The following is a 137,699-nucleotide window of genomic DNA, read 5'->3' as shown; positions in this document are numbered from 1 at the left end:
AAGGGACAGTTTTCCTTGATAACAGAATAGGCGAGAAACAGCAGAAAACAAATACAAGTTAAGCCCCTACTATAATTCAATGACCCCCCCCACAATGGGGACTAACTACAGACTGAAACAGCTACTATACATAAATCCCAGAATAGTGCTTAATACATGATTAAGTACCACATAAATGTTCAATTTGAGCAATTGCTGTTATTTTGTCACATTAAGCTAACCCTACACTATTTCTGTCACTCCCTACAGTTATTCTTATGGTTGGGGAAAGTGGCCCCCTTTTCTTTTTCTTTCTCCTTTTGTTGTGGGGGTGGAGCTGGGAATCCAACCCTGGGCCTCACACATGCAAGACATGTGCTCTACCCACTAAGCCACACCCCCAACCCCTCCATGTTCTCATTTTTTTTCCAATCAAGAAGACCCAGAATGGGTGACAACTTGCTCAAAGTCAGCAACAGCTGAGAAGAGGTGGAATTTCATTTGGGTTTCCACGAATTCATTTGGGTTCAACTTTAGCCTTCAAAGATCCTGAAGCTGAAAGTTTTCGAGTCGTCATTTTCCCCCTTTCCAAATACTGAAACTCGACACCTCCTTGGGGCCTGTCCCACGTGAGCAGCTGCCTCCTTACCCACACAGCCGATGGTCACCACTCCATCCTTGTAGCGCTCCCGCGTAGGACCGGTTGGCTCCAGTGCTGCGTCCGTCTGCTGCTCCACCAGCACGGCTGGCCCGTCCTCCTCCTCCTCCTCCTCCCCGGAGCCATTACCCCAGGTGGCTCCCGCGACATCCCTGGCAATCTTCTCCCGCCAGCTGCTCAAGTCCACTGCTCAGGGCAGACAAAGGTAAGGGCTGTGCCAGGGCTACAGACCCAGTCTGTGCGCTGCCAGCCTCTGGAGCTGGACGGTGCTGGCCAGCTCAGTGGCCACCTGCCTTTTGATCTGCCTCAACCCTGGAATCACCCGTTTCTCTAATTTCTGCAGGGAACGGGGAAGACTGCAGGTGGCAGAGCACCAGCGTCCCTGCCTACCTGCTGCTGTTCTTGCCCCCAAGTCAGTTTACTTCCTTTACTTCCTCTTCCGCCTCCCCCAGCCCCACCCTGCTCCTGCCTGCGTCACAGTCACAGAGCTGACTTTGGCAAAGGTGTACAGAATGACTCGGGTCTAGGGCTCCCCTAGCGTCTCCCACAACGGTTAAGGAACACACACCCTTCCCCGCGGTGATGACTTCACAGGCTCTCAGCAACTGCTCTGGCCCCAGGGCCCGGGTCCATCCTCTCCCCCGCCGGCGACTCTTCTTCAAAACTGAAACAAATCAGAAGGCGCAAGAGGCTTAGCGCGTCCCGCTGGGCTTCTGCAGCGCCTCTCTTACTGCCAAGACGAGGCACGCCGGCAGCCTGCCAACAAGTGTCTCTTGCTTTCCCTTTGTCCCCTGCTGCTCCCCCCTCCCCAGCTGCCCTCTCTCTTGCCACTCACCACTGCCAGGGTCCTGCGTAGAGCAAGGGTCCCGCGGGAAAGAGGTGAAAAGGACAATGTGGAGCTGAGGATAGTGCTGGTGGAAATAATGTTTCCAGGCAACCACGAGCGCTGGCGGAGCCAGGTCCACCTTGTTCAGGACCAGCACCAGGGCCAGGCCAAGTTCTCCAGTCACGTAGTCATAAAGTGCTGGTGGGAAATTCACAACCTGGAATGGGGAAGGCAAGGAGAGAGAGCCTGAGAGTCAACCTAGAGTCCCCGGCCTCCAGAACCCAGTCATCAGGCACAGCTGAAGATAACACACTGGTGGGAGCAGATTCTGTGGCAAGAGTAAGTCGGTCTAGGGGCTGGAGCCATAGCACAGCGGGGAGGAGGGCGTTTGCCTTGTACACAGTCAACCCGGGTTCGATTCCCAGCATCCTATATGGTTCCCTGAGCACCGCCAGGAGTAATTCCTGAGTGCAGAGCCAGGAGTAACCCTTGTGTATTGCTGGGTGTGACCCAAAAAGAAAAAAAAAAGTAAATTCGTCTAAATGGACTAGAAAGAAAAAGGAAAGCTAATACAAGTCCCGATTAGAAATGAAAATGAAGGGGGGCTGGAGCGATAGCACAGCGGGTAGGGCATTTGCCTTGCACGCGGCCGACCCGGGTTCGATTCCCAGCATCCCGTATGGTCCCCTGAGCATCACCAAGAGTAATTCCTGAGTGCAGAGCCAGGAGTAACCCCTGTGCATCGCCAGGTGTGACTTAAAAAGCAAAAAAAAAAAAAAGATGAAAATGAAGGGCTGGGGCGATAGTCCAGCAGGTAGGGCATTTGCCTTGCATGTGGCCAAGGCAGTTTCAATCCCCAGCACCCCATGTGGTCCCCTGAGCACTACCACAAATGATCCCTGAGCATAAAGCCAGGAGTAAGCCCTAAGTACAATCAGGTGTGACCCCAAAACAAAACCAGAATGGAAATGAGTCAAAAAGAAATCATGAGAATGGCAACACCTGGCCCTCTGAGGAACGGCTAGCCGCAGCACAGGGCTGCAACTACTAGAGCAATAAACGGTTGGGTTTTTTAAGTACACACACATGTAACTGCATACACACACTATCACCTGCGGCTCTTGCAGAACAAGTGTGTGCATGATTTTTAAGGACCTCTGACCTAAATGACCCCAGAGATCCCTTTCTCCAGCTGGAGGACAATAATGAAGTGGCAGAGCAGGTTCACATACAGGCTGTCCAGCAAAGATCCTGAACCCTAACCACCACCCTGACATTCTAGGTAGAATAGAGCACTACAGTGGCTAACATAGCACGGCAGGAGTAAGTCCTCACCTGCCTTCACAGAACCTACTAACAACACAGTAAACCTTTCCATGGTCTAGCGTAGAGAGCTAGGTAACAGGATACACAAATTTTTCATGAAGGGGAACGGAGACAGGTGGCCGGGGAATGTGACAGGCTAGGACATAAATGCAAAAAGAACCGAGCTCCTACCTGAAACATCAGCATATCGCTAGAGGAGATTGGACCGTCCTGCCTCCTAGCTCTTGCCTCTGCCCTTCATCCCACAAGAATCATCCTGCCCCCACCTTGTCCATGTTCATTCCCAATACTCACCGGGTGCCGGATATCGGTGATGAGCAGGACAATGTCAGACATCTCTAACACCCGCCACAGCTGCCTCCAGGTCTGAAAACACAAGACCAGCAGATTAGAATCTGAACCTAGAGTCCTCCTCCTGCCTGACCCCTTACCAATTTGTCTGTGGGTCACTCTGCCACGCTCTGTTCCAGCACTTCATTCTCACCTCTAGATTGTGCTCAAAGTAGCTGAGTTTCTCAGAGGAGTAAGCCCCATGGATCTTCCCCAGATACTCATGGAAGCTCCGTTCCTCCTGGTTCATGAGTTGCTCCTTGGACATCTCATAGTTCCAGGGAGGACGACGAGGAAAGTCCAATACTGAAAAACCAAGACAAGTCCAAGAAAATACAAAGACAGGGTCAAAAGTCAAGGGGGTAGGGGCTGGAGCACATGAGCACAGCGGGTAGGGCGTTTGCCTTGCATGCGGCCAACCCAGGTTCGATTCCCAGCACCCCATATGGTCCCCTGAGCACCGCCTGGGGTAATTCTTGAGTGCAGAGCCAGGAGTAAACCCTGTGCATCGCTGGGTGTGACCCAAAAAAGCAAAAAAAAAAAAAAAAAAAGTCAAGGGGGTCTTTGAGACCCTCCTCACAATTCGCTGTTCCTCTTTCCAACTCCTCCCACCTGGCCCCAAGCCCTCACTCACCTGAGCCGGGCTGGTAGACATCCCGAATGTCCAGCTCCAGCAGCTCCGAGCTAACCGGCTGGAGCACTTGTTCCCGGGCAGCTCTCTTTCTTCTCTCCACATCCTCCCGACTGTCTCGCTCAAAATGCAGCCGGTAGCTAATAGGGCAGGGACCACAGCATCGATCCGGTCCTGTGGTCACAAACTCCCCCCCTGGGCAGGCAACTTCGCAAAGTTTTCGGAGGAGTTTCTCAACATGGGCCTTCCTCGAGTGCCCCCGGGCCACTCGACACGCGCCCTTCCCCCCAGGTTTCCGTCTAACCGCCTCTCGGCCCCCCACTTTCAGTCTCAGCCGCGGGCGTTCCCCCAGCGCTGACTTCCGGGCCGGCGCCCCCCGGCCCTTTTCTCACCGATTTGGGTCATAGCCTCGCGGGCCCAGCCCCGGGGCCGGCTGCTGGTTGAGCCTGCGGATGTGATGGGTCACAGACTCCCCGTCCGAGGTGTCGGTCTGCTCCTCCCGCCGCTCCCGGCTCCCGCTGCGGCTGTTGGAACTGGATCGCAGCCCATCCTGAAGCCCTGAGGGCAGGCGGGAGCCGGTGAGGCCACCCGCCGCCCCTCCTCGCTCGGCCGCTCACGCCACCCCCCCCCCATTTCTTCCGAGGCCCCGGCCTCCCAGCCCGTCCCCAGCGCCCCGACCCTCGCGAGTGTGCGTGGGAGGAATCCCTGCCCCAGGAATCCGCGAGGACGGCGCCCCGTTGGGGTGGGAGGAATTCCCCTCCCCCAACTCCCCTTCCTTCCCCACCCCTTCCAGATGCGGGGAGGGGAGCGGCGGGGGGGGGGGGAGGAATCCCCGCCGCGGTCGCCTGCGCGCGTCCTCACGCGGCCCCCAGCCCGTCCCCCCGACCCCGAGGTGCGGCGGGCACACCCCTCCTTCCAGAAGTGTCGGGCCCGAGCCCCGCCCCCTCCCCGGCTCCCGCACGCACCTCGCTTCCGCTCGCGCTTGTCCTGCAACTGCTTCTTCTTCTGCTTCACGCTGAAGGGCTTCTTCCTCGGCATGGCCCGGCCCAGGGACCCGGCCGGCCGTCCGCCGAGCTCCAGCCGCCTCAACTGACTCCCCCCGGGGCAGCCCCGCCGCCAGGGCCCGGGACCCTGGAGGGGGCGGGGCGAGGCGGTGACGTCAGCGGGCGGGCCCGACCGCGGAGCCGCCGCAGCCCGGGGCAGGGCGAGCCGGGCCCGACGCGGCCGCGTCCCGGGGAGCCGGGCGAGGGGCTGCTGCGGGCGAGCTCGCCGCACGTGAGTGCCAGCGGCATGGAGAGGGCGCAGCGGCGCCGTGGCCAGGGGCGTGCGTGGGAGGCTCGGGCCGACTCCGTCACGGGCGCGACTAAGTCGCCCTCGGCACAGGGGGGACGCGTGTCATCACTGCCTCGCGCGCCCGAGAAGGAGCTACCACCCCTGGCAGGGGCGCGGGGGGCGGGCTAACTCCCCGGGCGGGGGAAGAGAGGGGCGCGGACACGCAGACGCTGCTTTACGAACCCGGGGACGGGACCTAAGTTGAAGAGCCGAGACTAAGCGTCCCAGGAAAGAAGCGAAGTGGCGGGGCTCCCCGGGGGGGCCGAGTCGGTGGGCTGCAGGGGCGGCTGGCCGGAGAGTTCTGGGCACCGCTCTGCTGGGACCCAGAGTCTCGGTGGCAACGTTGACGCGGAGCGGGTTGACAGATCCGGAGCGCCAGCGCGCGCGCGGAGGAAGACGTAGGCGGGATGAAGATTCCCGGAGGGCGGGCCGAAGCGGAGCCTGCAGCGGTTGCCATGGGAACCGGGAACCGGATGTGGCGCCCTTGGGCTGCGACAGCCCTCCGCTCCGGCCTGGATCCGAGCGCCTGTGCGCGCCCCGCGAGGAGGACGGCGGGGCGGTGTTTCGCTAGGGAGATGAGCGGCTGGGGGGTTCTTTTTTCAAGCATTGAGAGGAGAACGGTAGACGGAAGGCCTGCGATGGCCGGCAGGCTTGGCCCAAACCGAGGGAGGCGATTTAGGTGAGAATGCGAACACGCGGGAGGCTCCCCTCTGCCTCCCGGAAGTGGGGCGACGGGAGCCGGTCTCCCGGGCGGTCGCCCCCCGGAAACGGAAACAGAATCCCAGCCTGCCCCTTCCTCACTGCCCTCCAAATCCCACTGCAGCCATTGCCGCAACCACGATGCCGAAGCGAAAGAAGCAGAATCAGCAACAGCCCCCGCATCAGCAGCCCCCGATGCCAGAGCGGGAGGAGCCTGGAGACGAGGAAGATGGGAGTCTCATCGGTGAGGAACCCGCCGCGAGCAGCGTGCACATGCCTGTCAGCGGGTGCAGGAGAGGAATGAGGGGCTGGCGTGGTGCGGGGGAGGGGGCGCCGGGGGAAGGAGGAAGGACGCCGGCGTCTGGGCAGGTGAATGGCTGCCCGGCGGGGAGCCGTGAATGGAGTTCTCGGGAGTCCTCCGTGCAAATCCGAGCCTTAAACCTTCTTAGAGGGAGATGATAAAGACACTCTTGTGCGCAGCCGCAGAACGGTAGGGGAGCGGGATCCTGGGGAGGATGCAGATCGCGATTACTACCATGACAATTTGTGACCGGGTTTTCACAGGGAAGGTGCCGCCCCCCTCTAAACTACTCGGGTCCGAGCGGTGGCAGGAGAGCTATCGGACTGTCAGTTCAAGAGAAATCACCGGGCATGGTTGGGCGAGCAGTGTTGTAAAAAGAAAATTCTCATCCTTCTGGCATTACCCTCTTCCACGGAACCTCGGCTGTTGGCGAGCACTGAGTATGCTTGGTAGAGGAAAGGGCAGATAGCAGGGTGAGAACCGGTGACTCTACTGGTTGTGTTAAGAAATGAGTAATAGGAGGAAGGCTAGAGAGATAGTATAACGGGTAGGTCGCTTATCTTGCATTGCCAAGATACGCTGGCTCATACGTGGCCCCAAAACAGCACCTCTCCGCCCCGCCCAACAAAAACCCTTAAAAAAAAAAAAAGAAATGAGTAATAGAAACATAATAGGCTCATCAGTCATTTAATCTATTCTGATGACCGTATTTTCGTGTCTGCTCTTAGGACCACCCAGTCTTCTGGGCCCACCCCCCATGGCCAATGGAAAGCCTGGTGATCCCAAGTCAGGTGAGGAAGAAGGGCCCCTAGAAGGGAAAAGGGGGAGGGAGTAAAACCCAGTAAGGACCTAAAATGAAACGCTTGTACGAATGGAATGATGTGTAACAGGGGGAAACTTCACATTGTAAAAATGCCCGTTCTTCCACTATTCTCTGTAATGATTTTGTGGAACTCGACATTCTTACGTTGGAAAGATAAGGGATTGCAAAGTCTCTGGAGTGGGAAGGCATAGTTGGAATGTCAAAATTTACTGCAGGGCTATAGTAAATATGATTGTGGTGTTGGCACAATGCTAGACACATAAGTCAATAAAATAAGCATAAAGCATTCAGTAGCAGGTCTACGTTTATATGGGATTTTTGTTTAAGATGGTGATGAGATTGACACACTGGCCTTTTCAATAAAATATGCCTTGAATATTCATGTGAAAGGGAATGAAACTTTACCTGTTCGTATTATATACATACATCAATTTCGAATTGTAGATTCAACTGTGAAGTGGGCTGAGAGGGACTTGAGCGCACAGCAGGTGAGGTGCTTGCCCTGCACTTGGGTTTGATCTCACATAGGGTCACACGAGCCCTACCAGGAGTGATTAAAGTGTAGAGGAGGAGTAAGCCCTGAATACTGCAAGGTGTGACCAAAACAAAAATAGGACCAAGGAGATAGTACAGAGGTAATGTCACTTACCTAGACACACAGCCAAGCCTGGTTTGATCCCTGTCATCACAAAGGGTATCCCTTACATTTTTCTAAATAAAACCTTAAGCAAAAAAACTAAGATTTCAGTGGCCAAGAATGTGAACAAGAACTCAAAATCAGGGTTAATCTGATTGTCTTACACGCAACTAAACTCGATTCAGCCCCATTGTTGCATATGGTCCCCTGTGCATCACCAGGAGTGACCCCTAAGCATAGGTAGAAGCAGGAGTGAGTCTAGAGGACTGTTGGGGCGGAGTATCATTAGTATAAATCAAATAAAAGCTAGGTAAAAACATGCCACTTCGAAATTGAATTCCTTGTGCATTATTAGTGAGATTATAGTACAGTGCAACCATGATGGAAGACAGTGTGGATGTTCCTCAGAAAATTAAAAATCCAGACCAGAGAGATACTACTTGCCTTGCACCCTTCCAGCACTGGTTCGAATGCCTGGCACGAGCAACGGTCATCCCTGAGCACAGCCAGGACTAGCCTCTGAACACCACTGGGGACCAAATAGCCCCCTTCTGGATTTTTTTTTTTTTTTAATACCAACAGTCTCACTTCTTGAATATATATCCAGAAGAGTGGAAAGCAGTCTTTTTGTTTGGTTGATGGGGGGGGTTGGTTTTGGTTTTTGGGTCATACCAGGTGGCACTCAGGGACCACTCCTGGCATGCTCGGCGGGGTCCATAGTCTTATGATGGAATACCATACAGCCCCCACCCTCCCCAAAAGGAACATCCTGTAGCACTATGACAAGCTATGACATGGATGAACCTTAAGATCGTATTAAATAAGAGTTGCCACATCTCAGAGATAGTGCAGGGGCCAGAGCTATAGCACAGCAGGTATGGTGCTTGCCTTGCACACATCTGACCTAGGATTGATCCCTGGCAACCCGAACGTGCCAGAAGTGATCCCTGAGTGCACAGCCAGGAGTTATCTCTGAGAACTGCCTGCTGTGGCCCCAAAACCAAAAAAGAATACAGTGGGTGGGGCACTTGCTTTGCATGCATTGAACCCAGGTTTCATTCCTGGCACTTCAGTATTGTCCCCTAAACCCTCTAGGACTAGGGTTCTATCTCGAAAACGCATTTCGTCCCCTGAGCATCACCAGGTGTGGCCCAAAACTCAAACAAACAAAAATACCAAGTGGTGTTAGGATACGGAACATTTGCTAGTGAGAGTGTAAATTGGCACAGGCTCTTAGAAAAAATTGGACTAGAGCGATAGCACGGCAGGTAGGGCATTTGCCTTGCATACGGCCAAACTGGGTTTGATTCCTCCGTCCCTCTCGGAGAGCCCGGCAAGCTACCAAGAGTATCCCGCCCGCACAGCAGAGCCTGGCAAGCTACCCATGGTGTATTCAATATGCCAAAAATAGTAACAAGTCTCACAATATAGACGTTACTGGTGCCCACTCGAGCAAATCAATGAACAATGGGACGACAGTGTTACAGTGCCATCTATTAAACTTGAACATACAGATGGTCTAGGAGCCAGCAATACTTCTACTATATATACACGCAATAAAATTGCATACATATATATATCAAAAATGTAAAAAAAAATGTTCATAGCAGGGGCCTGAGAGATGTGGCCAAGCCAAGTCTGATCCCTGGCACTCCATATGGTCCCCTAAACCCTGCCAGAAGTAATGCAGAGCATGGATGCGGAGCCAGGAGTAAGCACTGAGCACTGCCAGGTGTGGCCCAAAAATAAACCAAAAAAATGTTCATAGCAGCCTTTTTCATTATAACCCCAAACAGGAAGCTATTCCATATCCCCAGTAGTAGAATGGATATAAAAGTAGTTCTGAGTGCATACAGAGGGATATTGCAGTGCACTAAAAATGAATGAACTTCCTGCTACAGGCAACCTGGATGAAACTCCCAAACATGATGTTGAGCAAAAGGAACCAGACACAAAAAGAAAGCAGACTATGATTCCATTTTTGCGAAGTTCAAAAACAGGCAAAATCATCCCTTTGGTGTCAGAAGTCAGGATAGTAAATACCTTTGGGGAGGTGGGTGGCAGAGCTGGGAGGTGGGATGCAAATTGAGGAATTCTGATGTGTTAATACATCCCTTGACCTGGGTCTCGGACATGTAGGGATGTTTACTTTGTGACAGTTGAGTTGTGAACTTAATATCGCTGCACTTTTGGGGTATGCATCTTGTACTTCAATTTTTTTTTTTAATGTTTTCATCAGAGTTCTTTGATCAGAATCAAGCTGGCCATTGATCACCTTTTTTGCGTGTGTATCTCTCTGCAGCTCTTCATAGAGGTCCCCCAGAATCGAGAGGACCAATAATTCCACCACTGCTGAGTCTCCCACCTCCCCCCCGGGGCAGGGGCCCAATTCGAGGGGCCCTAGGTCCCAGGTCTACCCCATATGGTCGTGGTTGGTGGGGAGTCAATGCTGAACCTCCTTTTCCTGGACCAGGCCATGGGGGTCCCTCCCGGGGTGGCTTTCACAAGGAGCAGAGAAACCCTCGAAGGCTCAAAAGTTGGTCTCTTATCAAGAATACCTGCCCGCCCAAGGATGGACCTCAAGTTATGGAAGGTGAGATTGAATGTTCCTGCCTGTACATATTTCCTCCCCATTACTACCAGGGTAATTAAACTCCTAGAACGTCCTCGACTCTTCTCTACAGTCTTTTGTCCATTTGAAGTAGGATTAGCCCTGGGAGGAAATAATCTAGAAATTTTTGGTAGGAAATAGGAGCTCTAACTGCCCTCCTGCTCTCTCTACTTGTGTCATATTTGTTTCTTACTCCGATTTCAAACTGCTTGATTTCCACTTGTTTACAGACAAATCTGGCCGTCCTGTCTGCCGACACTTTGCCACAAAGGGCCATTGTCGTTACGAGGACCTATGTGCCTTCTACCACCCCGGCGTCAATGGACCTCCTCTTTGAGACTGCGCCTTCCAGGCAGGCCGGAAGGAGCCCTCGGTGACCTGGCGGGCATATATTTCCCTGTGACCCTGTGATGGCTAGTGTGAGGCTGTTTCACCTGCCACCCTCAGTCAGTGACACCCACCCCAGTCCACCATTTGGGGTCCATTTGTTTTATCACTGGTACACTGCTCGTCTGATCCAGCCTGGAGAGACTCGCCATTGGGACCCCACCTTTGCTCCCTTCGACCACCTCCTGGATCCCATCGCCGAGTGACTGCTGAACAGGAAACCTCTTTGGTGCTGTTTCATGTACATCTGTCCACCCGGTTCCCAGGATCGTCCTCGATTCCTGAGAGCCCTGGAGCAGTTTCTTACCATTCCTCCTCCTAGCTGCTTGTCCGAAGGCCTTCTTATGTGACACTCCTCCTCCCCCCTGTCGTCAGCTGCTCTGTGAACTCACCAGGTTGTCTCGCCTAGGGCAAGTCTGGCTGACTGGGACAGAGTCACTCCCTGGAAGGTCAATTTTCCCCACTTTCGGATTTTGTAGTTTTGGCGTCAGTAGCATGATTCCCTACCACTGTGGTCTGTGATCACTGTGCTTTGTGAAACTGTACATCCCCTCGTAACCCTTCTTGGTGTCTGTGGCATTTTTGTGAGTTCCCTAAACTAGAGTAGTTGATCCGCCAAAAACGAGTGAGACTTTTGGTGCCCTCTGGACTTTCCCTCCTGCCCAACGTGGAGAATCTTCGTGAAACTTTCCAATGGACTGCCTCCCCGTCCCTCCCTTCTCCGGTGTCGGTGTATTGGGTTTGACACTGGCCCTCGAAATGTTCTCTGAAGTCTCCGAGGGACTGCCCCTCGCTCCCCTGCAGCCCACTTCAGTTCAACTGTGTCATGACGAGGCCACAAGCCCTCCTGTTTGAATTCTGTGAATCTCCACCAGGCCTGACTGGTGGAACTTGGACTGGACTGTCACCCTCTCCAACCTTCTACCCCTGCATCCTTGTCATTGATTGTTTTCTGTGAAAACAACAGTGAACAGGTTCAGTTTTGAACTGACCCAGAGGAAATGGGTCAGGCATTGTATGGGCAAGAGGGAGGGATGAGAGTTGTTGGAGAACTAAGGGTGAATTTTTTTTTCTTTTTAATGTTTTTTTATATTAGTAATAAATGCTGTGGAAACAAGCATTTTCTTTAATTCCTATGTTTCAGTGGTCTCTGGAGCTGGAGAGTCAGAGCAAAGTGAACATTTGGTTGCAGGGCTAGGAATCAAGCCCTGGTCCTCAGTTGCGAACTGCATCCTTAGTGTTTGTCAGGTTTTGTTAGGGATGGAATAAACGATACAGTTGAGCTGCCAGGTAAAGACATGCATGGGAGGGGTCAGAGCAACAGTACAGCAGTTAGGGTGTTTGCCTTGGACACAGCAGACCCAGGTTCAATACCCAGCATTCTTCAGGGGCCCTGAGCACTGCCAGGAGTCATCCTTGAGCATATTGCCAGATTTGACCCTAACAACAGCAACAAAAAAAAAACCACAAACACAAAAAGCATAGGATATGATTTAATAGGATCTCACATCCTCCACGACAGCCTGGCAAGCTACCCGTGGCATATTCGATATGCCAAAAACAGTAACAAGTCTCACATGGAGATGTTACTGGTGCCTGCTTGAGCAAATAGATGAGCAACAGGATGACAGTGACAGTGACAGGATCTCACATGCAGGCGCCTCTGTCCTTATGGAATTGGGGTTACCTCCCAATGTTGTATTCACTTACCTGGAAGCTCTCAGAAACCACCAACACTGTGACTTTGGAAGTTTCATTACATGAGCATAACTGATTATTACTCCATTTCTAATCCCTCTACCTCTCTGGGTATGGATTTAGGGCTAAAAAATTTAAGCTTGTAATCTTTTAAGCTTCTAGTGATTTTGATTTCCAGCCCTTCTCTTGCAGGCCACCCAGAATAGCTTCGGTGAAACAAACAGTATTCCTTGTTCTCTTATTAAGGAATTTGCAAAGGTTTCAGAGCCTCTGCTAGGAGTTGGACACACACATAATCTTACTCACTAGGAGATACAAAGTAGGTAATTGGACACACAAGTTTGGTGTATGGTTAAAACCAGTGTGACCAGGGATATAGCTCAAGCGAGATCCCACATTTGGTCCCTAGCACTGCCTTAACGTCCAGTAGACAGCCCTACATGGCTTAGAGGGTTTCCAAGGCATCGCAAGCAGTGTGGGGCCCCAGACATCACAACAATAAAACGGAAAGAAAAAGAAAAGACCTAGAAATCTAAATCTAAATTATCTGCATATAGATAGTGGGTGAATGTGAATTTATTCACTAACCCACTATGGCCCAGTTTATAGGTCATAGTTTGACAAAGCAAAATTAGCCCTTTCGTTTTTTTTTACATTTTTATTTATTTATTTACTTATTTATTGCATTTTGGGTCACACTCGGATACTCAGGGGTTACTCCTGGCTCTGCATTCAGAAGTTACTCCTGGCAGGGGACTATATGGATGCGGGGGATTGGACCTGGGTCAGCCACATGGAAGGCAAATGCCCTACTCAGTACTATTACTCTGGCCCTGTTTTCATTTTTGTTTTTTAAGCCACACCAAGTAGTGCTGAGGGCTGACCCTGGCTCTGTTCACGGATCATTCACTGGCAGGACTTGGGACTATATATACAGTGGCAGGGATAGAATCCAGGTTGGCCGCATAGAAGGCAAGTGCCCTACCCACTGGACTATCCAGTTCCCCCTCCACCAATTAGTCTTTTTTTTTTTTCTTTGCTTTTTGGGTCACACCCAGCGATGCACAGGGGTCCCTCCTGGCTCTGCACTCAGGAATTACCTTGGTGGTAACATATGGGATGCTGGGAATCGAACCTGGGTTAGCTGCATGCAAGGCAAACGCCCTACCCGCTATGCTATCGCTTCAGCCCCCTTCCACCAATTAGTCTTAAAGCAAAATAAAAGTTTGTTTATCACGAGCCAAGAGAAAATAGTCCATGATCCTATTTCAGAATACCTCTTTCCTTAGCTTTTAAATCCACAACGAATCGGGTCAGGTCCACCCACTCATAATCCAAAATGAAGCTGAAAATCATCCATGCTTCGAACATTAGGCTAGAGAAAGGACTGAGTACATCAACCATTTTGGAGGAAATGTCCCTGAGGCTAATATAATATTCAACTTACATGCCACTGGCCTTACTTAATACTACGGCTAATATCTAGCTACCGGTGAGGGTTGGAAAATTACATCTTCATTGAACTTGTACTTAGTAAGAATATTGTGGCAGGATGAACATCTTCTATCATCAGTCACCTGGGAATGCTGTAGAGAATAAAAGTAGGTGCCGGAGAGATAGTACAACGGGGAAGGCATTGATTCCCCCCACCACACACCCAGGATCCCATATGATCCCCAAGCCTGCCAGGAATGATTCTTGAGTGCAGAGCCAGGAGTAACCCCTGTGACCCAAAAGGCCCCCCTCCCCGCCAAAGAAAAAGAATAAAAGTAATTAGTATTGGGCCAATAGCAGGTAGGGCTTGCATGTAACCAATCCAGAATCAATCTCCATCACCTTATATGTTCCCAAACACAGCCAGGAGTGATGCCTCAGCACAGAGCAAGGAGTAAGCCTTGAGCATTGTCAGACAGGGCCCCCAAACGAAAAACAGTAATAGTAGCAATAACCTTCACTTGGAAAACCTTGTGTAATCAAAAAAGATTGGGTTTCTTTTGTTTTTTTGCTTTTTGGGTCACACCTGGCGGTGCACAGGGGTTACTCCTGGCTCTGCACTCAGGAATCACTCCCTGGCGGTGCTCAGGGGACCATATGGGATGCTGGGAATCGAACCCGGGTCGGCCGCGTGCAAGGCAAACGCCCTCCCCGCTGTCCTATCGCTCCAGCCCCAAGATTGGGTTTCTTGACCCTTTGCAGGAGTTACCTCATTCTGGGGGAAGGTTTAAGAAAGAGGGGAGGGGCTGGAGCAATAGCACATCGGGGAGGGCGTTTGCCTTGCACGCGGGCCGACCCGGGTCCGATTCCCAGCATCCCATATGGTCCCCTGAGCACCGCCAGGAGTAATTCCTGAGTGTAAAGCCAGGAGTAACCCCTGTGCATCGCCAGGTGTGACCCAAAAAGCAAAATAAATAAAAAAATAAGAAAGAGGGGAATCATTGTGCATTGACTTGGCTACTGTCAGACTGAAGCAATTCTGATCGTGTATCTCAATAAATCTTGCCTAGAGGCAAGGAGAAATTAAACATCCAAAGTTGGCATTGGTAAAGAAGTTGACTTCATACATTTTAACAGCGGGGGCTATTTAACATTTAACGTTTGCACAGTTAACCTTGTTTCCATTTGTGATTAGACAATTTATAGCTTTGTCCCAATGGTCACAGAACCACCTTGTCTGACATTGGTGTGCTGTGACACTGTTGATGTTCAGCAGAAAACCGTCATGACCTAGAAGCAAGCAACAGACCGGCTGTTAGTAACCAAGTCCTGGCTAGTATTGTGGTTCCTACTTGGAACCACAGGGACTATTTTTCTTCAATAAATGCAGGAGGTGAGGGAAGGCTAAGACCCACTTGATCCTTGATTGACCCTCAGCACCACGTATGGTTCCCGGAACAGTGCCAGGAATGAACCCTGAGCACAGAGCCAGGAATAAACCATGAGCACAGCTGGGTGTGCCAGCACCCCCCCACCCCCTCCAGCACCACCACCTCCAAAAAACTAAAACTAAAGCCTGAACAGTAAAAGAGTAGTCAGAGAGGTAGTACAAAGGTTAGGGCTCTTGCATTGCATTCTACAAACCTGAATGCAAATCCTAAACACAACATATGGTCCCCAGAGCACCGCCAGGGGTCACTCCTGAGCCAGGAGTAGTTCCTGGGTAATGCCAGGTAAAGCCCACGGGGCAGCTCCAAATTAATACTTAAAGGTTTAATGGTATGGAATAAACTATATAGAGAATAATAGTTCGGAAAGTTCAGAGAGACCTCTTGGGACAGCTGAAATCACCTGGGAGGAGCATAGCAAGTGAAAAGAAAGTGCTCAGGGACCAGTTGTCACTGGGGATGGAGCCCTGGGGTTCTCCCTGGATTCCTTCTCCCCAGCCCCAAAGAGGCATTTTTTCTTATCACACCCAGTGGTGGTTAGAGCTTACCCCTATCTCGACACTCAGGTACCACTCCTGGCACTGTTGGGTGACCATAAGGGATGCCGGAGATTGAACCCAGGTTGGCTACATGTAAGATTAAATATTTCATTGCTCTGGCCCATGTTCACATAGAAATGTAAGTAGAGGATTATTTATTCATTTTTCCATAATAGGCTGTTCTTTGAGCTTACTCCTGGCTCTGCACTCAAATATCATTTCTGGGGGGCTCAGGAGACCATATGGGGTGCTAGAGATCAAACCCAGGTCAGCACATGCAAGGTCAGCATCCTATCCATTGTACTCTCTCTCTGGCCCCATAAGCAGAGATTTTTTTTTTCTTTTTGGGTCATACCTGGCGATGCATAGTGGTTACTCCTGGCTCATGCACTCAGAAATTACTCCTGGCGGTGCTTGGGGGACCATATGGGATGCTGGGAATCAAACCCGGGTGGGCCGTGTGCAAGGCAAACACCCTACCCGTTGTGCTCCAGCCCCATAAGCAGAGATCTTATTCAGTGAAATCCTAATAGATTAGAAGAGTACCTGGCACTCTTGAATGTTTGGCTGATACATTGATTAGCTGACATAGATAATGATGGAGAATGAGGAGGATGAACTCTGTGTGATTTCTTCTGTCCCATTTGGGCGGGGGGGGGGGAGTGTAACATCGTGTGATGCTCAGAGATTATTCCTGGCTCTGCATTCAGGAATTACTCCTGGTGATGCTCGGGAATGAGAGGGATAGAACCCAGGTCGGCCACATGCAAGGCAAAAGCCCTCTCTTGCTGTACTATTATTCTGGTCCCTATCCCATTTTGTTTTGTTTTTTTTGTTTTGTTTTGTTTGCTCTCAGTGGTAATCAGGAGACTAAATACTGACAGGGTTGGAAGCTGGACCTCCCCATGCAAGCCATGGGCTCAAACTTTTGAGCTATATTTCTCTGGCTCTTGTTTTTTTTTTGGGGGGGGGTTATTTGTTTAAGTGAACTTGGGATAGGAAGATAGTTTAAAGGGCTGTGTGCATGCTTTGCATCATGTGAAAGACCCAGTTGGATTCCTGGTACTGCGAGGTCCTCACTGAGAGTAAACCCCAAGTAAGAGGGAGTGAGTAGCCCCTGAGCCCATGGCTGGTGTGCCTCCACTCACACACACACACACACACACACACACACTTGAAAAATAAAAAATGAGCCCAGGGTCAGAGATAGGCCTCGGTTTTGAGAGTCCATAACATGCCTTTTATACGGAGGACCTAGGTTCGTAACTGGCACATTAAAGAATTTAAAATAAAAATAGGGGGGGCTGGAGTGATAGCACAATGGGTAGGGTGTTTGCCTTGCATGCGGCCAACCCAGTTTGATTCCCAGCATCCCATATGGTCCCCTGAGCACCGTCAGGAATAATTCCTGAGTGCAAAGCCAGGAGTAACCCCTGAGCATCGCCAGGTGTGACCCCCTCCAAAATAAATAAAAATAAAAATAGGGACCATGTGGTGGAGAGATGGTACAGAAGGTAGGGTGCTTGCCTTGCTCACAGCTGATCAAGGTTCAATTCCAGGCATCCCATATGGTATCCCAATCATTACCAGGAGTAATTCCTGAGTGCAGAACCAAGAGTAACCCGAGTATTGCCAGGTGTGGCCCCAAAACAAACAAAAATAGGAACCAAGGGGCTGGAGCGATAGCACAGCCAGTAGGGCGTTTGTCTTGCATGCGGCCAACTCGGGTTCGAATCCCAGCATCCCATATGGTCCCCTAAGCACCACCAAGGGTAATTCCTGAGTGCAGAGCCAGGAGCAACCCCTGTGCATCGCCGGGTGTGACCCAGAAAAAAAAAAAAGAGGAATCAAAGAGCACAATGAGTAAGGCACCACCTGCCTTGCACAGCCTTACCAGTTTCAACATTCAGCACCTTATATGGTCCCCAAGCCTTGCCAGGAGTGATCCCTACGTGCAGAGCTAGGAGTAAGCCAAGAGCACTGGGTGTGGCCCCAAAACAAAATGAACAAAAAAGGATAATAAAACTAAAAAGCGGACAGAGAGTTCAAAGGTTGAGGTGTTTGCATGTGTCTGACCCTGGTTCTATCTCTGGCACTGCATGTCCCAGAGTATGGTATGGCGACTCCTGACCACAGAGTCAGGACAGGCCCCCCACATCACCTGACGTGGCCCACCCCCACCCCCCAAGAAAGATGAAAAGTGATCCCAAAAGTTGAGGGTGTCTCTCAGTGGCACAGGGTCTATTCACATGCAGAAGGGTACCGGTTGGTTCCCAGCACACTCACTCCCTACACACACCTAGAGCAAACTCAAGCTCCACTGGACTGTGTTTTCCCCTTGCTAAATTAAAATTCCTCGATTACAACGTCGCACTGCGGGATAAGGGGACGCAATCCAATTCTAGAAGACCCAGAACACTGGAGTGAATGAACAGCGCCTTTCTGCCCCTAAGCCGACGTAAGGGGTAGAAAGTCGCCTCGCATCCAATTTTCGAAAAATAGGGACTGCCTCCGTGTGTCTTCCTGCTCGCCAAGTAATTAGGTCCATTCCTTAGTCATGCGCGTCGCTGTCACCGGGTCAGCTTCCCCGAGGCTCATTAAAGGCGCTGCAGCAGCGAGCCGAGCGCTGGGATGCTACAGCCCGTCCCGCCAGTGTAGGCCACGCCCCCGGGCGCCGGCGCCGGCGCGGCGAGCACGTGCCCGCCGGGGGCGGGGCGAGGGGGCGGGACGGGGCGGGGCATGGCGAGCCCGGCCTCCCCCCGGCCTCATGCTGCCGGAAGCGGAAACAGCGCCGGCGCCGTCCGAGGAGCCCTAACTGCCAACGCGATGCCGAAGGCGCCCAAGCAGCAGCCGCCGGAGCCCGAGTGGATCGGGGACGGAGAGAGCACGAGCCCCGCAGGTGAGTCGAGTGGGCCGGGAGGGAAAGAGACAGGAAAGAGATGAAGAGGGGGATACGCGCGTGTCGAAGCGGAGGGTCACGCAGCGCGAGACCGGCCCGGCCCGGAGGGGACCACTGCGCATGCGTGCACGGGGCCGGGGCGCGTGCCTCCGCGGGAGTGAGTTTAGGGTGGGGAGAAGTTACCGGGCTGGACAGCGGGAGCCTAGGTGGTGCTGGACCGAGACCCAGGAGAGCATATGGTACCGAAGAAGAGGAGGAGAGAATCGGAAAAGGCCTTCTTTAACCTTGGATCACCCGCCCCACCCTCTTCTATTAGACTCCCTAGATCCCGGGAATCTGGGAGCTGCGCCTCGATCTGCCCCAGCCCACTCGTGTGCCATCGCACACGTATGCCCCGGGAGACTGTGTGCCTTGTGCACCGGGAGGATGAGGCGGTTCCATAAGCCACCTCTTAACTCAGCTGGACTCAGCGTGTTGGAGTGTTGGAGTGGGATTAAGGTTTCGTGTAGTGCAGCTGGAACCTGTTTTGGTTTTTGTCTGTTAGGGTTTGAGGTGCCGGGTGGGGGTGCCCACTCTCAGCTCCGTGCTCAAGGACTGCTGTGCAGGGCTCAAACCCGGACTCATGGGTGTCCATCCACTGAACTGCCTTCCCGCACCTAGACATGTACTTAATTAGCACTGTGTACTTTAGGAAGGTGAGGAAAAAACTCTGAATACATCCTCCCAAGCTTGAAGACACTGAAAGAGGACGATAGAGTGAACATTTATCAGACAGTGGGTTCACCGATTGTGGTTGGGAGGCCGGTAGGGCGTTTGCCTTGCATGCAGCTAACCCAGGTTTGGTCTTCAGCATCCCATATGGTCCCCTGTCCCCCAACCTCAGCCCAGCACCGCCAGACGTAACTCCCAAAAAAGAAAAAAAGAAAAAGATGGGAGAAAGGACAGGATTGGATTTACAAAGGCAGGTAGTGTCAGCGAAGCTTTACTGGAGCAAGTGAATAACTGCTTGGTTTCTGCCCCTTCCCTTTCCTGTGTTATTGAGATGACGTGGGGTCACATACACTTGACTGTGGTGCCTGCCAGGGATCATGCTTTAGTTACCAAACTTGTATCTGTTCACCAGGGGTCACACTTTTTAAGTTATGCCTGCCAGGGCCCACTGTGGTGTTCATGTGCACGCTCAGTGGTCATACTTCTGGCCACCGTGTTTACACACACACCTGGCTGTGGTGCCCCGGAGAGCGTGAGCACTGCTGCTGTGTCGCCAGGACCAGTCTGGGTCATGTGGGCAGTACTGGGGACCTGTCAGGCTCATGCCTGAGCTACTGAGCTGTCTCCTGTTCCCCGAGCTTATTCTTGATGGATCAATATAAATTAGCAAGGAGAGGGATCAGAGAGATAGTATAGGGGTTAAGGCTCTTGCCCTGCATGTAGGTTTGAGCCCTGGCACCAAGTCAGGATAAGCCTTGTGGCCCAGTGACCCAAAACCTTTTTTTAAAAAAGGAAAGAAAAGAAACCCTTTAGTAAGGAGAACAGTTCATGGCAAGGAAGAGGATTGTGCAAAAGTAGAGACCTAGGTGAGCCGGGAAGTGTTGAGTGACTGGTGTGACAAGATAAGCAAGAAACTGAAGAGTGACTTTATGGGGGCTGAAGCAATAGCACAGTGGGTAGGGCGTTTGCCTTGCACGAGGCCGACCCAGGTTCAATTCCCAGCATCCCATATGGTCCCCTGAGCACCGCTAGGGGTGATTCCTGAGTGCAGAGCCAGGAGTAACCCCTGTGCATCGCCGGGTGTGACCCCCCCCAAAAAAAAAGAAGAAGAAGAAGAAGAAAAAGATGAAGAGTGACTTTATTTACTGTCTAAGGAGTACAATCTTAAAGATTGTCGGAGGACCCGTTGAAGTGCATGAGTTCAGTGTAAGTTTCTTTGGTAAAGCGCCTACCTTCATTATACTAGGCAGTGCAAAGTCACTTGAGTCGAGGCCGAGAGATCATTTAGGAAGCTGTGGCAAGGCTTTTGGTGACAGGTGATAAGATAGTAAAGCAAAGGGGCACCATATGCAAGACCGCTTGCTTTGTACATGGCTGGCCCTGGTTTGACACCCTCTGCTTCGTATATGGTTCCCAAGCACTGTACGGGGTATGGCCCAGCCCTTTCCCTCCTCCCACCTCGAAAAGAAAAAAATGAGAAAGTGGGAGCAGATATTATTTGAGATTGAGATAGCTCAATGGGTGAAGTAGATGCCTGGCTGGAGTGAGGCATGTGTGGTCTCCTGCACTTGATGCTCCTTTCCACCTTCAACACTGCCAGGTGTGAGCCTGGCGACCTCAGAGCACTGTGGGGCACCCCTTTGTAAAACAAAAGAATGACCAAGGAAGTGTCTTTGGATAGAATTAAGAACTAAAGGGAGGGGGCTGGAGCAATAGCACAGCGGGTAGGGCATTTGCTTTGCACACAGCCGACCCGAGTTCAATTTCCAGCATCCCATATGGTCCCTGAGCACTGCCAGGAGTAATTCCTGAGTGCATGAGGCAGGAATAACCCCTGTGCACCGCCAGATGTGACCCAAAAAGAAAAAAAAAAAACTAAAGGGAGGTGATTTAAGGATGACAACTCAGTGCATAGTATGAAGTCTCTTTTGGGCTACGGAGTTGGAAGTGAAAAGGATAAGGTCTGCTTTTTGGTTTTGCTATTTTTGGGTTTTGGACCACACCGGTGCTTCACAGGGATTTCTCCTGACTATGCACTCAGGGATCACTCCTGGCACGGTTCAGGGGACTATAGAGTGCAGGGGATCAAACCTGGCAAGGCAGGCACCCCTTTAGTCTGTACTATTGCTCCAGCACCCAAGTCTGTCCTGCTTTTATTCACATCCAGCAGTTCCCAAGGGCTGTTCTTGGCTCTATGCTCAAGGACCATAGACAGTGCTGGGAATTTGAACCAGCATGGGTACGACACACACTGTACTCTCTGGCCCAAGGTATACTTTTGAATATTGAGGTTTTTTTTCTTTTTGGGTCACAACAGGCGATACACAGGGGTTACTCCTGGCCTTGCACTCAGGAATTATTCCTGGCAGTGCTCAGGGGACCATATGACATGCTGGGAATCAACCCAGGTTGGCCGTGAGCAAGGCAAATGCCCTACCCGCTGTGCTATCGTTCAGCCCCAGTACTGAGAGATTTACAGGAAACTTTTAAGAGGAGTTTGGCAGAAGGCAGTTTGTTTTGGTGGGATGGACAGAATTAGGCTCAAAGAAGGTAAAGACATATCTGTGTAGTTGAAGTTTTAGAGTGCACGTTGAGACAAAAAGACGGGGCAGAAGACAGGGATTCAAAAGAACCTTAATAAACTGAAAGGAAGCGAAGGAAATGGGTACTATGGTCTGGGGCCACCCAGAAGCACATTCAAACCTGGGTCAGCTGCTGCAAGGCAAAGCACCCAGCCCTCCGTACCAGGCGGTGCGGCCGTAGGGGTACTACTTACAGGCTGCCCACTCTTCCCACCCCAAGTACTACATATGGCCTCCTGTGAGCAAAAACAAGCCCCCCCCTCCAAAAAAAAGGTGATTCCTAGAGAAACTAGAGCAAATTAGGAGCCCCAGGATCCCTGCAGTTGATTTAACTCATTAAGTGAGAAGTGACAGGGTGAGGAAGTGGGTGGTATGAGTTGTTGCTGAAAAATTAAGTGAAATAAGAACTAGAAAATACTTTTAGGGGTTTGGGGACTGGGGGGATCATACAAGGGTTAAGGGTCTTGTCTTGCAAATAATTGCCCCCAGTTTGATCCCAGCATCACATATGATCCCCTGAGCACGGCCAGGAGCACAAGCACCAGAAATAAGCCCTGAGCATTGTGGGGGGGGGAATTGTGGCCCCAAGTACTTTCAGGGGCTTAAGAATTAAAAGACAGTGGCAGTTGCAGTAAAAGTAGTGTTCATGGAGCTGGTGAGATAGTACAGCAGGTCTCGTGTCCTGGATTCGATCCCCAACACCCCATATGGTCCCTTGAGCACTGCCAGGAGTAAGCCCTGAGCATTGTTTGGTATGTCCCAAAATACCATCACACACACACCCCCCAAAAAAAAACTAGCTTATAACCAAATCAGTTATAATGGGGCCGAAGTGATAGTGTTACGAGGTTGGAGTGATGGTACAGCGGGTAGGGTGTTTGTCTTGCACGCAGCTGACCCGAGTTCAATCCCCAGCATCCCATATGGTCCCCCCCAAGCACCAACAGAAGTAATTCCTGAGTGCAGAGCCAGGAATAACCCCTGCGCATTGCTGGATGTGACCCCCCCCTCTAAAAAAAGAAAAGCAATTCAGATTGCATTATATTCAAGAAGAAATAGGAGTACAAGGAAGATGGCCAGAGGGTGGTTTGATACCTGGCACTGCCTGGGTCCCTAAATACCTCTGCGTGATCTTCCCTCTGCACCCACCAGCCCCTCAAAGGAGTAGGGATTAGGGATGTGGCTCACAATATAGAGCACATGCCTTCCATATGTAAGGGGATAGGTTTGATCCCTGGCACCTCATGACCCATGGCATCACTGGATGTTATGTGACCCTGTATGCCCTCATTCTGCCTTCACTACAAAAAGGAGTGCCCAGGTATGTAGCTCAGAGCCAGGCGTGAGACCCAAGTGCAGTCCTTAGCACAGCACTGTATTGCTGGGTAAATGCCTGGATCGCCACAACTCAATCTATGGTCCCAAGTACCACAACACCGATGGTGTCAACGCCTGCTGACACCACCACTAGCATAGCAATGAAAAATATATACCTTTTATTAAAACGGGTGGGGGGCTGGAGTGATGGCACAGCTGGTAGGGTGTTTGCCTTGTACACGGCCGACCCAGGTTCAATTCCCAGCATCCCCCAGGAGTTATTCCTGAGTGCAGAGCCAGGAGTTAATCCCTGTGCATCACTGGTTGTGACCCAAAAATCGGGGAAAAAAAGGGGATTGGGGGGCATGAGTAGATTGTGCTCTAGGACTCAGAGAAGACAGAGATAGGAACCAGTAAGTTGGAGGAAGCTGTAAAGTTAAGAAAAGTGTTTCATTTGGCTTTGAAGTTCAGAACAACTTCAGTGGTATCCTAAAAATTCGGAGGTGCATGTTAGAGGAAGGAAGAAGAAAGCGTGGCTTTCCTGACACCTGGCCTCTTCTGTTCATTTTTATGTCTAGAGTTAAATCAGGGGCTGGAGAGACAGTACAGCAGTCAGGCCTGGGGAACTAAACGGGAGATTTAGAACAGTCCTCTCCTCTGCCTTTAGGGAAACAGGGACGGGGGGAATGTGGAATTTGTTCAGTCAGTGCATTGGCTTTTATTCTGTCCTTTGAGTACAAGCTGAACTGTTTGGGGGCCAGAGCGTCATGCAGCAGGTAGGGTTCTGCCTTACGCAGAGCCAGCCCGAATTCAGTCAGTGACACCCATATGGTCCCCAGAGCTTGCTAAGAGTGGTCCCTGAGCACAGAGCCAGGAGTAAGCCCTGCATACTGCTAGGTGTGGCCCCAAAATAAAACAGCAAATGTACAAGCAGTCATTCAAGTACTGTGGATTTGGGGGGTTTGGGGCGACACCGAGTGGTGCTCCTACTACGTGCTTTCTGTTCTGAGAGGTTGCTCTCCTGGCAGTACCTGGCAGACCATGTGGCACTGGTCAGCCAGGGTCAGCCACATGCAAGGCAAGTATCTTAACCCCCATATCATCTCCGCTCCCTAGAGAGTGACCTGAAGGGTTGGAGGGATAGTACGGGGTGTCAGACACTTCCCTTCTGTGTTTTATTTTGGCTTTTTGTGTCACACCCAGCAATGCTCAGGGGTTACTCCTGACTCTGCACTCAGGAATTACTCCTGGCAGTGCTCAGGGGGTGTCTTAGGGGATGCCGGGGATCAAGCCCAGGTTGGCAAGGCTTGAGCACTACCCACTGTACTATCACTCTGGAATGACACTTAGTCTTCTATACAGCCGACCCAGATTCATTCCTCGGTGCCACATGGTCCTTGAGCACTGCTGGGTGTTGCTCAGCAACAGAAAGATCAGTCTTTAGGATGAAAAACAGACACCGTTATTAACTACGTTATAGTGCACTGTGATTAGTGCTGGAATGTAATAAGTGCAGAATGGTGGCATATAGACCCAGAAGTTTGCTTATACCGACAGCTCTGTTTACTTGGCCAGCAGGTTCCATGAGTGGAATATATATTATCTTGTTTTTACCCCCAATTAGGATGGGAAGAGATATCCATTTCCAGTAGATCTTGAACTCATTACTGGTATCATTAGCTTAATTACTTTGCCAGCTAAAAACATGGGGATTTGGGCCGGAGTGATAGCACAGCAGGTAGGGCGTTTGCCTTGCATGCGGCCGACCCAGGTTTGATCCCCGGCATCCCATATGGTCCCCCAAGCACCGCCAGGAGTAATTCCTGAATGCAAAGCCAGGAGTAACCCCTGAGCATCGCTGGGTGTGACCCAAAAAGCAAAAAAAAAAAACAAAAACCATGGGGATTTGTCTCGACACTCTCTTACTTTCCTTACTAACTTTTCCTATGAATTCTACTTCTCTCTGCTCACTGCCACTGTAGACCAAACGACCATTGTCTATCTTGTGGAAAAACAAAGGTTTAGGGAATGATAATTAGGAAAACAGTAAAAAAGATGGTGGCAGCCACTAAGCTTTGCATGGGAGATCAGTGTTTGTTACTTCAAGATAAACATTCACAATGTCTGCTTAACCTCCTAGACAAAGTGGTGAAGAAAGGAAAGAAGGACAAGAAGACCAAAAAGACGGTGAGAAAATGAACATTTGGGATGTAAAATGACTGAATGTTTCCAAGAAAATAAGGCATTTGGAAAGGGGTAGACCTTCTGATCTAAGGGAAGAGTGAATGCTTATCAAGAGAAGAAGCGAATGAAGATAGTGCGGAGGGTCGGTGGGCCTGTCTGCGGCCCAGAGGGGTTGATTGGTCTCTCCATTTGACTTCTAGTTCTTTGAAGAACTGGCAGTAGAAGACAAACAGGCTGAGGCGGAGGAGAAGGTACTCAAAGAGAAGGAACAGCAACAGCAGCAGCAGCAGGTACAAGTATGAGGACCCACTAGTCCTCAGAGGTGCTTGGGGATCACTAACTTTATTGCTTCATGAAGAATGAATGAATGTGGGGCTGGAGTGGTAGTACAGCGGGTAGGGCATTTGCCTTGCATGCAGCCGATCCGGGTTCAATTCCAAGCATCCCATATGGTCCCCTGAGCACCACCAGGAGTAATTCCTGAGTGCAGAGCCAGGAGTAACCCCTGAGTATCGCTGGGTGTGACCCAAAAAGAAAAAAAAAATGAATAAATGAATGTGGGGCTGGAGTGATAGCACAGCGGGTAGGGTGTTTGCCTTGCATGCAGTCGACCCGGGTTCGATTCCCAGCATCCCATATGGTCCCCCAAGCACCGCCAGGAGTAATTCCTGAGTGCATATGCCAGGAGTAACCCCTGTGCAATGCTGGGTGTGACCCAAAAAGAAAAAAAAAATGAATGAATGAATGAATGAATGCTTCAATTATGGGTGATTGAGGGGTGTAGCAGGGGCCCTGGTGTCACTTCTTGTTCTGTGTTGCTTTCAGCAACAAAAAAAGAAGCGAGACACACGGAAAGGCAGGAGAAAGAAGGATGTGGATGATGATGGAGAGGAGAAAGAGCTCATGGAACGTCTTAAGAAGCTTTCGGTGCCAGCCAGCGATGAGGAGGATGAGGGTAAGTGGCATCTGGGGACAGGACCGCCTGGAATGACAGTTCGACAAGTATAAGGCGCCTTCCAGTGAGGAGCGCGGCCTTGTGAATCTCTTGCCTCGCTTACCCTTACCTCTTGTCATTTTAGTGCCTGCCCCAGTGCCCCGAGGAGGGAGGAAGAGCAAGGTAAGAGCTGTTCCTGTGGTAGATAGAGGTTCCAGGGCACAGCCTTGACTTTCCCACTGACCTCCTTGACCTTTCTATTCTCTAGGGTGGTAATGTTTTTGCAGCACTGATTCAAGATCAGAGTGAGGAGGAGGAGGAGGAGGCGGCAGTAGAAAAACCTCCTCCGAAGCCCGCCAAGCCCGAGAAGAACCGGATCAATAAGGTGAAAGTCGTAGCTCTGCCGCTCACAGCGTGATGAGAGCTCCCGGGATGCTAGTTGGGTCAGAATCGGCAGTTTACTTTCATCTCTTGGAAACTTACGGTGCTTCTGTTGCAATTAAGTTGAAAATCTAAAACCGAGAACTTCCAATCTTTACTCTTCTACCTGGATCTCTGTGGATTCTCGTAGGGTTCTCTGTGTAAACCTTTGAGGTCAACCCGAACACGTCTCAGCATCTTGCTGAACTCAGGCTGTGCCAAGCCTTTGTTCTTGGTGCTGTGTTTCCTAGGATCTTTGCTCTTTTCTCTTACCCCTTCCAAGATTTGCTCAGGACGTTTCCCAGTGTCTGTGCTACCCACCCATGTTAGCCACTCGCCTGACTCGCACTTCTTCAGGGTTGCTAACTTCTAGTTGATTTCTCACTGTCTCATCTCCAGTTGGAGATCAGGATCCCCTGCTTCTCATTCTTCCTTAGCAGTGCTCAGTAACCTCTCTAGGTCTGATAAGAAGCAAATTAACATTTGTGTCTTTTCCAGGCTGTGTCCGAGGAACAGCAGCCTGGGAGCAAAGGCAAGAAGGGTAAAGAAGAGAAGTCCAAGGGGAAGGCCAAGGTGAGGGAGTATAGGCGGGAGGGTGCTGGGTCCTGGGAATAGAGTTTGGGGCCATGCTTAGGAGGCTCCGAGGCGGCCCCAGTGACGCCCAGCCGGCCAGGCCAGAGGGTCAGGCGCCACTCAGGCTGTGATCTGAGGTCCTCTGTGCGCTGACCAGTACTTGTATCAAACTGTGGTCGGCTGCATGCAAAGCAAGTTAGCCCTTGTACTATCTCTCCAGCCCCCCAAATCAAATATTTTGCAAACTGGCTGTCTTTTCCCTGCTAGCCTCCAAATAAATTTGCTGCTCTGGACCGTGAAGAGGAGGAGGAGGAGGAGGATGAAGAAGAAATAACAAAAGAAAAGGACGCAGCCAAGCAAGGAAAGGAGAAGGCTAAGAAGGGAGAGCAGGTGGGTTCCAATGTTCCCAGAAAGCTGGGGGAGCTTTCGGCCTCATGAGCCACATACTGGGGCTTACTTATTTTTATTGGGGTGTGCGAACCTGGTGAATGCATGTTGTGTGGATCTTACATACTGACGGTATGTGAGAATTTTTTTGTACTTAGGGATCCAACCTAGAACCTTAGGGATGCAAAGCTTGTGCTCTTGCTACTGAACTATATCCTCAGTCATCCTCCCCCAAAATGTATTTTAGCAGTTCTCTTGAAATGTCGAACCCATTCTCAGGGCCAGAGAGAGAGCACAGCAAGTAGGACGTTTTCCTTACACGCAGCCAACGTGAGCTCGGTCCCCAGTACCACACATGATCGCCCAAGCCTTACCGGAAGTGATCTCTGTTCACTGCTGGGTGTTGCCCCCGCCAGCCCCCAAAAAGAAAAGAAATGCAAAAAGTCGTCTTTATTGTCTAGCTGTGCAGAAACAGGCATTGGAAGGTGGGACTGTGACTCACCCAGTATAGCTCATACCTGGGTTATGCTGCGGGCCTGGTGTAAGCTGGGGTGTATCCCCCAGACACGGCCAAGTGCAGCTGTATGAGCTCAGAGCCTGCAGTGATCAGTATGGGGAGTAGCAAGGAGGGGAGGAGAACAGCGTGAGGTCGGGAAGAAGGCGCCAGTGGGAGGCTCTGCTGCTCCCCCGCCCTCCCCACCCCAACCTTGAGGACCTCACGTTTTAGGGCTCAGCTGACTTCATCTCTGTATCGCATGCATACTCGACTAATGATTTCTCTGTCCCCCTCTACCTTTTAATGCTTTCAAATTGTACATTTCTGCCAGGGCCGCAGGTTAGGGTTTGCAGGCCCCCCTTTTTAGTGGTGCTAGTATTGGATAGAGTCACACACCTGCAAGGCAAGCACTTTACCACTGAATCTTAGGTGCCCTTAGACATTCTCTTTACGTATTAACAATGGAACCCACAGAAATGCATTTGATTCATGAGGAAAACAGTCCTCAGCTTAGGGGCTGGAGAGAGCTCAGTGCATTGGAGTACATGCTTCGCGTGCAGGAGGCCTGGGTTTGATCCCCCGCACCTCAGGTCTCCCCAAGCATCAGTCCAGGCCCTGGTGCCATTAGTTGACTAGCACAGCCTTAAAAAGCAAAATAAAAGAATCGTTTCATTTATTGCACCTTAGGTTTATTGTATTTTGGTTAGACATACATATTCATTGTTACACTTTATATCACATACTCATGCCACCTATTTTCTGCTGTTCTGGTGCCATAAAGTATCAAAGGACTGTCTAGGGACCAGGGCTCAGAATAGAGTTAGGGCGGGCCCGCCAACACACTCGGGACTCTGGCTAAGGAACTGCCTGTAAAGCTGGGGGTTGGGTAATAGGAAACCTGAGTTTTGGGGGATTTGGGCCACACCTTGCAGTGCTCGGGGGTCACTCTTGGCCATGTTCTGGGGATCAGGGATTGAACTTGCCCCATGCAAAGCAAGTGTCTTAACACCTCTACTGTCTCTCTGGTCCCTGAATATTTTGTTTAGGGACCACACCCAACAGTGCTCAGGGCTTACTCCTGGCTCTGTGCTCAGGGCTTACTCCTAGCAGGGCTGGAGGAATCTGAAGGGGTGCTAGGTATCAAACCTGGGTCTGCCACTGCCCTACCCCTGTACTCTCCCACCCTTTCCCTTAATTATCTTTTAAACTTGTCTCATTTTCTTTCAGGGTTCAGAGGAAGAAGAGGAGGAAGAGGGGGAGCCTAAGGCCAATGATCCTTATGCTCACCTCAGCAAAAAGGAGAAGAAAAAGCTGAAGAAACAGGTGAGACTGGGTGTTCTTTGTGGTTAGGGTCATTGTTTCCTTGGAATTGCTGGAACAGATCCAGGGTATCACACATGCACGGCAAGTACTCAGCTGCTGATTCACATCCTCGCCCTGAGAATTTGGTCTTTTTTATTGTTTATACTTCATCTCTGTGAATTCAGTGATATGGCGGAGTTTTGAGGGTACTGCAAATAAAACAATTGGGATGAGCAAAGAATTGGGTTCTGTAAACCTTGTCCAGGTGCTTAATGCCGTAAGGCTCTATCATGGCAATAGAAAACTGGCAGAAAGTGAATTTGAATTCGACTTCTCCCTCTTTTCTTCTCAGATGGATTATGAGCGCCAAGTAGCTTCATTGAAAGCAGCCAATGCTGCTGAAAATGACTTTTCTGTGTCACAAGCTGAGGTGTCCTCCCGCCAGGCCATGCTCGAAAATGCTTCTGACATCAAGGTAATGTCTGAGGGGTCCCTTCCAGCTAACTTGCCCATAAGTTTCGGTTTTCTTCTCTTCATCTGTGTAGCCAACTAAGGAAGCCAACTAAGGCAACTAAGGAAGTATGTTCTTAGTCTGGGGAAAGATGCTTGAAGGCATTTTCCACACATTGAATTTTCTCAGCTTGAGAAAGAAGATAACAAATTCAGGCTGGAGAAATAGTATAGCAAGTAGGGCTCTTGCCTTGCAAGTAGCCCACCCAGGGCCAGTTCCTGGCGTCCCATAAGGTAATTCCTCAGCATAGAGCCAGAAGTTACCACTGAGCATTACTGCTTGTGGCCTAAAAACAAGCACTGTAGCACTGCGCTGTCATCCCGATGTTCATCAATTTGCTCGAGTGGGCACCAGTAACATCTTCATTGTGAGACTTGTTGTTACTGTTTTTGGCATGTCAAATATGCCACGGGTAGCTTGCCAGGCTCTGCCATGCAGGTGGGATACTCTCAGTAGCTTGCTAGGCTCTCCAAGAGGGACGGAGAAATCGGGTTGGCTGTGTGCAAGGCAAATGCCCTACCCGCTGTGCTATCACTTCAGCCAGAAAAATAAAAAACAAAAAAAAAAATTTTTTTTTTTAAATTTCTCATTTTTAAATGTGAAAATGTTCACACTAAAAAGGAAGTGGTTCTGGAGAGACTAGATGGGCTTAACATTTGGGAGGTCGTGGAGTCCATGCCTGCTTTAGTCTGCTTAGTCAGTGACTGAATAAATAGCAGTACTCCTACATTAAAAAAAAAAAAGAAAAAGAAGATTTTGGAGGTCTCAGGACAGAGAGGGGAACTGGCCATGGGAAAGGAAGTGCCCCCATGGCCAGTCCCGTGCCAGACACTGCAGTTCCTGGTGGCGTCCCTGCGGGAAGAAAGCTGTAGCACGGGGCTGAGCAATAGCACAGCGGGTAGGGCATTTGCCTTGCATGCCGCCGACCCGGGTTCGATTCCCAGCATCCCGTATGGCCCCCCGAGCACCGCCAGGAGTAATTCCTGAGTGCATGAGCCAGGAGTAACCCCTGTGCATTGCCGGGTGTGACCCAAAAAAAGCAAAAAAAAAAAAAAGAAAGCTGTGGCACCTATACGAATGGCGCGTTCTCATGCCCTCCTGTGCTGCTCTTTCCCTGCCTGCAGCTGGAGAAGTTCAGCATCTCGGCCCACGGCAAAGAATTGTTCGTCAATGCAGACCTGTACATCGTAGCTGGTCGCCGCTATGGGCTCGTGGGGCCCAACGGGTGAGGAGAGGCGAGGCTGGAGGGACAGAAGGGGGGGTGGGGAGGATCACGGCGGCGGCGTGGTCTTGATAGCTCTCATTCCTCAGCAAGGGCAAGACCACTCTCCTCAAGCACATTGCCAACCGGGCCCTGAGCATCCCTCCCAACATTGATGTCTTGCTGTGTGAGCAGGGTGAGGCCAGCAGTGGGACTTGGTGGGGCGGTGCGACCGAGGGGCTTGAGAGGAGGGGCAGCTGGGGACAGAGCCAGCCAGGATCGAAGGAAATGTAGCTGTGGCATTTGGGGCCTGGCAAGTGGGTGCTGTCGGAGGGAGAGAGGGCCGGAGCCACCGTACGATGGGTAAGGCCCTTGCCTTGCACGTCGCTGACCCATATGACCCCTAAGCCTGCCAGGAGTGAGCCAGTAGTAAGCCCCGAGCACTGCTGGGTGTGGCTGGGGGGTGAGGGACTCAGTAACACGTGGTTTGCTTGTTTGCTTTTGTGGTGCTGGGGTCCCAGGTTTCCTGCAGGCGAGACATCCGCTCTACCACCAAGTTACGTTCTTGTCTGGAGAGCGTTTTGCTTGGTACGAGCACCAAGCCGAGGCGGGTCAGGCAAGTTCAAAGTGAGGCTGAGAAAGTAGGAGCTCTGGGCTTGGGGCGACCTGACTGTTTGCCTGGCCCCGCAGAGGTGGTGGCAGACGAGACCCCCGCAGTCCAGGCCGTCCTTCGAGCTGACACCAAGCGGTTGAAGCTGCTGGAAGAGGAGCGTCGACTCCAGGGACAGTTGGAGCAGGGGGATGACACGGCTGCCGAGAGGCTAGAGAAGGTACAGCGAATGGCATAGAGGACAAGGTTTCAAGATTTGGGGGTCCCTGGGGCCTCTGGACATGCGTCTTCCTCTCTTCCTTCCAGGTATACGAGGAATTGCGGGCTACTGGGGCCGCAGCTGCGGAGGCCAAGGCCCGGCGAATCCTGGCTGGTCTGGGCTTCGACCCTGAAATGCAGAATCGACCCACGCAAAAATTTTCAGGAGGCTGGCGCATGCGTGTCTCCCTTGCCAGGTGGGGCGCTCTCCACCTCTCCTTCCTCTCCAGGCTCAACCCACCCAGAGATTGCCCTTCTCCCCTCTACCAAGAGAAAGCCAACTTCCTGTCTCTGTCAGACTTAGGGTCTTCTCTGGCTGCCCCCACACCCGGCTGTGCGCAGGGAGCACTCCTGGCTCTGTGCTCAGGACTTACTCTGACAGGGCTCCAGGAACTATTTCGGTGCTGGGGATTAAACTCTGTTCGACTTCGTGCAGGGCAATGGTTCTGACCCCAGAATCTTCTCTGGCTTCTTTTTTTTTTGGGGGGGGGGGTCACACCCAGCGATGCACAGGGGTTATTTCTGGCTCTGCAGTCAGGAATTACTCCTGGCGGTACTCATGGGATGCTGGGAATCGAACCCGGGTTGGCCGCTTGCAAGGCAAACGCCCTACCCGCTGTGCTATCGCTCCAGCCCCCTCTTCTCTGGTTTCTTAGTGGTGCTCTTTTTTTTTTTTTTTTTTTTTGGCTTTTTGGGTCACACCCAGCGATGCACAGAGGTTACTCTGGCTTATGCACTCAGGAATTACTTGGAATTGCTCGGGGAACCATATGGGATGCTGGGAATTGAACCCACATCGGCTGCGTGCAACGCAAACGCCCTCCCCACTGTGCTATCGCTCCAGTCCCTAGTGGTGTATTCTTAGTGTGTCCTGCACAGGGACTTTTCTTGGGAGAGACTGGAGGCCGTGTTCTTGAAGGCTGTACCTAGGTGAGGTTTCTCAGATCCTGGGTCTCCTCCTGCTCACCCTATATTTTGCTGCCCCCGCTATAGAGCACTGTTTATGGAGCCCACGCTGCTGATGTTGGACGAGCCCACTAACCACCTGGACCTCAATGCTGTCATCTGGCTTAATAAGTGAGTTTCTCCCCCCACCTCCACCCCATTTCCCATTTCCCTTGGCTTAACCCTAACTTGACCGTTGTGATGTTTTTACACTGTATAATTCAGCTACCTCCAGGGCTGGCGGAAGACCTTACTCATCGTCTCCCATGACCAGGGCTTCCTGGATGATGTCTGCACAGATATTATTCACCTGGACGCGCAGAGGCTTCATTACTACCGGGGCAACTACAGTGAGTAGAACAGGTGGCGAGTGAGGGAAAGTGACAGGACTTGGAGAAGGCCTGGGTGGAAGGACCCGCAGGGACGTGGCCGTAGTGGGATCTTCCCCGAAGGGGCCTCAGTGATGCTCCCTCCCGAGCCACGGGTCAGGCTCTGCCGGGGCAGGGAGAGTGACGGCTGTCTTCGCCCTCTGCTGCCCAGTGACCTTCAAGAAGATGTACCAGCAGAAGCAGAAGGAGCTGCTCAAGCAGTACGAGAAGCAGGAGAAGAAGCTCAAGGAGCTCAAGGCGGGCGGCAAGTCCACCAAGCAGGCGGTGAGTGTGTGTGTTGCGCGGGCAGGGGGCCCTCCTGACTGGAGGGGGGTCTCTCTTCTCAGCGGGAAAGTTGGGCGCGTCCTGGGGACAGCAGCGTGCCTCTCACGGGCTGCTCTGAAAGGTGCGGTTTCGGGGCGGGAGCGATAGCACAGCGGGTAGGGTGTTTGCCTTGCACGCGGCCGACCCGGGTTCGAATCCCAGCATCCCATATGGTCCCCTGAGCACTGCCAGGGGTGATTCCTGAATGCATGAGCCAGGAGTGACCCCTGTGCATCGCCAGGTGTGACCCAAAAAGCGAAAAGAAAAAAAAAAAAGAAAGAAAGGTACGATTTCTCTCTTCCCCTCTCCTCCTCAGGAGAAGCAAACGAAGGAGGCTCTGACCAGGAAACAGCAGAAGTGCCGGCGAAAGAACCAGGATGAGGAGTCGCAGGAAGCCCCCGAGCTCCTGAAGCGCCCCAAGGAGTACACCGTGCGCTTCACGTTCCCCGACCCGCCGCCGCTCAGCCCTCCCGTGCTGGGCCTGCACGGTAAGTGCCACAGACTCACGCCATCGCCAGGATGTTCAGGGGCCTGCAAAGAATGTCAGCTCCTTTTCCCTGCTCTCAGGCGTGACCTTTGGCTACGAGGGCCAGAAAGCACTCTTCAAGAACCTGGATTTTGGCATCGACATGGACTCGCGGAGTGAGTAGCGTCAGGGGGCCCAGGGTGCGGAGTGGCAGCTTCGGGGTGACTTCCCGGGGGCCTCCTTGACCCCTGGCTCCCTCTCGCAGTCTGCATCGTGGGCCCCAACGGCGTGGGGAAGAGCACGCTGCTGCTGCTGCTGACGGGCAAGCTGACACCGGTGAGTCCCTGGGGGCCGGGGAGAGGGGGTGTGGGCCAGGAGGGCACGTGGAGTCCGGCAACGTGACTTGACTTGAGTTCCAGCAGGGATCCCCCTGCCGAAGGTGCTTACCGCTCCCATCAGAAAGGAGTCACGATCCCAAGAGGATACAATAAGCTTAGCTTTTCTTTTCTTTTCTTTTCTTTTCTTTTCTTTTCTTTTCTTTTCTTTTCTTTTCTTTTCTTTTCTTTTCTTTTCTTTTCTTTTTTCTTCTTTTTTTCCTGTTTGTTTTGTTCTGTTTTGCTCTGTTTCTGGGTCAGGGCATACTCCGGGCTGTCTCTGTACTCAGGGATTATTCCTGGAGGGGCTCAGGGGACCCTATGTGATGTTGGGGATCAAACCTTGAGTGCAAGGCACACGTTTTTTGTTGTTTGGTTTTTAGACCACACCAGCGATGTTAGGGGTTACTCCTGGCTCTGTGCTCAGAAATTATTCCTAGAGGTGCTTGGGAGACCATATGGGATGACAGGGACCAAACCTTGGTTGGCTGCAGGCAGGCAAGTGCCCTCCTGCTGTTTTACCCCTCTGGCCCAGGAGCCAGTTTTTTTTTTTTCCTTCTTTTTGGGTCACACCCAGCATTGCTCAGGGGTTACTCCTGGCTCTGCACTCAGGAATTACTCCTGGCAGTGCTCGGGGGACCATATGGGATGCCAGGGATTGAACCCAGGTCAGCCGCTGCAAGGCACACGCCCTACCTGCTGTGCTATCACTCCGGCCCCAAGCCAGGTTTTTTAAATTGTGGGCTATGACTCCACATGGGGTTGCCGAACTGAATGTGGGGGTGGTGAAAGATTTGACAAAGGTTTCTGAACATACAACAACCAAAAGTTAGTTCAAATTCAAATGCATAATGTATCTGGCAGCACTTGCCCATGTTTTATCTCCGGCAAATTGGGTCTCAAGTGGAAAGAATTTAAGAAGCCCTGGTGTGGAGAACAGTCTAGGCCCAGGATAGAAGGAGGGCCGCGATTATTGGAGTTGGTGTGAAGGCGCATACACACCCTCATCACCAAGTATTACTTGGCTACATGAAAACATATCAGAACGGAAGTGCAGCAGGTAGGGTCTTGCCTTCCTCGTAGCTGACCTGGCTTCAATGCCTGGCACCCCGTTGGGCCCCTCAAGCCCACCAAGAGTGATCCCTGAGTTCAGAGCTAGGTGTGATTCCCGGGGAACCGCCAGATGTGATCCTGGGTCCAAATAATAAAGGGATTATGCCCATCTGTACTTCCTCCAGGAAAGGATTGAAAGGGCCCTTTCCTCCTGCCTAAAAGGTAGAAAATAACTGCCTAGTGTTTTTCGATTCTCCCACACTCGGTCTCTTAACTCCCATATGAAGCAGAGCCCTGGGAATGTGCTGTCGTGGGTCCCACTGCACAGAAGGGGTGGTCTTCTGCAGCCGTCCCAGGTCCATCCCTGGCACAGCCTTCGAGCCAGGTGTAAGTCCTGAGCACTGCTGGGTGTAGTCCAGCAGGTGTGCCTTGCACATGATAGACCCAGGTTCGATTCCCCAGCACCTTCAGTGGTCTCCTGAGCACTGCCAGAAATAACTCCGCCATATCACCGGACATGGCCCCAACACCAAAAATAGTGGGGGTGTACTTGAATTATGCAGGAGTGATAGCACAGCAGTTGGGCTTTTGCCTTTCACGCGGCCGACCCGTGTTCAATTCCTCCGCCCCTCTCGGAGAGCCCGGCAAGCTACCGAGAGTATGGAGCCCGCTTGGCAGAGCCTGGCAAGCTACCCGTGTGTATTGGATATGCCAAAAACAGTAACAATAAGTCTCAATGAGAGACGTTACTGGTGCCCGATCGAGCAAATCGATGAGCAACGGGATGACAGTGACAGTTACAGTACTTGAATTGTGATCAGTTTCCGTCTTCTCTTTGTCTCTCCACCTCCATTCTTCTGAACAATGGATCCTGTTGCCCCAGTTTTCAAATCTCTTAGGTGTGGACTCATTACATTAGTGTCCTGGTCTTACATTAACGTGTTCCTAGCATGATTCTAATACTGTTCCTTCTTCAGACATATCGGGATTGGCTCACAGCACCTTTTCTTTCGCTTCTCTTCTTTGCAGACTCGTGGGGAAATGAGAAAGAACCACCGGCTGGTAAGTTGGCTGTGGGAATTAGGGAATGAGACCAGAGGACGAAGTACAGCTTCTGACCATGCTCTCTCCTCTTGGACAGAAAATTGGCTTCTTCAACCAGCAGTACGCAGAGCAGCTGCGCATGGAGGAGACGCCCACCGAGTACCTGCAGAGGGGCTTCAACCTGCCCTACCAGGACGCTCGGAAATGTCTGGGCCGCTTTGGCCTCGAGAGTCACGCCCATACCATCCAGATCTGCAAACTTTCTGGTACCGCTGTGGGAAATGGAGAGTGTGTTCTCCGCCGTACTCCACCGTCCACCTAAAGCTCTCTGTGGGCAGGAAAGAGAGAACGCAGGACTGTGGGTGACCTCAGTACATGCAGAGCCACGCACGATCAGCGTTTATCTGCAGAAACGTAGGGCATGAGCCAGAGAGATAGTACAGAGGGTCAGGCACTTGCCTTACACACAGCCGGCCTGGGCTTAGTCCCCAGCACCCCATAGTCCCCTGAGCACCACCAGGAATAGTTCCTGAGTGCAGAGCTGGAAGTGACCCCTGAGCACTTCTGGGGGTGGCCAATGAAAATGAACAAATATAGGGCGACTAAAGGCGTGAGGATGGACCTTTTCCTCTATTTCAGGTGGGCAGAAAGCACGAGTTGTGTTTGCAGAACTGGCCTGTCGGGAGCCTGACGTCCTCATCTTGGTGAGTGAGCTGGACCCTGCATGTATTATGTGTGTGTTGGGGCAGGGGTGGTAGAAAGAGGAATGACAGCGAGAGAGATTTCTGATGCTTTTGCTCTGTAGGATGAGCCCACCAATAACTTGGACATTGAGTCTATCGACGCTCTGGGAGAGGCCATCAACGAATACAAGGGGGGTAAGTCAACTCTCTGCCCACCCCCACTCCTTTCTGGGAGGAAGCTCTAGTCCCTGCGACTAGAGCCCCTTCCACGTTCTGACCCTCTCTTCCTTCTTCCTCTCTGCTCCTGTTCTCTCCATCTTCCTCCAAAGCCGTGATCGTTGTCAGCCACGATGCGCGGCTCATCACAGAGACCAACTGCCAGCTGTGGGTGGTGGAGGAGCAGAGTGTCAGTCAGATTGATGGGGACTTTGAGGACTACAAGCGAGAGGTGTTGGAGGCCTTGGGCGAAGTCATGGTCAACCGGCCCCGAGAGTGAACGTTCCTCCCTACAAGTTTCCAGAAAGACAAGCTGGTGTGGCCTGGAAGTTCCTTGTCTCCCTCTCTCCACTCGGAAGCTGCCTCAGTTCTGCAGCTGACCCAGCCACTGCTTGGGCACATGAAGGTGGAACAGGGTCTTGACGTGACCCAGACGCCAGTTTGATGTTGTGTTTGTGAAAGACATGATGTCCACTTCTTCAGAAGACTGAGCTAGCATCATCTTTGACATCTCCTCTATGTAAATAGAGGGACTCTGAATTATGGGGTGACACTGAGGCACTTATGTGACTAGTTGTCTTCACACAGCTCAATCAGAAACCTGCCTCTGGTCCACCTTTGAGCTGTAGGCTGATGACTCCCTGGGCTCTGAGAAGTGCTCCTTTTCTGGTGGATCGAACGCTGACCGACTGATACAGCTCGGAGATGGAGGAGAGTTACTTCACTACCTGCAGTCTCCTCCAGTGGGGGTCCTGGGGGGCAAGAATGGAATGCTGCTCAATTTGAATTTCCCTTTACAAGGGGAAGAAATAAAGGAGTTGCTGCCACCCTGTCTCTTCTGAGATTCACGTGGTTACAACTGTTCTTTTTGTTTTGTTTTTGGGCAGTGCCTAGTGCTCGGGGCTTACTCCTGGCTCTGACTCAGGGATCACCCCTGGCAGGGCTCGGGGAGCCATGTGGTGTGCTAGAGGTCGAACCCAGGTTGCAAGGCAAGCACCCTGGCCTGCTATATTATCTCTCCAGCGCCCCGGCCAGAACTTCTTGGCCTCGATTTGCTTTCTCTTACTCTAGCGTGTGTAGTCTCTCTTCCTCCAATACAGGTGAGGCTAACCTTCGGGCTCTGTAGTTGTGCTTGCCCTTTGAGTCTCTCTCCTTTTGCCAAGCCTTTAGACAAGAAGGGTGAGCGCGTACTTTGTACCTGTTTAGATCTGTGTTGGTGGTTTTTCACCGTTGGTGTCAGGGATCAAACTCAGGGCTTCAGATGCAAGTCAAGTGTGCCCCGCACTGAGCCATATCACAGCCTCAGATCTCTACTTAGCCATTGGTGATGGTACAGTGGACGGTGTCTCCAGAGCTACATTCAGTAATGCTTAGGAGCCCCTGTAGTGCCGGGCATGGAGCGTAACCACCAGCACTGTCTCCCTGGCCCTACAAAGAATGATAAATACTATTTGGCCACACCTAGCAGTGCTCAGGGATTGAGCCAGGGTTGGTTGCTCAGGGATTGAGCCAGGGTTGGCAGCACCTTACCCCCTTGACTATCTCTCCAGTCCCTAGAAATGTTTTTTGTTTTGTTTCTGCTTTTTGGGTCACACCTAGCGATGCTCAGGGCTTACTCCTGGCTCTGCACTCAGGAATTACTCCTGGCGGTGCATGGGGGACCATATGGGATGCCGGGGATTGAACCCGGGTCAGCTGCGTGCAAGGCAAACACCCTCCCTGCTGTACTATCACTACAGCCCTTAGAAATGTTTTTTCAAGAAATTTTTTTCAAGTAGTGAAGATTAGGGTCGGGTAGATGGCTCAGAGGGCTGGAGCACATGTTTGCATGTGGAAGTCCTGAATTTGTTGTAATCACTGACCGGAAGTAGTCTCTGTGTGGGTCAGTAACAAAGTACTGTTCCTTGAGTTATTGGGAGATCAGCAGTGCCTCAAAGGGACAGTGTGCTTGCGGGGCATACAGGTATTGATCCCCAGCGCTGCATGCTTGCCTGAGTGGCACAGGTGTGGCCACAAAACTGATGTCTTTTTTTCACACTTCCTAAAGAGGAAATGAAGAAATTGTCAAGGGGCTGGAGCGATAGCACAGCGGATAGGGCATTTGCCTTGCACGCGGCCGACCCGGGTTCGAATCCCAGCATCCCATATGGTCCCCTGAGCATCACCAGTAGTAATTCCTGAGTGAAGAGCCAGGAGTAACCCCTGTGCATTACCGGGAATGACCCAAAAAGCAAAAAAAAAAATATTGTCAAAAGACACTTTTGGAGCCAGAGCAATAGGACAGCGGGTAAGGTGTTTGCCTTGCATACGGCCAACCAGGTTCGATCCCTGGCATTCCACACGGTACCCGGGTGCCACCAGGAGTGAGCACTGCCGGGTGGGCCCCCTCCCCCTGCAAAAAGACACTTCCCATGATCACCCATCCTGTATCTCAGGTGTTCCTGAGACGGTAGCCTTTCATCTGACTACAGTGGGCCCTTGTCCTGGAATGTTGATTCCCACCACAGCAGCAGCATCAGTACAGAGGTCCGAGGAGCTAGAGGGCCATAGCGGCCGGGATTCTTACAGGGGAGATGGTGCTGCAGTGGGGAAAACCGTAGTCAAGTCAGAGCCCTGCGACCAGAAACAACGCTCACAGCAGGAACGAGGAGCCTGTTGGGGCCGTGCTGGCTGCCCTGGTGGTGGTTTTGACACTCCTGCACAGCGATGAAGCAGCACCTAGAGTCCATTAGCAGTGCTAACACCACTGGGAGCCGCACCTGAGCACTGCAGGGCGCTCCCTCCCCACAGTCTTCAGGTTGAGACGGGAAAATGGCGCGCAGTTGGAGAGGTCACTTTGTTAGAAGTTTTGGTGTCAGGGACTCAAGAGAAGTTTGCCAAAGAGCAGTAAAGGCTAAGTCCCATGCTAAAACTGGAAGCTGTGTGTGTGTTTTTTTGTTGTTTGGGTTTGAGGGTCACACCTAAGATATTTGTTCTTTCGTTCTACATTTTGTTTACTGCCTAGGGCAGGGATGAGAGAGGGTAGTAAGATAGTACTTGGCTTGCACACAGCAAACCTGGTTCAGTTCCTAGCACCGTATATGGTCCCTCAGCTCCTGTCACAAGTGGGCCCTGAGGGCTGGAGTGAGAATACAACAGGTAGGGTGTTTGCCTTGCACACGGCTGACCTGGGTTCAATTCCCAGTGTCCCATATGGGCCCCCAGCACTGCCAGGAGTAATTCCTGAGTGCATGAGCCAGGAGTAACCCCTGAGCATAGCCATATGGTGTGACCAAAAAAAAAAAAAAAGTGATCCCTGAGCACAGAGCCAGGAGTAAGTTCTAACCACTATATGGTGTGGCCCAAAAGGGAAAAAAGAAATGGGAGGGTCTGGAGCGATAGTACAGCAAGTCATGTGTTTGCCTTGCACACGGCTGACCCGAGTTCGATTCCCAGCATCCCATATGGTCCCCTGAGCACTGCCAGGAGTAATTCCTTAGTGCAGAGTCAGGAGTAACCCCTGAGTATTGCTGGGTGTGACCCAAAAAGCAAAAAAAAAAAAAAGAATGGTTAAAGTGCACGTGTGTGTGCGCGCGCAAGAGCAAGGGAGCAAGAGCGAGAGAGAAAGAGAGAGATTTGAGCCACAACTCCCAGCTCTGTGCTCAGGGATTCATGTAGTGCTGGGTATTGAATCTAAGCCGCCTACACAAAGTATGAGTAGTTCTAGTCCGTTTTGCTATCTTTCAGCCCTGACTGAACTTTTCTTCAAATAGAGGACAAGGGTGTCGCTCAGTGGCAGAGTACATGCAGGAGATCTGGGTTCCATCCCTCATCCCATTCCCATTGGCACCACAAATTTAAATTTTTTTTTAAAACTCTCATCTGTTTTGAAGGATTCTCGTCACAGGTTCTCTATCTCGGAAAAAGGGTGAGGGGGCTGGAGCGATAGCACAGCGGGTAGGGCGTTTGCCTTGCACGCGGCCGACCCGGGTTCTAATCCCAGCATCCCATATGGTCCCCTGAGCACGGCCAGGGGTAATTCCTGAGTCAAGAGCCAGGAGTAACCCCTGTGCATCGCCGGGTGTGACCCAAAAACCAAAAAAAAAAAAAAAGGGTGAGATGCAGATAGGAATCACGGAGTGTGGGGGAGGGGATTTGCGTGCTAGAGGTCGGTTTCTTTTTTTTTTTTTCTTTTAAGTTCTAGTTTTGTTTTTTGTTTGTTTATTTGCTTTTTGGGTCACACTCGGCAATACTCAGGGGTTACTCCTGGCTTTGCACTCAGGGGTCAGGGGAATGAGGAGCTTTTGGCACTGCTTTTGGCATATCGAGTACGCCACGGATAGCTTGCCAGGTGCTGGCAGGATACTCTCGGTAGCTTGCCGGGCTCTCCGAGAGGGACGGAGGCTTTTGGGACAGCCTCTAATTTTTTTCTTTTTTTTTTCTTTTTGCTTTTGAGTCACACCCGACAATGCACACCTGGTGATGCCCAGGGGTTACTCCTGGCTCATGTACTCGGGGCGGTGCTCGGGGACTATATGGGATGCTGGGAATCGAACCCAGGTTGGCTGCATGCAAGGCAAATGCCCTACCCACTTGTGCGATCGCTCCAGCTCCTGGGACAGTCTCTAATCTTGTGAAATAGACCTGGTATATTTAGGATGCAGAGTCTCTCGCCCCCGAGCCTGACTGTCTTCACCAGGACCCCTCGGAGGGGGTGGGCCTCAACTTCCCTCCCCGCCCTGAGCAGAGCCTCTGTGGCCGAGGATCTTCGGAACCCAGACACAGTCATGCTCAAAGCCCCTCTCCACACGTTTGGACGAGCCTCACGCATGAAGGAACCGGCAGAGGAACCCAGGTGTGTGGGACCGGGGGCCGAGATCTCCAAGCCTGCTCCAATCAGGACTGGGCCTCTTCCGCCCAGATCCCCCATTTTCCAATAGCAAGGTGGTCACACCCAGAAACTGCCCCCAGCACCGTGTAATCCCACCAACAGCAAACATCCAGACACTATAAAACCAAGCTCCTGGAAGCATTTTATAGCCTAATTCTCCCCTTTGGAGAACCTGGCAAGCTACCGAGAGTTTCCTGCCCGCATGGGAGAGCCTGGCAAGCTCCCCATGGCGTATTCATATGCCAAAACCCGTAACAATGATGGGTCTCATTCCCCGACCCTGAAAGCGCCTCGATGCAGCACTGCTGAGAAGGACAAGTGAAAAGAGGCTTCTAAAATCTCAGGGCTAGGACGAATGGAGACGGTACTGAGACTGCTTGAGGAAATCGATGATCAACGGGATGATGATGATGATGATGATGATGATGATGATATTTAGGAAATGTTGCCCTCATGTGGCCAGTTCTGGAAATAATAGCAAAGAAACTTGTCCAAGGGGCCAGAGTGAAAGTATAGCTGGCCTTTCAGTGATCAACCTGGGTTTGATCCCTGGTGCCCCACGTGGTCACCAGGCCCGCCAGGTGTGATACCTGAGCACAGAGCTAGGAGTAAGCCCTAAGCAGCAATGTCAGGTGTGGCCCTAAAACCAAAGAAAAGAAACATGCTCAAGGTCAGTGTCTTGATCAAACTCGACCTGACTTAATCAGAAAATTTGCTGGATCACACAGAATCATATAACAAGTTTGAAGGTCCCGATGAATGCTAAGAGGTTGAAAACCACTAATTTCATCATGTGAGGAAGGCCAACCTGGTGATGTTCAGGCCTTACTCCTAGATCTGTGCTCAGGGATCATTTTTGGCAGTGGTAGGGAAACTTTCGGGTGCCAAGGATCAAACTCAGGTTGGCCAAATACGAGGCAAATACCCTAACCCCTGAAAACCACTGGTTTTTGATAATTTATACCCCAGTATCTCTATTCTACCTCCCTCCCTCTCCTCCAAAAATGTAGTATACTCCAAGTTTCCTAGTTTGAAGATAAAGATCAGGGGTGTGCTTAGTGATGAGTGCCGACATAGCCTGTGCAAAGCCCTAGATTTGATCCCTTCCACCAAGCAGGAGTGGTACCAGGTATCACACGGTGATACCAGGTGACGGATATAACTCACGGTCAAGCATTTGCTTTGTGCATTGAAGCCCTGAGTCTGATGCTGGTACTGCCAAAAAATAATAAGAATTGGAACTGAAGAAATCGTACAGGAGACAAGGCAGTTGCCTTGCACAGGGCTGTCACCCGTTTCAGTACCACTTCTGATCCCTTGAGTCCTGCCAGATGTAAGCCCTGAGTACGGCTGGGTATGGCCCCAAACAGTTACCGAAACCAGTAGCAGAACTCACCAATGAACATAAAAGCAGTAAATAGCTCAGTGAGAGTGTACAGGGCCCAAGTTCAAACCCCAGCAACACATGGACGCTCAACTCGGTGCCTGAGCACTAGTGGATGTGAGCCAAAAACAATAACGAAGAAACAATAAAAAGTTAACAAGGCCACTGTAGTGGAGAGAAAATTGAATGGGAGGAGTAGGTAGGGCTGAGAGGTGGTAAAGTGTTCTGTAATGAAACCCTATCAGCAGTATTATTATATATTATTTATCAGAAGTAATAAGTCTGCAAGTCACAATGCAAAAACATGTAGTTTTAAAAAGTGCCCCCTAGAGAGGGAGCTGGTAGGTGGGAGGGAAGGTGGGGGGATCGGTGGAGTGAAGTGTGCACTGGCGAAGAGATTGGTGTTAAACAATGTATGCCTGAAAGCTAATCATGAATAACTTTGTAATTTCACAGTGATCTAAAAAAGGAAAAAAAAATAATTAAAAAAATTTTAAGTTATAAAAAAATTAAAAAAAAATTTTTTAAGTTAGCAAGGACTGGAGCATGTAGGGCATTTTCCTTGCACGCGGCTGACCTGAGTTTGATTCCTCCACCCGTCTCGGAGGCCCGGCAAGCTACCGAGAGTATCCCGCCTGCTCGGCACAGCCTGCCTAGCTACCTGTGGCATATTTGATATGCAAAAACAGTAACAAGTCTCACAATGGAGACGTTACTGGTGCCCGCTCGAGCAAACCGATGAACAATGGGATGATGGTGATATAGTTGATATAGTGCTTAAGTTACCAAGACCAGAGAGCTATCTCAGTGGAGTGGAGAGATGGGTGAAACTCAAAGTTAACAACTTCTTAAAAACATGAACCAGGGGCCTTTTTTCCTAGGCTCATATTCTCCCTTGAGCACATATTATTCTTTTCTCTGCTTTTTCTCCTTCACATCCTCAAATTTTTCGATAAAATCTATTTTGCTTTTTTAAAATAAATGAGTGGAAGTTGGATAGATGTTACAGCAGGTAACTTACACTTGGACAATGCAGATTTGATACCAGTGCCCCATAGGGTTCCCCAAGCCCCACCAGGAGGGATCCCTTGAGCACAGAGGCAGGAGTAAGTGCTGAGCACCACCAGATGTGCTCCCCCTGCCCCCCAAAAATTGACCAGGGAAATTAAAGACTAGTGTGCATGCTTTACCTGCAGGTGGTTTGGTTTGGTGTCAGCAATACATGGTCCCTCAAGCACCGGATGTTATACCACTGGGAGTAACACCCAAGCACTGAGGTGGGGCCACCCAAATCTGCCCACCTGCGGCGAAATAATAATCGACTCCTCCACGTTTTGGTCTCCCAGCCTTGTCTCTCCTATGTTTCATTTCATCCACTGGGCCCTCAATACCTAGCCTTCAGAACTACTGAAATAGGGCTAGAGAAATAGTATAGGAATTAAGGTGCAGCTGACTCAGCTTGCTTATGGCACCATAAGGGCCCTCAAACAATAATGGGAGTGACTGAGTACAGGAGTGGAACCCCCAGTAGCCCAAAGTCCCACCCCTCCTGCCCCCCCCACCTTTTTAGGTTTCTCTGGTTTGGACTGTTCCCAGTTATGCCTCGGGTTTCCTACTGGCTCTGCACTCAGAAATCACTCCTGGAGGGCTTGGAACCACACGGGAGGCGAGGGATCAGGCCTGGGTTTGCGGCATACAAGGCAAGCGCTTTACTCTCAGAACAATTTGGTCCAATTATTATTATTTTTTGCTTTTTGGGTCACACCCGGCGATGCACAGGGGTTACTCCTGGCTCTGCACTCAGGAATTACCCCTGGTGGTGCTCAGGGGACCGTATGGGATGCTGGGAACCGAACCCGGGTCAGCCACATGCAAGGCAAACGCCCTACCCGGTGTGCTGTCGCTCCAGCCCCCCAATTATGTTTTTATTGCTTTGGTTTAGGGCCCCACCTGTCAGTGCTCCTGGGTTAACTCCTAGCTCTGCACTCAGGGATCACGCCTAGCAGTGCTTGGAGACCATATGGGATGTCAGGGATTGAGCCAATTAGCCACGCTCAAGTCAAAGGCCCTACCTGTAGTACTATTGCCCAGGCCCATAGCTTTTTCTTTTTTTCCTTCCGAATTTTTTTTTTTTGTTTTGTTTTTGTTTTTGGGTCACACCTGGCGATGCACAGGGGTTACTCCTGGCTCTGCACTCAGGAATTACTCCTGGCGGTGCTCAGGGGACCATATGGAATGCTGGGATTTGAACCTGGGTCGGCCGCGTGCAAGGCAAACGCCCTACCCGCTATGCTATCACTCCAGCCCCTCCTTCCGAATTTTGATGTCAGGTTGTGGTGCCAGGAATGATCAAACTTGGACCTCTTGCGCCTCTTGTGGCCAAACTAGGAGCCTCAACCTATTAGGCTACGTCTCTGGTGCTTTTTATTTTATTTTATTTTATTTTTTGCTTTTTGGGTCACACCTGGCGATGCACAGGGGTTACTCCTGGCTCTGCACTCAGGAATTACCCCTGGACGTGCTCAGGGGACCATATGGGATGCTGGGATTTGAACCCGGGTCGGCTGCGTGCAAGGAAAACGCCCTACCCGCTGTGCTATCTCTCCAGCCCCTCTGGTGCTTTTTATAAGGGGTGTGGGGAGTGGGGCACGCCTGTCTCTGCACTCAGGAATTACTTCTGGCAGTGCTCTGGGGACCCTATGGGATGCTGGGCATTGAACCCGGTTTAGCCACAGCAAGGTAAACACCCTACCTATTGGCAACTGCTCTCCCCAAACACACAGATTGCAGGGAGTGGCGCTGACTTCAATCCACATCATTTAAGCACAATTGGGTGGGGTTAAAAGAAAAGGAGGACAAGTAAAGGGGTTAAGGCCTTTCATTCAGCTAACCCTGGTTTCATTGCTGTCTCCTGAGTACGCTGGGTTCTCTCAGCATAATTGGCTGTGGCCCACAAAACAGGAAAGAAAAAAACGCTAATTTTAAAAACTAAAACAACTTTTATAAAAAATATGTGGGAGAGGGGCTGGAGCAATAGCACAGCGGGTAGGCTGTTTGCCTTGCACGTGGCTGACCCAGGTTCGATTCCCAGCATCCCATATCGTCCCCTGAGCAACGCCAGGGGTAATTCCTGAGTGCAGAGCCAGGAGTAACCCCCTGTGCATCGCTGGGTGTGACCCAAAAAGAAAAAAAAAAATGGGAGCTAGGCTGTAGCTCAAGAGTGGAGAGCCTGTCTTGCGTGTGAGGCATGAAGAATGGTGCTCAGGGGCCAACTCCTAGAGCCCTCAGCACTGCGGGGGGCATGCAGCACGGGCAAGCAAGCATTGCCCATACCAGGCCAAGGCTCAGCCCCTGGAGTTACATCACCTGGCAGACCTGGAGAACACTTTCTTCAGCAAAATTGCTTTACTGGAAGAGCGCTTTCTCCACTGGAATTGTTCCGTCACACACAGGTGGAGTTTATTTCCGGGATCATTTCTGGTAAATTGGGGCTCTATAAGGGGCTGGCGGTCGGACCCGGGTTGGTGGCATACTATGGCCGCAACACCTGCAACTGCTTTTCCTAAGAGGAATCCCTGTCTTTGCCCAGAAACTGCTTCCTGAAACCACTCGTAAGCCCTTGATCCCATCACAACTGCCTCACTGCCCCTTCTGCAGCAACTCAAGCCAGGCCTCCGTCCACTCCCTAGGATCTATTTGCAGTGCTTTACGAAGAATTTTGGTAGAAATCTCACCTAACCCCACTAAGGCTTGGAGGTAGAACTCAAAGGATGGAGAGATTTCCCCAAGTATCCAAGTACTAGGAAGTGTGACTGGGCTCAACAAAGAGTCCTAACACAGGAGTTAAATAAGTTGCTTCTCTTTCCACTGTTTATTATTAATGTACAAAATATACAAAACCAAAAGAAAAAGAAAATACTCATCCTCAAATCCATTGTGGTTCTAACCCAAGACCCTGCGCGAACCCCAACCAATCCACTGTTTTCATAGAAAACAACTGATGCCGAGACATGGAACGGGAGGCCTGGGACGGGCGGGGCACTCACTGAATCCTCCCAGGGGGCCACCTGCCGGGGACTCAGAGATGCCGACAGGGCAAGGCGGCTGGAGCCTCGTCCTGGACAGGTTTCGGGTGGGGACAAGGAGCGCGCCAACTCCTCAAGGCAGTGCATGTAGTGTGACTGTCAGGCCCAGCGTGCCAGGCTCGAGTTGATGAAAGGCTCTCACAGATATGCTTTACAGTTTTCACAAGTGACCTGCGGGCCGGAGCGGACCTACACCACCGGCCTCACCATGCCAGCCCGGACTCCCTGGACACAGATGTGAATTGGCCATCACTGAACCCAGCAGACCCATGATACAAACGTGGGCCTTCTCACAAGGCTGCAGTCTTGAAATGGGACCCAGAACCACACGCCTGTGTCAGGGGGCGGGGACGATGTGTTCCGGAACTCAAATCCAGCCTGATTGAGTCCTCTCAGTGCAGTGGGACAGACACGGTCCCTCGACCATCTCCCCACCCCGCGGGGAGTAAGCATGGCTGGGAGGAGTTCAGAGGTGCAGCTGGTCCTGGCGGGGTGCTGTGTGCGTGTGGAGGGCCCACATAGGAGAGTCGAGGTGATCTCCACGGTAACCGGCTTTAGGTTCTCAGGCGGAAGGGCAATACTGGAAAGGGGTTGGGGGGTACAGGGCAAATCTCCTCAAAAAGTGAAGCCAACTGGGTCTCCTCTTCAGCAGTCCAGGGTACAGAATGTGTTCAGTCTCTCTCCTCCCCAGACTGGAGGAAAATATGTACATCAATGCGCACCAGTGATCAGAAACCCCCCCGGAACCCAGCCAGGTGGGAACGGAAGGGCTGGCTCCGCCTCAGCTGGGGAAGGGGCAAATGGGCCTCACAGAAGCCATAACAGGGTGGAAGGAGCAAGGCTGCAGTCCACGGGGGTGTGTGTGGGTGGGGTAGGCAGGTGGTCCCTAGGGCAAGGGGGGCCCATTGACACCCGGGTGGTAGAAGGCACAGTTGTTCTCATAGCGGCAGTTGCCCTTCATCATGAAATGTCGGCAAACAGGGCGGTTTGACATGTCTGTGGGAATGATGGTGGAATGGTTAGATAGGAAATGGCTCAGAGGTCAATGCCACCCTCAGACCCCCTCCCCACCTCCCTGTGCATGTCACCCTGAGAATTGCTTTCAGAGAGTGAGTCTTGGGAATTTGAGGGAAAGGCAAGGTTATGAATTGCGATGCATGCTGGGGTAGGTCGGCCTCACGTCCGGCCAGGCACACCCAAAGTAGTGACATTCCCCAGAAATGTGTACGGGACACCAAAAGCCATATGAGGGCAGAGAGCCTCCTCACCTCCTCCATGGCTGTGGCCTCCATCGTGCCCTCGGTGACCCCCTCCTCCGTGGCCAGGGCCATCATGACCACGGTGCTCATGAGGGGGTGGCCCTCGATGGTCGTGGCCTCGGTGACCAGGGACATCATGAGGTCGGTGGCCATGGGGCCCCCCATGTCCAGGGCCTTCGTGGGGACGATGTCCCCCACTTCCACCCATGCTCCCACCAGGGCCTTCATGGGGGCGGTGTCCACTGCCTCCACCCATGCCACCGCCTGGGCCTTCATGAGGACGATGGCCACTGCCACTGCCCATGCCACCTCCGGGACCTTCGTGGGGGCGATGTCCCCCACCGCCCCCCATGCCACCGCCAGGGCCTTCATGGGGGCGGTGTCCACCGCCCATGCCGCCAGGGCCTTCATGGGGACGATGTCCACTTCCGCTGCTCATGCCCCCACCAGGGCCTTCGTGAGGACGGTGCCCACCACCTCCAACCATGCCCCCGCCAGGGACCCCTCGTCCATTCGGGGGTCCTCCTCCAGAGCGACCTCCTCTGGCCCCTCGGAACGGAGGAGGAGGGGGAGGAGGCTCATTTCCTCCTCGGCCACCACGGCCTCTATGGTACGGCCCAGGACCAGGTCCTGGACCCCCCCGCATAGGGCCACCTCGCATGGGGTCACCTGGGCCATCCCAGAAGGGATCACCCCCACGAGGTGGGGGTGGAGGCCCCAGAAGACGTGGACCCACGGGCCCACCAGGGCCTCCATGAGGACCTGTTAGGGAGAAAAGGAGAGAGATGAGTCAGCGACGTTATGCGCAGGCTCGTGCTCCTCCCGACCCACCCTCTCTCCACCCTCTGATCAGATCACCCCCACCCTGGATCGGGCACCTCTCCCCACCTACCTGGCATGGGTCCTCCAGGTCCAGGAGGAAAGTGCTGCATGCCCTTGGGACCCCCAGGGCCGCCTGGCGGGAAACCATTGGCTATTGGGCCAGGGCCTAAAAGTCCATGTGGCACTGTTGGTGAAGAGAGAAGTGTCAGTCAGAGTGCTGGAAGAATGACCTCCTCAGATCATGAGAGCCCCACCCTCTCCTCAGCCCCAGGTTTTGCAATACAGCGGCAGCAGCCCCAGCTTCACCCAGTTCTGCTGCAGCTCCCTCCCCCTGACCCCAGGAGGAGAGCGTGAGGATTACCCAGCATCTGCTTGATCTTGTCTGAGTAGTCCGGCTGCTTGAGCAGCTCCTCTGACGGATGGCTATTGGGGCTGCCCTGCGGGGGACGGGAAGAGAGCAAGGTCAGCAAGAGTGGAACCCAGCGGTGGGGAAGGGCGGTGGGAAGCCGAAGGCGGAAGGGCATACCATGATGGAGGTGAGGATCTCCTGGACATTGATGCCTCCGCCGCCAGGGCCCTGCGGGCTCTTCCCAGCACCCATGCTGCCCATCAGGTTGGCTAGAACAGGGGGCAACTTGGAGCCACCTGCCCCATCAGGCGAACCACCGGCACCGCCAGGCTCCAGGTTCTCAACGTATGTAGTCTCATCCATAGAACATTCCTGAAAGAAGAAAAGGAGGTTATGACGAAAGAGTGAAGAGACATTCTGACATGAAACATGCTCCGGAATCAACCACACCGCCCATCACCGCAGATGCCACGCTCACCTCATCTAGGGGGATGAGTTTTGGGGGTACTGGCTCGTAGGGCTCAGGATCAGGCTCGTGAGGACTGTTGGGGCAGGGAAAAAAAATAAGTTGTTCAAATCCTAAATTCCACCTTCCCGTCGTCACCCCAACCAGCCCCGGCACATCTCCTTCAGAGCCCGCGTGCTCGGGCCGGCCCCGTCCTCACCTCTCCTTGTTCAGGAACAGTTCCTGGAGGATCCCCTTCTCGCGCTCGGCCTGGATGTAGCGCTCCTGGCTGTTGCTTCCAGGGCTGACAAGAGGTGAGGGCAGGACCAGAGGTCGGGGGCACACCCAGGGCACTTTCTCCTCCATATTATCATGGCTCAGACGCCGGGCGGTCTCGAATGCGTGTCGGTCTGACAGGATCTCTCGCTTGGCTGCCTCGCCGAAGTCCTTGATCTTATTCACATTCACTGCAGTAAGGAACAGGAGGGTGAGGTAAGCACAATCTTTCCCTGGGACAGCCTGTTGAGACTCTCCGTCCCCACCTCATCAGAAAACCGAATCTCAAGCCAGAAAATGGCCCGCCTGGAATATATTCCCTTTGGGTTGGTCCCTGGCCCCACACGGCCCCCTGAACACTAGGGCTTGTCCCTGGAGCGGTGCAGCACCGTCCCTGCTGGGAGGGGGCTTCCTTAGCACTACTTAGAGCCCCCCAGCCCCGCCGCCAGGAAGAAAACAATCACTCACCTCGTTCAGTTTCATCCAGTTCGAAGTAGAAATACTCTCTCAGCTTGCCCTCCTCAGGCCACGTCACGGTTTTCCTCTTTCTCCCCTTCCGGGTTAGCTGGCTGGGATCTCCAGGGCTGTCCACTGGCTTCACATCCAGAGCTCCTGGCTCCAAGGAGGCTGTGAACAGGAGAGGCGTCAGACCAGGCCCTTCCCTGCAGGAGACCCCCAGACCCGAGCTCACCGCTCAACGCACCTGTATCCATGAGCTCTGGGACTTCAACAGGTGGAACTGGGGTCCCGGGCCGGTCTGTGTCCATGGCCTCCGAAGGTGGTGCTGGTTCTGGGGAAGAAGGTTTGGCTGTGCTTGGTTCTGTGTTCGTTTTCCCTTCAAATGGACTTGGCTGTTGTGAAAAGACAAAGAAGCGATTTAGTGGACCAGAAGGCTTAGTTAAGGCAAAGGCCAGCAGCTCCGACTAGGAAAGCTCTGCCCCACACCGCCTGTACCCGACACAATATTGCTGGGATGCAGCTGAGGGCAGCAGCACTTGCTCTGCAAGAGCAGGAGGCCTGCATTTGATCCCCAGCACACCGGGAGCGCCCCTGAGCATGGAGCCTACAGCACCCCTGGAGTCCTGCCATGGGTAGGTCGCCCCCAAACAAAAACACACCCGCAAAACTCTGCCCTCCCCAACCACTCTAAATTTCAAATCCATCTTTATGCCTCACTGACACCCACTGCCCAGGCCCCCACCTTGGCAGCTGTAGGTGATAGAACCTTCTTCTTCTTCTTAATTTTGATGCCAGGAACAGGAGCTGAGTTGAGTGCATCTAGGAAGCCCAGGCCCTCCATAGCTACAAAGGGAAAAAACATAAAATGAAATCACCAGACCATGAACTCATTCCCACAGACAAAGCCTGAGCAGAAGATGGGCCACTAGGACACAATACGCTTAATACTTGACACTGAAGTGTAGCACCAGTGGCTCACACTGGCTGAAGCTTAACAGAAACTGTAGCAAAGGCCTCAACATGTTAAGGTGACCAAGAAGCACTTGCAATAGAATTCAAATCATAAATTCTACTTGGTTTCTTTTTGGGGGCACAACCAGCAGAGGTCCATGTAGGGCTGACGCCACTGAAGCTATCTCCCTGCCCATACATAAAAATGTTATTATTTTTTAGCGGGGGTGGGGAGAGTGTGGGTCACAATTGGAGATGCTCAAGGGTTACTCTAGATTTCACACTCAGCAACTACTCGTGGCAGCACTCAGGGGACCATAAAGGTTGCCACGGATTGAACGAGGTTGGCTGTGTGCAAGGAAAACACCCTCCCTGCCGTACTATCTCTCCAGTCCTCATTCTCCTGTCGCTATTATTACTTTAACTGTAGTTCTGGAGATCAAATCCGAGACTCCACATGAGCAAGGCAATGCTCTACTGCTAAGCACACCCCTGTTGTGAGCCGTAGCTTCAGATGTAAGAATTCAGATAATTAAGTCAGCCCAGGTGGACATGACAGATGATCCTGCCAGCTGGAAGTAACCCTAAGGAAGTGCCAAAGAGTATGCCTTGCCATCTATCTAAAGTTACTCTGGGGTTTGAGTTTTAGGTCATACCCAGAGGTACTTGGGCGGTTCTTGGTTCAGTGCTCAGGGGTCACTCCTGGCTATGTTTGGAGGACCACGTGGCACTGGGGAGAAATCTGGACCTCCTGTATGCAAAGCGTGCACTCCAGCCACTGAGCGCTTTCCAGGCCCGGAAACTCCTTTGTATCCAATGGCTGCTCCTGGCTGTGCTTGAGGGACCAAGCATATCCCAAGAGCTTAAACCCGGGCTTCCCACATGCAAGGCAGATTTGCTCCCCAGCAACACATGGTCAGTCCTCTGAGGCTCCCAGGAACAACCTCTGCTACAGGGGCTGAAGCCATAGCACGGCAGGAAGGGTGCTGGCCTTGCATGCGGCTGACCCGGGTTCAATCTCCAGCACCCTAGATGGGGCCCCAAGTCCAGCAGGAGTGATCCTGAGAACTGCCAGGGATGGCCCCTCACTCCCTGACCCAAAATAGGATACAGAGGAAACCGAAGAAGAAAAACACTAGTCATGCCAATGAAAACCACCAATTGCCAACCCAAAGCCCCCGCCCTCCAGACTCACGCTGTGGCGGGATGATCTTCACTTTGATCTCCTTGGTGGCGTTGGGCGTCGTGTTGAGCGGCTTGTACTTCTTCTCTGCAGGCGGAGCGGTCTCTCCCGGAGCAGCTGCAGAGCTGTGGGAAGAGGAACTGTCACCAGCGCCTCCTCCACCCTCCCGCCCCCGCCCCCGCATGTCTGAAGCCACAGGCCCCAGAACCCAGAGTCCGGCGCCTACCTCTGACGCTTCAGAGGGATGGGTTTAAGGTTGTACTTGTCAGAAACAACCACTGCGCTGGCGTTCTTCTTCACAGGCACCAAAGATGGGGTCTCCAGCTCGAGTCCTAGGGGAAGACACAACCAGCCCTGTTCATTCACTATCTGTCGACCACAGTGTCCCCTCAGTCGCATTCTTCTCCCACGATGGCTCTCTGTCACAGGTTCCCGTGTCTTATGAACTCAATCCCAGGTCACAGCACCCGACCCTCCCGAGGCGGCCAGCGGTCTTACCAGTGGAACGGAACTTGGCGTGACTAGGAGCTGTGGTTCGCAGTGACTTCGGCTTCTCTTTCTTCTTCTCTGGGGCCTCCTCAGCCCGGGTCTCCGGCTTCACTTCAGTCAAAGGTCTCTCAGGAGGGGTGGTTCGGCTCTTTCCCTCCTCCTTACGTTTCTTCTTATCTTTCTCTGTTGTGGAAAAAAAAAAAAAAAAGGATTTTGTTGAGTCAGAAAGTCTATTATCAGCCTAAGCCCCCCAGATGGGTGGTCTTCTAAGGATAAAGAAGCAAGTGCTTACCAGCAGGCTGGGTACTGCTCTGGGAGCGGATGACAGCCATCCAATCACTGACGAGGACTGAGGCCAATTTCCGAAGTTCTGCCGGGACAGAAGGGAGAAACATTGTAGCATGACACTTCCCCAAATTGAAATCAGAGACGTCTGAAAAGATACTGTGAAAATGTGTGATGGAGAAAATAACAGAGAGGTTTTTTTGTGTGTTTGAGGGCCACACCCAGCAGTGCTGCGGGGATCAGGCGGCTGGAGGAATTGAATCCTGCATGGCACGCACCTGAGCCCCTGACTAAGCCTCTGGCTGAGGAACACAGGTTCAAGAAGAAAATGAGGGGCTGGAGCAATAGCACAGCGGGTAGGGTGTTTGCCTTGCATGTGGCTGACCCAGGTTCGATTCCCACCATCCCATATGGTCCCCTGAGCACCGCCAGGAGTGATTCCTGAGTGCAGAGCCAGGAGTAACCCAAAAAGAAAAAAAAAAAAAAGAAGAAGAATAAGAAGAAAGTGACACCACAATTTGGGGGTAGGACACGGGAGGCGTTGGCCATTCCTAGAACTGCTCAGGGTACCCTGCAGTGGGACTGAGCCCGGGGCTCATGCAAAGCCTACTGAGCGCTCTCCAGTCCAAGACCACTTCCTTTACAGACATGAAACTCAGATAAACTTCAACCTGAAGCACCACACCAAGGTAGCAAAATGAGTATTTGAGGGAAGCCCAGCAATGCTCAGGACTTACTTAGCTCTGTACTCCTGGTGGGGTTGGGGGACCTTGGGGGTTCTGGGAAAGCTGGGTTGACCACAGGCAAGAAAAGCACCCTACTATACTATTTCTCCAGCCTCTGAACTAACCTTTATACAGGGTACACTGTACAGATTACTTTCCAGACATGAAAATCAGAGCTGAGTCACAAAACTAGAAGGTGACGGAATATACCCAGTGCCTACATGCTTAGCCTATTTAGACACTGAAGTTTGCAGAAGGCAGGGAAGATTCAAGTGTCTGACTATTAGATTTATTCCTATTATTGCTGCTTCCATGGCAAGACTTTTCTTTCGATGGGTCCAGCAATGTTGGTCAAGAGAAACTGGCAAGGTCTTTTCTCATGACTATTGCAGCTTAGTTGTTTATTTTTTTTGGGGGGGGGGACACACCCAGAAGTGCTCAGGGATTACTCTTATCTCTGCATTCAGGAGTCATTCTGGCCATGTTCAGTGGACAACACGGTGCTGGAGAGGAGCCCAGGTCAGCTGTGTGCAAGACGAGTGCCTTACCTGCCATGCTCTCTTACTGGTCCCTCATGACTGTAGCTCAGTTCTAATTAATTTTCTTTTGGGCTACTAGATTCTTTACAGTAAGAGTAGGACTGTTTTTTGTTTTGTGGGTTTTCTTGAGGGACTGTGTTGTTTTTGGCCGCACACTGGCAGTGCTCAGGGCTTACTTCTGGCTTTGCATTCAGGGCTCACCCTCGGTGGGCTCTGTGGACCATATAGGATATAGGAGATCAAAGCTGGACCAGCAGCATGCATGGGAAACGCCCCACCTGCGGTATTATCACTCTAGCCCCCCCCCCCCCCGCCCCACGCTGTGTTTAAGCACAAACTCTATGGCCCTCGTCAGTAGTTCCAAAGCCACAGATATATCTCACAAAATGCTGTCAAAGCTATGACATATTCCACCATCAGGAGTCTGCCCATGGCCTAAAGGAAGGTGTTTATGGGTAGAACTAGAATATCCATTGTCACAAAATAGACAGTAAAGGTCCAGAAATTTAGAAAACCAGAAGTAAACATGAGCCCATTTAGGATGACACTTTTCACTCCCCTCCTAGCAAGAAAAATTAAGGTTTGATCCCCAGCATCTCATATAGACCCCCAAGCACCACCAGGCGTAATCCCTAAGCACTGCCAGCTGTGGAGCAAAAATCAAAACCAGTAACAACAACAGAGATAGAAACAGGAAGAAAAGCAGGGGCTGGAGCTGTACAGCAGGCAGGGCGCTTGCCTTGCAAGCAGCGAACCCAGGCCGATCCCCCCCACATCACAGGTGATCCCTCGGTACTGCCAAAAATGATGCCTGAGTGCAGAGCCTGGAGTAAGTCCTAAACACCACGGGGTATGAACCCAAACAAAAGGAAGAAGGAATGATTAACGATCAAAGGATGGGGAGACAAGAGACAATTAAGTGGAAGAAGTGGTGGAAGGCCCAGACAGAGAGGAAGAACTGGCTTCTACCTTCATCTTCACTTGACTTGCTCAGCTGCTTCACTAGTTTGGCTGTGTTGTTCTGAGAGAGAGAGACGGGAAACAAGAGTGATCAAAATGCCAGGAGGAAAATAAGAGTCACCTCAGAGAAAACCACCCAAACTCACTCACAATCTATAGTCCTCTAATAGCAACTAACCTACCTGCAAAGCTTTTGTAGCCATATCCCCACTAAATCCTATATCCATCCAATTGAACGTATAGTTATTTCCATCTTATAGAACTGAGGGCTCAGATATGACCTGAACCAAGCCACACACATATTAAAAGATCAATTTAAACCAAGGGACTTGAAATCACTTTTTGTCCTACTATTTTGACAGTCCCAAGAATGCAGCCACATCAGAGTGGGCAGGACTACTGCATGTGAGATTAAACCAAAAAGGAAGTAACAGGAATATAATACTCAAGGTACCTGCTTGAGATGGTCCACAGTGAGGGGCAGGTGCTGCAAGGTCAGTAGGATTTGCTGCAAGAGGGGAATGTTGTTGGTCGTCTTTGAATATGTCAGCCAATTATTGAGAAGCTTATAGCCACCGACATCAATAAATCTGCAAATAGGTAGAAGAATCTGTAAGACCACCCCTGACTTTGGAAATTCCAGACCCCACACTAAACGTCACCCCCCCTCCCACCAAGAACTCAGGAAGCCCATGACTGACCACCCCCCAAGCCCTTTTTAACTTCATTCTCTCATTCTAGTCTGCCAGTCCCCACTTACTTGACCAATATTTCTGGTGAACGAGTCTGCAGGAGAATGTTCAAGTAAGTACACCGACTCACCATCTTTCGTGCTTCTTTCATTAGACTATAAGAAATGAGTTGAAGTATTAATGACAGAAATAGAGTTAAGTGCCTCTTCCCAATAGAGTTGAATCTACTGGAACACCTAGGGTTCCCTGTTAATTTGGTACTTTGCTAAAGAACGGTGACACATGCCTCTATGAGGATGAGATGAATCAGAGTGAAAAAGAAACCCATGGGAAGATGGAAGACAACTTTTTATTTTTTTGGGGGGGGTCACACCTGGCGATGCACAGGGGTTACTCCTGGCTCTGCACTCAGGAATTACCCCTGGCAGTGTTCAGGGGACCATATGGGATGCTGGGAATCGAACCTGGGTTGGCTGGCTGCGTGCAGGGCAAATGCCCTACCCGCTGTGCTATCACTCCAGCCCAGATGGAAGACAACTTGAGCGACACAGAAGACTAATCTGGGCAGGTGAGCATCTGTTGCCCTCCACATCAGACAGGTTGGCTCCTCATCCAGGTGAGGAGTCAGCCCTTAACAAGCACCCCTCCCTATTCAGGATTAGCTTCCTCATCTCCTTCTCCTGGGAAACTGTATGAATTGATATCTAGAACACAACTAAAAGGAATCAAGAATTATGACACTGGCTCCTTAATGTGTGACTTCCGTGGGGCTATGGATCTCCAGATAGATTCCAGTATGGCTTGTAATCTTTTCCTATCATTTATTCTAAAATGACTGGATTTAAGTTCTATTTCACTATTCTTTTCCTTTCTAGAACACTAATTTTGTCTGGGAATAGCCATATCACAAAAAATAATTCCCAAGTAATCCAAAGAGGAAAGACTCACCTGAAGATCTTGGAAATGCCGTCCACACTCTTGACTTCCCCATCTCGGGTAAGGAAGCTGTCCAAGCCCTTGAGAAGTTCTTTGGGGTCTATGGGACCCGAACCCATGATGGAGTTTTCTAGAAGAAAGCAAACCAACAGAATAAATGGGTGGCAAGGACAGTCCCATTTGCCCTTAGTAAATTCCAATTCTACAGTTGACAAAATGTATTTCACATATATTCAACTACACCACTTTCTAAGAAAATCTTTAAGAAACGAAGAAAAGCAGACTTTTGTCACCGCTGAGCAAATAGCCCCAGCGAGTTCAGCATGCATGGTATTAGGACAAAAGGGGCAGACTGGCCTCCTGTACGCACACCCTCACTCCCACCCCGTTACATCCATCCCGGGACAGGCGAACTTCACTAGATTGTACTAAAAGATTTGTATTCCCATAACAAAATGCCCAGTTCTCCGAGGAAGTTTTACTGCTTTAGGTCTTGCATCTCCTTAGCTGATGATATAGCTGGCTTTAGAAAAACAAACCAAAAAACACTAAACCAAAAACATCTTGAGCTAAATGGCAACTTAACTCCTTTATACATTTACAATCAATTATAAGAAGCAAGCCATGTTCCTCTTGCTTCACTCAACTACCTAAAAGTGATAGGTAATAAAAACAAAACCTGAAAACAGAAATTTCCAAGTCAGTGTTATCTCCCAGAAATGGGAGCAAGGGAAAAAAGGGAAATCAAATCAGGGACTCCTAATCCTTGGTCTCACTAACCAAACACTACACGTTTTTACTTCAAAGTTAAGGGCAAGACCGGTTTGAGGTTCCAAAAGTAAATCTGAGAATTATTCCTCACCCCCAGATCACAGCCTGAAACTACAGTACCAAAAGAAACAGAACCAGGCAGAAGCTGGGAAGATGTTATTAAATTTTAAGTAGTTACTTAAAGCTAGGTTAGGAATCAATTAAAAGCTAAACTGATATTATAGGACAGAAAATAGTGACGCAATTTCTAAACCGATACCCAAATTCCAAAAAATGATAGTATGGAAATCAGCGTAAGACTGATTAGCACCTTTATCCACATTGCCTCTAAATACTGGGTTGGCTTCTGAGAACCCAAACAGCAAAATCGGCTCAGTGCTGTCCGCATTTAAGAAATATAAACCTCTAAATAGGCAACCAGGAGACAAAAAAAAAAAAATCTCACTTCTGATACAGGTAGCAGGATTGCAGCCAAAAGATGGGGGAAAAAATGAGTTTTACAAAGATAACCTATTTTGTGATAAGTGATCAGGATTGTCGTAACTGATTAGCTCTAATTGTTCCCCCCAAATGTCCTAGCCTTTTAATCTAATCAAAAGTCAATGAATTTCTAAACAGAGTTTAATAGCCAAGGCAAGAGGCAGTCACTGGTAGCCTAACCAGCTCTGGGCAGCATGTATGGCTCAAGTCAGGTTCAGAGTGAGTTGAGGTGAGCAAATCTGGGTTAGCTTTGTTGCGGCTGCCCTGGAGCCTCCTTAGGGACGAATAGGATGGAAGGTCAGAGGGAAAAAAGTAGAATCCAGGTGAGCTGAGAAGTCCATAGTGCCAAATCAACTGACGTGTGGAGATTCTTACTGAGACATGGGGGAAAAGGAATTTTTTCACTTAGTAACACTATCAATCCAAATACAAAGCCATCAGCAACTAAAATAAAAACAAAGTTGACAAAAAAGCCTTCAATTAAAGTAGTATCACTTCAGACCAATTCCCCCTAAATAAAACTAATGAGTCAGACTCAGAAGGAGCGGCTAAGGGTCTCCCTACCCTCTGCTGCCTTTGCAAACGAAGTCACCTGCACCCCAAATGTCCCTTAAGAGGCTGGGAGACAAAAAATAACCATCTTTAGAAAGAGGCTTATGAGGACTTAGCGAAGTTATTTTCAGTGCATTCTGCTAGGAATGGAAGCCAGGAAATTTTCAATTTCTATTCATACAAGCAATGATAAAATTTGCCAAGGGAAGCTAAGAAACAAAGCAGAAATATTACTCATCTTCCACTATTATATTTTAGAAATAATTATAATTAAGAAAATTTAAATGTCAGACAAGCACCATCTGGTGTGATTTTAATTTTTTTTTTCATGATGGCTTTCCTCTAGACAATTTTCCATTTAAAACCAAGAACCCCAAGACTCTTACAACCTAATTTCCTTTCAATTAGGTTTTGAAAGAAATTCCAAGGCACTCAAGTGGAAAGGAATAGAGGCCAAGTTCACAGGAGCAAATGTGACCTGGGGAGCAGTGGCCAAGTGTCATACATTACCTAATTAAACCCGGAGCCTGAAGGAAAGCCTCAGGAAGCTTTCTGGAACCAAATATAATCCAGGGTATGGTATATTTTAATATTCTTGAAAGCTGGACATACCAAGGAAAAGCAATCCCTGGCCTAATCTTATTCTAAACTGTGCTTTCCTTATGGAGAATGTTGCAGGCAGAACCGTGTATTACTGACAAAAGGTACTGAGGGACTTTCTCCCCTTAGCACCTAATAGTAGCCCTTAAGTGATAGATTCCAGCCTCCAAAACGTTTTATTTCGAGCTAATTAAACGCAGTGAAAAACACCTAGCTTGAGTCAAGTTATTTACTCTATACCTAGCACCCAAACCAAATTGAATAGGTCTAGGATAAAAAGTCTCTGCAAGGGCTCTTTAAAATTAACTGCAACACTCTTTGAATACAGGAGGAAGTTCAAGTTCACTTTCATGTAAAGACAAAACTTCTGGAAATAAATACTATTTACTTAACCCCATATATTCCCTTCCTTTCTGGGGTGTTGGAGGCATTTTCTTGATGTGACTCAGTAGTGGACTGAATTATGTCTCAAGTGATTCACAAGATTGTATACCTCTTTCCTTAATACCTGCATTTTGAAAAGCTGGTAAAATTTCCCCCAAAATTTATAATGCCTATCAATAATGTAAAATTATTCTCCCTTTCCCCCTAACAGCAAAGGATCTCAGAATAGTGCTCTGGCCAAACTACAAGGATCAGGTCTCCGATGTTCTCTGGATGGATCTGGTTTCCCTAGAAGACTGTTTCCCATCTCCCATGTTTAGGAAGATCTTCTTTTAATAATCTCCTGCTCACTAGAGATCTGGAATCTGAGTGGGTAGAATGTTCAGCTCCCACAGAAGGTATGCCGTAGACCTGGCAAACTGCTTGAAAGATAAAAAACTTGTAGTCAATAGTCACGTGGAAGAGGCCCTCCCCCACCACTCCAGAAATTGAATTTGGGAACCCATACCCAGTAGAAAATCCCATCACCACAGGACAGTCGTACGAAATGGGCTTCGGATTCTGCCTAGAATCTCCAAGCTTCAAGAAAGGACTTTTAGAAAAATGAAAAGTATACAGAGTCTGAGAAAGACTTGCCTTTGAAAAAGTTGGAAGAAAGGGACAGGACACCGCCCACCCCCAAGCCCCCCTCTGATAGGGCATGGCTTCCAAACATGCACCAACTGCTGCAGGACTGCAGAAGTTGAAAAATGAAGAGCACATTATTTTTCCTTAACGTCCTTAAGGTTTTCCTTTTTTTTTTTTTAGAAGATAAGGAAAAAGAAATTCAAAACGGTGTCCCTTTGGATAAAAGAAATGAAGGTTGTGAAATGTTATACCAGAAAGGTTTTGCTTACCAGAAACCGTAGCTGGATTCCCCCTGCCTTGAGTTTACCACTGCCGCCTCCTTTCCTAAAGCTTCACTTCTCATCCTAGTACCAATGTACAGGAGCTAAGCAACTGGAGAACGTGATACAGCACTGAACACAAAGCGTTGATACCCGGCCCAGAGGTGGGAGTAAGGGTGACTTAGAAGAAAGTACTAAAATATTCACCCGGGCCCAGATTCTCATTAGACAAAGCGAACAAATGCAGGAAGCCCCGGGGGCTGGGTCCTGAGAACATGACACATTTTGGTGTCCTTAGACCCCCATTATTATCTATCACCCTTAAGTTCTAGGGTCTGCCCAGTTCTCACCCAACACATATATACATATACACGCGCGCACACACACACACACACACACACACACGCGCCATCCCAAAGCCTCCCGCTTTTAAATAGTTGATTTAACGGACTCCCCGGCCCGGGCAACTGAAGAAGGGGACAATTTCCAAGCAGTTGTGATGAGAGGTGACACTATCAAGCAATGTCCTAACTAAAATATAAAAAGTACCGCGGCCCAAGGCGAGAGCTTCAAGACCTAGTTCCTGTGAGTTGCATTTTTTTTTTTAAGGACTAGAAAAGATATTCTAAAGAAAACAAGGCAAATGTTTTTTTTTTTCCTGTCTACAAGCCGCGTGCACAGCGATTCCAGGAGGCATCTGCTCAGGGGCGGAGTCTCAAGAGGGCGGAGAGAAGTAAGCAAGCCGATTACATCACCTTCCCAGGCTGCTCCTCCCCCTGGACCAAGTTTCTAGGGCGGCCCTAAGCACTGCCGGGCAGAAAGGAGAAAAAAAAAAACAACAAAGAAGCAGGGACGCCATTTTGTAATGGAGAAGAGGAAAACTTGAAAAAGCTACCCCGGCTCCGCTGGAGATAGTTACATGAAATCACTTCTTTTTTAAAAAGGAAAATCTGAAAAATAGAGCCCCCCCCCCAACCCGGAAAAGCTTTTCATCTTAGGAGCCCGTTAAGAACGTTGTGAAAATAAAAAGCAATTAATATATTAGAAAACAATTTTCTGCTGGGAAGAATTGAATTTGCAATTGCGGTTCAATATGCTACCATCGACCACCCCTTCCTCCCCCCGCCCCATCCTACCGCTAAATGGCAAGGGGGAGGACTTGGACCCCCTTCTCGACAAATAGGGTTGAGGAGGGAGGACAGGAGAAAAATGGGTCAAGACACAACCTGCAACGCCGCTTGGGAAGACAAAAGGACAAAGAAAAGTCGCCATATTGTAGCAGGGAAGAAAAAAAATTCCTTTTAACGACACAAATCTTTTAGAAAGCTAACATTCAATTGCACTAAATGGCTTTAAAAAATTATACTCCTGGACTTCACATTTCACCACCTTGCCACCCTCGACTAAACTGGCTCCCCCCACCCGGAAAGTATCAAGTTAAAATGTTAAAAAGTTTTGCTTATAAATAAGCTACGCAACCTGCAACAATTACAAAACATTCACCTCCCAACTATTTTGTATGTACTATTGGCACTAAGATTATATTTTGTCCTAACGTGTCTTGCAATCTTTATTCCTAGATTGCCACCTATTTTAACCGCACAAATATATCCCAAGCAAATACATTAAAATTGAGAGGATTTAACAATCATTTAAAGTCATAGCCAACTATTTTCTTTGCCCATCTCCTTACCCTGCAATCTTTATGTACAGATTGCTTATTAATCTGGCAAATTGAAAGGCGCCCTGCTTGTCTCACACACAAAGAAGTGGGACTTTTGGGCCACAAGATCCACCATCTTTTGTATGTGAGCTCATTAACCCTTTTGTAGACTGCAGCTAACGAGAGGAAGTGAACCGTTCCTCTTTATATAAAGCAAACACTTATGGCTTTGGCAGTCTGGAAATTGGCTGGATTACCAAGGGTTAACCGTCAAAATCCTCACTCGCAGCCCTCCCGCCACCCTCTCCTTGCCTGCAGCGGGGCAGGGAAGAGGCAGGTGGCAGGGGAAAGGAACACACTGTTTAAACCAAAGGCCCTTTTTAATGGAGATTAAGTGACCGGCTTGGTCCTTTCTCCAGTTCTATGGTCTCATTCTTCCTCTCATAGTTTTGGTTTCACAACGGGAAACGTTGATTTCTTGTTGCAAGGCTGGTTTTTGAAAATTCGACACTTACTATCCAATTTTTTTGCGACGTCAGCACCTCGGGCTCAGGGGGGGGTAAGGGGGTTAAAATTTTGGAGAAAAAAAATCAAACAACCAACCAGGACCCAAAACTCGATTATTTGGGGGGCCTCATTGGATCAAAAAGTCTCTTAAAAAATGAAGGCCAATTCGGTATTCATAGTCCCCCCCACCCAACTCCGTTTAGGGAGGGGGGTCGCAGAAAAAAAGTTGAGTGGATTCAAAAAAGTAAACGCTGGATGAGTGGGTTTGGGTGGGGTTTGGGAAGGGAGGGTGGTTGATTATTTTTGCAGTTATGTGGTGACGGTCCTTCGGCCAGAGATCTCAAGTCCCAAGCAGCGTGGGCTGGTGGGGTGGGCAAGACAGGTAGAGGAAGGGATAGAAGACACAAGTGGTTGGGCTGGTGGCTGCTGCTTTCCCTTTCCCCCCTCTCTGGATCCTTTCAAGGGCTTAGATGACGCTGCGGCTCGTTTCTTTTTCCTTGTGGCCGGCCTGTCTTTCTCCGAGAAAATTCAAACCTGGGATGGAAGGAACACAAAGGAGAAAGATATAATCAATAAGGGTTGTTTTTAAACGCCCCAAATTCCATCTCTGCTGGCCCCAAATACCATCATGCCCCGTCCCAAACGCTGCCGCTTTACGTAAACCATGGTTCTGAGCTGAACACACGTCTAAATCCTTTTCCCAGAGCAAACCGATCGGCAAAAATCTGCCCCCTAACCGACAAAACACCGAAACTTACCTTTAAACGAACCCCAGAATGGCGGACGCCTGCTCGGGCGGTGTCTTTTATATCCAGACGCCGCCCAACGCGCCCAAACGTGCTAGTGAAACGCCCTCGTCGCGCGACATTGTGCGCGAGGCGTGAATTCATTGGTCAACCCGAAAGACAACTCGCTCACTGATTGGCTAGCCTTGCTCCACCTTTGCTTAGCCCCTTCCCCCCAGCACCTTCTTCCGCCTTCTTCCTGCTACCCCCAACCGCGTGCGCGTGACCTGATCTCCTGGCACCGCCCTTTTCTCCTCTTGCACCACTTCCGCCCTCGAGAACATTTCTCACCCTTGGTTGGTAGAACTGGGCCGGCGCATGCGCACTGAGAAGACCGCGATTGAAATCGCCCTTAGAATTGCTTAAAAGATAAATTCTATGTGTGCGATCTAAAAGTTGTAGCGGCTGGCTCCGCTGAAATACAATTTTGAGGCCGAATTCGATTGTGACGCAGTTAAAATTAATTTCGGTCCTTAGCCCCGCCCCCTCCACGCTACCGTCCTGACGCAACTGCGCCACCGCCTTCCGCACTGCGGGCTGGTTCGCGGCCCGAGCCAGTTTCCCGGAGCATGCGTAGTCGCCTCTCCGAGCGACCCTCTTTGCGCGTGCGTCAAGATGGCGGCCTCCGTATTGAGTACGCTGCTGAGGCGCCTTCCTATCGTTTCGCCCTTCAGAGGGACCTTCGGAGTTCAGGTAACTCCTTGGAGCACAGTTTGGCACAGCCCTGTCTTTGTTATACCTCCTTTAGGTTGTCGCTCCACTGCTGGGGTCCAGGAACTTTACAAGCACTGATCTGCCAGACCACGCTGGGCATTACCCTCTCCCTTCTTCCCCTCCTCACTGCTGTGTCCAGTTTCTCATTCCGCGCCGAGTGGCAGGGTCAGGTGTCATCTTCTCAAGTTATTGTCTGAGCTCATAGAAATCGGTCAAAGAATGGACCCTTTGGTCATGCACATTCAGCTGTGCTGGAGGTTTCTTAACCTCTGAGCAGTTTGGCGTGTCTTTGGGTTCCTGTCCCAGCCCTGCTCTCTCCCAAGAAAACCAGGGTACGTTCTCACGACCGGGGGCCAGTTTTCTCTGCTCTCTCACTCTCACGAAATCGCTTTTTATCAGAGCTTGCATAAGAGTTTAAGGCAGTTGGATTGAGGCATTTCACACCGGCCTCACGTACTCACCGCTCTTGGAAGTTCTTGGGAGCACAGGGCAGTTTCCTGGTGGGTCAGGGTGAGTTGAGAGACTTGCTCAGCTGCCACTCCCTAAACTGGGACTAAGGAGTGGTGCCAGGGGTCACTATCTAGTTAATAACAGACCTGGTAGCTTTAAAGTTAGCGTTAGGACTTGTTTGTTCTGCCCTGTGGAATGTTGACCTTCAACTCTTCGGAAAACTAAGCAACTCAGCGCTGGGGTATGGATTGCCTTCTCATCTGTCCTATGCGTCCCAGCTCTCTGCATCCTCTTCCTGCTGGTTTTTGATTGGTTGGTTGGTTGGTGTTTTGGGTCACACCCGGCGGTGCACAGGGCTTATTTCCTGGCTTTGTGCTCAGGGATCACTCTAGGCTGTGCTTGGAGGACCGTATCAGTGCCATGGATTGAGTCCCTATCTGCAGTGTAGAGGCGATCACCCTACCCGCAGTACTATTACTCTGGCCCCTCTTCTGTTTCTTCTTCCTCGAATCCGTTCCTACCATAAAGGTTTTTAAGTCACCTTTTTTATAAAGCTGCTTTCCTGTCACCTATCTTAGTTAGTCCCTGACATTACCTTCTCTTTCCGGATCTAGCTGGAGATAGGGAGAGCAGGAGATGTCAGTTTAACGCAAAAGTACGACCATCCCCTAGATATTTCTGCCACGTTCTATGAACTGATGGATGTGCATTCCCCTTCCCTCCATGATGTGAGTAGCAGAATGACCTGTTCTTGTCCTGATTTTCACTCTCCCTCTTATAGGTTACCCACAAAAATCTCTGTACCAAAGCCCCACCTGAGGAAGATACTTCTCCTCAGGTTCCCGTTTCCCCGTATCAGGATGAACCCTGGAAATACCTGGATTCAGAAGGTACCTATTCATGGGAACAAGGAGGTCCATTAGTGGAGTCTCAGATAAATGGACATAGATCCCGCCTCCACCTGCATTCAGGAGTAACTTCTGTGGTCTTTCCCTTCAGAATACCAGAGCCGCTATGGTTCTAATCCAGTCTGGGCAGACTATCGACGCAACCACAAAGGCGGGCTACCTCAACAGAGGACCAGAAAGATGTGTATTGTGAGTTTCTGAGGATGACACAGAGATGGGGTGTGGAGTGGGGTTTGAGACCATAGTGTCAAGTGTCAGCTGTTTCCCCCCCCCACACACACACTCGACTGCTTTGAGCATACTCACCTGCCAGCTTTCTTTTACAGCGAAAAAATAAGGTTGCTGGGAACCCCTGCCCCATCTGCCGGGATCACAAGCTGCATGTGGACTTTAGGGTAAGGCCAGTTTCAGATTACTTTTGATGCCCCTATGCTTACTCATATCTTAGCGTCGTGTGCTCCACTTTGTATTGACTTGGCAATAGAACAGTCTTTTGACTTCTCTTTTCACTTATATGAAGACGTTTTATTTTATTTTAAATTTTGTTGTTTGTGGGGCTTTATATTTTTGGGGGGCACGCCCAGTGGTGCTCAGGACTTACTCCTGTCTCTCTGCTCAGCAATCACTCCTGGCAGTGCTTATGGATTGTAATTGATGCCAAAGTTTGAACTCAGGTTGGCAGTGTGCAAGGCAAACACCCTACTGCTGTAATATTGCACCAGTCCTACGAAGATGTTTTATACTATACCTATGAAAGTTACAAAATGGTTCCCCACCTTCTTCGTACCTAGCTGTGTTCAGGGTTTACTCTTGTCGCTCTGAGAAATCACTCTTGACTGTCCTCTGGGGATTACATGTGGTGCTGGCAACTGAACCCGGGAGCTCTGTGTACCATGCAAGCAACTGAACCACTGTATTATCTTGTGCAGCCCTGAAATTACAATTTATATTGGTAGATGTGGAAAATACATATTTCTAATGGGAGAAAACCACACAAAGGTTCATTTATATCTATCGTAATTATTAGGAGATAGGATTAGGCCTAGAGATACAATACAAAGTATAGGGTGTTTGCCTTCCTCTTGTCTGACCAGGGTTTGAACCCCAGCGTCCCATCTGGTCCCTTGACCTCCTCCAGGAATAATTCCTGAGTACAGAGCCAGGAGTAGCCACTGAGCACTGCTTGGTGTGTTTCAAACCACCCATCCACCTACCCCTCAAAAAAGAAAATGGGTTGGGCAGATTTTTTTTCTGACTCTTCTTTAATTTGTTGTTATAGTAATGTTACATTTTTTGGTGGCAGTCTAAGATTTGGGATTATAGGACAAATGCATAATTAAGATACAAACTTTCAGGGGCTGGGGATTGGCTTAGTGGTAGAGTGCTTGCTTTGCGTATGTGAGACCCTGGTTTCAATCCCAAACTGAAAAGAAAGTAGAATTTAATATTTTCAAAGAGCCTTTCTTGTTACAAGGCTAGGACTTGCTTCTTAAATAATTTTAAAACTTTTAGTCTTAGCTAATAGCTCAGTGAAGGGAAGTGCATATAATTTTTTTTTTTTTTTTTTTTTGCTTTTTGGGTCACACCCAGCAATGCTCAGGGGTTACTCCTGGCTTTGCACTCAGGAATTGCTCCTGGCAGTGCTTGGGGAACCATATGGGATGCCGGGGATCGAACCCGTGTCGGCCGTGTGCAAGGCAAACACCCTACCCGCTGTGCTATCCATATGCATATAAATTTTAAGAGGCCCAGGTTTGACCCAGCACCACTTAGTTTTTCCAAGGACTGCCAAGTGCCCTCTGAGCACTATGTATGTGGCCTAAAAACCAAAAGTTGTTTTTTTTTTTTCCTTTTTGGGTCACACCCAGTGATGCACAGGGGTTACTCCTGGCTCTGCACTTAATGACTCCTGGCCCTGCTAGGTAAAAACCCCAAAGTTTGTTTGGGTGTTTTTTTTTTTTTTCCTTTTTGGGTCACACCCGGCAATGCACAGAGGTTACTCCTGGCTCTGCAGTTAGGAATCACCCCTGGCGGTGCTCAGGGGACCATATGGGATGCTGGGAATTGGATCCGGGTTGGCCGGCCTCGTGGAAGGCAACCGCCCTACCCAATGTGCCATTGTTCCAGCCCCAAAACCCCAAAGTTTTTTTAAACAGTACTGGAAAAGTGCTTTTCTGAGCTTGCTTAAAGATACTACTTTATTGCTATGTTTTGTTTTAAGGCCACACCTGGCTGTGCTCAGGATTTATGTACTATTGCTCCAGCTGTTGAAGATACTATCTTAGAGCAAAAGCTGAATGGCTGGCTGGTGGGCACCAGAGAAGTTGGAGGGCATTCCTGTATCGGTGAATGGGATGTCTGATTGCTCCAGGGCCCCTTTTGACATAAGTTTTAAAGGAATTTGCTGGAAAGATAGTACAGAGGGTATGGCACTTGCCTTGCAGGTGGCTAATCTGGGTTCAATCCCATATATTTCCCAAGACCATACAGAAATAATCCCTGAACAATACCAGGTGTGACCCAAGAAAACAACAAAACAACACATAATTTTCAGTTTCAACTATCCATTGGGGATGGTGGTGGTGGTAGTGTGTGTGTGTGTGTGTGCCCCAAAAAAACAACAAAACACATAATTTTCAGTTTCAACTATCTATTTGGGGGGGTGTATGTGTGTGTGTCCCCAAAAAAACAACAAAACAACACATAATTTTCAGTTTCAACTATTGTGTGTGTGTGTGTGTGTGTGTGTGTGTGTGTGTGTGTGTGTGGTTTCCCAAGCACTTCTGAGATAGCTCCTGAGAACCACCAGTTGTCTACATATTGAAACCAAAAAATTATCACCCATTTTCTGCAGTTAGTAATTAATTATAACCAAAGGAGAAGGAGAGATTAACTATAATTACTCATGTCTGCAACTTCGTATTGCAGTGTGCCTATATTTTTCCTTGGGAGTCTCACTTCCTGTGAGACTGAGTAATTCTACAAAATATGCTTTAAAGTTGATTTTATAGGGCTGGAGAGAGTCATAATTAGCTGAGTGCATACTTTGTATGCAGAAAGCCCAGATGTTTTTTTTTTGGGGGGGGGATTGGTTTTTTTGTTTGTTTGTTTTTGTTTTTGTTTTTCTGGGTCACAACCAGTGATCCACAGGGCTTACTCCTGGCTCTGCACTCAGGAATCACACCTGTCGGTGCTGGGGGTGGGGGGAACCATATGGGATGCTAGGAATTGAACCTGGGTTGGCTGCATGCTAGGCAAACACCCTACCTGCTGTGCTATTGCTCCAGCCCCTAAGCCCGGGTTTGATACCTGGAACCACATGATGCCCTGAGCACTGCTGAGTGTGGTCCAAAAACTCCTACTTTTTTTTTTTTTTTTTATTGAGAGCAAGTCGGCCTGCCTTGTACACAGCTGACCTGGATTCAATCCCCAGCACCACCTGTGGTCCCAGGATCCTTGAGCACAGCTGGATGTGACCCAAAATGACCAAAAAAAATTTTTTTAATTAAAAAATAAAAATAAAGTTGATCTTAAGTAAATACACATATTACATACTATCATAATAAAATTTATATCTAGTTTGAATGTAACTTATTAAAATAACGAATTCAAATTTATTTACATGTATACATGATAATATACATTGTATCTTATGGATGATTACAGATATTGCCTGCTGATTGTCTCCAATTTTTGTTTTTGTTTTGGGTCACACCCGGCAATGATTAGAGGTTATTTCTGACTCTGCACTCAGGAATCACTCTTGGTGGTATCTGAGTGATAGTATCTGAGATGCTGGGATTGATCTGACTTCCGCTGCGTGCAAGACAATCACCTTACCCACTGGACTATCACTCAGCCAACTTTTTTGCATGACAGGCTCACTTTAAAACCTGACTTATACAATTGACAGTTATGTGTGAGCCCCCTTGAACAAACTGTAGGATGTGCGTGTGAAACGGTTAAAAGACTGGGAAGTTGGAAGAGTTTCCTGGAGTTTGTTATTGTTTGGGGGCCACACCCAGTGTTGCTTAGGCCACTGTGCTTAGGTTCTGTCCTGGGGACACCGGAGATTGCTGAGTCGTCTGAAATGCAGAATACATGCTCAGCTCTCGGTCTGGACCTGAGTGATGGTATAGCAGGTAAAGTACTTGCCTTGCACACAACCACCCAGGTTCAGTTCCCAGCACCACTGCTTATAGTCCCCGACCCCTCTAGGAGTCATCCCCGAAAACCACCAGGTGATGCCTAAAGCAAAAAAATAAATTAAAAATCTTGCTGCTCTTCACTGTCTCTGCAGAATGTGAAGCTCTTGGAACAGTTTGTCTGCGCTCATACTGGTGTCATCTTCCATGCTCCTTACACAGGTTAGCCTATCATCCCTTTCACCACCTGAATAGTATTTCTTTGCGGCACTTCCTTATGCAGTCAGACAATAGTTATCTGGTGACTTCTGAGGGCATAACAAGTGATTCAAATTTTGGAAATACCCACTTAATGGGGATGTTCACAAGCTAAAACAATTACATACGGGCAAAAGATTTGTGTAAGTACCAATATAAATTGTGTATTTACTAAAGGGCTGTGCTCTATCTTTCTCGCCGCTCGTGTTCGATGGTCTCCGCTTCCCCCACCCTAGGGAGGCCGATGGCAATGGGCAGGCAAAGGAAGGAACGAGGGCCAGGCTGGGCCAGGCTGGTCGGTATCAGTTGCAGTTTATTCCATTCTCCTCTCCATTCTCCTCTGACTCCCCTTATGCTTCTCTCTCTGGATCCCCCGGCCCACTCTTGTAGCCTAGTTTATATAGAAATCATGTAGGGTGGGGATACAAAGGTGGGGTTGAACATTAACAAATCAACAAAGAGAAGTAAGGCCACTCCTCCAGGAGATTAACTCAAGGACAAAATCTCACCTAAAGAGATTTACTCCAGATTACTAGGAGATCTGCCCAAGTGCAGGATTTCATTCAGGGTGTGTTGCTTTCTTCTTTCCGAGCTAATAATCCATTTAAATAGTTGTAGTAAATTTACTTCTAATATTTCTAGCAATGTCATTTTGTATGAGCACAGTAAGAGATATCAAGGTTAAAGGTTGGCTCTTCCTGGGGGCATCTCACTATATATTCCAGACCACAGTCCTCAGGCCAGGTTACTCTCCCTAACTCCAACAGGGTTCTTATTTAGTTGCCTCTTTTGGGTCATGACAGAGTTTGTCCACGACCATGCTCTTGACTTAGAGCTGAGTATTGTGGCATTTTGGCCTCGCCTATTTCGATGCCAGGGTAGCTCACAGCTTGCCCTGGTTCCATTCAGTCCCTTTTCGGGACCCTCCTTTTGGGATGCTAGGAACTAAGGGCAACTGAGGCTTCAGACAAACAGAGGAATGGGAGTGACTGGGAGCACTGTAATAGGTGTAACCCGATAAACCTAAGCTCCCTATGGCAAGGGAGAAAGGACAAACCCATGTTATCCTACAATAAATAAAGCTCTTAAGATAGGGGCTGGCACCAGGTAGGGCACTTGCCTTTCTCATGGTTGACCCAGGTTCAGTCCCCATTATCTCATACACCGCTGAATCCTCTGGCATGCAAAATATGTGCCTTACTCCTTTGAACCTCTCTACAGCCCTTGCTAAAGGATTTTAGAAGGTATCCATGGAGCTATCCCTGTGGGTAAATAGGGCTTGTGTGCTTTCATTCTCTGAGGCCTTGGACCTGAGTGATAACAGTATAGTAGGTAAGGCTCTTGCCTCGTACACGACTACCCCATGTTCAATCTCTGGTACAACATAAGGTCACCCAAGCGCCACCAGGGGAGATCCCTGAGCACAGCGCCAGAAGTAAACCTGAATACCACTGGATGGGACCCAAAAAAACAAAAAAAAAAGATATGGTGACTTAATTTCTTTCTATAGGATCTCTTTATTTTCACAAACCTTTTTTTACAAAATGTTTTCTCGGGCTGGAGCAATAGCACAGCGGGTGGGGCCTTGCATGCGGCTGGCCCGGGTTCAATTCCCAACATCCCATACAGTCCCCTGAGCACCGCCAGGGGTAATTCCTGAGTACGGAGCCTGGAGTAACCCTTGTGCATTGCCAGGTGTGACCCAAAAAACAAAACAACAAAAGGTTTTCTCATAAATATGACATAAGTTTTTTTTATACTCTTAGTTGGATTTCCTGAGGATAGAATTGTAAGCTTAACAATTTAAGATTATATCTATTTCCTAAATAAGGCCATAGGCCAGATCTGGTTTCATTTGTTTTTATACTATCCACAGCTGTGACCAGACAATAATGACAAAGTTCAGTAGCTGAGACAAAGATTATAAGGCCTGCAGAGCCTGAAATATATACACAGAAAATACAGGGCCAGGGGCTGGAGTGATAGCACAGCGGGTAGGGCGTTTGCCTTGCACGCAGCCAACCCGGGTTTGATTCCCAGCATCCCATATGGTCCTCTGAGCACCGCTAGGAGTCATTCCTGAGTGCATGAGCCAGGAGTAACCCGTGTGCATTGTCAGGTGTGACCCAAAAAGAAAAAAAAAAAAGAAAAGAAAATGTAGGGCCAGTACCTACTTTAAAACAAGATAAGGTAGCAGTGGGGCTGGAGTGATAGCACAGCGGGTAGAGCGTTTGCCTTGCACTCGGCCGACCCGGGTTCAAATCCCAGCATCCCATATGGTTCCCTGAGCACCGCCAGGAGTAATTCCTGAGTGCAAAGCCAGGAGTAACCCCTGAGCACTGCCGGGTGTGACCCAAAAAGAAAAAAAAAAAGATAAGGTAGCAGAGAGCCCTCTGAATCTATGATTTAGGGTAGCAGCAGGACCAGTGGAGTTCTCAGTTTCAAAGAGTTGTTTTGGGAGCAAAGTGAAGAAGCTAAGGGGCTCTTTGCTGCACTTTGAGGTTGCCTACTTGAACTGAGAACTCCTTTCTTCGTCATTGACTCTTTTTCTGTGGGTTGTCTGATTCAGACTTAGTTAACCACACCCTTCCTTTGAATTTTATTCTGCTCTCGGATCCTTTACCGCTGAAAGGCATCTGTCTAGTGGTAAAACCTCTCTAAGTCTTCATTCCCTGTAAGAACTGGGGGTAACTTCCTGTTGAACAGAAGGGTCTTGCAGTATCAAGGGAATGGGATAATTAGATTGAACCAGGTCTTCCATCCCTCTGTTCTCCATGGGAAGCGATTTTTTTTGGGGGGATTGAGGGGGGCGCATTAATCTGTTCCTTATAGAAGAAACACTGAGTTCCCTTTTCCCCCTTCGTACAGGAGTCTGTATGAAGCAGCACAAGAAGTTGACTCAGGCCATCCAGAAAGCCCGGGATCATGGTGAGCATGAGAGGACTCTGGGGACTTTCCTTAGGCATAGACGGAAACTAGGCCTGGAGACTGGCTGTCAGTGCTGTGACTGCATGCCTGGTGTGCACTTACTGTCTGAGAGGGTAGTGAGTCTTCCTACAAGTCTCTTTCCTTACTCCCCTATTCGTTTCCTTTCTTGGGTCTCTTACCTTGCCATTGCCCTGTCCTTTCTTCCTGCTCTTTCTTTTCTTTCACTCTTTCTTCCAATGCCATCCCTAAGTCCTAGGATCTTTGTATACAGGTACTCCGTGACATTTTTGTACAACTTAGAAGGTTAGAGGAAACGTAGCAATAGTACAGCAGGTAAGACACTTGCCTCGCAATTGACTGACCAGGGTTTGGTCCTTGGCACCACATATGATCGCCCAGGTCCTCAGGAGTAATCCCTGAACATAGAGCCAGGAGTAAGCCCCGAATACAGCTGGGTGTGGCAGAAAAAAAAGAATTGGGGACATAGTACAGGGGTGAAAGTACTTGCTTTCCATGCAGCCAGCTCCCAGTAACTGGCATACACGGGCCCCCGATCACGGCTGTGCATGACCTACAGGCACTGGTAGGCAGATGCAGCTTCATAGAGCTGCTTCAGGGTGTACACCTGGCATAGAAGAGTCGTCAGCTGACACTTTCCCCTCCCCCCTCGGCCAGGTGCTTTTAAGCAGAAATGTATGACCTGTGAAAATGTACGCTTCCTCCCTCCTTTTTCCACTTTTCCTTCTTTTACTTGCTACTCATCTTAATCTGAACTAGTCCCCAACCTTACCCTGTTTTTCCCCCTTAAATCCTCTAGGTCTTCTCCGTTACCACATTCCCCATGTTGAACCCCGGGACCTTGACTTCAGTACCTCTCATGGAGCTGTTAGTACTACTCCACCAGCACCCACCCTGGTTTCAGGTGACCCATGGTACCCGTGGTACTCCTGGAAGCAGCCACCAGAGAAAGAGCTGTCCCGCCTTCGCCGGCAGTATCAGGGCCAACTCCGGGAAGAGAGTGGCCCCCCTCCTGAGTCAATGCCGCAAGTGCCTGTTGCACCCCCGGCTGAAGCTTCTGCCACTGAGCAGGCAGGCCCCCAGAGCGCCTAGTAGGCACCATCAAGTGCGGGGCTAGGAGATAAATTCCTTGATGAGAACCATTGAGTCCGGTTCTGTGCCATATAGCATGGCTGGGCCAGAGAAAGGAAATGCTTTTTGGTGAAGTGGACAAACGCATCTCCTCTGGAGGGAGGGCAGCACAAAAGTGTGGGAGCCCCCAACCGCTGTATGTTGTAAATAGTCTAAATAAACACTTGCTCTTTCGGAATGTTGTTAACTCTGTTTCACACCATAAAGCTTTGCTTATGCCATTGTTTGGGAGTGGGAGTGGGAATGGGTGTCCAGCAGAGACTTGAACTGCCCAAATATCTGAAGCTGCCTGTGGTGGGCAGCTATGCCAGTCACCGTTAAGGCCTCCCTGCGGCCTTCTGAGCCCACGCGAAATATTCCTACCACTGAGGACTAAAAGCACATGACATGAGTACTAAAGAGTTTGCCCTGGTAAAGGGAGCGGCTTCAGGCCTGGAGCAATAGCACAGCGCGTAGGCCGTTTGCCTTGCAGGCAGCCGACCAGGGTTTGATTCCCAGCATCCCATATGGTCCCGCAGCACCACCAGGACTAACATTCCTGAGTGCAGAGCCAGGAGTGACCCGAAAAGCAAAACAAAAAAAAAAAAAGGGAAAAGGCCACACAAAGGGACAGCTGTCCAGCCCTTAGGGCCCTGAGCTAGGACGCTGCGGGGCGGGGAGCTGGGCGGTCCTGCTGGGCGGGGCCTGGCATTCCGGCGCAAGGAAATAAAGCGCCGCCGTGGAGTGGGGCGGAAGTGACGTCACGTGGGCGGGTCCCGCCGCGCACAATGGGCCATGGAGTTCCCGTTCGATGTGGACGCGCTGCTCCCGGAGAGGATCACGGTGCTGGACCAACACCTGCGGCCCCCAGCCCGCCGACCCGGAACCACAGCGCCATCCCGGTGACATCTTAAACCCACCCCTGGCCCTTCTCCCAATTCCTACTGACACCTGGGCCAGGCACCACGCCCCCCTTCTCATTGGAGGCTGTTTCTTTTGATGTCTTGGCGCAGCCTTTGAATGGCCTTTGACCTTAGACCTAGTGGGGTTGATCTGTGCTTTAGATCTATTAACTTTCGTCCCTTAACTCAACACGTGACCCCAACCGAAGTGGCTGACCCACGTCAACCTCAGGGAGGAGGGAATGGTTTGGCTCAAGCCTGGGCCTAAGTGGGTGGGGTGATAAGGCGAGTGGAAGATTTCCAGGATCAATTAAAAGATCTGGATTGGGGTTGAAGCCCAGGTTTCCCACAAGTGATTGCTCAAGAATCACTGTAATCAGTACCTGACCCTTTATCTCCTTTTTTTTTTTTTTTCTGTAGTGTTGATCTGCAGCAGCAAATTATGACCATTGTTGACGAACTGGGCAAGGCGTCTGCCAAGGTATGGGGAGTCTCCAGATGCAGTAACGGGGACCGAGGCCTCTTTGGGGAGAGTGAATAAGGGAGGTCTGGGTCCCTGAGAAAAGATTTGCACCATGTTTCTCTTTATGTCTCTGATAGGCCCAACATCTTCCTGCACCCATTACCAGTGCGTCGAGGATGCAGAGTAACCGCCATGTTATTTATGTGCTCAAAGACACTTCAGCAAGGCCGTGAGTACCAAGTCCTCTTCCATCTGTACTTAATTCTTTTTCTCCCAGCCCCTCTCCCTTTTTTTAGCTCTGCCTCTTTCAGGTAGTTGTTACTAGCTTGCTTATTATTTTTCCCATCCTATAGGGCTGGAAAAGGCGCCATTATTGGTTTTCTTAAAGTTGGATATAAGAAACTATTTGTCTTGGTAAGTGTCAATGGAAGCACAGTATTCAATGCCTGGTTTTTAAGACAGAAGTCTTGAAGTGAGACCGTAGAGATAGCCAAAGGCTGGAGCACATGCTTTGCACGGGAAGCTTAGGTTTGGAGTTAAGCCAGCATTTAACTCCTGAGCACCACAGGGTGTGGTCCCAAAACAAAAAATTGTTGGGGGCCTAAGAGATAATACAGCTGGAGCATTAGTATAGTGGGTAGGGCATTTGCGATACTCTGACAACCCGGGTTTGATCCCCGGCATCCCATATGGTCCCCCGGGCACCGCCAGGAGTAATTCCTGAGTGCAGAGCCAGGAGTAACCCCTGAGCATCGCCGGGTATGACCCAAAATGCCAAAAAAAAAAAGAGAGAGAGAGAGAAATAATACAGGTGTTAAGGCAGCTGATTCCAACACCACACAAGGGGTCACTCCTAATTACAGAGCTAGGAATAGCTCCTGAGCACCTCTAAGAAAGAAAGGGGTGAGGGGCACTGGAAAGATAACCGAAAGGCAGAGTGCATGCTTTGCATATAGGGACCCATCCAAGGCACTGAAGAGTCCCTCAAGCACCAGGCAGAGTGAACCCAAGGCATAGAGCAGAGAGTAGACCCTAAGCACCACCAGTGTGGCCCAAGAAATAGAAATTAAATAGTGCTGTCGAACAAGAAAGTGTCAACATTATCCTGGTCCCTAAGATTATTTGTTCTTTGTTGTTCCTACTTCTTAGGATGATCGTGAGGCTCACAATGAGGTAGAACCCCTCTGCATCCTGGATTTTTACATCCATGAGTCACTTCAGCGCCATGGCCATGGGCAGGAACTCTTCCAGTATATGCTGCAGGTATTACTTTACCAGTCTGTCCAAATGGAGATCAGGGCTGAGAAATACACAAGGAGAAAGACAAGATCAAACCAATCTTGGAGTTTGATCTGTGATGCCACATATATTCCCCAAAGTACTTCCAGGAATGATTCTTGAATACAGAACCAGGGGTTAGCCCTGAACACAGCTGGTTGTTGCCCAAAAGCCAAAACAGAAAAGCAAAAGGGGGAGTAAAGCACCCTTTGCCCTCTGTCCTTCCAGGGGCCCTGCCTTCCCCACTCCCATACCGGTTGTTCCCATATCCTCTGAGTCTCTTCCCAAACTGGGTTTCTGTTGCCACATTCTCACCACACAACCTCCAACCTTGAGTTTCCTGTTTCTGCAGAAGGAGCGAGTTGAACCACACCAACTGGCCATTGATCGACCATCACCGAAGCTTCTGAAGTTCCTGAATAAACACTACAACCTGGAGACCACAGTCCCACAGGTCAGAGGCATTAAAGGATAATAGGTTCTCACTGAACATTACTGTTAATTTGGAACACAGAAGTAGCACCTCCCAAGTGTTCTCTATTCTCTGTAATGTAGGATTCATTTTTAAGCTCTCTTGCTTTGGAGTGGGGTGGTACCATCTCTCCCGTTGCTACTATTTTGGTCTCATTTCATCCTTCATTATGGACTGTTTTGTACACCAAATAATGTGCTTGTGTCCTAGCTGTAGCCAATTCCTGTGTACTTCCTTGTTTTCACACTGGCCATTATTTAGTCAGTCCACAACTATTAAAGGGTCCTGATTAATACATTCTCTATCCTCAGGGAGCTGTGGGCTCATATTGGGAAGGTGGTTTGTTCACACCTATATACAATACAATACAATATAATATTAGTTACTAATGCTTTCCACTTGTTCAACAAATATCTATTGAGCACCTCCCACCGTTTGGGATGCTAGGAATATTTAACAAGATAGATAAAGGATTCTGCCCTTCTGGAGCTTGTATTCTAATTGGAGAGACAAACATAATCAGACACGGGGCTGGAGCAATAATAAAGTGGGTAAATTGTTTGCCTTGCACACAGTAAATCTGGGTTCGATCCCCACCACCCTGCCAGGAGTGATTCCTGAGCACAGAGCCAGGAGTGAGCCCTGAGCACAGCCGGTTGTGACCCTAAAAAGCAATAAGTAAATAAGCAGGCAAATATTATATACGTGATAATAGGATTCTGAGAACACGAGCAAGCAGAAGGGTTTGGAAGGGAGTCGTACTCTCAGTGCAGCTCGTAGGAATGTGTGGGGCATTGAGTTTCAATTTGGATGAGAAGGCCTCGGGGAATAATGTCATTTGAGCAAGACTTAAAGGAGGTGAGGATGAGATCTTGAGTATTGCTGGAGGAAAGAGTTTCCTAGACAGAGGAATAGCTCATGCAAAGATCATGAGCTGGGATGGTGCCTAGACGAGAAAATGGATTTGGCTCGAACTGCCTGAGTGATGAGGGAACGGGGGAGGAAATGAGAGTGCTAATCGAGGCGGAAGGACTTTTGTGGTCTTCCAGGCAGTTGCAGACTGTAGCTTTTACCTAAACGAGACAAAGGAGATGTAGCTCACACTCCTGCACTTAACCTTGCATGTGAGAGGCCTAGGCTTCAGTTCCTGGTACTTTGTTAGTCTGCATTAACTGAGATGGTGGGTGGCACAGCTTTGGGAGGAAATAATCCATTTTGGTTATGTTAACTGGAGAGGTGTCTGAAGTCTGTGTTGAACAGATACAACTGCATTTTCTAGAGTACAGAGAAAAGATTGAGGAATTCTAAAAGATTTGGAAGTCTTAGGAGACAAAGTATTGAGACAGTGAGACAGTGTAAGCTCACCAAGGAATAAGACTCACTACAGAAGTGGTGCAAGGACTCAAGCAATTTTTATTTTGGGGTCACACCAGCATTGCTCAGGGTTTACTGCCTCTGTGCTCAGGGATCTCTCGTGGCAGATTCTAGCTGGGGTAGACAAGTGCCTTAACCTCTCCTCTGTCCTAGCTCACTGACCGCCCCCTCAAGTCTAGGAGATGGGGCTGGAGAGACAGTACCACAGGTAGCCTGCTTGTCTTGCATGCAGCTGACCCAGGTTTGATCCTTGATCCCCTGTGACCCAAAGACCCCCCCATAAAAATAAAACAAGAAGTCTGGGAGGTGCACAGTAGAGATAGCTCTGCGAAGGCATGCTTTGCCTTGCGGGACACATGGGCACCACTTGGCCCCACCAGGAGCATCTCCTGGGCACAGTGCCAAGGGGTAGCTCCTGAGCACCCTAAATATGGCGCCAAAACAAAACATAAAATAGAAGTCAACGAAGTTGGCCAGGGTCATAGCTCAGCGGTTGGTGCACATTGCATGGGGGGGTCAGGGAGCAGAGCGCTCACTGCGAGCATCCCCTGAGCACGGCCAGGTATGGCCCCAAAAAAGAAGTCCAGGGAAGAGAAATTGGCAAGGAGTGACTGGCCTGAAAGCACTATGAAGAAAGTGTTTTGGAAGGAAAGAACAGCTTCCTAGTCAGAAGCTGCTGATCAGGGAGCTAAGATGTTCAGAGAAGTGGCCAGGGACCACTGGGGATACCGAGAACTGTTTTGGTGCAGTGATGCCAGGAAGCCTAGGCGAGGGAAGTGAGTTTAGGAGATTGAGAGGCTGAAATCTAATGTTAGCAAGAATAGGAGGTGCTGGGGCTGGAGCAATAGCACAGCGGGTAGGGCGTTTGCCTTGCACGCGGTCAACCCGGGTTCGATTCCCAGCATCCCATATGGTCCCCTGAGCACCGCCAGGGGTAATTCCTGAGTGCAGAGCCAGGAGTAACCCATGTGCATCGCCGGGTGTGACCCAAAAAGAAAAAAAAAATAGGAGGTGCTCTCTACCCGGCCGTGCGAGCGCCTAACAGGTGCAGTTCCCTAACACCCCATGTACTTCTCTGAATTCTACCAGAAGTGATGGCTGAGTGTAGAGCAGGAAGCAAGTCCTAAGCACCACTGGGCATAACCCTTCCCCGCCAAAAAAAAAAAAGAACTAGACCGTGTGTGTAGGCAGGGCTCTCCCAAGCTCTGCTCAGGGGATTAAAAGACCCTGATCCTCAGCCCCATGCTGCTCTGCTCCAGTCCAGCGGCACTTGGGACCCCCAGGATCTCTGCTGGTGGTTAGGGGACATGTAGTGCCAGGCACAGAGCTCGGGACCTCTATGTGTCAGGCACGCACTCCAGGATTCCCCTGGCCTGAATAGGCTCTTTCAGTGCTCCTGGTTACTTAAATTAGAGGGGACTTTGACTGTACCAAGCCTGGTGCTCGGAGGTCGCTTTGTACAAAGCTTGGGCACCTTGAAAATCTCCTGCTGCCATGTTCAAATCCTGGTACCCCATAATATCCTGAGCACTATTGGGAAGTGATATATATATATTTTTTTCTTTTTTGGGTCACACCCGGCAATGCACAGGGGTCACTCCTGGCTCTGCACTCAGGAATTACCCCTGGCAGTGCTCAGGGGACCATATGGGATGCTGGGAATCGAACCTGGGTTGGCCACGTGCGAGACAAATGCCCTACCTGCTGTGCTATTGCTTCAGCCCCTGATTTTTTTTTCACATTTTTAAAAACTGAATCACCGTAAGATACAGTTACTTAAGCTTTCATGATTGAGTTTCAGTCATAAAATGATTGAACACCCATCCCTCCGCCAGTGTACATATTCCACCACCAGTGTCCCCAGGATCCCTCCTTTCACCCCCGACCCCACCCCCTGCCTCTATAGCAGACAATTTCCTTCTTACTTTCTCTCTACTTTTGGGCATTATGGCTTGCAGCACAGATACAGAGAGGCCATCACGTTTGGTCCTTTATCTACTTTCAGCACACATCTCCCGTCCCAAGTGATCCCCGCAACCATCATTGACTTAGTGATCCCTTCTCTATCCCAGCTGCCTTGGGAAGTGATTCTTGAGCACCCAGCCAGATGTAGCCCTACCTTCCTTTCCCAATAAAAATAGCACTACACTGTAGCACTGTCGTCCCATTGTCCGTCGATTTGCTTGAGTGGGCACCAGTAACGTCTCCATTGTGAGACTTGTTACTGTTTTTGGCATATTGAATATGCCACAAGTAGCTTGCCAGGCTCTGCCGTGCGGGCGGGATACTCTCGGTAGCTTGCCGGGCTCTCAGAGAGGGACGGAGAAATCGGACCCGGGTTGGCCGCGTGCAAGGCAAACACCCTACCCCTCTGTGCTATCGCTCCAGTCCCAGGAAAAATAAATTTAAAATATTCCGGGCTAGAATTGGGTAGGGCACCTGGATTGAACCCCTGGCACCAAGCACCACATATGATTCCTCGAGCCCCACCAGAAGTGATCACTGAGTGTAAAGCTAGGAGGAAGCCCTGAGTACCACCAGGTGTGACTCAAAAAAAAAAAAACAAATAAAAAGAAAACCTAGGTAAAGAGAAAACTTGATGTCAGCGAATGTGGAGGATCTACTGAAGTGATGTTAAATGGGCAGGAGGACGTGGGATTAAGCTGCCAGGTTAGCCTTGATAGGACACGATTCATTGTGTCAAGGCTTAAACAGACTTCAGTCAGTACTGTGTTGGGGTAGAAATTGGATAAAGAGGGGGCTGGAGCGATAGCATGGCGGGTAGGGCATTTGCCTTGCACGTGGCTGACCTGGGTTCGATTCCCAGCCCCAAGCACCGCCAGGAGTAATTCCTGAGTGCAGAACCAGGAGTAAACCCTGTGCATCGCCAGGTGTGACCCAAAAAGCAAAAAAAAAAAAAAAAATGGATAAAGAAAGGACAAGTGGGGTTCGATTTCTGGCATCCTGTATGTCCCAGGAGCACAGCCAGGAGTGATTTCTGAGTGCAGAACCAGGAGTAACCCTGAGCAATGCCAGGCAAGTCTAGGTAAATAAATCAATGAAATGCTTTTCATGGGGCTGGAGAGATAGTTCAAGGATTAAGGCCTTGCTCACAGCCTACCCAGGTTCCCCAGCACCACCTGGAGCAGTCACTGAGCACAAGCCAGGAGTGAGCCCTGAGCATCACCAGGTGTGACCCCCAAACAAAAATAAGCACTGTGTCAATTTGCTCGAGCAAGCACCAGCAACGTCTCCATTGTGAGACTTGTTGTTTTTGGCATATTGAATATGCCATGGGCAGCTTGCCAGGCTCTGCCATGCGGGCAGGATCCTCTCCGTATCTTGCCAGGCTCTCCGAGAGAGGGATGGAGGAATCAAACCCGGGTTGGCCACATGCCAAAAATAAATAGTAAAATTTTTTTTGTTAGCCAGAGCCGAGTGCGTGCTCTGCACCCGGAGGCCCAGATTCTATCTTTAGCACCGCATGGTCCCCTTAGTGCAGCAGAGCCAGGAGTGACCCCCAAGCTCAGTAGCTTAGAGCCTCAAGAATTGTTGGGTGCAACCCCAGAACAAAATAATTTTTTAAATTTTTTTTTTTTTTTTTTGCTTTTTGGGTCACACCTGGCAATGCACAGGGGTCACTCCTGGCTCATGCACTCAGGAATCACCCCTGGCGGTGCTCAGGGGACCATATGGGATGCTGGGATTCGAACCTGGGTCGGCCGTGTGCAAGGCAAACACCCTACCCACTGTGCTATCGCTCCAGCCCCCATTAAATGATTTTTTTTTTCTTTTTGGGTCACACCTGGCAATGCACAGGGGTTACTCCTGGCTCTACACTCAGGAATTACTCCTGGTGGTGCTCAGGGGACCATATGGGATGCTGGGAATCGAACCCAGGTCGGCCGCGTACAAGGCAAACGCCCTACCCGCTGTGCTATCGCTCCAGCCCCTAAATGATTTTCTGGTAAGAGTAGAGTGAGTAGGGCTGCACCCCGTATGGTCCCCCAAGTCCCCCACCAGAAGTGATCCCTTTGCACAGAGCCAGGAGTTAGCCCGGAGCACAGCAGGGAGTGGCCAGCAAACAAATATTTTTCTTTTAGGAGTACCAGCATGAATCACGGCCAGAAAGTATTCAACCTCCCTTCAGGGGAGTGTGGCTGCAGGAGTCATGCTGGGCAGCTGAGAGCAGGTTCTCCTTACACTGCCTTCCACATCTTTTATTTCTTTTTTTCTTTTTGGGTCACATCCAGCAATGCACAGGGATTACTCCTGGCTCATGCACTCAGGAATTACTCCTGGCGGTGCTCGGGGGCCATATGGGATGCTGGGTGCTGGGAATCGAACCCGGGTCGGCCGCGTGCAAGGCAAACGCCCTACCCACTGCGCTATCACTCCAGCCCCTCCACATCATATTTTAGTCTAATGCAGCATTTAGGGAGTATGTGCAGTCGAGGGAGTGCTGTTCTGTTTCCCGTTGAACACTGATTTGAACTGCAAGGTCATCTTACACTCTGTTGTTTGACACAGAAGGAGTTGGGTGTGGCGGGGTTGGGGTAGGTGGGGAGAGTAATAACTTCTATGCCTCGAACACTCAGGTTATTTGGAGGCGAACTCTGTTTGGCATCAAACAATACCATGCAGTGTAAGGCCACAGCAGGAAGGGTGACTGGTACTGACTCTCCCATGATCGTTGCACGCTTTGAGATGATGTTGGGACCTGAGCAAGTTACATAGTTCAGTAGTAGAGCTTGAGCTGGAACTCACAGCCCATTGTTGTTGTTGTTTTATTTTTGTTTATTATTATTTTTTGGGGGGAGGGGGTTACATAGCAGTACTCAGGTCACTCGTGGTGATGCTTAGGGAACCTCTCACTGCCAAGGATCAATCTTGGGCCTCCTGCATAGAAAAAAAACTTCTTTTATCTCTCTGACCCTCTCATTTTCCCATTCATTTTGTTGTGTTTTGTTTCTTTTTGGGTCATACTCGGCGATGCAGAGGGACCCCGGCGCCTCTGAGCACCGCTGGTGGTGATCACCAAGCACTGAGCTGGGAGTAGCCCGTAGCACCATCTTTTGTGACCTGAAAACATGTGAAATAAAATAAAATGAAGATTCAGACGATTGATGGAATGACCAAATTGAGTGATGGATATTATGATGAAGTGTCACTCTAAGCCGTGACGTATTGGATGTGCCAAAAACACTAACAAGTCTCACAGTGGAGATGTTACTGGTGCCCGCTCGAGCAAATTGATAGCAATGGGATGACAGTGACAGTGACAGTCACTCTAAGATGACTGTGCTCGGGGCTGGAGCAATAGCATAGTGGGTAGGGCATTTGCCTTGCATGCAGCCAACCCGGGTTCGATTCCCAGCATCCCATATGGTCCCCTGAGCACCGCCAGGGGTAATTCCTGAGTGCAGAGCCAGGAGTAACCCCTGTGCATCGCTGGGTGTGACCCAAAAAAAAAAAGCAAAAAAAAAAAACAAACCCAATCAGATGACTGTGCTCTGCCATGTCTGTCTTCCGCTGCCATTTGAGCTTACATAAATTGAAGGTTTTCTTGGCTTTTGTTTACGGAAACCACTTGACCATGTTCTTTTGTTTTGAACTTTTGTTTTGTTCTGTTTTTGTTTATGGACCACACCTGACAATGCTAAGGGTTACTCCTGGCTCTGTGCTCAGGAATTAGTCCTGTCAGTGCTGTGCTGTGGGATATTGTAGACCGAACCTGGGTCAGTCAGATGCAAGGCAAAAGCCCTATCCACTCTGGTATCTCTATGGCTCCAAAACTAGTTTTTTGTTTGTTCGTTTGTTTTGGGGCCACACCTGGGTATGCTCAGGGATTACTCATGGCAGGGCTCGGAATGATCTCAGGAAAGTGTGTGAAGATTGTTGTTGTATTTCACCCTGGAGCCATTAAGCCCTTCTATGAGATTACTAACATGCTAAAGGTTGGGGCCGGAGCGATAGCACAGCGTGTAGGGCGTTTGCCTTGCACGCGGCCGACCCGGGTTCGATCCCCGGCATCCCATATGGTCCCCCAAGCATCGCCAGGAGTAATTCCTGAGCCAGGAGTAACCCCTGAGCATCGCTGGGTGTGACCCAAAAAGCAAAAAAAAAAAAAAAAAAAACATGCTAAAGGTTGAACCATGTGTGCTTATATATATATGTGTATGTGTGTGTGTGTGTGTATGTGTGTGTATATATATGTGTGTATGTGTGTGTGTGTGTGTATACACACATATCGGTTGCCTTTTTTTTTTTTTTTTTTTTTTTTGCTTTTTGGGTCACACCCCGAGGTGGACAGGGCTCACTCCTGGCTCTGCACTCAGAAATTACCCCTGGTGGTGCTCAGGGGACCATATGGGATGCTGGTAATCGAACCCGGGTCGGCTGTGTGCAGGCAAATGCCCTACCCGCTGTGCTGTCGCTCCAGCCCCTGCCTTCTACTTTAAACCCCATCACATGTGGTGTGCTACTCTTGGTACATCAGTGGTGTAAAGTATGAGATGTCTGCGCACTCCAGGAATTCTCAAGCTTAAAATACGGTTATACAGCAGATTCACTCATGGGTGAGGCTCATCCGAGCCTGTGGAGAGCAGCTGTGAGCATGGTGGCAATTGAGTTCTGGAGATTTTCAGCGGTCAGGGCTCTATTGGGGCCAGGAGGGGAACTCACCTGCCCGCCTCCTGGTTGCCCTGGGTGAGACAGCCTGGTACGGGTATGGAAACACCTCTGCAGCGTGTCATTCTATGTTGCTCTCTTCTGAGAGCTTTATTTCTCACCAAAGTGTTTCTTTGGTCGCCAAAGGACTGAGTACGTGCTTTGCACACAGAGACCCAGGCTTTGATCCCCAGCATCACATGGTCCCCTGAGACTGCAACAGGTGTCCCCTGCTCACAGAGCTAGGAGTAGCTTCCAAGTACCACCACCAGGTGTGGCCCAAGAAACAAAAGAAAAATTGCATTTTTACTTTTTTTTTTGTTGTCTTTTTGGGTCACACCCAGCAATGATGCTCAGGGGTTACTCCTGGCTCTGCACTCAGGAATTACTCCTGGTAATGCTCGTGGGACCGTATGGGATGCTGGGATCAAACCTGGGTCACCTGCATGCTAGGCAAATGCCCTACTTGCTGTACTATCGCTCCAGTCTCTGTTTTTACTTTTTTTTTTTCCTTTTTGGGTCACACCTGGCAATGCACAGGGGTTACTCCTGGCTCTGCACTCAGGAATTACTCCTGGCGGTGCTCAGGGGACCATATGGGATGCTGGGAATCGAACCCAGGTCAGCCGCGTGCAAGGCAAACACCCTCCCTGCTGCGCTATCGCTCCGGTCCTCTATTTTTACTTTTGATGAAGTCTAATTTATATTTATTTATTTACTTATTTATTTTTATTTATTTAAAAAAATTTTTTTAATTTATCTTTTTTTGTTACTGTTGCTTTTGGTATGGTACTTAAGAAATCATTTCCCAGTCACTGATGACCAAGCAGCCTGTGGTCCCATTCCTTTGTTCATCCATTGCCATCAGCTGGCTGGGGGGACAGTTCTTGGTCACCAAATGCACCCACACTTTGTCTTTTTTTTTTTTTCAATTTATTATTTAATTGGTGAATCACCGTGAGGGTACAATTACAGATTTACACATTTTCGTGCTTGTGTTTCCCTTATACAATGTTCGAGAACCCATCCCTTCACCAGTGCCCATTCTCCACACCAATGAACCAAGTATCCCTCCCAGCCCCCCATCCCTTCCCCTCCACCCCGCCCAGCCTCTGGCAGGGCATTCCCTGTTATTCTCTCTCTCCGTTTGGGTGTTGTGGTTTGCAATAGGGGTATTAAGTGGCCTTCGTGTTCAATCTGTAGTCTACTTTCAGCACACATCTCCCTTCCCGAGCGGGTTCTCCAACCACATTTTACTTGGTGTTCCCTTCTCTATCTGAGCTGCCTGAAATTTCCCCCAGCATGTGATGCCAGCTTCCAAGCCATGGGGCCAACTTCCTGGTACTTTCTACTATTCTTGGGTGTTAGTCTCCTACTCTGTTATTTTATATTCTACAGATGAGTGTGATCTTTCTATGTCTGTCTCTGTCTTTCTGACTCATTTCACTTAGCATGATACTTTCCATGTTGATCCTCATTTATATGCAAATTTCATGACTTCATCTTTTTTTAAAAATTTATTTATTTTATTGAATCACCCTGTGGAATGTTACAAAGCTTTCAGGCTTATGTCTCGGTTATACAATGCTCGAACACTCGACCCTTCACCGGTGCACATATTCCACCACCAAACACCCCAGTATACCTCCCACCCCCCCCACCCCTGAATGCGTAGCTGATGAATTTCACTTCACTTTCTCTTTACCTTGATTAAATTCCATATTTCAACACAAAACTCACTAATGTTGTTGGAGTTCCCCCCCCAAAAAAACAGCCCTGCTTTCAGGAAGCATTTGATAATTAGTTTTCCATTGCTGAGAATGAAGAGATATGAAGGCGGCTATCGCAGCCGCGTGGTTTGGGATTTCTGTATTTTAGTATTTTAGTAACTAAGTCCAGGGAGATTTATGTTAGAAATTGCATCATTTCCCTTCCTGGGGCAGCATGGGGCTGTGGCTTAGTTCACAATCTGGAGACATTTCTGCAAGTGGCTGCTGGTACCAAAAGTAGTCTAGCTGGCCTCCGGATCATGGTCGATCAGCAGCAGAGCAGCCGTACAGACGTGTGGCCACCCAGGTCGCATCTCAGCGGTGAGCCATGACTTCATCTTTTCTAACAGGTGCATAGTATTCCATTGTATAGATGTACCAAAGTTTTTTTTTTTTTTCTTTTTGGGTCACACCCAGCGATGCTCAGGGGTTACTCCTGGCTTTGCACTCAGGAATTACTCCTGGCGGTGCTTGGGGGACCATATGGGATGCCGGGGATCGAACCCGGGTCGGCCACGTGCAAGGCAAACGCCCTACCCGCTCTGCTATCGCTCCGGCCCCAGATGTACCAAAGTTTCTTTAAGCACTCATCTGTTCTCGGGCACTCTGTTTTTCTCCAGGTTTTGGCTGTTGTAAACAGTGCTGCGATGAACATATAAGTGCAGATGTCATTTCAACTACACTTTTTTGCTTCTCCGGGATATATTCCCAGCAGTGATATTGCTGAGTCAAATGAGAGCTCAATTTCTAATTTTTTGAGAAGTGTCCATATTGTTTTCCAGAAGGGCTGAACCAGTCAGCATTCCCACCAGCAGTGTAGAAGGGTCCCTTTCTCCCCACATCCTCGCCAACAGCGGTTGCTTTTGTTCTTTTGGATGTGTGCTAGTCTCTGTGGTGTGAGATGGTATCTCATAGTTGTTTTGATCTACATCTCCCTGATGATTAGTGATGTAAAGCATTTTTTCATGTGCCTTTTGGCCATTTGTATCTCTTCCTTGGGAAGGTTTCTGTTCATTTCTTCGACCCACTTTCTGATGGGGTTGGATGTTTTCTTCTTGCAGAGTTCAACCAGTGCCGTATATACCCTTGAGATCAACCCCTTATCGGATGGGTATTGGTTGAATATCCTTTCCCATTCTGTAGATTGTCTTTGTATTCTGGTCACTGTATCTTTTGTGTGTACCCACACTTTAAACTCACAAGAACAACCCATGTCATAAAGAAGTTTCACTATTTCCTTAATGCCGGTGCAGGGGGTGGAGGGGAAGGAGGGTGGGAAGATGATCCTAAATCACAGCTACCTCTGTGCCAAATGAGGTTTCTGCAGAAGGTTCACCTTTGCTCCAGGTTAACTCGGGGCAGGCTTTCAACGCATCTGAGTTGAGATGGGGGCCATGGGGGCAGTTGCACAGCCGTGCCTGGGGAAGGGGGAGCTCAGCTGGGGGACTGAGCTGCTGGACTGAAATCAGTCTGAGGCTTGACTGCCAGGAAGGAAGGAAGGAAGGAAGGAAGGAAGGAAGGAAGGAAGGAAGGAAGGAAGGAAGGAAGGAAGGAAGGAAGGAAGGAAGGAAGGAAGGAAGGAAGGAAGGAAGGAAGGAAGGAAGGAAGGAAGGAAGGAAGGAAGGAAGGAAGGAAGGAAGGAGAGGAGGGAGGGAAGGAAGAAGGAAAGAGGGAAGGAAGGAAGGAAGGAAGGAAGGAAGGAAGGAAGGAAGGAAGGAAGGAAGGAAGGAAGGAAGGAAGGAAGGAAGGAAGTGGAGGAGGGAGGGAAGGAAGAAGGAAAGAGGGAAGGAAGGAAGGAAGGAAGGAAGGAAGGAAGGAAGGAAGGAAGGAAGGAAGGAAGGAAGGAAGGAAGGAAGGAAGGAAGGAAGGAAGAAGGAAGGAAGGAAGGAAAGAGATCATTGCCCAGTCTAAGGTCATTAAGATTTTTCTGGGGCTGGATCAAGTAGTACAGTAGATAGAGCACTTGCCTTACATGCAGGTGACCTGAGTTTGGTCCCTCACCTCCCATATGGTCCCCCGGGCACCACCAGGAGTAATTCCTGAGTTCGTAGTCAAGAGTATAACCCTGAGCATTACCAGGTGTGGCCCAAAACAAAACCCAACCAAAAAAAAAATTTTTTTTCTGGGCCAAGGAGATAGTACAGTGAGTTAGACACTTGCCTTGTATGCAGTTGAACCAGGTTCAATCCTTGACATCCCGGGGCTGGAGCAATAGCACAGCGGGTAGGGCATTTGCCTTGCATGTGGCTGACCCAGGTTGGATTCCCAGCATCCCATATGGTCCCCTGAGCACTGCCAGGAGTAATTCCTGAGTGCAAAGCCAGGAGTAACCCCTGTGCATCGCAGGGTGTGACGCAAAAAGCAAAAAAAAAAAAAAAACAACCAATCCTTGACATCCCATAGAGTCCCTCCTTAGCCCTGCTGAGAGTGATCCCTGCCAGAGCCAGCAGTAAGCCCTGTACACAGCCAGATGTGGCCCCAAACCACCACCACTACTCCCCAAAATAAATTTTTTTTCCCTATGTTTTCTTCCAAGAGGTAGTTTTACCTCTTACATTAAGTTCTCTGGTCTGTGTATTTATGAAAATTGTTTGGTTTTGGTTTTTGTCTATGGTTGGTCTTAGAATCCAGATTCATTATGTTTGTGTTTTGAAAAATAAAAACATCCTTTGAGAAGAACATAAAAGGGGGTCAGAACGATAATAGAGCAAAGTAAGATGCTTCTTGCATGTGGTTGACCTGGCATTCCATATGGTGCCCAGAGTACTGAGGAGTAATTCCTGGGTGTAGAGCTCTGAGCACTGCCAGGTGTGACTCTAAGATCAACACGCAGAAAGGAGAAGAAAAAATATTTTCCTTCATGTGGATTTTGTCTCTTTGTTAAACAAAATGTTCTTTGACCATTTAAAAAAAAAATCAGTACACCATAGGGGCTGGCGAGAGGTTCTGATGGTGGAGTATGTATGTATGTATGTATGAGCCTTTTGCATGTATGAGCCACTGAACTTAATTCTTGGTACTGCATGGCCCCAAACACTGCCAAAGTGTTACTCAAATTAAATTATTAAAAAGCAGGAGGTATTGGGACCAGAGCCATAGTAAAGCAGGTAGAGCATTTACCTTGCGCTGACCCGGATTTGATCCTTGGCATCCCATATGTTCCTCTGAGCCCTCCGGGAGTGATCCCCGAGCGCAGAGCCAGGAATAAGCTCTGAATACTGCCAGGTGTAGCCAAAAATATTTCAGGAGGTGTAGGAGAGATAGTATAGGCGGCAAGGCTCGTCTTCCAGTGCTGTCTGTCTTCATTCGATTCTCAGCACCACATGTGGTCCCCTGAGTGTTGCTAGGGGTCACGTCTGAACACAGAGCCAAGAAGAGCACCTCAGGGTGTAGCCCAATCAATCCCAGCACTCTCCAAAAACAGAAAATCAGTTGTCCTTAGATACATGGCTTAATTTCTGATTCTGTGCATGTTGTTTTGTTTGCTGGGGTAGGGGCCACATTCAGCTGTGTTCAGGGCTTGCTTCTGGTTCTGCACTCAGGAATCACTCCTGGTGGGGCTGGGCGACCATATGTGGTGCTGAGGCTCAAACCCAGATAGGTTGCATGCAAGACAAGTGTCCAACCCTCTGTACTACCTCTTTGGTCTTCATATGGTATCTTTAGGTTTCTACCACACCATTTTGATGATTATAGTAAGTTTTTGTTTTGTGATGCCAGGGATTGAAAATAGGACTGACTTCACATGTAAGGCAAGTGATCTACAGCTGAGCTATATCCCTGGCTTTTAATCATTTTGGAATCCGGAAGTGGGAATATTTTAACTGAATATTCAAGAGCCTTTGCAATTCCAGATCAACTTTAGATTTGGTTTATCAGGGTCTGAGTTCTTGAGTCTGTTGTACAAATGTAACACTGGCTTTTGTTCTCTTCACTAGCACAGGATTCTCTAATATTTTTGATTTGTTTTTGGACCACTCTCGGCAGTGTTCGGGGGTTACTCCAATGCAGTTCTTGTGCACTCAGGAATGACTCCTAGAAGTACTCAGAACCATATGAGATGTGAGGGATCGAACTGGGTTAGTCGAGTGCAAGGCAAGCGCCCTGCCCACTGTACTATCTCTCCAGCCCCCAAACAAGTATTTTTGGGATGACTGAATGGACAAATATATTTTGCTTTTTTTTATCTTACAGGTGAACAACTTTGTGATTTTCGAAGGCTTCTTTGCCCATCAGCATCGTAAGTTTTATCACCTTTTGTATGTTGGTCAAGTAGTTGGGGAGGGGAAGGAAAAAGGTGGCTTTGGTCCCCACTGGCCCCCTCATTGAGGGGCACCGCCGCTTCCTTCCTCACAGGGCCCCCCGCTCCCTCTCTGCGGGCAACTCGACACTCTCGTGCTGCTGAGCCTACACCCGCTGGTAAATGCGACTGACTGGGTGGAGTTACTATGCCTAGATTTAGAATTGTCCTGCTTACTCCTCTGGGCACAAGGAAGCACAGTGCAGTCTGTAGCTCACCGGGGAGACTTCTAAGCAGCTCAGACCTCCAGCTGTCATTACCCATGTGCCTGTGCCCTTATGGGGAGCTCGATGAACTTTATGCTTGTCAAGGCTTTAAACTAGACGGGTCATTTGTAGCCCATTTGTTTTTGTTGGGGGCAGGGGCCCAGGGTCAATCCTCCCGGCCCCTGAATATTGATGTTGACAGATGCTGCCTTCAGCTCCATCCAAGTTGGCGAGAGCCATGTTCCCTTGTGGACTCCTTGCTTTTCTGTTAGCAACGAACTGGCAGGTGCAGTCAGACCTCACAGTCCCTCTCTTAGAACAGTGACATAAAGAGTGTTTAAATATTAGCTTCTTGGGGGCTGGAGCAATAGCACAGCGGGTAGTGCGATTGCCTTGCACGCGGCTGACCTGGGTTCGATTCCCAGCATCCCATATGGTCCCCCAGCACCGCCAGGAGTAATTCCTGAATGCAGAGCCAGGAGTAACCCCTGTGCACCATTGGGTGTGACCAAAAAGCAAAATAAATAAATAAATATTAGCTTCTAAAGATATTACTCAGGGGAGGGGGGGCTGGAGTGATAGCACAGCGGGTAGGGCATTTGCCTTGCACGTGGCCAACCTTGGTTTGATTCCCAGCATCCCATATGGTCCCCTGAGCACCGCTAGGAGTGATTCCTGAGTTGTAGAGCCAGGAGTAACCCCTGTGCAACATCAGGTGTGAACCAAAAAGCAAAAAAATAAAAATAAAAATACTACTCGGAATTTATAACATTTCCAACTGAATAAGGAATTCTATGTGGAAAAACCAAACCCCCCAGGAGCTACTGCAGTGCTGCCCAAGCTCCGACTCCCTCCACATGCACGCGACCCCTGCCAGTCCGAGCCCCTCTCCTTTCCACCTTGCTGCCCAGAGATGGCGAGGCACAGCCCTCTGGCTGTAGTGCCTGCTTGCACAGAAGGGCCCTTCCCCAGCTACTCAGTGGCGAGTTCTCACCTCCTCTGTGACGAGGACACAGTGTAACCCCACCCGGCGGACTGTCTGTTTTCCGCCCTTCGCTTCAACCAGTGTCGGGTGCTGAGAGTTCACATCGTGGCTCAGGCTTCCCAGGAGTCTTGTCTCCTGGCTCTGAGAGGGCAGGAGAGCCAGGAAGGACGTGGCTCAGACGCACAGGGAGGGCATAAAACTCAGTGGGTCCTCTGAGAAGTCCCCCACTGGCACAGAGATGGAAAAAACCTCGCAAAGGGAGGAGCGGAAGCAGGTGGAGGAGGAGGGGTGGGAGATGAGCTTGGGCAGTTTTGTTTTGGTGGCGGGGGCTGGGCGTCTGGGCCGCACGTGACAGTGCTCAGGGCCAACTCCTGGCTCCGTGGAGCTGGGCAGTCTGTAACTTCCGACTTATTCATACCTCCTTTACAGATGTTTTTCTCCTCACCCTTCCCCCCCCAATGAAATCTTTGCACTGGAGAGGCTTACCCGAATCAGTCCTCACACATCTCTCCAGAGCAGATCCTGATTAACCCAGGGTCTGGGTTATCTGGGTTCTCTGTCCCGCTCCGCCAGAAGGACCTGGGCTCCTCCTTGGCCCAGCTGGGACCATTCTCCTGCCCCAGACTCCCGGGGGGGCCTGACAGCACCCGCTCACAGCAAGAGCTCACCCCCCCTGGCTGCCTCTACATCCCCCAGGCCCGAGACTCCCTTTGAGCTACCCTCCTCCCTCCTGTCCCCAAGTCTGCATTCGGCCGACTCCTCCTGGCTCTCCACAAAAGTGCTCCTGAATTCCTTTTGGTGTGATGGCATTGCCTCAGCTGCTTCTGCGATGGAGGTCAACTCTCCTTCCCCAAGACGAGCTGTGATGTCAGGTCATGGGGAGGGTGACTGAGAGGAGGGGGTGCACAGAGTGTTTCCTAACGCTTACTGGCCTGTGTCCTCTCCATCACCAGCGCCAGCGAGGAAGCTGCCACCCAAGAGAGCAGAGGGAGACATTAAGCCCTACTCCTCGAGTGACCGAGAATGTAAGCGCGCCAGGGGAGGGTGTCCTGGCGAGGGGAGGCTGACGGAGGGGTGAGGGCTCAGCTTTGGTTTTCTGTAACAGTCCTAATGTCTTCTACGGGAATGGTTGCCGTCATGACTCTCCCTCTTTCTTCTTTCTCTGTCTGGCACTTCATTGTCTGCCCACAGTCCTGAAGGTAGCTGTGGAGCCTCCTTGGCCCCTGAACAGGGCCCCTCGCCGCGCGACACCTCCAGCCCACCCACCTCCCCGCTCCAGCAGCCTGGGGAACTCACCAGAACGGGGTCCCCTCCGTCCCTTTGTGCCAGAGCAGGAGCTGCTGCGTTCCCTGCGCCTCTGCCCCCCCCACCCCACTGCCCGCCTCCTGCTGGCCGCCGACCCCGGGGGCAGCCCTGCCCAGCGTCGCCGCACCAGGTAATCGCTGTTGCTGGCTGGGAAGCCTCGAGATGTCGGGAGGTTAGAGATGGCAGAGATTTCTGGAATCCTTCAGAGATGTGCAACAGTAGGACAGGGACAGGATTGGAGAGTCCTGAGACCTTTCGAGAATTCTGTTCGGAAGTATCTGTGGTGGTGATCTGGGAGTAAGGGACAGAAGGAGCCTGGGAGGACTTGGTTATGCTTTAGGAGGAAGGTCGGCAGAGCCCGGGTCCTGGGGGTGCGGGGCGGTGGGTGGGAGGGAGGGCAGGGGCTGAGCCTCCAAAGTTTGGGAGATCTTGGCTTTCAGTGTTTAGAGATGGTTGGGGGGAGGGGGGCTGGACCACACCCAGCAGTGCTCAGGGATTGTTAGTCCCTGTACTCACTCTAGCCTGAGCTTTGAATGCTTGCTGGGACAGTGTGTCTGAATAGTTTCAGGGGCCGCTGGCTTTAGGCCAGTGCCTCGTATGGCAGGACCCATTCACCAGGAAGAGTGGGTGTCTCCTTTTTTCCCTCCCCCAGCTGTCTCTTTACCTGACTTCTCTTGTTTCTCTCTCTCTCTCTCTACCTCTCTCTCTGTCTCTCCCATTTTCCCTCACCCTGTCCAATACATCCTCCATAGCTCCCTTCCCCGCTCTGATGAGAGTCGTTACTGATAGTCACCCCATCCGGAGCCCCCGCGCCCCTCTCCCACTGCGTCCCCCAGGATCCACTGGAACCTGAGAGAGCTCTAGGACTCCCTCTTCCTTTTTCTTAGAAAACCGAGCTGTCTGGGGTCCAGAAAACCTCGTACTTTTCCACTTTCTTAAAATAGGAAGCACCCCTTCTCTCCTGCTCTGGGCTCTGAGTGTTTCGCTCAGCCCAGTTTGCTGTCAGACCCCTTGTCTAAGCCACCGACATAGACTATCCCGAGAAGCACACTCTTGCTGGCTGTCAGACTCTAGAGTCCCATGAAAGTGCCAGGGGCCTCTTCTGCCAGGTAAACCTTCAAGGAGTCCCGTCCATGGAATAAATCCCATAACCCCTCTACAGTCTACTGATGATAGCACTAATAAATGCTCTCGTGCTGCCTCCTATTCTCAGCCCTCAGCCCGCTAAGGCCAGCCCAGGGGCTCTGCTTCAGAGCGGTCCAGGTGCCTAGGACAAGGGTGTACCAGCTCCCCAAAGGGATCCATTTGACATTGCCAAACTCTTGATTTCAACACATTTAGTGTCTGTATGTGTCAGGGAAGCCCCAGCCGACTAGCCACCCTTCTAAAGCTACACCACTCTCCCCAGAGTCTGTGAGGGACTTTGTTCCAGGCAGTAGATCCCAGCCAGTACCCTGGGATCACCCGTAGCCATGATTCAGAAGATAACCGAGTCTCAAGACCCACTGGCTCCTGTCACATCCATCACTCCTGTAGTTAGCTACTGACATATTCCTGTCTTGTGAGGTTGTCTTGAGATCATGGGGAAATCCCTCCGCCTTTCTTCCTTCCTACTCCATGGCAAGAACCTTCCTCCCTGCGCTATACCCAAGGTATAGATCATCTTCCTCCCCTGCCCTCTGAATGTACGGTAGACCGGTATCCCCCCAGTGTGTTCCCCCAAAATCCTTGGGAGCAGGATCTCCCTCTCTCCTGACACTCCTTTTTTGTTCTCCCTGTTAATGTTGTCTGAATAAAGTGTGAATTCTTTTGTTTTTTAAATGGACATTTTCAATGAAAAAAAAAAAACACAGAAAAAAGTCTCAGCCTCATTTGTGCGTCACCCATGATTTTCCTGGGATCTCAGAATCTCTGTCCCTCCCATTTTCCTCACCTCTGAGATCTGCAGGTCTTCCAGCCAAGAGTTCTGAGCTTCCCTGCTTTCTGCCCGTTCCCATCTTGATTATTGGATGCCCACCGCGGGGTATTTTTACTCATGTCATCATTGGATCCCTCCATGTTGGTTTTTCTGTCTGCTCCTTTATTCCCTCTAGAAAATTCCCAGCTTTCCCCAGTTACTTTTACCCTTTACTTCAGGCCAGGACATTCAGGACGTATCTTTTGGCTTTTTATATTTTGGTTTTTACTTTCTTTGGACATACCCTGGCGGTGCTTAGGCCTTACTCCCAGCTCTACACTTAGGAATCACTCCTGGTGGGCTCCAGGGACCACAAGGGATGGTCCATATGAGATGGATCATATGGGATGGACCATCAGGAATTGGTCTTGTGTAAGGCAAATGCTCTACTCACTGTACTATCACTCCAGCCCAGGGCCAGAAAATTTCTTAAGAAATGTCAAAATATATCAGTATCTTTGAGATCCACTAATTGCCTCCCTATAACACTCCCTGATTGTTCCCTGGATTTCCCCCACTCCACCTGTGAACATTTCTCAGAATAATCATTTGCGCCCATTGAGTCCAGTAATCTCACCTCTCCTCCATACGCTCCCTTCCGTTTTTTCCTGAATTCAGCCTTGTCTCTGCTGTCTCACACGGCCAAGGTGCCCTATAATTTAGGTGCTTAGATTTTTCTACACCAAACATCAGGGCACCTGATCCAATAAATTCCTTCTTTTGCCTGGTGGAGAGTCTGTTCTTTTGACATGACTTGGATCCCATTTAACTGTATTTTTAACACATGAACTCAGCTAGAATAACAAATCAGGACAGGTCCAAAACAACCTTGGAGAATAAAACAAGTTCCCTCCCTTTCACTTGGGCACAGCTTAGATTAAAATCCACAGGAATGATAATCACCCTTTTCTCGTTCCTGTACTATTCCTTTCATTCCTCTCCTCCCATTCTTCCATGACCCACTCATCTTTCCTCCTGTATCATCTTCCCCATCATCTCCCATTTCTTCTACAGGGGGACTCCCCCAGGGCTGGTAGCCCAAAGTTGCTGCTACAGCCGCCACGGGGGTGTGAATTCCTCATCCCTCAGTACAGGTAAGTACTCTTTTTCCTCTTCACACTCCAATCAAGTAGGTCGAATTCACTGCCTACTATTCGTTATCACGGTGTGATAATGCTCTCCTATGCACATGCCTGGTATTTTCACAGGCAACCAAGAATCAAAGCAGGGGGATCAGGAAACAGAGACTAGGTGAGGTCCTAGCCCTTCCCCTACCAGCCTCCCCTCACCTAACCTTCTCTCCCACCACTCACAGCTCTCCCACCTGCTCAGTCTTACTGTCCGGACTGGACACCAGCTCCTGGCACAACCTAACATCCTACCTAACATCCTACCACCCTCTTTCCCCATAGGTTCAGTTCTGGTGCTTCCTTTGGCGCACTCTGATGGGGTTCAAATGTGGGCTTAGCGCAGTGTGTCCCTGTGTCATCGTCCACCTAAAAGCCAAGTTTGAGGAGCCTGTGATCTTGATTTCCACGTTATTATTCCTGTCGTTCATTCTCAGTCTCCCCCCCACGACCAGGCCTGCCCATGAGGATCAGATCTCGCCACAGGATGGACCGAGCGAGGACGCCTCACACACGGCGCCTGCACAGGCCCAGGCGCCTCCTGCCCAGGCCTGGACAGTGGGGAACGTGTTCAACGCCAGGTTCATTCGAAACTTGCAGGAACGTCATGGCACCAGACCTTGGTGACCACGGTCCGCTCAGAACGTCCAAGTCAGTATTATTTTTCTCTCATTGTAGGAAATGCGCAACTCACCCCCGTAATGATATTCTCATTCATTCCTTCATTCAACAGGCAGCATATCAGTGCCAAGTTCACGTGTATCTTATTTTTAACAGCAATAAAATACTTATTTTTATCACGGCTGTGACTTTTGACTTCTTCCAGCCCCATCCCTCGCCCGCGGCACCCAACGTCGCCCGCGGTCTCGCGCAAGCGCCGCGAGGGGGAGGGGAGCGCCGCGGGTGGCGGGGGGGGGGGGGAGCGAGGCTCGGGCCGCTAGCTTCCTGCGCAAGCGCGCTGAGGCCGCGAGTGGGCGAGCGCGCGCGCAGGCGCCCGGGCCGCGGACGGAGCGCCTCGGCGGCTCCCCGCACTCCGCAGTGCGCAAGCGCCGCCCATCTCCGTTTCCCTCCCCTCAACCCCTTTCCCCCCTTTCCCCTTTCCAGAAACCGGCTCCGGGGCGCGCTCACCCCGGCGAGGAAGCCGCGGGCCGGACTCGCGAGGCGCGCGCTCCCCCGCCCGGAAGATCATGTACCGGCCCGGCCGGGGGGCGGCCCGGCGCCTGGGCCCCTGCCTCCGCGCCTACCAGGCCCGGCCCCAGGTAGCGCGGCGCGGCGCGGCGGGAGGAGGGGGCGGGGAGAGACCCTCCTCAGCGGCGCGCGGGGGGCGGAGCGCGCCGGGTCCGCGCAGGCGCGGTGCCGCCGGCCGCCCCTTCCCACTTCGGCGGGGCGGCGCGGGGCGGGCCAGGGGGGCGCGGGCGGCTCCTGCCTCTGCCTCCGCGTGCGCGATGTCGGCCGTCGCGGGGTCCGCCGGGCCGGGCCTGGCGGGGACTCAGGTCGCGGGACGGGGCTGCGCGTCCCGCCCGTCTCGGCGGTTACCTGTGCCTGGAGGTGATTTGAAGGGCAGGGCGCGGGGAGGCTCGCCACGGCCGCCGCGCCGCCCCGGACCCGGCCTGACGGAGCCCCGGGCGCGCTGTGCGGCGCGTGCGGGTGGCACCCGGACAGCCGCCCCTGGCAGGAAGGGGGGCTCGGCGGACCCACACCCCGGGCTGGCGAGATGGCCACGCCCCCGTCGGAGCGGGCGCCGGGGACACCGGCGGGGACAGGCCCCGCGGGAGCCGGGCAGGCCTGACTTGGGACAACCCCCACCCCGCCGACTCTGCACCGGCGGTTAGCCAGAGGGGCGAAGTCCTGCCGTTAGCCTGATTTATGTCGTTGGAGGGGCCCGAAATGACAATAGCGTACTTAGATGCTCCCTGCCGGCCCCGAAATTACAGCGCTTAATTGCCCCATTATCTCGCTAAGCCCTTATAATAAACGGCGTGGCGTCAACGCCCTCCTCTAGACGTTTATAGACGGCCTGGGGAACCAAGGGCCTAAGGTTAGAATTAAGCTCAGACGGCACATCTCTGCGTGCCTGGATGTTCTTTACTTTTTGAGGCCCTGTACAATTTCTGCCTCAGAGTTGGATAATAAGCCACATCTTTGCACCCACATAACTCTACAAACTGTTACTCATTTAAGTCTTTAATCTTGCTCAGAAAGGTAAGACCGCCCTCAGTACTGAACTTCCTGGATGTAAGGGGGTTTGTTACTGTTTGGGAAAGGTTGTTTTTTTTTTCTTTTTTTTAACTTGTGAAACTTGAAAACCTGCTGTTTTCAATAGCGAAATCTATCCCCTCCCCTTTTTTTTTTAAAATCTCTAATCCCATCTCCCGTCAGGAAGAACGGTTGAGATTGGAGATTTGTTAATAAAGTGTGGATGAGAGGATCCTTAGGTAGCCCAGTTCTTAGCTTTTTCTCTTTTTTCTCTCTTCAGGATCAGCTTTCTCCAAGGGTTCTACCATTCCCACCTCTTTGGCCCCTCAGCGCGACAACCACAGCTCCATCTTCTCCTCTTCTCCGGTCTCCCTCGGCTCCTCACTGGCCCACCCTGCTTCCCCGAGCGCCCCACCAGCCTCTCCCCCAGGTCCAGGCCCTCAACTCACCATGGGTGGTGGTTCCTCCAGGAAAGAGGGAGGAAGGGCCAGGGCCTGAGCTGCATCGTGGCTGCCTTGATGGGCTTAGAAGCCTATTTGAGGGACCTCCCTACCCTTCTCCTGGGGCTCTGATACCTTTCCAAGCCCCTGGGACCACCTGCCCTTCCCCTGCCACTCCATCAGGAGACCCGAGTATGGAGGAGCACCTGGCTGTCATGTATGAGAGACTAAGACAAGAGGTACGTCAGTTGCAGGTGACTTTTGTCTTTGTTGCTGTGGAAGGGGCTTTGGTAATATTTGAAACAGTTAACTGAATTTTCTCTTGTAATCCTGAGGTGGGCAGAAACCATATAAATATTCCTCATGGGAAGATGCTCCTCGGGGGGCTGGAGCAATAGCACAGCGGTTAGGGCATTTGCCTTGCACACGGTCAACCTGGGTTCGATTCCCAGCATCCCATATGGTCCCCCGAGTACCGCCAGGAGTAATTCCTGAGTGTATGAGCCAGGAGTAACCCCTGTGCATAGCCGGGTGTGACCCAAAAGCAAAAAAAAAAAAAAACGATGCTCCTCAGGGGTTGGTAGAGCATTTGCCTTGCAAATCACCAACCCAGGTTCAATCCCCGGCACCCCATGTATTCCCATAAACCCGCCAGGAGTAATCCCTGAGCACAGAGTCAGGAGTAAAATGCTGAGCACCACCAAGTGTGACCCAGAGACAAAGCAAAACAAAAGATGCTCCTCAGCTTGAGTTGTGTGCAACATGGGATGAGGTGATCTTTAATGAGGGAAATTCGAGGCACTAAGAATCGAACTAAAAAATGGGATAATTTCTTTCCTTCTGGCCTGACACTTTCTTCTTCTACCTAGCTTCCCAATCTCTTCCTTCACTCCCATGACTACACTCTCTACTCAGCGGATGTGGAATTCATCAATGAAATCCTGAGCATGCGTACCAAGTGAGAATCCAGGTGTGGGTAGGGCTTGGGGGAGGAAAAGACCAAGTGCTACACACCTGAGCCTTGTCATTTAGCAGATAAGATCCTAGGCGGTTTCTCCTAACACTTCCTATTCCTCAGGTCATGTGGTTTTTAGATTCCACAAGATTTGTTTCCCACCCCTTCTTCTCAGGGGCCGGACGTGGTACATTTTGTCACTGACACTATGCCGCTTCCTAGCCTGGAACTATTTTGCACAACTTCGGTTGGAGATTCTACAACTGACCCGCCACCCTGAGAATTGGACCGTACAAGCTCGCTGGAGGCTTGTGGGGCTGCCAATTCACATGCTCTTTCTGCGCTTTTACAAGCGTGACAAGGAGGACCTTTACAGGTAAGAGAAAAGTGAGAGAATTACAAGACACTTTTCTAATCTTTTAGGAATTGATTATCTAATCTAGATAATCCTTGTTCTATTCTGCTTTAACTGCAGGCTCTTTTAGGATGGGATCTTATTTTAGTCTACCTAGTTTTTTTGTTGTTTTTGGGCCACACCTGGCGATGCTCAGGGGTTGCGTCTCTCTGCAATCAGGAATTACTCCTGGGGTGCTCGGGCGACCATTTGGGATGCCGAGGATGGAACCCGGGTCAGCTGCATGCAAGGCAAACACCCTACCCTCTGTACTATGGCTCTGGCCCCAATTTTAGTCTACTTTAATGTAACAGAAATTTGACTTTTGTTTTTTGTTTTTGGGTCACACCCGGAGATGCACAGGGGTTACTACTGACTCTGCACTCAGGAATTACCCTTGGCGGTGCTCAGAGGACCATATGGGATGCTGGGATTCGAACCCGGGTTGGTCTCGTGCAAGGCAAACGCCCTCCCTGCTGTGCTGTCACACTCCAGCTCCAGAAATTTGACTATTTTAAGAAGCCTCTGAATTCAGTTTTTGTGTGTGTGTGTATTACTTGGTTTAGGTATTCAAATGCCTATTGAGCAAATAAAAATTCTATCTAGTTTTATAAGATTGAGCTTCAAAACCTTCAAGGGTCTAGGGGCCAGAGATAGTATAGAAGGTAGGATGTTTGTTGATCCCAGTGTCCCATATGGTCCCCAAGCACCACTAAGAACAATTCCTTAGTTCAGAGCCAGAAGTAACCCCAGAACAGAGTTAGGTGGAGCCCCAAAACAAAACAAAAAACTCAAAAGAATGTGGTAAATTTTTTTGGTGAGACTCAAATGCTACACCTCTCCCCCCCACACCCCAGCACTGCTCAGGGCTTACTCCTGGCTGTGCGCTCAGGCATCATTCCTGGTGGAGCTGTGCAGGCCATATGAGGCATCAGTGATCAAACTTGAGTCAGCTACATGCAAGGAAAGTATGTTCCCTACCCATTGTACAATCACTCTGGCCTCAGATCTGGTAAAATTTCTGAATAGAAAAAAAAAACAACATTGAACTAGAAGTTTCCAAACTGCTGCATCAAAGAATCTTTTTATAAACGTTGTTGCTGGGACTGGAGAGATAGTATAGCACTTGATACTCAGTTCCATCCTTAGCACCACATATGGTCCCCCAAGCCTGGCTAGGAGCGGCAAACTAGGAATAACACCAAGCACAGCTTCGTGTGGCCCCCAAACCAAAAATAAATGTTGGTGCCAGATATTCTGATTTAATCAGGATAGGTTGACAACTTGGGCATCAGAATTTTTCAGTTTTATTAGCTGATGCGTAGCAAAGTTTGGGACAAGTACTTAAAACATGCTTTGAAAACTTGGGGTCTGTCATCTTCTCCTTCATTAAAACTATTATTCTCCTTTCACCAGGATCTATGATGCCTATTCCACATTCTACCTGAATTCCGAAGGTCTCATTTGTCGCCATCACCTAGACAAAGTGAGTCCGGAGGCTGGTGGGGGTGAAAGGCTTAAACATCTTGACACCTGGCATTAACCTTTCTCCCTGCAGCTGATGCCTTCACATTCAACCCCAACGCCTGTGAAGAAGCTGCTAGTGGGAGCCCTGGTAACACTGGGGCTCTCAGAGCCAGAACCCAACTTACATTTGTGTCGTGAGGCCTGACTCAGGATCTGGGGTGGAGACAGCACTTAAGACTTTCTACGCACATGGGGAGAAGGTAGAGCAGCCAAGAGTCTCAGGACCCAACTTCTTCCCCTTCTCTCGTTTGTTCCCTTCCATCTCATGCTTGTTACTGTAAAGCTGCTGTGTAATTTAACTTGTAAATAATAAAGTTTAAATATGTAAGAGCAGATTTCCACGTCACTTTATCTGGGCCTCAAAAGTCCTCACAAGCTTTATTCCAAAAATACTTTTATTAAAAGATAATAAATAATGTACAGAAGGAAAGGAGTTGGTGTCAGCCTGTTCGTAGCCTTTTCTCTTTACCCTAGCTCTTCTCGTGTTTTGCCTAATTTTTTAGGCATCTTCTTAGCATGGGGATCTTCTAGTTCCTTGGCCTTGTAATAGTGGGGAGCAACCTCCAAAAGCCAGCTGCTCTCAATCTCCAGTACCTAGAAGAGGAAAGAATCAGTAGCCCCTCCTTCTTACCTAAATTCTAATGTGTGTGTGAGGTCAGAAAAGCTTTAGGACTGGAGACACGGAGTACCGTGGTAAAGTTCCTTCCACTCGGCTCAACCGGATTAGGTCCCCAGCACCCCATTATCATCCCCCAAGGACACCCAGTATGATCCCTGACCACCACTGGGTGTGGCACAAAAATAAAATGAAAAGGTGTTCTAGGGGTTGGACATAAAGCTGGTAATTAAGTACTTGCCTTGCAAATCTCTGGCCTTATTTTGATTCCTGGCATATACCTTCCCCTACCCACCAAAAAGGTTCATTTCTTTCCTCTTTTTCTTCAGAAAAGGGGGGTGGAAGGGAAATCCAGGCTTTAATACACCTTAGCAGACATAATTCTTTCTTGTTACCCAGAATCTCAAGCAAGCTCTCTAAAGTACACTCCAGACAGCATATCAGCTGTTTGCTAGCATGGCCCCATCCTCAAACTTGAATACAGTAAGCATTCAAGCACTGAACTGGGGAAGTACGAGGAGCGGAAGTGATAGAACAGCTTGCCTTGCACATGACCAGCAATCCCTGGCAATCCAGTGGTCCTCTGAGCAGCACTAGGAGTAATTTCTGAGTGCAGTACCAGGACTGAGCCCTGACTGCTATGGGTATAGCCAAACTTCCCCCACCCCGCCAAAAAAAAGTAGTCCCAGTGGTGTGAAGTCCAGGGTCTGATCCCTAGTACCACACACACAAATTCCACAGATCAAATATTAAGTAAATAAACAATTTCTTTTTGTCTTTTGGATTTTTTGTTTTTTTTGGGTTTGGAGCCATACCTGGCAGTACTTGAGGCTGACTCCTGGCTCCGTGCTCGGGACCAGCTACTTTTTTTTTTTTGCTTTTAATGTTATACCTGGCAATGTTTAGCTTACCCTACTCTTTTTTTTTTCCTTTTTGGGTCACACCTGGCGATGCACAGGGGTTACTCCTGGCTCTGCACTCAGGAATTACCCTGGCGGTGCTCGGGGGACCATATGGGATGCTGGGAATCAAACCCAGGTCAGCCGAGTGCAAGGCAAATGCCCTACTTGCCGTGCTATCGCTCCAGCCCCTAGCTTACCCTACTCTTAAGAGTGGATGTTTTCGGGGCTGGAGCGATAGCACGGCAGGTAGGGCATTTGCTTTGCACGAGGCTGACCTGGGTTTGATTCCCAGCATCCCATATGGTCCCCCGAGCACCGCCAGGGGTAATTCCTGAGTGCAGAGCCAGGAGTAACCCGAGCATTGCCAGGTGTGACAAAAGCAAAAAAAAAAAAGTCGATGTTTTCTTGTTTACTGTTTTTTATATATATTTTTTAAGGGGGCCAACTGCAGTATTCAGGGAAGCATGTGTTGGTGTGGAGTGAACCCAGTGTTCCTGCATCTAAAGCCTTTGAGCCATTTCCCAGCCCATGAACCTCTTTTGGTTTGTTTTGGTTTAGTTTTGTTTTTCTGGTTTTCGAGCCACACCTGGCTATGCTCGGGGCTTACTCCCGCTGTGTTTAGGAGTCACTCCTGACAGTGCTCAGAGGACCATACAGGAGGCCACAGATAGAACCTGCATCAATATTATGGAAGGCGAATGCCATACTCGCTGTACTGCTCTCCAGCTTAGGTTATTAGGCTCCCAGAATACCACCTCCCGTACAACCTCCAGCTCCAGGGCAAGGGATGGGCCCCTCACCTGTCTCATGAACTCCTTGGTGGTCAAGACGAGTTCATGGTAGAGCAGCCAACGTGGCTGTTCCTCAAAGAGAGATGAGTTGGGATGAATGAACACCGTCTGCTGCTGTTTCACGGTGCGATAACCACTGCGAGTTAGCCGTGCCGTGTGGTAAAAGTAACCAGCAGTGATGGCCTAAAGAGCAGACAGGAAAGAATGTCAATGGGAAAGGCAGACATCCAGGAAGCCTTGGCATTTGCTACTTTTCTCATTCAGGCTTTATGAAAACAACAAAGGTAAGGAAGGAGTCCAGAAGGCCTACTGACTCTGCACTCAGGAATTACCGAGAAGGAAATGCAGTGACACGGGCAAATGCACCGGGAAGGCATGCCTCACACCGGGGGAAAGGACTGATACTAATGAGGGACAGCCACAGGCCCTCAGAGCAGTTTCCTCCCTGGGAAATACTGATGGATGGCAGGCAGAAAAATGCTGACCTTGCGTACACGGATGTAGTCCCCCTGGCAGGAGCTGAGACCAACTTCCACTCGTTCCAAGAGTCCCTCCAGCTGCTCCCGCACATCCCGGGCTCGGCGCATTGATCTGAACTGTACAAAGTTCTCATAGCACCACTGAGAAGAGTAGCCACTTTCAGCCCACTGAAGCAGAGCGTTCAAAAGAAAGGATAAGTAAACAGCAAGGTGCAAGGGGCCCATGTCTCCCTCATTTTCATTCCCCCAAGCCCAGTGACCTGTGTATAGACATTGAGCAGAACCAGGTGGTCCCCACCTGGGAGGAAAAAATTGACACGGGCATTGTCAGCATGGACCACTTTGTCCTTGGGTCTGTAGAAGATCGAGTTGTTGACAGAGAGCATGGCAGCCACCGTGAGGATCTCTTCTGAGCAGCTATACCTGCAGCAGGAGAGGAAAAACGTGCTGGTTAAAAGCAAGATACCTAAGCGTCCTGGTGGGGGAAAGTGATCACTGGGTGCTGGGTATTTTCACACTGGGATGGCTGGTCAGAATGGTGGCTACAGAGTACTGAGATTCTGGTGTCAAGAGAATCCAGATTCTGATGGCAACAGCAAGAGAAGTACAAGGTCAAGGAGGTAGAGGACTTAGATAAAACAGTAACAGAGAAATTATATCTACGAGAACTCTGAAGGGTCTGCAGTAAGCAGGTGTGCCGTTATAAGCAATGGGGAAAGAATTCTTCCTTCAAATTCATGTAATGGGGGCTGGAGTGGTGTGGGGAAGAGAGAGAGAGAGAATAGCAACAAAAAGCCTCTCCCAAGAAGGGCCAGATATACAGCCCAGCAGTAGAGCCATACTCAGCAGCTTTGCTTTGCACATGTGAGGCTCTGGGCATGATTTCCGACATGGAAAAGTACAAAGCAATAATTCCATGTTTAAGGATCTGAGGCTATCTACGGAAGAGTGAATCATTAAGCTAGCAAAAAGCCTGATGAAAACAAAGAACTCATTCAAGCAGAAGCAAAGGAGTGGAAGAACAGAACACTCACAGCAGAACGGAAAAACCTAAAATTCAACAGGTGACCTCAAAGACAATAAAAGGAGGTAAAGGGGGCCAGCCTTGCATGTGGGCAGGTTTGATCCCTGGCATCCCATATGGCCCCCTGAGCATTGCGGGGTATGGCCCCAAATACCAAAAAGTAATAATCAAAAGAGGTAAAGAGCTGGGAAGAAAGAATTAGGGAGTATACCCTCATGGCAGTCGACCCCGGTTTGATCTCCAACACCACATGGTCCCCTGAGCATCATCTGGTACAGTCCTGGAGATAGCTAAGCACAAGGTCCAAGCAATACCAAATCTTCAAACCTCTGCAATGAACTGGTGGTCCAATTGGCTGAGAATCTCCAGGAAGGGCCCCCACTCCCAAAAAGAAGAAAGTAACCAATAGAGAATTTTTCAAAATTCTCCCAAAATAACCAAGATTTAAGTCACAGAGACAGTTCAACAGGCTAAGCACAATTCTGCATGTGGAAGACCTAGGTTCTATCCCCAGAACCCCACGGTCTGCTGAGCATCCATCAGAATAAACTTGGTATACCAGAATGAACACCAGAGCACTACTGGCTCAAACACCAAAAAAGCAAGATCTGGAGGCAATCCCAATAATGGGCTGGATAGTATAGCAAGTAAGGCACTTGCCTTGCACATGAGCAACCTAGGTTCTATTCCCCAGCATCTCCTATGTTCCCCTAAGTACAGCGAGGCAGGATTCCTGAGTGCAGAACTGGTTGTGGCACTTACCTCATTCCCCCAAAATAAAATTCAACAATAGATGAATGGATTAACTGTGGTATGTGTATGTGTGTGAAGATGTATGTACATATATGGGAAGACGAAATCGTGCCTTTTGCTACTATGTGGCTAGAATTAGAGGGAGATAGAGTAAGCCAAGTAAATCAGAGGAAAGAGAACAAACACTACATGTTCATTCTTGTGGAATACAGAATGAACAAAGCAAGGTATGAATGGGCAGTTTCCAATGATAACAACCCTTGAACTTTGACTACAGAACTGAGGGAACCAGCGGTGGCAGAAGAAAGGTTGGGGAGCGCAGAAGGAAGATGTGAACTAAAGTAACAGGGCAGTGGTGGAGGGTCTTTGGCACTCTGGTGGTGGTGGTGATGCAGAACTTTGTACACAAAAACATGAACAGTATGGTAATCACATCATCACAAATACAATTTGACAAAAAAGAAAAGCCATCCCGGGGCTGGAGCGATAGCACAGCGGGTAGGGCGTTTGCCTTGCACGCGGCCGACCCGGGTTCGATTCCCAGCATCCCATATGGTCACCTGAGCACGGCCAGGGGTAATTCCTGAGTGCAGAGCCAGGAGTGACCCCTGAGCATCGCGCTGGGTGTGACCCAAAAAGCAAAAAAATAAATAAATAAATAAAATAAAAAGTTTAAAAAAAAAAAAAAACTGGACCATGATGTATCAGTATTGTGGCCCAGAACATGGCAGCATGATTTCTTAAGAAATTTAAGTTTTGGGGGGTTGGAGAGATAGCACAGCAAGTAGGGCGCCCGGGTTCAATTCCCAGCATCCCATATGGTCCCCCAAGCACTGCCAGGAGTAATTCCTGAGTGCAAAGCCAGAAGTAACCCCTGAGCATTGCCAGGTGTGACCCAAAAAGAAAAAAATAAAATTTAAGTTTTGGGGCGGGAGCAACAGTACAGTGGGCAGGGCATTTGCCTTGCACACAGCTGACCCAGATTTGATCCCCGGCATCCCATATTCCCATATGATCCCCTGAGCACTGGCCAGGTCTGAGCCAAATATATATATATATATATACATTATATATATATATATATATATATATATATATATAAAGTTTTGGGGTGCCAGAGAGGTAGTACAGTGGGTAGAGCATTTGCTTTGCATGCAGCCAATCCAGGTTGAATGCCTGGTACCCCATAAGGTTCCCTGAGCCCACTGGGAGTGATCTTGAGTGCAGAACCTGGAGTAAGCCCTGGACAGCACCAGGTGTGTACCCACCCCACCCCTGCCAAAAAAATTTAAAAAACACCACCAACTTGTTTTGATTTGGTTTGGTTTTTGGGCCACACCCAGTGGTACTCAGGGCTCCTGGTTCCAAGTATTATTAGTTCCCTATTCAGAGAGCACTTCTGGTGAGGCTCAGGGGATCATAGGAGGTGCCAAGGAGCAAACTGAGTCGGCTGCATGCAAGGGAAGCGCCTTACCCTCTGTTCTATCTCTCCAACCTCAAATAACATATTTTTTGTTACAGAATAGTATGGAAGAGGGTCAGAGCTACAGCTGAGGGGCTGGAACATCCTTTGCATGCGGGAGTCCCAGTTTCCATCCCTGGCATTTCATTCCCCTAGTACAGCTGAGCACCACTGGTGAGGTCTCTCCAAAATAGAGAAAAAAATAGTGTGAAGGGGAATAAAGTGACGTAACAAAGATGGACCTTGGGCTGGAGTGATAGATAGTCCAACAGGCAGGACGCTTGCCTTGCACACAGGTGACCGGGATTTGATCCCTGGCAGCCTACATTGTCCCTTGAGCACCGTCAGGAGTGATTCCTGACTGCAGAGCCAGGAGAAAACCCTGAGCACTGCTCGGTGTGGCCCCCAAACAAGCAAAAGAAAAACCAAATATGGACACAGAGATAATGGCCAGTTTATACGCTGGAGGCCAGATCAGAATGGGCGACTTACTTCTCAGAGGCCAAGATCATTTTAGATAGCATAGGGTCCACGGGAAGTTCTGCCATCTTTCGACCAGACTAAGGAGAGAAAAGACAAGAGCTAATGCCACCCTCCTTCGAGTGTCCCTTCACTACCCAGAGGTCACTCAGAACCCCTCCGGCCTCTTCCAGCCCCTGCTGTCGCCCCGCCTCACCGTGGTCAGCTCCCCGAGGTGGTTGAGGGCTCCCAGAGCGTACAGCTGCTCCAGTGCCAGCAGCAGAGTCTCATATGGAGGAGGGTCCAGGAAATCAAAATGCATGAGGTCATGGATCCCTAGAGGAAGATGCGAGGGGTTACGACAGGGAGCGGCCCTTCAGTGGACCAGTGGCACCAGTGCCATCGTCCTCCAGGAGCACTGGGCACCCCAATACCTAAGCTCTTAAGCAGCAGCACAACATTGCCCAGGCTGGTTCTCTGGATCTCCGGGACGGTGGTCTCCTCCAGCTCGTGCTGATACGCCCAGGCAGTATAGAGGCGGAAGCACTTCCCGGCGGCCACTCGGCCTGCCCGACCAGCTCGCTGATTGGCTGAGGCCTGCAAGGAAAGGAGAGGCAAGCTGGCTGACCAGAGGGAGGGAACAGACTGGTCGGGAAGCAACCCGAGAAGACCCCCACTGCTTGCACCCTGCACTCAGAGAAACCCCCAGGCGTGAGCAAGACCTTAAGGCGCGCTCCCGCAAGCCCCTTCAGGAGACGCGGCTGCAGCGCAGGCCCACCTTGCTACAGGGCGTGACCGTGAGGGACTCCATGCCTGTTCGGGGGTTGTAGCTCTTTTGCTTACAGAACCCTGGATCCAGCACGTAAATGATGCCCTCGATCGTCAGCGACGTCTCTGCGATGTTCGTCGCCACAACCACCTGAGTGAGACAGATATGGGGGTCACCCAGTACCCTAACCCATCTACTCAAATTAGAAAGCTAAAAAAATAAAAAGAAATTCTAATTCTGGAAGCTTTAGAGCAGAACAGCAAACAGGCGCACAGTAGAAGCCGAGCTGCCACAGTGAACAGAAGGGTGAGGGGGAAGTTAATTTATTTAAAATTTTTTAAAGTGTTTGATGTTGTTTTATCTTAGGTACTGTGATCTACGATATTGATAATGGCAGGCTTTGTGCAAAAAGCATTCCTTGGAGCTGGAGCAATAGCACAGCGGGTAGAGTGTTTACCTTGCACGCGGCCAACCCAGGTTTGATCCCCAGCATCCCATATGGTGCCCCAAGCACTGCCAGGAGTAATTCCTGAGTGCAGAGCCAGGAGTAACCCCTGAGCATCACTGGGTGTGACCCAAAAACCAAAACAAAAAAAAAAATGCATTCCAACACTACACCATGTCCCAGTGTCCTCAGCCCTTCTACCCACCCTGTCCTATCCCCCTACAGTGATGTGCTTCCTATTTAAGGTCAGGTCTCAGTCCTTAGTAGGAAGTCTGTAACTGAGACAGAAGGTACAGGTCAGGGAAGGGACGATGACAACAATAATAGAGGGAAGTGGACAAGGACTGGATAAAGGAGTATGATACGCAGGATACCGTATGTAACAGTACTGGGGGCTGGACAGATAGTAGAACACGTAAGGCATTTACCCTGCATGCACCCAACCCGAGTTCGATACTTGGCACCCCATATGGTCCCCCGAGCACTGACAGATGTAATTCCTGAGTGCACCAAGAGGAACCCCTAAGTATCACTGGGTGTGACCCAAAGACTAAAATAAAATAAACTGCAGTGCCTAAAAGGTGGGGAGGGGAGAAAAACAGAAAAAGAAAAAAGTGCCTGACAGGCAGGCTTGGGGGCAGAAGGGCACTGGGGACACCTGTGGAGGGAAGTGGCCACTGGTGAAGAGACTGATGTTGAAACACAGTATGCCTGAAACTCAATCAGGAATAACTCTGTTAACATTGTGAGATTTTTGTTTTGCTTTAGCTTTGGTTTCTGGGCACACCCAGTGATGCTCAGTGGTTAACTCGGAGGTGATTCAATAAAACAAAATGAAGACCAGCTCTCAAGGCTAGAGAGACAGCACAGCTGGGAGGATATTTGCCTTGCACATGGCTGGCCTGAGATCCAACCCAGCACCCCATATGGTCCCCCCAAGCCTGCCAAGAGTGATCCTTAAGCACAGAGCCAGGCGTAACCCCTAAGCATCAGGTACGGCCCAAAAATCACAACAATAAAGACCAGTTCTCAGTTTTTGTTAACCTTGGATACTTGTTGTTTCTGTAACTATTGTACTTTATATCCCACACCTGAGAAACCATTCTATCATTCTGTATCCGTCCCTCTCCTGAACAGCTTCAGTCAGATCTATCAACATCGCCACAAATTACAGGATTTTGTCTTTTCTTTCTTTTTTTTTTGTTTTTAGTTAGTTAGTTTGTTTTTTTGGGCCACATTTGGACACCGGCAATGCTCAGGGGTTACTTCTGGTTCTGCACACAGGAATTACTCCTGGTGGTGCTCAAGGGACCATATGGGATGCTGCGTACCGAACCCAGGTCAGCAGCATGCAAGGCAAATGCCCTCCCCTCTGCACAATCTCTATGGTCCTGATTTCTTCTATTTTAGCTGAGTAAAGAAGAGGATTTCTAGGTTTACAGACGTGGAGAGGCCCAGTCCCTGCCGTCTTCCCACCTACACTTCCACATTCCCTTTCCCACTGACTTCCTGTAACGGATTTTCCTGCTGCTTCTACTTCAGCCCGAATTCCACACTATCCACAATGATCCTTAAATTTTTTTTTGTGTGTGGGGGGAAGTTGGATCACACTTGCCCAGGACTTACTCTTACCTTTGCACTAAGGATCGTTCCTGGTTGTCCTCTGAGTATCAGGTGGGATGCCAGGGATTGAACCCAGGCCGGCTGCATATGAGGCAAATGGTCTACCCTCTGTACTCTCCAGCCCCAGAGCCATCCTTTGAAAAGGTAAAACTGAGGGCTTCCCTTGCAAGTAGCCAGCCTGGGTTCAAGCCCTGGGACCCCATCTAGTCCCCCACTGGTACAGCCAGAAGTGACGCCTCGGCACAACCAGACATAGTCTCCAAATCAAATAAATAATAAAAAAGACAAACCATCCCATCCGTCATCCATCCTTCAGCGGTTTTCCACCCTCCAGGATAATTCTATCAAAGCCCCTCAGAGCCCTGAATCCTCCACCCCCAGTTGCCTTTCAAACCCCTGACTCCTAAGTGTATCTGCCTTGGGGCTGGAGAAATACCACAGCGAGTAGGGCGTTTGCATTGCACGCGGCCAACCCAGGTTCGATTTCCAGCATCCCATATGGTCCCCTGAGCACCGCCAGGAGAGATTCCTGAGTGCATGAGCCAGGAGTAACCCCTGTGCATCACGCTTGTGTGACCCAAAAAGCTAAGTGTATCTGCCTTGCTGGACTTCTGCAGGCCGCGACCCACTAACCAGTGCCCACAGCTTACCCAGGGCCCTGTAAAAGCTGTCCCCTCTGCGTGGTGGCTCACTCTTCTTCAGGCTACCAGCTCGGCTCCCCCTCTACCTCATTCAGGCTTCACTGTCCCTTAGCAGAGAGGGAGAGGCCCTCCCTGCCCCCTCAAGTAAAATTTGTCAATCCTTTTTTATTATTTTTTTTTCTTTAGTTTTTGCGTCATACCTGGTGATGCTCATACCTGGGGTTATTCCTCGCTGTACACTCAGGAATCACTCCGGGAAGCGTTCAGGGGACTATATGGGATGACAGGAATCAAACCTGGTCGGCCAAGTGCAAGGCAAGTGTCCTACCACTTCATTACCTCTCCAGGTCCACTTCCTGCCAATTTTTACCCCAAGGAGAGTCCACCCCCTTCTTCCTATGCTGCACTGCGTCTACTCAGAGCATCTGTTGTAATTTATAAGTATGTTCGTGGTCTCCTAACGTCCTATAAGCTCTTTGAGTTTAGGGACTTCATACTGTTCCGCACTATATTCTTATCCCCAGAACACTGGCATGTGGGAGGAATTAGTTAAATAGTGGTTGAATGAAAGTTTCATCTTGATCGAAATCTTTTGATTGCTACTCAATCGTCTAAAGTCCGAATTCTCCTATCTGCCATCAAAAGCCCTCCCAGGCGCCAGCTGGAGACAGCTCAAACGGCTGAGCACATGCCTTCCATGTGGGAGCACCAGACTTAAGCCCTGACAGAAGCAAGCCCTGTGCACCGAGCTGGGAGCAGTCCCTGAGCACTGGCGGGTATAATCCCCTAAAGCGCCACCTGCTTATCCTGAGCACCATCAGGTTGGCCTGAGCAACAACACAGCGCCGGGCCCGGGTACTGAGCACTGCCCTGGGTGACCCCTGAGCAACAGCCCCACCGTCAAACAAGCTCCCCCTAGTCCCAGCCTGCAGTTCCTTTTAGGGGCCGTGGAGACAGCACAAAGGACTAGAGGTGCTGCCTAAAGAGCACAGGTCCTGGGCCTGACTCCCGGCACCTTTCCAGCACTGCAGGGGTAGCCCACATGGCCCTCCCCACTGCAGAGAGACCCTACAGCAAAAGACAAGACAGGTCAAAGCTGTGGGGCCAAAGACATAGTAGAGTGAACAGGTGTTTGCCCTGCACATGGCCGATCTGGGTTCAATCCCCAGTACCACATATGGTCCCCCTGAGCCCACCAGGAATGATTCCTGAACGCAGAGCCAGTAATGTGCCCTGGCCACCACCAGGTGTGGCCCAAAAACCAAATAAAACCAAATCTTAGCCATCTCCCATACTTCATACTGAAAAACCATTATACCTTCTAGATGTTTCTCAACCTTCTCTAACCAACGCCCTCTCCTCACCCTGTTTTCTTCCTATGCCCCTCTGCCCTACTAGTTGCTCCCCATGTCTCGTGCCATGGGTCTCTATTCATGCGACTGGCACCCGAAGCCTCAACCGAGAAATGCTATTCTACATTATACTCTGACCATACACACATCTTGGGCCAGCCCAATGCTCTGACACCATTTTCCTTAAAGGTTCAAATCCAGGGGCTGGAGCAACAGCACAGCAGGTAGGGCGTTTGCCTTGCACACAGCTAACCCGGGTTCAATTCTCAGCATCCCATATGGCCCCCCCGAACACCACCAGCAGTAATTTCTGAGTGCATGAGCCAAGAGTAACCCCTGAGCATCGCCAGGTATGATCCAAAAAGAAAAAAAAAAAAAAAGGTTCAGACCTAACCCCGCCCCACCCGGTCCAAGTCCCTACATGTGTGCTCTCCAAACCATACACTCTCTTCCCCTCTCCACAGCTTCCGTGGCAAGCATCGAACTGGGACAGCCTTGGAGCCGAGCAGCGCCAGCAGGATTACCTGCTACCACTGCTAGCTGCAGAAACAAGGCCAAAGAATGTGATTTCCCCGCTTTACCTTCCGTGCCCCCGGGGGCGTGGGCTGGAAGATGCGCGCTTGCATGTCGGAAGGCAGGTTGGCGTAAATGGGCAGCACCAGCAGCTCGGGGATCTTGGACCCCAGGCGGCGGCAGCGATCCTGGAGCATCTCACAGGCTGCCTCTATCTCCTCCTGGTGTGCAGTGGGGACAGCGGCAGGGCCAGAGTCAGAGAAGGCCCCTCTGCCAGCCCTCCCCCGCTGACCCCACCCCACATGAGCACCTGTCCCGTCAGGAACACCAGGATGTCCCCAGGGCGCTGGGTCACATGGATCTGTAGCACGGACACCACACACGCTTCCAGGTAGTCAGCCTCCGGGGCCTGGGGGTGGGGCACAGGAAGGTCACTGCACCGGCCTCACCACCCCCCCCCCCCCCGACAGAACAGGCTCCCGGCCCCACCCCGTTCCCCTCGCGGTTAAACAAGGTCTCGCACCTTGGTGTAGAAGATGTCAACAGGAAACCTGCGTCCGGGAATTCGGAAGACGGGGGCGTCATCAAAGAAAGTGGAAAACCGGGCAGTGTCCAAAGTGGCTGAAGCCACCAGGACCTTGAGCTCTGGTCGGAAGCGAGCGACATCCTTGATCAGCCCGAAGAGAATGTCCGTGTGGAGCGTCCGCTCGTGAGCCTCATCCACCATCACCACGCTGGAGGAAGAAGGGGGCCATAGGGAGGAGACGGCGGGGTAGGGAGGGGTGGGGGGTGGCGGGAAGCGAGGGGTCCCCGGGGCAGTGTGAGTGCTGAGAGAACACAGCAGGCGGCCGCTCGCCGACAAGCCAAAAGGGCTGGAGCGGGAGGAAGCAGCAGCACATACAGGACTAAGGTAGGAGACTCGGGAAGCAGGGTAGGGAAGCTCACCCATGCCTCACTCCTGAAGGGCTGCAGATACACAGCAGCAGGCCCAGAGAGCTCTGGAAGCTTCTAGGCTGTTCTCTTGGTAATGCCAGTTGATCTATTCACCCCTAGCCAGTCTGCGTTCCCGATCTTTGTCAGAGTCCTTTAACCCTCACTCTCGTTTCCTCTGCGGACTCTCCTAGACTCGTGATTCTGACCTAGAAAGATGGGGACCTTGTCCTGGCCCTGGTCCAGCCTCCAGATTTCAGCACCTGCTGTCTGCCCAGCCAGGAGAGGCTGCAGACGGTGGATTCTGACCTCCAGTTCTCTGCTGGTCTGTCCTAGAGGGGGGGACTGGCTTCTCCTTGGAGTTCCCTACCCCCAACCCCTCTTTTGTTTCGCTGTGTTTTTGGGAAAATACCCAGCTGAGCTCATGGCGTACTCCAGGGGTCACTCCTGGTGGGGCTCACCGACCCTATGGGGACCAGTAATGGAGCCCAGGTCCTCCGCGTGACGGACAAGCAGAGCAGCCACTGCGCTACGGTGCCAACCCTGCTCCAGCCTTTGCTCTCTGGGTGGCAGCAGCCTGCAGGTGTTCACCCTCCTCCTCCTTCCTCTGTGAGAAGAACCCACACCACGGGCTCTCCGGGACCTCTACAAAGGGTCCAGTCACGTCTGTCCTGCTCCCCACTGTGAACCTCCGGGACCACAAATTCGCAGCCTCCTCAAAAGATCCGTGTCAGGGGCTGAGCAATAGCACAGCTGGTAGGGCGTTCGCCTTGCACGCCGCCGACCCGGGTTCAATTCCCAGCATCCCATATGGTCCCCTGAGCACCGCCAAGGGTAATTCCTGAGTGCAGAGCCAGGAGTAACCCCTGTGCATCACGGGGTGTGACCCAAAAAACAAAAAAAAATAAAATAAAGGATCCGTGTCAGCTGGCCTGACCCCACGCGGTAGGTGTGGGTTTCGTCCTTCGACACATGCTCCGGCAGCCCTGCGTGGCCCACTGAGCACTCACTCTCCACAACCCATACCGTCACAACACGGCCCCACAGGGACGCCAACAGAGAACTCCCAGGGCCCCTGTGATCTGAACGTTCTCTGGCTCCTTATGTTGTCTGAAATCTGTCTCCTGCAGCCTCCCCTTTGGCTCTGTTTCGTCTCTGGGGTCATAAACAACAGTCTGATTCCTTCTGCCCTGGAAAGGCCCCTCACATTTCATTTTATTTATTTATTTATTTATTTATTTGCTTTTTAGGTCACATCTGGCTCTGCACTCAGGAATTACTCCTGGCCGTGCTCAGGGGACCATATGGGATGCTGGGAATCGAACCCGGGTTGGCCGCGTGCAAGGCTAACACCCTATCCGCTGTGCTATTGCTCCAGCCCCAAGGCCCCTCACACTTCAAAGGGCAGCAGGGAGTGCCCTCCAGCGGAGCTGTCCACAATTCCTCAATGAGCGTCACAGGCTTTTAGGTCCCATAGCACCACTCTACTGCCCGGATGCTTTCGAGACTCCAGAAACAACCGAGGGAGGAAAGCAGTCCCTTCTACAGCTCGGTCCAGGACCATCGGCACCAAAGATGCAAGAAATGGCAGATAAGTCAGAAGACCACTGCCAACGTGGCTGGGTAGGAAGGCAGGAGGAGAAGGACAGAGGTGAACAAAAACAGAGAGAGGCACAGGACAGCGGCCGGGGCTCCAGGGAACTGGCCTGGGTGGCGGGGATAAGGCAGGGGGCGCTCCCATAGGACGTGGGCCTGCGCGTACCTGTAGCTGGCAAGGTCAGGCTCGGAGAGGAACTCCCGGAGCAGCATCCCGTCGGTCATGTAGCGGAGGACAGTTCGCTCTGACGTGCAGTCCTCAAAGCGGATGCTGTAGCCAACCTGTCCAGGGGACCAAGGGTGATACACACTGAACTGGTGCCCTCCAGGAGGAGCGCGGAGCGAGGGGCTGGGTGCTCAGCCCTGACCTAGAGAGCGAAGCCCGGAAGCAAGGCCTGACCCTCGTGGGGCCCCGTCACCTGTCACTCCGAAGAGATCTCACCTCATTCCCGAGTTTCACGCCCATCTCCCGGGCCACTCGCGCAGCCACGCTCATAGCTGCCACTCTCCTGGGCTGGGTGCACGCAATCTTCATACCATTCTTTGTGTAGCCCTGGATAACAAGAAGGACAGTTTACTGAGACCAGGGGATGTGGCTCAGTGACAGAGCACGTGCTTTCTGAGTATGAGGCCCAACACTACGCCACATCACTGCGTGCAATTTGCGGCACTGCCATTTGAAGGTGCTACAATAAATGCACAGACATTTTGTGACCACAATAAATATGGCCCTAGGACAGACAAAGAGTCTAGTGGGTACAGCACTTGCCTTTCACGCAGCCAACTTCGGTTTGACCCTCAGCACCCTATATGGTGCTCCAAGCTCTGCCAAGAGTGATCCCTGAGGGGCTGGAGCAATAGCACAGCAAGTAGGGTGTTTGCCTTGCACGCAGCTGACCCGGGTTCGATTCCCAGCATACGGGATCCCAGCATCCCATATGATCCCCTGAACACCACCAGGGGTGATTCCTGAGTGCAGAGCCAAGAGTAACCTCTGTGCATCACCGGGTATGACCCAAAAAGCAAAAAAATTAATAAAATAAAATAGCTGCCCCCGGACAAAAAAGAGTGATCCCTAAGACAGAGGATTGCAGATAGGGCCCCAAAACAAAGATGCGGCCCTGTGTGCCACACTCAAGTATGCGACTCTCAGAAATCACAGCCGTGACAATGACAAAAGAAAGGGGGAAAAGTTTTTAAAAAGGAGGGAGGGCAGAAAGAAGGAAACTTTCCCTTTCCCTTTGCCAGTAAGGATTCAGAGAAATAAGACAGGGTTAGGGAATGGAAGGACTGACAAGAAGTGTACAGGCAGACAGACAGACAGACAGACAGATACTGGGTCCCCAAAGTGACTCCTCACACAGTCCAAGCAGTCCCCAACAGTCCCAGCCCTCGGAATCAAGTTCAGGGGCTACCCAGAACTTGAAAAAAATCGAGAAAACAAATCCTTTGTGTTTTTCAGTTCTTGGGTGTAGTCCTGAAAACAAACCAAAAAAGGCTGTCCCTTTTTTTTTTTTGGGGGGGGGTGTCTGTTAGGGCCACACTTCAGTACTCTGGACTTACTGCTGATTCTGCTCAGGGAGTCACTCCTGACTTTGGTGTTACCAGGAATGAACTGCGGTTGGCCACATGCAACGCTAGCCCCATACTTTAAAGTCTCAGGCCCTGCACTGTACTCCTTTTAGTCTCACTTCCTGCCAGTGTCCATGGCTGGTAGGAGGTTAGTGCCTTCTGGTTGGAGGGACATTAAACCACTAGTGGTGGATAACAAATAAGACCATGGAGCTTCCCACTCTCCAATGAGCTTAGCCCACCAGCCTCTGCAGGGCCAAAGAACAGAGTTAAGTGACTCCTTTTCCAATAACTCAAAGGGCTGGAGCTTGCGCTTTTTTGCCTGGCTTCAGTTCCAGTTCTACGTTGGTTCCCTGAACATCTCCAGGAACAGCTTACTGCTCATAGCTTACTCCTAGCTCTGTGTTCAATAGTCTCTTCTGACAATGCTCAGGGGACCAGAAGCAGCGCCAGGAATTAAACTGGGGTCCCCACATTCAAGCTAAGTGTCTTAACCCTACACTATCTCACTGATCTTAAATACAGTTCTTTTTGTTTGTTTGTTTGGTTGGTTTTTTTTTTGCTTTTTGGGTCACACCTGGCGATGCACAGGGGTTACTCCTGGCTCTACACTCAGGAATTACTCCTGGCGGCGCTCAGGGGACCATATGGGATGCTGGTACTCGAACCCGGGTCGGCTGTGTGCAAGGCAAACGCCCTACCTACTGTGCTATCGCTCCAGCCCTTAAATACAGTCCTTATCCTCAAGAATCCCAGGCTTGGGTGAGAGGGAGAGCTCAATGGGTCAAGCATAAGGGCGGTACGCAAGAGGCCTGAGTTTGACATTACCGGGAACAGCCAGAGCACTGCTGGTGTAGCCCCCAAACAAACAAAAACAACCTCACGGGGCCAGGAGATAAGTTTGGTGGTTAGGATGCAGCCTGGCACACACCTGACTCAGCACCACTTAGGAAGCCCTGGACTTCCTAAACACGGATTGCGAGCCCCCTCCTCCACCCCCTCGCCGCCAGCCAATATAAATAAATAACTTATGGTGTGGCAGGAAGACTAAATGGCCAAGAGCAGAGAGGTAAGCGACTGCTCGAAATGCCAAGTGAAAGGAGTTCCGACAAGACAGAGCGCACAACCTGGACCCCAGAAACCCAGAGGGCGCGGGGGCCTGTACCTCCTCAAACAGGTACTGGGGGATCTGGGTGGTCTTCCCGGAGCCTGTCTCGCCCTCGATGATGAGGATCTGGTGGTCAGCAATGGCAGCCAGGAGCTCCTCACGGAACGGGAACACGGGCAGGCTGCGGCGGACGGCCTGGATGGACTCTTTCTGCTGCGCCTGGGTCGGGGCTGGCGGAGCTGACGGCTCCTGCGCAGGGGATCGGGGCTGAGTGCCACAGCGGCTCCTCAGTGTCCTCAGCCCACCCCAGGGCCCGCCCGCGCACCTCGTCACCCTGGAGCTGAGTGGCCCGGACAAACTCAATGGTTTCCTCTTCCTCCAGCACCAGCTGGTATTTGGGCTCCTGGGCAGCCGCGTCGCGGGCCCCGAACTTCAGGGAGGCGGCCCCGAGCCGGGCCTCCTCCCAGCGCCGCTGCTCCTCTCCCGGGGCGCCCGACTCCTCCTCCACGATGTCCACGGCACGCGCCGGCTAAGAAGAGAAGCACAGGCTGTGCCTGTCCAGTCCCCTCCTCCCTATGGGGCCAGGCAGGACAGGGAAGGGACCGGCCCAGGGACACTCACCTGTCCTCGGGTCTCCTCCGGCATGTGGTACCGGTTCGTGGCCTCCAGCTTCTCCTGCTCCCCGGCAGCCCGGTACTCTCGGGCCAGGTCCCGCACGCGCTTCTTGTACCGCAGCTCCCGCCGCTCGTGGCGGCTCAGCTCCACGTCCCCGAAGAGGAACTCCTCGTCGGCCAGCTCGGCCTCCAGGTCCTCCAGCTTCTCCCGCTCCCGCTTCGCCAGGTACTCGCGGCGGGACTTCTTCCGCAGCTCCGGGACCTGTTCGGGACGGGGCAGTCACATCTTCGTGCTGGACCAGTAACCCCTTTCCCAACCCACCTGCAGAAATTACAGATCCCGGGGCTAGAGAGATAGCACAGCGGGTAGGGCGTTTGCCTGCATGCGGCCGACCCAGGTTCGATTCCCAGCATCCCATATGGTCCCCCAGCACCGCCAGGAGCAATTCCTGAGTGCAGAGCCAGGAGTAACCCCTGTGCAATGCCGGGTGTGACCCAAAAAGCAAAAAGACAAAAAAAAAAGAAATTACAAATTCCCTGGAGAGTCGGCTGCCTTCCCTCAACAAAGCCAGGAGTCTCAGTGCCAAGGGCAGGGAGGGAACCTTCAGTTTCCAGAGGCCCCCCAGCACTGCAGGGGTGACCCTGGTGGCCAGAAAAGTGTCACCATACTCTGAACCATCTGGCCTGAGGAACACTTGGGAGGGCCCCCTCCCCACAAAACAAACATAAAAACAAGAAATAAAACAACAGAATGACCTGAGGCAGGGAGAGGTTCAAAGGGCTGTTACAGTCCCCAGCGGAGCCAGGTGTGACCCCCCAAATTAAGAAGAAAAACAAAATGAAAGGACTTCAGTTTAGGAAGGGGGTAGATAACTTCTCTGCACACAGCTGGAAGAGCACCCAAGTACCCGGGCTAGGCTCCTCCCCTGAGAGTGCTCCACTTGGTTTTGACGAGCAGGTCTCTGATGCTGCCTTTCAGGACCCACAGCTGGCCAGGCCCCTCTCAGCCCCAACCACCACCCTCCTGACAGCGGCGGCAACAGTTCCACAATAGTCCCCCCACTGCGACTCTGATTCTGTTGAATTGCCTTTCTAGCTTTCATTTTTCAAATCTTTTTGAAATCTTTTCTAATCACCCTGAGAAATACAGTTTCAAAGCTGTTCATGACTGGGGGCTGGAGCGATAGCACAGAGGGTAGGGCATTTGCCCTGCATGTAGCTGACCCGGGTTCAATTCCCAGCATCCCATATGGTCCCCCGAGCACCACCAGGAGTAATTCCTAACTGCATGAGCCAGTAGTAACCCCTGGGGCATCACCGGGTATGACCCAAAAAGAGGAGAAAAAAAGCTGTCATGACTGAATTATAGTCATACAATTCTAACTTTCTTATTTGTGCTTTGAAGAAATAAAATGAAGGGGCTGGAGCAATAGCACAGCGGGTAGGGCGTTTGCCTTGCACGCGGCTGACCCGGGTTCGAATGCCAGCATCCCATATGGTCCCCCGAGCACCGCCAGGAGTAATTCCTGAGTGCAGAGCCAGGAGTAACCCCTGAGCATCGCCGGGTGTGACCCAAAAAGCAAAAAAAAAAAAAAAAAAAAAAAAGTTAAAACGGGCCAGAAAGACAGTACAGTGAATAGGGCATTTGCCTTGCACACAGCCAATCAGCGTCTGATCTCTGGCATCCCCTGTGGCTCCCCAAGCACGGCCAGGAATCCCGAGCACTGCAGGGACTGAGTACAGAATCCCCCCAGCCTCCTGAGCACTGTTTAGCAGGCCCCAAAAGAAGAAAACAAAAAAGACCATCAGTTTTTGTTGGCAGGGAGATAGTTCAAAGGGCTGCAAATACAAGCTCTGTATACAGGGGTCTTGGGCTTGATCCCTGGCATTACACAATCCACCAGAATTATCAGAAATAACTTCCAAACACTGAACCAGAGTGACCCAAAAAGGACCATGATGTATATCTGAATAAGTGGTAAGTGAAAAAGGAAAACAAGAGAGGCTGCACCCAGAGAGGCCTCAAGTCTGTGGCTGTAGCCATCCTGCTCTGTGAGTCAGAAAAGACTTGAGGTTATTTTGTTTGCTTGTTTCTGGCCACAGCCAGCAGCGCTCAGGGATAACTCCTGGCCATGCTAAGGGTATATGGTTTATTCCTGGGTTGCAACATGCGAGGCAACTCTCAGGCCCCTGAGACTCTGCTCCAGAGACAGGGCACTCAGCAGCATCCCCACCACCCTTGCTTCGAAAGCCTTCACCCCCCCCCCCAACCACATGCTCAGCAAGTCGATCCTTGTGTCTCGTGAATTGGGCTTCCTGGGCACAGGGACTCACCATGGCTTTCCGGTCTTCCTCGGCGATCTTGAGGCGCTTCTGAGCCTCTTCATAAGCCTAGAAGAAACCACATGTAAATGGGGATAAGGCCAGCAGCCCCGTACCAACAGCTAGTCCCCAAAGCAGCACAAAGAAACCTTCCTTCTCGTGCTGAGCTATACGGCTCCAGGTTCCCAGAGTGGCCCTGGCCGCAGGACCCCAGAGATGACCAGGTCTGCGGAGGCAGAAGGTCTTCTCTTCTCTTTCCCAAGACCACAATTCGAGTTATGTACAACCTGCATTTCTTTCTCTTTTACTCTTTGGCGGTGGTCTGGCTCTAACCCCGGCAGGGGTATCACACATGCAGGGCAAGAACGGCACCACTGAGCTACACCCCTGGCCTCTCAACCCTAAGGCCTGAAACAAGGATCTCCGGGGACTTACACACCTTCTTGTCTGACCGCTCCAAGACATTGCGAGTCCGATCCTTGTCGCGTTGCCGCACCCGCTCGGCGAAGGCGTCTCGTTCTTCTAGGTCCTGGAGGCGCTCGCGCTCCGTCCGCTCCCACTCATCCTCCGACTCCGGCTTCTCTGTCTGCGGGGCGCTCCCCCTGAGGCCCAGGACCCCCAGAAGGCTCACACCTCATCCGCGAGCTGCCCCACCCTCCCGCCCTGCCTTCCACTTACCCCGTCTTCTTCCTTTTCTCAGACGCCTCTTCCTCCTCCTCCTCTTCCTCCTCCTCTTCTTGCCGCTTCTTCCTGAGGTGTTTCCGCTTCTTCCGCTTCTTCTGCTGACTACTGTCAGTCCTACCTACGGCCTCCTCGCTGCTCTCCTCACTGTCTTCCAGCAGCCGGTAAGACCGATTCTTCTCCAGCAAAGCTCGGGCCTCTCGCTCAGCTGCCCGCGCTGGCTTTTCCACTACCGCCTTCCGGGGGACCTGTGGCCAAAGCAGAACTGAAGGGGATCTGAAACGCCCCTGGCCTCCGTCCGCCTACCCAGACCTATCACCAGTGTAAAGACTCACTGTGGGGGCCAGAGCAATGGTACAGCGGGGAGGGCCTTTGCCTTGCATGCGGCCGACCCGGGTTCAATCACCAGCATCCCATATGACCCCCTGAGCACCTCCAAGAGTCATTCCTGAGTGCAGAGCCAGGAGTTATTCCTGAGCACCACTTGGGTGGGTGACCCTCCCACCAAAAAAAAAAAAGGACTCACTCACAAATAGATCTTGGAAGAGAGCAACAAGCTGCAGAGATGCCCCCAGACCTCAAAGTCACCATCCCGTTAAACATTTAACTCCAGCTCTATCACCCTATTTAAAATTTTAGAATTCATAGGGGCTGGAGCAGTAGCACAGTGGGTAGAGCATTTGCCTTGCACTCAGCCGATCCGGGTTTGATTCCCAGCATCCCATATGGTCCCCTGAACAACACAGGAGTTAATTCCTAAGTGCATAAGCCAGGAGTAACCCCTGTGCATCACCAGGTGTGACCCAAAAAGCCCAAAAAAAAAAATTTTAGAATTCCTGAAGCGGGTAGCAACATTCTCAGTCACAGCATCTCATTCTCCAGGCCCGAATATACCAGGAGTAGCACACCACATTTGATGGGGTGTAGGCAGAAGGCAACCAATCTCAAGCAAAAAGTATATTAGCACACAAGGCTCAACCTGTAACAACATGTTATTAACCTATTGCACAAGACTCTAATGTCCCTAGGATGAGATACAACAATCTTCACACACTTTCCTCTAAGGAAACTTTTTTGGATCATTTCTAGCAGATTATTCATAACAAGCAATACAAAATAAATTATTCGGGCTGGAGAGATAGCACAGTGGGTAGGGCGTTTGCCTTGCACGTGGCTGACCCGGGTTCAAATCCCAGCATCCCATATGGTCCCCTGAGCACGGCCAGAGGTAATTCCTGAGTGCAGAGCCAGGAGTAACCCCTGTGCATCGCCAGGTGTGACCCAAAAAAGCCAAAAAAAAAAAAAAACCCACAAAATAAATTATTCATGGGGCTGGAGCAATAACACAGTGGGTAGGGCGTCTGCCTTACATGCGGCCGACCCAGGTTTGGTTCCCAGCATCCCATATGGTCCCCTGAACACCACTGGGATAATTCCTGAACACAGAGCCAGGAGTAACCCCTGTGCAACACCCAGTGTGACCCAAAAAGCAAATAAAATAAAATAAAATAAAATAATAATAATAATAATAATTTAATTAAATAAATTATTCAGGATCTGCCTTCGGGGCAGGCTTGGATGGGAGTGGGAAAATTTGAAATGGTGGTGGGAAGGTGATGGTGGTGGGATTGGTATTAGAATATTGAATGTAATAAATTATTGTGAAAAATTTTATATTTTTTTAAAAATTTTAATTTTTAGGGGCTGGAGCGATAGCCACAGTGGGTAGGGCATTTGCCTTGCATGCGGCCGACCCAGGTTCGATTCCCAGCATCCCATATGGTCCCCTGAGCACCGCCAGGAGTAATTCCTTAGTGCAGAGCCAGGAGTAACCCCTGTGCATTGCCAGGTATGACCCAAAAAGCAAAACATTTATGGAGTCTGAGAAACAGTTCAGGAGCTAAGGCACTTGCCTTGCATCCCGCAAACCACAGTTTGAATCCCTGGCACCACAAATGGCCTCAGGAACATTACTAAGGTTCACTCCTGAGCACAGGGCTAGGAATAGACCCTGTGTACCAAGTGTGGCCAAACTAAAGCAAAATTAAATGACTTGGAAGACTCCTCACTGGAGTTGCCCATATTTCAGCTGGAAAGAATTTAATTTTTCTCTTTCATATTTCCTTAAACAAAACTATTTACCTAAAAAAAATAAAAGACTACAGGGGCTGGAGCGATAGCACAGCGGGTAGGGCGTTTGCCTTGCACCGGGCTGACCTGGGTTCAATTCTCAGCATCCCATATGGTCCCCTGAGCACCGCCAGGGGTAATTCCTGAGTGCAGAGCCAGGAGTAACCCCTGTGCATCGCTGGTGTGATGCAAAATAAATAAAAATAAAAAAGATTTTAGATTTTTTTTTATTTTTAGCGCCCCACCACACAGTGCTCAGGGACTATTCCCACCTGTGTCTAAGGTCACTCTCGGTGATCTGGGAAGCTCTGGGGTGCTGAGGACTGAACCTAGGGCTGTGTGCAGAGTACAAGCTCCAGCCCTGCGGGCTCTCCTGACCCAACAAGGATCTGACATGAAACCAGACTGACCGCGATCTCTCAACTTCTGAACTTATATGAATCCGTCCCACACACCAGGTACTTGGTAGGTACTAGCAATCCAGGAATAAGTAAAAGACCGGAAGCCCTGCTCTTACGGAGTTTACATCCTCAAACCCATTCCTCAGCTGCTCTGCCCTGGGCTTCCCTGCAGTGGATGCATTCCTACAATGACTGTCAAGCTGCTGAGTCCCACAGAGCCCTGCCAGGAGCCGGCACTTCACATTCCAGGGATACAAGGGTGAGCAGACTAACATCATCCACATCCCCAGTGCTCCTACATTACTTCTGTGGGGAAGGGAAGGGTGACTCAGGTAGACATACTCTGTGCCTTATTTCATGCACCATCTCTCCTACTCTCACCTCATGTGGATTTTTTTGTTTTAAGGGTTTTTGTTTCTTTTCTTTTTTTGTTGGTTTTTGGGCCACCCCAGGGATGCTCAGGGGTTATTCCTGGCTCTGCACTCAGGTACTACTTGGGGGAGGGTGGGTGCTCCAGGGGACCATAGGAGATGCTGAGGATGGAACCCCAGTCAGTCATGAGCAATACAAGCGCTGCACTATGCCGCTGTACTATCACCCCATGCCTGCCCCCACCTGATCTCTCCCCCAGGGCCACGGGGGACACAAGGAAAACAAGCCTGAAACTTGAGTTTTCTCCACACTCACTGGGCGCCAGTTCTGTAAAATGCTCCGCAGGACGGTGGGGTGCAAAGTCAAGGAAAACAGCTCTGCGGTGCTGGAGCGACAGCACAGCGGATCGGGTGTTTGCCTTGCACGCGGCCAACCCCCAACCAGGGTTCGATTCCCAGCATCCCACAGGGTCCCCCAGGCACCGCCAGAAGTAATTCCTGAGTGCATGAGCCAGGAGTAACCCCTGTGCATAGCCGGGTGTGACCCAAAAAGCCAAAAAGAAAGAAAAACAGCTCTGCCCCTCAGGAGCCCCTTCCCCCCTTCTCAAGCTGACAAACTTCGGGGACTTTTCCTGCTTCCCCTTGCCACACGCACAGCCCCGCTATTCAGAGTGCGGGGTCTGGTTAGAAATACACCAACTCGGGCCCGGGACGCAATGAGAGCTGAAAGTCGAGAAATCTCGCTGTCTTAAGCACTGAGCGCTCCGAGCACTGAACCCAACAACACCCGTTCCCTCCTAGATCGCAGCTGTTTGTGCAGCACCGAGCACAGCACCCCGTGAACTGGTGCTACCACTTAACCCCGCCAGAACAGTGAGCCCCGCCCGCCGGGCCGGCCCGCCCCAGCCGCGCCCACCCCGGCCGGAACCTTGTTCCAGAGCCGCAGCGCAAAGTCCCGCGCCGGCCCGCCCAGGTCCAGGGTGTTGGTGTCCCGCAGGCGCTGCACGAACTCCTCGGCCGAGGCGCAGCGCTGCGCGGTTCCGATCAGGAACTGGGCCACGTGCCGCTCGCTCAGCCCCAGCACCGAGTGCAGCTCGTCCTGGACCCAGCGCTCCAGCCCCGCCGCCGTCTCCATGGCCGCTCCTGCTCCCTCCCGCGGCCCCGAAGTGACGCGCCGGCGGTCGAGACCTGGGACGCCGGGTCGGAGCCCCCGGCCGCCGCAGGAAAGCGGCCTCAGCACCGCGGCTCGGGCTCCGAAGCCCGAAGCCGCCTCAACCGGACCGCCGGGGCCGGAAGCATCCGCCCTTTTCCGGCCCGGGTACTACGGTGGCCGGGCGGGGTCAGACTTCACCGGCGGCCGCCGAAGCGCAAGGTGCAGGGTTCTTATCCGCCGCCACCCCGTTTATCTGCCGCCCCCTAGTGGTCGCTGCTTCACTTATTCATTCATGAACAAATGCGGGACACAGATTAGCCTCTTGGGATACAGCAGCGAGCTAAACCCACAAAGGAAAAAAATCCTTTAAAAAATTTTTTTTTTTTTTTGCTTTTTTGGGTCACACCCAGTGATGCCCAGGGCTTACTCCTGGCTCTGCACTAAGGAATTACTCCTGGCGGTGCTCGTGGGACCATATGGGATGCTGGGAATCGAGCCCAGGTCTGCCTCGTGCAAGGCAAACGCCCGACCCGCTGTGCTATTGCTCCAGCCCCTCTCTTTTTTTCTATTTATTTGCTTTTTAGGTCACACCCGGGCGATGCACAGAGGTTACTCCTGGTTCATGCACTCAGAAATTATTCCTGGTGGTGCTCGGGGACCATATGGGATGCTGGGAATCAAACCCGGGTCGTGCGCGTGCAAGGCAAACGCCTTACCCGCTGTGCTATCTCCAGCCCTGAAAAAAAATCCTCTTACCGAATTTATATAGAAGGAGGAAAGAGAAGACTCGGAGATATATCTGTATGGGGATTAAGGCGCTTGTCTTGCACGCAGTTGACCCTGATTGATTAATGTCGCCAGGCCGCAGTGATCCCTGAGCAAGAGTCAGGAGTAAACACCGCTGAAAAGATACACACACACACACACACACACACACACACACATTTGTTGGTTCTATGAAGTCAAAAATAAAGCAAGCTGTGTTTGTGTAATGGAGATTCTATTTCAAATGGGAAGGTCAGGTCTACACTGCTAAGTGGGCTTAGGCTGATTAGGGATCTTTCTAGGATTGTACCTGAAGCAGGAGTAGGTTGTACACAGGTTAAGCATAAACAGATCTCCGGCAGTAAGAAACTTGAGGTCTGGTGGAGCAGAGGGAGACACAAAAGTGTACTTTTCGTTGTTGCTGCCTCAAAATATTTTTAAATTTATTTGTTCGGGTCCATATATACAGTGGTGCTCATAGTTTACTCCTGGCTCTGTGCTCAGGTATCATTCTTCATGGCACTCGAGGGAATATGGGGTGTTGAGATCAAACCTGGGTGACCTGAATTTAAGGTAAGTTTCCTACCCACTATATTGTATCTCTATGTCTCTAATTTTCTTATTTTTTAAATTTTTGATTGTTTGTGGATTCCACCTAGCAGACCTGGAGACTGAACCCAGGACTCCCAAACTACTCTAGCCTCGTCTTGGAAAGTTAGTTTTTGTTTTTTGGAGGTTCTTCTGTTTTGTTTTTGGACCATGCCAGGCATTGCTCAGGGCTAACTCCTGACTCTGCTCAGGGATCACTATTGGCGGGTCTCAGTGGATCATTTGAGGTGCTGGGGATATAACCCACATTGTCCATGTGCAAGACAAGCACCCTACCTGCTGTACTATTTCTCTGACCTAGAAAGTTGGTTTTTTGTTTTTTGTTCTTCGCTTTTTGGTCACACCCAGCAATGCACAGGGGTTACTCCTGGCTCTGCTCTCAGGAATTACTCCTGGCGGTGCTCAGGGGACCATATGGGATGCTGGGAATCGAACCCGGGTCGGCTGTGTGCAAGGCAAACGCCCTGCCTGCTGTGCTATCGCTCCAACCCCCAGAAAGTTATTTTTATTTTTTTATTTTTTTAATTTTTTTAATGTATCACCATGAGATACAGTTATAGACTTACAAACTTTCATGATTACGTTTCAGTCATACAATGATCAAGTACCTATCTCTCCACCAGTGCCCATTTTCCACCACCAATGTTCCCAGTATCCCTCCCGCCGACCCCTCCATCAACCCCCCTTCTGTGGTAGGCACATTCCCTTTTACTCTCTCTCTCTCCTTTTGGGTGTTATGGCTCAAAGTATGGGTACTAAGTGACCATCATGTTCGGTTCATAGTCTACTTTCTTTTTTTTTTTTTTTTTTGCTTTTTGGGTCACCCCCGGTGATGCACAGGGGTTACTCCTTGCTCTGCACTCAGGAATTACTCCTGGCAGTGCTCAGGGGACCATATGGGATGCTGGGATTTGAACCCGGGTCGGCCACCTGCAAGGCAAACGCCCTACCCGCTATGCTATTGCTCCAGCCCCTCATGGTCTACTTTCAGCACATATCTCCCATCCTGAGCGGGCCCTCCAAGCATCACTTACTTAGTGGTCCTTTCTTTATCTCAGCTGTCTTTTCCCCCAGCATGTGAAGCCAGCTTCCAAGCCATGAAGCAATCCTCCTGGCCCTTATCTCTACTATCCTTGGGTGTTAGTCTCCCATTAAGTTACTTTATATTCCACAAATGAGTGCAGCCATTCTATGTCTATTCCTCTCTCTTTGACTCATTTCACTTAGCATGATACTCTGCATGTTGATCCACTTATATGCAAATTTCATAACTTCATCTTTTCTAACAGCCGCATAGTATTCCATTGTGTAGATGTGCCAGAGTTTCTTTAACCAGTCATCTGTTCTCAGAAAGTTATTTTTTAAAAATCTCCAGGGATAGGGCACTTGCCTTGCACCGACCAGAATTGCTTTTGGTCCCCGGAACCCCATACAGTCCACCAAGCCTTACCAAGAGAGATCCTTGAACACAGAGTCAAGAGTAAGCCCTGAGCATTGCTGGATGTAGCCAAAGACAAATCTCAAAACTGAGGAATATGCAAACAATATTATGCATTTTTTGCTAAGAGCACAGAAATTTATTAATATCTACTTATTTAAAATGAAGGAACCAGCAGAGGAACCCAGATGTGTGGGACCCGGGGCTGAGACCTCCAAGCCTGCTCGGATTGGGACTGGACCTCTTCTGCCCAGATTCCCCATTTTCCAGTAGCTAGGCCATCACACACAAGGACTGCCCCCAGCGTCGTGTAATCCCACCAACGGCCAACATCCAGAGACTATAAAACCAAGCTCCCGGAAGTGCTTCTTCCTCTGGGGGAACCTGGCAAGCTACTGAGAGTTTCCTGCCCACATGGGAGAGGCTCACAAACTCCCCATGGCGTATTCATATGCCAAAACCAGTAACAATGATGGGTCTCATTCCCCTGACCTTGAAAGAGCCTCCAGTGCAGCACCATTGGAAAGGACGAGTAAAGAGAATAATTACCAGGGGTAATTCTTGAGTGCATGTGCCAGGAGTGACCCCTGTGCATTGCTGGGTGAGACCCAAAAAGCAAAATTCTAAAATCTCAGGGCTAAGACAAATGAAGATGTTACTGAGACCGTTCGAGAAATGTAACGATCAATGGGATGATAATGATGATGATGATGATGATGATGATGATGACTTATTTAAAATAAGTAACAAAAAAAACTAGTTCCTGACATTCCATTTGCTCTCAATGAAACGAACATCTCCAAATGTAGCAGTTATGTGTACCTGGGTTGAGAATTCAATATAATGAATGACTTGGCCAGAGCTGCACAGGAGGAAGAGAGTGGGCCTTCAATAGCGCCAAAGAAGTTAAGAAGTTAGGAGGACAAAGAACCTCCAGCTCCAGGTACATCTTTTCGACTCCACCGGTTCTTCCTGCACTAATATATGCCTTAGAAACCTGGGCCCTACGAAAACAGGATGAGGACACTATTCTGGTATCCCAAAGAGCTATGCTAGCAGTATCATGTTTCATTCAAGTGAGAGAAGGAATCCGGAGTCGATAATCAAGGATCAGGGTCACTGCCTCATTTGCCAAGGCATCGAAAATCAGATGGGCCAGACACATAATGCGATTTGGAGACGACAGCTGGACTAGAGCCATTACCGACTGGATTCCACAGGATGTCAAAAGAACGCCTGGCTGCCCACCTACAAAATGGTCAGACTTCTTCATCAAGACCCTGAACGAACGGTTTGAGGCTCTTCGTATTCCTGGAGTAAGCAGATACCATTGGGCTACACTAGCACGAGACAGGGACAAATGGAGATGTTACTGGTGCCCGCTCGAGCAAATTGATGAGCAACAGGATGAAAAGTGATACTTATTTAAAAATAAGTGGAGGTTGGGGATGGAGCAATAGCACAGCGGGTAGGGCGTTTGCCTTGCACGCAGCCGACCCACGTTCGATTCCCAGCACCCCATATGGTCCCCTGAGCACCACCAGGGGTAATTCCTGAGAGCAGAGCCAGGAGTAACCCCTGTGCATCGCTGGTGTGACCCAAAAAGCAAAAAAATAAAAAATAAGTGGAGGTTGGGGATGGAAACATAGTGCAGTGGGTAGGGCACCTGCCTACACAAGGCCAAGCTGGGTTCATCCCCAGAACCCATACCGGTCCACTAGCGCCACCAGCAGTGATCCCTGAGCACAGGGCCAGGAGTAAGCCTGAGTATCTCTGGGTGTGGTCCAAAAATGAAAAAAGGGAAAAAGGACCGGAGCAAAACCTTAAAGGGCAGGAGAACATGTTTTCCCTAGATCCCAGAACTGGCAGTGCATGATCGGCAACAACCCCGCACACTGTTGTTGGGTGTGCAGTCCAAACAGACAAATAGCTTTTGTGACAATGGAGGAAATAGGATGCTTGTTATAGTAAGTGGGTAAAGAGTCCAATCAATTACGACTCAGGAAAGCGGAGGCGGGTAGTTCTGAGATGCCAGAGATGCCCATAGTCCCTCTCAGAAATGGAAAACATCTACCCAACAAAAATTTGTCACTGCCTGTGCTTGTTAGTTAGAATGACAATGTTTCGTGTGCCAACAGTAGGGTCTGATAAGTCCAGTTAACCTCATAAAAGCATAAAACAAAGTCAGAGAGGTCAGTCAGCTGATGGTTCAGTAACAAACCTCTCATTATTTGCTTTTCTTGTTTTGGGGCTCCACCCAGCAGTGCTCACGGGCTATTCCTGACTCTGCCCAGGGCACCACGTGGTCACCCGGGGATACGCCCAGGCCTCCCGTATGAGAGCGTGTGCCCAGTCCGTTGCACTGTCTCTCCTGCCCTCTGATTAGTCTTTAATAGAGGCAGTGCTGGGGGGCCCCAGACACCTGGAGAAGGAGTGGGCAGACATCACTGTTCAGCGGCTGAAATATGTTAGATATGTGCTCTAACGTATTTGAATTATTTGAATTACCTTCCAAGGCCCCAGTATCTGTTCCCTGCTTTCTTCCTTTTGTCGCTGTTGCCGTTGTAATAACCAGGGATCATGCACACATGCTCAGTTGTGGTAAATGTGGTAGTGTTTTTTTGTAGCGTTTGGGTCACAAGCTACTGTTGTAGCTTACTCCTGGCTCTGCATTCCTGGCAGTGCTTGAGGATATATGGGATGCCAGGGATCAAACCCGGGTCGGCCACATGTAAGGCCTTATCCATTGTACTATCTCTCCTGCCCCTGCTATGTGCGTTTTTGAAATGGGTAAATTTCTCATTAAGTTATACCTAAACAGTTCTTAAAATCTTTTAAGCATATAAGGATCAGAAAGATAATATAGGAGTTAAAACATTTGCCTTATTGGGGCTGGAGTGATAGTACAGAGGGTAGGGCATTTGCCTTGCATGTAGCCGACCCGGGTTCGATTCCCAACATCCCATATGGTCCCCCAAGCACCACCAGCAGTGATTCCTGAGTGCAGAGCCAGGAGTCAGCCCTGAGCATTGCCGGGTGTGACCTAAAAAGCAAAAAAAAAAAAGACATTTGCCTTACATGTAACCAACTCTGGTTTTAATACTGAGGTCCCCTGAGCATTGCCGCAAGTAGCCAGGGGTAGCCCGAGTATGCACCCTCACTGCAGATCCCACCTACCAAGTCTTTGGTGACATAAATCCCATTACTAGCCAAGAAGAGCATTTTCCAGAGAACTGTGCTGTTGTACATATGCTATATTTTGCGATTTCAGGAGATGGATTTATGATCCCGTCTTGGAGTAAAACCCCTTCTCCAGTCAAACACACTATCTCACTGCTTTTCTGTAGCATCAGAATATTGGAATCCTTCAGTTCAGAGGTCCTCTACTTCCAGTTTTGTTTGAGCCACACCCCGCTGTGCTTAGGGCTTACTCCTGGCTTTGTGTTCAAGGATCACTCCTGGCAGGCGCAGGGAACCATATGGGGTGTCGGGGATAAAACCCAGATAGGCCTCGGGCAAGGCATACACCCTACCCACCCTATGGCTCTGGCCCCTCCAATTTTTGTTGTTGTTTTGTGTTGAGAATTGAACCCTAGGGGGGCTGGAGCAGTAGTAGCCCAATGGGTAGGACATTTGCCTTGCACATGGTAGACCCGGGTTCGATTCCCAGCAACCCATATGGTCCTCTGAGCACCACCAGGGGTAATTTCTGAATGCAGAACCAGGAGTAACCGCTGTGCATTGCCGGGTGTGACCCAAAAAGAAAAAAAAAAAGAGAGAGAATTGAACCCTGGGCCCCACCACTGAGTATATCCCTGGGCTGTTTCCAATGTATATGTGTATAAATTTATTTTTTTAATTGGGGGGTATTTTATTTATTTATTTATTTATTGTTTATTTATTTATTTATTTACTGAATCACTGTGAGAAACAGTTACAAAGCTTTCATGTTTGAGTTTTTGTCATACAATGATCAAACACCTATCTATCCCTCCACCAGCGCACAATTTCCATCACCAATGTCCTTAGCATCCCTCCCTACCCCACCCCTCTCCCTGCACAATTTCCATCACCAATGTCCTTAGCATCCCTCCCTACCCCACCCCTCTCCCTGCTTCTATGGCAGGCAGTTTCCCCCATACTCTCTCTACTTTTGGGCATTATGGTTTGCAATATAGATACTGAGAGGCTATCACGTTTGGTCCTTTATCTACTTTCAGCACACATCTCCCATCCTGAATGATTTCTCCATCATTAATTAGTGATCCCTTCTCTATACCAGCTGCCTTGTCCCCCAGCTCATAAGGCAGGCTTCCAACCATGGAGCAATATTCTTGGCCCTTGTGTTTATTGTCCTTGGGTGTCAGTCTCATATCACTGTCACCGCCATCCCGTTGCTCATCGATTTGCTCGAGTGGGCACCAGTAACATCTCCATTGAGACCTGTTGTTACTGTTTTTTGGCATATCGAATACGCCACGGGTAGCTTGCCAGGTTCTGCCGTGCAGGCGAGATACTCTCGGTAGCTTGCCCAGCTCGGGCTTCCGAAAGGGGCAGAGGAATCAAACCCGGGTCGGCAGCATGCAAGGCAAATGCCCTACCGCTGTGCTATCGCTCCAGCCCAGTCTCATGTTATATAAATTTTTGAAAACTTTTTTCTTTTCATTTTTGGCCACAGCCTGTGGTGCCTTGAAACTTCTCCGAGTTGGCTCTGTCGTAGTCTCTATCACTGTTGCACAGGGGGCTAGAGTGCTGGGAACTGAAGCTGGATCTCTACATAAAAACAATGAGCTCAAACCCTTCCAATTTTTAATTTTTATTTTGGGAGGTGCCACACCCAGCAGTGCTCAGGGTTTACTCCTGGTTTTACATTCCAGGATCACTCCTGGAGGTACTTGGGGGACCATATGTAGTGCTCAGGATCAAACCTGAGTCTCCTGTAAAGTATGCTCCCCTCCTGCTATACTTTCTCTCCAGCCCTTGATTGATTGATTGATTGATTGAATCACTTTGAGGTAGTTACAAAGCTTTCATGATTGAATTTCAGTCTGAACACCCATACCTCCACCAGTGTACATTTTCCACCGCCAATGTCCCCAGTGTCTTTCCCACCACTCCATCTGATCCCACCCCCCCGCCTGTGTTGGCAATTTTCTTCTTTCTCTCTACTTTTGGGCATTATGGCTTGCAATGCAGATACTGAGAGGCCATCATGTCTGGTCCTTTATCTACTTTCAGCACACATCTCCCATCCTGAGCGATCCCACCAGCCATCATTGACTTAGTGATCCATTCTGTTTCCCAGCTGCCTTCTCCCCCAGCTCATGAGGCAGATTTCCAACTGTCCAGTCCTTTAAATTCACTTCTTATTTTACTTTATTGCAGGTTAGGTCCTGCAATGCAGAGCCTGGCAAGCTACCCGTGGCACATTTGATATGCCAAAAACAGTAACAAGTCCCACAATGGAGACGTTACTGGTGTCCACTCAAGCAAATCGATGAACAACGGGATGACAGTGCTACAGTGACAGTAGTTTAGGTAGGTAGTGTGCTTGAAATAACAATAAAGAATCTGGTATTGATATAGTTATGCAGCTCCACCACCACTAAAGTGCTCAGTACTTTCCTTAGAGTTCCTATATGGTTTCTGGTCCAGTCTTTTTTTTTTGGGGGTGGGGGTGTGGTCACACCTGGCAAAGCTCAGGAGTTACTCCTGGCTCCCCACTCAGAATCTAGAATCGCTCCTAGTGGTGCTCAGGGGACCATATGGAGAGCTGGGAATCAAACCAGGGTCAGCCCTGTGCCAGATGAGTGCCCTACCCCCTGTACTATCACTCCAGCCAATTCTTTTTATTTTTAGTGTTTTGGCCACACCTGGATGTGCTCAGGACCTATTCCTATTTCTGTGCTTAGAAGTCACTCCTGGCAGTGCTCAGGGGACTATCCAGTGTTGGGGATTAAACCAGGGTTTTGCTGCAAGGCCATCCCTTCATCCCCGTGTACTATCTCTGTCCTCCATCCGATATTTCTAAGCTTTTTTTTTTTACCTATTCTTTTTTGTTTGCTGTCACTTAGCCTAGAAATAATTTTGTGACTGCTGACTCTGGGAGGAGGGATGCTGAAGTAAAGCCCTGCAACCTGCTGGACCTCTCCCCTGCACGGCGTCCCGCACCCAGTCTCTTTACTACTACCAGTAGGCCTGGCACCAGGACGGACTCTCAGTGCTCTCCAAAACGTCAGTGCTGAGTTCCCACTTCACCTGTCTGTCTTTCCCTCCAGCAGCCACAGCCACATCTTTTTTTCTTTTTTTTTTTTTCTGGCTTTTTGGGGGCTGGAGAGATAGCACATCGGTAGGGCGTTTGCCTTTCATGCAGCTGACCTGTGTTCGATTCCTCTGCCCCTCTCAGATTGCCCGGCAAGCTACCGAGAGTATCTCGCCCGAATGGCAGAGCCTGGCAAGCTACACCCCTGGCGTA

General features: G+C 50.4%; 8 protein-coding genes across 13 annotated transcripts in view; 5 read left to right on the top strand and 3 right to left on the bottom strand.

Annotated features, from left to right (window-relative positions):
- GNL1 (G protein nucleolar 1 (putative)) overlaps positions 1–5,397 on the bottom strand; it is an 11,852-nt gene extending 6,455 nt beyond the window's left edge. The window contains exons 1-9 of the mRNA XM_004619609.3: positions 5,266–5,397; positions 4,716–4,881; positions 4,143–4,308; positions 3,754–3,890; positions 3,274–3,425; positions 3,084–3,155; positions 1,473–1,680; positions 1,206–1,301; positions 629–823 (exon numbers count right to left, since the gene is read on the bottom strand). Of these exons, the coding sequence (XP_004619666.1) occupies positions 629–823; positions 1,206–1,301; positions 1,473–1,680; positions 3,084–3,155; positions 3,274–3,425; positions 3,754–3,890; positions 4,143–4,308; positions 4,716–4,788 (1,099 nt within the window). The 5' untranslated portion in view covers positions 4,789–4,881; positions 5,266–5,397. The remainder of the gene's footprint in view (positions 1–628; positions 824–1,205; positions 1,302–1,472; positions 1,681–3,083; positions 3,156–3,273; positions 3,426–3,753; positions 3,891–4,142; positions 4,309–4,715; positions 4,882–5,265) is intronic.
- On the top strand, positions 4,920–11,670 carry PRR3 (proline rich 3). 4 transcript variants are annotated; one of them, XM_055126017.1, is made up of 5 exons: positions 4,920–5,025; positions 5,906–6,025; positions 6,811–6,873; positions 9,845–10,135; positions 10,384–11,670. In XM_055126017.1, exons 2-5 carry the CDS (start codon positions 5,923–5,925, stop codon positions 10,488–10,490), a joined length of 564 nt encoding a protein of 187 aa, XP_054981992.1. In that variant the 5' UTR covers positions 4,920–5,025; positions 5,906–5,922; the 3' UTR covers positions 10,491–11,670. The 4 variants fall into 4 exon arrangements, with proteins under 4 accessions (XP_054981992.1, XP_004619665.1, XP_004619664.1 ...); XM_004619608.2 differs by lacking the exon at positions 4,920–5,025 and adding an exon at positions 5,621–5,761; XM_004619607.2 differs by lacking the exons at positions 4,920–5,025; positions 6,811–6,873 and adding an exon at positions 5,621–5,761.
- Positions 11,671–18,412: 6,742 nt separating this feature from the next.
- Positions 18,413–38,344, top strand: ABCF1 (ATP binding cassette subfamily F member 1). Its single transcript, XM_055128251.1, has 25 exons — positions 18,413–18,558; positions 25,309–25,355; positions 25,553–25,642; positions 26,178–26,307; positions 26,432–26,469; positions 26,555–26,671; positions 27,205–27,279; positions 27,547–27,669; positions 29,390–29,485; positions 29,817–29,939; positions 31,100–31,200; positions 31,287–31,372; positions 31,867–32,006; positions 32,093–32,241; positions 33,038–33,121; positions 33,215–33,339; positions 33,530–33,642; positions 33,998–34,169; positions 34,249–34,323; positions 34,413–34,483; positions 36,604–36,636; positions 36,716–36,884; positions 37,258–37,322; positions 37,424–37,496; positions 37,631–38,344. Exons 1-25 carry the CDS (start codon positions 18,486–18,488, stop codon positions 37,795–37,797), a joined length of 2,535 nt encoding a protein of 844 aa, XP_054984226.1. The 5' UTR covers positions 18,413–18,485; the 3' UTR covers positions 37,798–38,344.
- Positions 38,345–47,614: 9,270 nt separating this feature from the next.
- Positions 47,615–64,960, bottom strand: PPP1R10 (protein phosphatase 1 regulatory subunit 10). The gene is made up of 20 exons (XM_004619606.2): positions 64,829–64,960; positions 64,079–64,604; positions 58,239–58,356; positions 57,359–57,445; positions 57,053–57,188; positions 56,608–56,659; positions 54,382–54,459; positions 54,099–54,272; positions 53,827–53,932; positions 53,613–53,725; positions 52,209–52,309; positions 51,711–51,858; positions 51,476–51,634; positions 50,952–51,198; positions 50,765–50,828; positions 50,464–50,658; positions 50,299–50,374; positions 50,008–50,121; positions 49,125–49,877; positions 47,615–48,852 (listed from the first exon to the last, which is right to left on the bottom strand). The coding sequence occupies exons 3-20, from the start codon at positions 58,343–58,345 to the stop codon at positions 48,743–48,745; spliced, it is 2,820 nt and encodes a 939-aa protein (XP_004619663.1). The 5' UTR covers positions 58,346–58,356; positions 64,079–64,604; positions 64,829–64,960; the 3' UTR covers positions 47,615–48,742.
- Positions 64,961–65,408: 448 nt separating this feature from the next.
- Positions 65,409–75,585, top strand: MRPS18B (mitochondrial ribosomal protein S18B). The gene is made up of 7 exons (XM_055127084.1): positions 65,409–65,548; positions 66,801–66,909; positions 67,019–67,116; positions 67,254–67,322; positions 71,228–71,294; positions 74,199–74,258; positions 75,076–75,585. The coding sequence occupies exons 1-7, from the start codon at positions 65,471–65,473 to the stop codon at positions 75,366–75,368; spliced, it is 774 nt and encodes a 257-aa protein (XP_054983059.1). The 5' UTR covers positions 65,409–65,470; the 3' UTR covers positions 75,369–75,585.
- Positions 75,586–76,154: 569 nt separating this feature from the next.
- On the top strand, positions 76,155–98,993 carry ATAT1 (alpha tubulin acetyltransferase 1). 3 transcript variants are annotated; one of them, XM_004619603.2, is made up of 13 exons: positions 76,155–76,288; positions 76,709–76,769; positions 76,889–76,980; positions 77,105–77,165; positions 77,901–78,014; positions 78,382–78,483; positions 92,508–92,553; positions 92,670–92,732; positions 94,758–94,829; positions 94,996–95,239; positions 98,081–98,160; positions 98,275–98,317; positions 98,649–98,993. In XM_004619603.2, exons 1-13 carry the CDS (start codon positions 76,182–76,184, stop codon positions 98,818–98,820), a joined length of 1,257 nt encoding a protein of 418 aa, XP_004619660.1. In that variant the 5' UTR covers positions 76,155–76,181; the 3' UTR covers positions 98,821–98,993. The 3 variants fall into 3 exon arrangements, with proteins under 3 accessions (XP_004619660.1, XP_004619661.1, XP_004619662.1); XM_004619604.2 differs by lacking the exons at positions 98,081–98,160; positions 98,275–98,317; positions 98,649–98,993 and adding an exon at positions 95,862–96,930; XM_004619605.2 differs by lacking the exons at positions 92,670–92,732; positions 98,081–98,160; positions 98,275–98,317; positions 98,649–98,993 and adding an exon at positions 95,862–96,930.
- A 187-nt stretch (positions 98,994–99,180) lies between these two features.
- C2H6orf136 (chromosome 2 C6orf136 homolog) lies at positions 99,181–104,035 on the top strand. Its single transcript, XM_055127288.1, has 6 exons — positions 99,181–99,452; positions 100,670–101,068; positions 101,699–101,787; positions 101,960–102,160; positions 103,595–103,664; positions 103,737–104,035. Exons 1-6 carry the CDS (start codon positions 99,381–99,383, stop codon positions 103,848–103,850), a joined length of 945 nt encoding a protein of 314 aa, XP_054983263.1. The 5' UTR covers positions 99,181–99,380; the 3' UTR covers positions 103,851–104,035.
- A 47-nt stretch (positions 104,036–104,082) lies between these two features.
- Positions 104,083–128,555, bottom strand: DHX16 (DEAH-box helicase 16). The gene is made up of 20 exons (XM_004619602.2): positions 128,188–128,555; positions 124,355–124,605; positions 124,116–124,278; positions 123,689–123,745; positions 121,362–121,616; positions 121,066–121,269; positions 120,798–120,989; positions 118,503–118,613; positions 118,227–118,342; positions 116,058–116,268; positions 115,845–115,943; positions 115,603–115,755; positions 110,970–111,110; positions 110,626–110,788; positions 110,409–110,527; positions 110,225–110,292; positions 106,754–106,916; positions 106,500–106,661; positions 106,024–106,197; positions 104,083–104,299 (listed from the first exon to the last, which is right to left on the bottom strand). Exons 1-20 carry the CDS (start codon positions 128,392–128,394, stop codon positions 104,171–104,173), a joined length of 3,138 nt encoding a protein of 1,045 aa, XP_004619659.1. The 5' UTR covers positions 128,395–128,555; the 3' UTR covers positions 104,083–104,170.
- Between the last annotated feature and the right edge of the window lie 9,144 nt (positions 128,556–137,699).

The sequence above is a fragment of the Sorex araneus genome, chromosome 2 (genome assembly GCF_027595985.1).
Source record: "Sorex araneus isolate mSorAra2 chromosome 2, mSorAra2.pri, whole genome shotgun sequence".
NCBI lineage: Eukaryota > Metazoa > Chordata > Mammalia > Eulipotyphla > Soricidae > Sorex > Sorex araneus.
This window is presented reverse-complemented; position numbering and strand designations above follow the sequence as displayed.

Coding starts and splice junctions, on each gene's coding strand:
- PRR3 (XM_055126017.1), top strand. CDS start 5,923: ATGCCGAAGCGAAAGAAGCAGAATCAGCAACAGCCCCCGCATCAGCAG. Junction 6,874..9,844: donor GCCTGGTGATCCCAAGTCAG/GTGAGGAAGAAG, acceptor ATCTCTCTGCAG/CTCTTCATAGAGGTCCCCCA. Junction 10,136..10,383: donor TGGACCTCAAGTTATGGAAG/GTGAGATTGAAT, acceptor ACTTGTTTACAG/ACAAATCTGGCCGTCCTGTC.
- ABCF1 (XM_055128251.1), top strand. CDS start 18,486: ATGCCGAAGGCGCCCAAGCAGCAGCCGCCGGAGCCCGAGTGGATCGGG. Junction 31,201..31,286: donor GGGCTCGTGGGGCCCAACGG/GTGAGGAGAGGC, acceptor CTCATTCCTCAG/CAAGGGCAAGACCACTCTCC. Junction 37,323..37,423: donor AGCCTGACGTCCTCATCTTG/GTGAGTGAGCTG, acceptor TTTGCTCTGTAG/GATGAGCCCACCAATAACTT.
- PPP1R10 (XM_004619606.2), bottom strand. CDS start 58,345: ATGGGTTCGGGTCCCATAGACCCCAAAGAACTTCTCAAGGGCTTGGAC. Junction 53,726..53,826: donor ATCCCTCTGAAGCGTCAGAG/GTAGGCGCCGGA, acceptor CTCTTCCCACAG/CTCTGCAGCTGCTCCGGGAG. Junction 50,829..50,951: donor CTGTTCCTGAACAAGGAGAG/GTGAGGACGGGG, acceptor CTGCCCCAACAG/TCCTCACGAGCCTGATCCTG.
- MRPS18B (XM_055127084.1), top strand. CDS start 65,471: ATGGCGGCCTCCGTATTGAGTACGCTGCTGAGGCGCCTTCCTATCGTT. Junction 67,117..67,253: donor GGACCAGAAAGATGTGTATT/GTGAGTTTCTGA, acceptor TTTCTTTTACAG/CGAAAAAATAAGGTTGCTGG. Junction 67,323..71,227: donor AGCTGCATGTGGACTTTAGG/GTAAGGCCAGTT, acceptor CTGTCTCTGCAG/AATGTGAAGCTCTTGGAACA.
- ATAT1 (XM_004619603.2), top strand. CDS start 76,182: ATGGAGTTCCCGTTCGATGTGGACGCGCTGCTCCCGGAGAGGATCACG. Junction 78,015..78,381: donor TCTTCCAGTATATGCTGCAG/GTATTACTTTAC, acceptor CTGTTTCTGCAG/AAGGAGCGAGTTGAACCACA. Junction 94,830..94,995: donor CTCCTCGAGTGACCGAGAAT/GTAAGCGCGCCA, acceptor GTCTGCCCACAG/TCCTGAAGGTAGCTGTGGAG.
- C2H6orf136 (XM_055127288.1), top strand. CDS start 99,381: ATGTACCGGCCCGGCCGGGGGGCGGCCCGGCGCCTGGGCCCCTGCCTC. Junction 101,069..101,698: donor ATGAGAGACTAAGACAAGAG/GTACGTCAGTTG, acceptor TCTTCTACCTAG/CTTCCCAATCTCTTCCTTCA. Junction 103,665..103,736: donor GTCGCCATCACCTAGACAAA/GTGAGTCCGGAG, acceptor TTCTCCCTGCAG/CTGATGCCTTCACATTCAAC.
- DHX16 (XM_004619602.2), bottom strand. CDS start 128,394: ATGGAGACGGCGGCGGGGCTGGAGCGCTGGGTCCAGGACGAGCTGCAC. Junction 118,343..118,502: donor GCGTGAAACTCGGGAATGAG/GTGAGATCTCTT, acceptor TCCCCTGGACAG/GTTGGCTACAGCATCCGCTT. Junction 110,293..110,408: donor ACCTCGGGGAGCTGACCACG/GTGAGGCGGGGC, acceptor TTCTCTCCTTAG/TCTGGTCGAAAGATGGCAGA.